General features: G+C 44.2%; 9 protein-coding genes and 1 non-coding gene across 22 annotated transcripts; 3 read left to right on the top strand and 7 right to left on the bottom strand.

Annotated features, from left to right (window-relative positions):
* Positions 1 to 1,197: 1,197 nt before the first annotated feature.
* Positions 1,198 to 2,077, bottom strand: isg15 (ISG15 ubiquitin like modifier). Its single transcript, XM_060065470.1, has one exon. It carries the CDS (start codon positions 2,001 to 2,003, stop codon positions 1,491 to 1,493), a length of 513 nt encoding a protein of 170 aa, XP_059921453.1. The 5' UTR covers positions 2,004 to 2,077; the 3' UTR covers positions 1,198 to 1,490.
* Positions 2,078 to 2,958: 881 nt separating this feature from the next.
* Positions 2,959 to 4,887, bottom strand: gatc (glutamyl-tRNA amidotransferase subunit C). Of its 2 annotated transcripts, none has more exons than XM_060065469.1 (5): positions 4,574 to 4,887; positions 4,454 to 4,504; positions 4,263 to 4,363; positions 3,391 to 3,494; positions 2,959 to 3,234 (listed from the first exon to the last, which is right to left on the bottom strand). In XM_060065469.1, exons 1-5 carry the CDS (start codon positions 4,769 to 4,771, stop codon positions 3,173 to 3,175), a joined length of 516 nt encoding a protein of 171 aa, XP_059921452.1. In that variant the 5' UTR covers positions 4,772 to 4,887; the 3' UTR covers positions 2,959 to 3,172. The 2 variants fall into 2 exon arrangements, with proteins under 2 accessions (XP_059921452.1, XP_059921451.1); XM_060065468.1 differs by having other exon boundaries at positions 4,194 to 4,363; positions 4,574 to 4,883.
* A 65-nt stretch (positions 4,888 to 4,952) lies between these two features.
* trnak-uuu (transfer RNA lysine (anticodon UUU)) lies at positions 4,953 to 5,025 on the top strand. The gene has a single exon. It is a non-coding gene; the product is annotated as a tRNA-Lys (tRNA).
* A 1,414-nt stretch (positions 5,026 to 6,439) lies between these two features.
* sgsm1a (small G protein signaling modulator 1a) lies at positions 6,440 to 44,992 on the bottom strand. Of its 4 annotated transcripts, none has more exons than XM_060065464.1 (25): positions 44,874 to 44,991; positions 44,733 to 44,776; positions 36,522 to 36,597; positions 30,978 to 31,140; positions 30,137 to 30,289; positions 29,974 to 30,041; positions 29,305 to 29,450; positions 26,636 to 26,773; positions 25,859 to 25,983; positions 24,698 to 24,765; positions 22,570 to 22,733; positions 21,646 to 21,781; positions 20,201 to 20,330; positions 18,893 to 18,957; positions 16,893 to 17,038; positions 15,332 to 15,460; positions 14,800 to 14,979; positions 13,417 to 13,488; positions 11,872 to 12,765; positions 11,244 to 11,368; positions 11,012 to 11,094; positions 10,775 to 10,884; positions 10,552 to 10,648; positions 9,870 to 10,037; positions 6,440 to 9,335 (listed from the first exon to the last, which is right to left on the bottom strand). In XM_060065464.1, exons 1-25 carry the CDS (start codon positions 44,890 to 44,892, stop codon positions 9,247 to 9,249), a joined length of 3,588 nt encoding a protein of 1,195 aa, XP_059921447.1. In that variant the 5' UTR covers positions 44,893 to 44,991; the 3' UTR covers positions 6,440 to 9,246. The 4 variants fall into 4 exon arrangements, with proteins under 4 accessions (XP_059921447.1, XP_059921448.1, XP_059921450.1 ...); XM_060065465.1 differs by having other exon boundaries at positions 11,244 to 11,365; XM_060065467.1 differs by lacking the exon at positions 11,872 to 12,765.
* Positions 44,993 to 51,659: 6,667 nt separating this feature from the next.
* On the top strand, positions 51,660 to 64,829 carry slc6a4b (solute carrier family 6 member 4b). The gene is made up of 13 exons (XM_060065462.1): positions 51,660 to 51,978; positions 52,609 to 52,743; positions 53,115 to 53,334; positions 53,888 to 54,026; positions 54,360 to 54,494; positions 56,031 to 56,134; positions 56,436 to 56,563; positions 57,758 to 57,870; positions 58,724 to 58,855; positions 59,359 to 59,458; positions 59,677 to 59,777; positions 61,055 to 61,222; positions 62,258 to 64,829. The coding sequence occupies exons 1-13, from the start codon at positions 51,768 to 51,770 to the stop codon at positions 62,336 to 62,338; spliced, it is 1,767 nt and encodes a 588-aa protein (XP_059921445.1). The 5' UTR covers positions 51,660 to 51,767; the 3' UTR covers positions 62,339 to 64,829.
* Positions 64,830 to 67,775: 2,946 nt separating this feature from the next.
* ankrd13a (ankyrin repeat domain 13A) lies at positions 67,776 to 77,243 on the bottom strand. Its single transcript, XM_060065461.1, has 15 exons — positions 76,553 to 77,243; positions 76,131 to 76,266; positions 75,673 to 75,797; positions 75,513 to 75,558; positions 74,986 to 75,129; positions 74,576 to 74,765; positions 73,188 to 73,254; positions 72,998 to 73,079; positions 72,846 to 72,907; positions 72,629 to 72,759; positions 71,652 to 71,809; positions 70,701 to 70,832; positions 70,195 to 70,355; positions 69,758 to 69,822; positions 67,776 to 69,581 (listed from the first exon to the last, which is right to left on the bottom strand). The coding sequence occupies exons 1-15, from the start codon at positions 76,652 to 76,654 to the stop codon at positions 69,389 to 69,391; spliced, it is 1,794 nt and encodes a 597-aa protein (XP_059921444.1). The 5' UTR covers positions 76,655 to 77,243; the 3' UTR covers positions 67,776 to 69,388.
* Positions 77,244 to 77,706: 463 nt separating this feature from the next.
* git2a (G protein-coupled receptor kinase interacting ArfGAP 2a) lies at positions 77,707 to 98,865 on the top strand. 9 transcript variants are annotated; one of them, XM_060065453.1, is made up of 21 exons: positions 77,707 to 78,143; positions 80,836 to 80,969; positions 81,384 to 81,496; positions 81,615 to 81,720; positions 81,848 to 81,934; positions 82,293 to 82,423; positions 83,021 to 83,115; positions 83,808 to 83,853; positions 84,791 to 84,839; positions 84,938 to 85,010; positions 85,747 to 85,844; positions 86,001 to 86,112; positions 86,437 to 86,576; positions 86,978 to 87,127; positions 89,181 to 89,456; positions 92,183 to 92,266; positions 95,534 to 95,616; positions 96,178 to 96,375; positions 96,559 to 96,696; positions 97,235 to 97,298; positions 97,568 to 98,865. In XM_060065453.1, the coding sequence occupies exons 1-21, from the start codon at positions 78,092 to 78,094 to the stop codon at positions 97,787 to 97,789; spliced, it is 2,451 nt and encodes an 816-aa protein (XP_059921436.1). In that variant the 5' UTR covers positions 77,707 to 78,091; the 3' UTR covers positions 97,790 to 98,865. The 9 variants fall into 9 exon arrangements, with proteins under 9 accessions (XP_059921436.1, XP_059921437.1, XP_059921435.1 ...); XM_060065454.1 differs by having other exon boundaries at positions 77,708 to 78,143; positions 84,788 to 84,839; positions 97,571 to 98,865; XM_060065452.1 differs by having other exon boundaries at positions 77,708 to 78,143; positions 84,788 to 84,839.
* tchp (trichoplein, keratin filament binding) lies at positions 97,862 to 105,984 on the bottom strand. The gene is made up of 13 exons (XM_060065463.1): positions 105,832 to 105,984; positions 105,442 to 105,647; positions 104,881 to 105,091; positions 104,303 to 104,359; positions 104,151 to 104,219; positions 103,857 to 104,030; positions 102,735 to 102,847; positions 102,550 to 102,616; positions 102,134 to 102,306; positions 99,956 to 100,037; positions 99,623 to 99,808; positions 99,186 to 99,329; positions 97,862 to 99,018 (listed from the first exon to the last, which is right to left on the bottom strand). Exons 2-13 carry the CDS (start codon positions 105,630 to 105,632, stop codon positions 98,986 to 98,988), a joined length of 1,500 nt encoding a protein of 499 aa, XP_059921446.1. The 5' UTR covers positions 105,633 to 105,647; positions 105,832 to 105,984; the 3' UTR covers positions 97,862 to 98,985.
* A 4,337-nt stretch (positions 105,985 to 110,321) lies between these two features.
* Positions 110,322 to 127,660, bottom strand: LOC132467882 (endoplasmic reticulum aminopeptidase 1-like). The gene is made up of 19 exons (XM_060065451.1): positions 127,404 to 127,660; positions 125,525 to 126,047; positions 124,697 to 124,835; positions 124,323 to 124,457; positions 123,829 to 123,949; positions 122,737 to 122,888; positions 121,366 to 121,479; positions 120,383 to 120,514; positions 118,210 to 118,341; positions 117,432 to 117,515; positions 116,872 to 117,029; positions 116,487 to 116,566; positions 115,280 to 115,463; positions 114,716 to 114,872; positions 113,151 to 113,335; positions 112,010 to 112,171; positions 111,660 to 111,800; positions 110,852 to 110,933; positions 110,322 to 110,688 (listed from the first exon to the last, which is right to left on the bottom strand). Exons 2-19 carry the CDS (start codon positions 126,013 to 126,015, stop codon positions 110,503 to 110,505), a joined length of 2,835 nt encoding a protein of 944 aa, XP_059921434.1. The 5' UTR covers positions 126,016 to 126,047; positions 127,404 to 127,660; the 3' UTR covers positions 110,322 to 110,502.
* A 2,606-nt stretch (positions 127,661 to 130,266) lies between these two features.
* On the bottom strand, positions 130,267 to 132,187 carry LOC132468269 (endoplasmic reticulum aminopeptidase 1-like). The gene is made up of 4 exons (XM_060065997.1): positions 132,084 to 132,187; positions 131,433 to 131,594; positions 131,105 to 131,245; positions 130,267 to 130,355 (listed from the first exon to the last, which is right to left on the bottom strand). The coding sequence occupies exons 1-4, from the start codon at positions 132,176 to 132,178 to the stop codon at positions 130,298 to 130,300; spliced, it is 456 nt and encodes a 151-aa protein (XP_059921980.1). The 5' UTR covers positions 132,179 to 132,187; the 3' UTR covers positions 130,267 to 130,297.
* Between the last annotated feature and the right edge of the window lie 9,552 nt (positions 132,188 to 141,739).

Genomic DNA, 141,739 nt, shown 5'->3' with positions numbered 1-141,739 from the left:
TGTGATTAACTTAAAGGGCTGTTTTTTTCTCCTGTATGCCCATATAGGTCGCTGTAGAATAAATAAGTTGGCCTACATCTCGAAAATACCCCAATATTGCCTCGTTATCAAGTCATTGTCCCGCTGTTAAACTATTTTAGGTTTATGTTTTTGTTTATGAATAAGTTTCGTTTAATTTAGTCATAAAATAGACGGGTGCACCATCGAATTATTCATCCTATAAAGGTGCGGCACATTGACACGCATTAATCGCCTCTGGGCACTTGAACTGGTGCTGTGTTCATTGATTGCAATCGCCACTAGGGGAGGATACAGAACATGAGCTCATTGGTAGCTCTAGCTTGTCTTTCTATGAGTAGTATGTTCCTGCAATACTGGAGGCTGCAGTTCCAGTTCTGTGACCCTATAGTGCGATGGCTGATACATGAACTGCATTTCCAAAAAAAAGAAAAAAAATCAAGGAAAATTAAAAAGCCACAACACAAATGCAAATGCAGCAACACAAGGTCAAAAGCCACAACCAACAAATTATTTAACCATCTCTAACTTATACCTAAACATTAAATATTTCTAACCTGATACCCAAACTAAACACCTACCTAAACGTAACCACCTATAACCTAATACCTAAACTTAACCATGTCTAACCCGAGACCTAAACTAAACCATCTCTAACCTAATACCTCAACTTAACCATTTCTTACCTAGTAAACGTAACTATCTCTAACCGTATACTGGTATAAGAGATGAATAAGTAAAGGTATTAGGCTAGAAATGGTTAGTTTAGGTCTAACCATCCTTAACCTTATGCCTAAACTAGCCATTTCAAACCTAACATTCAAACTTAACCATCTCTAACCAAATATGTAAACGTAACCATCTTACCAATACAATTACTTATTAATCATTGTCGACCTTCACCTGAGCGTAATTTGCAAAAGGTGTCTTAAAGTCATTAAAGTAAAAATAAAAAAAAGGGTCCATCTAATGCATGTAGAAGTGTGTTCCTGATTTGAAAGATTTCCCTCACTCTTTTGTTCTGAGTGATCGTTTTGTGGAGGACGTCCAAGTCTTGTCAAATGTTAGGCCTACAGCTAACCAAACAACTACAAAGTAAATTGAGATTACTCAGGTCACAAGAATGAATCGTACAGAAAATGAATGTGGTTTTAAAAACAACACACAATTTAAACCCAATATTTATGATTGAATTTATTATTACATGAGTTCAGATATTCAATTGACAGTGGAATCATTAAAGTGGCATAAACAGTGACAGATACAACTATAGCATAATGGTCTAGCTAAAACTCAGCAGATATTTTTTTTATACAAATATGGTGAACTTCAGGCAGTTAAGTGCATTTAATGTAACTGTCTGGGTGAACATGTATGCATTCTGAGGGTAAATAATCTCAACAAAGAATAAGGGATTCAGCAATCACATTCGTGCAAATCATCACTCTTTTTGAGTCCTCTCCTCTCGAGTCCTAGCCGCCTCTCAGCCGTCCGTTAAGGTAGATGGTGCTGCCCTCTTTCACATTATAGGACTCCAGTGTACGACTTCCGTCGTCCATCTGCTTGGATTCATGCATCAGCCTTTGTTGGTCCTCGGCCACCTTCTCCCTCTGTTTCACCTTGAGCTTGAAGCCCGCCACCGTCTCCCCAGCTCGGACGGTGTAGGCGTGAGTCTGGCCGTTCACCGTTGTCAGGAACACTTGGATATTAGCGGGCTCCTTGGCCAGCACGAAGATATTGGCACCGGGTGACACACCATAGGCACTCAGAGATGACATGGTATCGTCGAGAATTATTTTCTCCCCGTTGTTGTCGTAGAAAAGCTTCTGACTCTCCGGAGAGAGTCGAGACCTTTGAGAGAGGAGGTCTTTCAGCGAGCCCACGGTGGTCCCTGGAGCCACGGTAAGAGGGTGAGACTCCCCGTTAAGAAGAGTGATTGTGATGTCCATGACCAACTGCTGCTGGGGAGAAGTAAATAAAAGCATGTTAGAGTCATTTTCAAGTTGGCAGCCCTGCTAATCATATTTAATACACTAAAATAGCATAGCCTACATTTGAACTTACCTCGGGTTAAAGTCTTTGAAGAGCAGTATGATGAATGTGTACGACTCGGTGAGAAACTTGTTTCCTCCACATCAGCTGTTGCTGTGGGTTTATAAAGCCTCCATGGTTTCGTTTTCCGACTTTGATCACCTGACGATCCGTTTCGTTTCACCGACAGTCGAGTCATAGACAGAAACCGATTGCTTCGTATTGATAGGCGTCCGAGGATTCAGGATCACAAGTTCCAAGTACCCAGAGGCGATTCCTACGTTATAAATAGATAAGATATAATTTATAACGTGATGCGTGTCCGCGTGAGGCACGTTTATGGGATGAATCATTCTATGGTAGCCTACACCCAATATGACTAAATTAAACTTAATTTATGCATAGTCAAAAACAGAAACCGAAAATTGTCTAACAACATGAAAAGGAAGTTGATAATGAGGTAATATTGGGGTACTTTCTAGATCCTACTTATTTAGTCTACTGCGACCGATAGGCAGACAGGTGGACAACAAAAAGGAAATATATAAGTTAATAACATAAACGTCTACTAAAATAATTGTGTTCATTCACAAAAACATATAGTAAGAATCCCAAGAAAAAGGACAGAGTAACTTTCCTTCAGCTACACATGTAATTACTCTAATGAGTGAATTTGTTACAGGACATAGAGGTTAAACATCCGAAAACCTGCACTTTGCAGTTGATGGAATTAACTGCTGTTAATACCACCTCTGGTGGAAAAAATATAAATTTATTTGCCGATATTCTAAACAATATTGAATGTTGTTCTATATTCAACCCGTACCTGCTTTGATATCCAAATGTCCCTTTTTATCTTAGTTCTCATTGCCATCTGTTGGCTATGCAAGGAATTACAAATGACAACCATTCTTCTGAAAAAGCAGTGGATTGATGTTTTTAATAGAAATAAATGCTGTCTTCAGAGCTAACAGGTGGGGATTGTATAATGGTGTGTGGCCAGAGTCTAACTGATGAACATTTATTAAATTGTCTGTGTAAACCATTCCATTGTCTAATGTATTACAATGTTATACACATACAAAGACCAGATATACATATATGAATAACATGTTCAGCTGAATCAAAACTCAGAGTGTTTCAACATGGACGCTCTCTCCTCCCGCCTTGGAAGTGGAATGTTTCCTGTGGACAAAAACAACAAAAAGCTTAGAAAAAAAGCAATTTCTGATAACAAAGGAAACTCCCAAAGGCCTCATCGGTTGCTATGCAAGATAAAAGGAAATATTGTGTCTTGTGCTGGACTAAATGTCGATTGGAAGTGGACGTTTTTTTCCCTACCCGGAGGTGCAACAAAGTACTCCTCCACTGTGGTGTTTGAAAGTGGAAGCAGCTTCTCTGCACAGTCCCCTTCAGTGACTGTATCGCCTCTCAGGAAGAGCTGCCTGAGAATCACATCAGGTTCAAAGTGAAGGAGAGGAAACACATTCACCTCTGTCAGCCTTTTCAGACACATACGAATTTGTGGATACTCTTCGGTATTCCTTAGGTATTTAATGTGTATATGAATACATGTATTTATTTAGCAGATGCTGGTACTCAAGGTGACTTGAGTACCAGCAATCTCTTGAGACCTGAATAGACCAAAGTCTCCATTGGAGCAGGCAGTGCAACACATTGCCAAACTGCTCTTAATTGAAGTCATCAGATCTGCATGCTCATAAGGGAAAACATCCAGAAACCCATTCAGTTAAAAGGCTGTAGGGTACCCTACAGCTCTACAGATCTTTTCAGCCAAACGTTTAAGTCACTTTGAGCACCAGCATCTGCTAAATAAATACAAGCTCAGGAGGTAGAGCGGGTTGGCTGGTAAGGTTACCAGCGTGTCGAGGTTGCCCTGAGCAAAGAACCTCACCCTAATTGCTCCTGACGAGCTGGCTGTCGCCCTGAAGGGGTTGACACCTCCGTCGATGTTTGAATATGTGAATGAATATTGGTAAGTCGCTTTGGATAAAAGCATCAGCAAAATTCCCTGAATGTAAATGTAATCATTCAATAATGACTGCTTAAATCATATTGGCTAATGCATGTGCTGTGCCATGGACCGGTTATTATTGTATTCCTAGCAGAATAGTCCATTATACCCGTGTTCCAGGACTGAATCCATGGGCTCTACTCCAGTTGTATCCACCATATTAAGATGATCCGCAAACCGTATGGCTCTCTCCAGGCAGACCAGACCCTCTTTGGTGCGGAAGTCAACCAGGGCTAGTCTCTCCAGTTTGTCCACCAAGTCAGACGAGACTTGTGGCAACTTGAAACAAATAACGTATGTTTTAGATTTATTTTCAATTTTATGTCAAGTATGGTGGTGTATACAAGATCATGACAGTTAGTTGGTTACCGATGGGATCCGGTCTTCTCCCAGGGGTTCCCACGTTGGGACCTTTGGTACCTAAATCAGGGACAACGTTAGATGGTGATACACCGGGCATTAAACATTGAACTCCAGCAACTGGATTACCTTTGAGTTGTGTTTATTAGAACTGTACAACCGTGTGACCGTTACTGGTCGACTCGGTGTGTTTCTTGTTTTCCTCAAGGTCTTCACGTTTGTTGACAACATATTGTCGGTTCTGGAAGCATAATAATAACGGCATAATAAGGGCAGTATTATGTTCAACTGCACTCTGCGTCCATATATTTGATGAATCCCAAGCATATTCAGTAAAACTGTCTGACTTATGGTTGATAATGTAGCTCAACGTTGAGTAACCTACATTTATAGCAACAAATGCTATTAGCTAACGCTGAAAACAACGTAGCGACACGTAGAGTGGAGGTGGAGCCTATTCAATTCACCAATAGTTTATTATTTAACAGCATACTGGACTACTTTGAGCGCCCGGATAGCTCAGTCGGTAGAGCATCAGACTTTTAATCTGAGGGTCCAGGGTTCAAGTCCCTGTTCGGGCGGACTTTTTTTTTTCTCCGACAATTATAGACCTATGATATTCCGTTTATAGCGTGAAATCATGTATTAAGTAGGCTAGATGAGGCTTATGATAGGAGCAAAACCTTATAAAATAAATATCCATTTGTTCCATTTCCCGTTGTCTGTTAAACATATTTCAAGGCAAGTGATTGTCGGTTTGAATTTCTAAAAAAAGGAGTCATATTAAGTAGGCCTACTCTTGTTTGTATTGAAATAACAAACTTTATTTCAAATTGTCTTATTTTGAGAAAAGTCAACCATTCGGGCCTCAGCAAGATTTGCGTATCAGCCTTGATCCGTTGAGTCTTTTAAACAATATCCACCCGAACATGGACTTGAACCTAAGATTTATAGACTGATGCTCTACCGACTTAATTCTATGGGGGTCTCATATCACTTTGTTGAGCATTACTTATGAAAAAGGGATGCTTGTAGGTTATCAGACTCCATGCTTCTCAATATAGAGCAACCTTTCGACGTAGCTCAGCTCAGGAGGTAGAGCAGATGTCTTGTAGCCGATAGGTTGCTAGTTCGATCCCTAGCTGAATGCTGATGAGTCCTTGAGCAAGACACTAAACCCTAACTGCACCTGACGAGCTGGCTGTCACCTTGCCTGAATGACTGTCGTCGCTGTGTCATTGTGTGTATTAACCAATGTAAGTCGCTTGCTAAGAGCCCTAATTGTAATTGTAAAATAACAATTCAACAATATTATCCCTCCTTATTGAAACATAAAGGCCAATCAAAACGGGTTGTTAGAAGATTAGCATTTTTTGATGAAGACGGTTGTGTAGGATGAAGCTGGAGATCCGTGAGCCAGAGAGCTGTACAGAAAGTCCCTCAGAGATGGTGAGGAGCAACATTGTGAAAGGACAAAGATCTTCTAACCCCACAAAAGCACTTATTCATGAACCATTTATTGTAATCCACCAGGGAAAGGTACATTTGTACTTTAAAAGATTTTCTTCCGTGAATTAATATCAGCACGTAGAGCTGGTTGAATTATGAAGGCATGAAGGAACTAAGAGATTGTTGGAAACGCAAGTTATAGGCTGTAACTAGTTGGGTAGGGTTTTGTGTGTGTGTCCCTGCATGTGAGACCAAATTCCCCCCCAGAATATGGAAGCTGGCGCTGACCCTGCAAAAACAAAAGCCTTCTCTTTTGTTTTCAGATCATTGACATTTTGCCTTTTAAAACAGCAGACTCTTTGATTAATAGCTTATTATACATAGGCCTACCCTTAGCTGTAAAGGCAGCATGGAAAAACAATACAACAGACATCGCAATTAATCTTCATTGCACGTGAGCATTATTCCTTTCTATTAGAATATTCCTAAAATACATATGCCTAAGTGATTGTGGAAGGAACTCTCTTAAAAAAAAGACCAGAATCATTTTATAAAAACATATACCATTTAATATGCCATTTTAAATATAATTTGTTTTACCACAAACATTCAGAACTAAACACCAGCAAGGTTATAGTTTTACAAACAAAAGCAGCAGTTGAATGAATAAATAAACATGTTAGCAAATCATTTCATTTTACAAAAGAAATGCCTTTTTGGAAGGAACCACCGATATTAAACGCAATTAATCTCATCACATTCATGAAAACAACACTTGACACAATAAACGACTTGTGGCTAGACTATAAATATTCCTCAACGTTACATCAGCCGTTAAAGAGTGGAAAGCACGTCTACATTTCATTTAAAAAAGCTACTTCAGTGGGAAGGCACTCGCCCTTAACCATAGCAGCATCCCATCTTCTGTCTTTTTGTTTAAGGTTTCTGTTCTTAGCTTTAAAAACAAGTTTGGCCTATGTGTAATGTGCAGAGGAAACCACCTGCCAATCAACCGTGGTCAACGTGTACACATTACATTTTTGCAAATAGTTCTCTTCATGGTTCTCTGATATTTCACATGTTTCTTTTGTAATATCTGTGATAAGAAAAATAGTGTCATCATAAGTTATCTGAGACAACATGATTTCAGTCCTTCTCATCTAGTTCCCACATTTACTGTGTATGCCGATAACAATAATAATAATCACACAATTATAATAATATAATATAATAATAATAACTATATAAATGAATGAAATGCAGTGTTTCCTTTACGATGTTTCCAGCAGCAGTGCTCTGGTTTCTGTAGTTGCACTACGTCGTGTGGTCGGGCCCACAGAGCTTTATGGATCCCCGATGGAGCCAGTAGTGCTGGGCTGCATTCCAACAGCCACCATCTCATGTGTTTTGCTCAAAATGTAACCTACTAGGAAAGCATGCAAGTGCACCATGCGCACAACCACATTCTTTTGGCATTATATAATCAAATACAGTTTTAAGTTAGCAACTTGTAGCCATCCCTCCTTCTGGGTTTCATAATACTGTTGCTTCTGTTTTATACAATCTTATATGGAGGCTACTTATTATTAAAACCTACTTTTAGTCTATGTCCATTCCTACGATAATTCCACCATTAGTGTCATCATGCATTTTTTCTTCTTCTAGCTCCTAGAATACTATTTTGCCATCAGTATTTTCCACCAATGCCAATAATGAGGATGTAACGATTGAGCAGGGTGCAGTTGGGGGCACCCATGATATTAAATAAAGCAAATTGCATTTGGGGCTCCCAACATAATTTCTAATAAAAACAAATGCAGGGTTGACTGCTGTGTTGCTAGTAGTCCAGCCGCTGTGCTGGGCCACTGCTGGATGCATGTAGGGAAACACTGAATTAAAGTCACAAAGGATGCCAGCAGCACTACAATAGAAACGTCATAAAATGATTGCCCTGATGTTGAATAAAAATGACAAAATAATAGAGCTGTCAAAATGTCCTCCTAATAGCTCTGTACAGAGATGACTAATTCACTTTGATATCAATGTAGTTATCTATGGGTCATAACTTTAGTTCCTGTCATCCTCATAACCTAATTTTCTATTCTTTTTTTTGGGTGGGGGGGGGGGGTTACAATCCAATTCACACACAACATACACAGACATATTATTGGTGATAGGCAAGAGTGGGGGCACAATGAGAACACAGAGTATCAGTAGTTACTGTATGTTAATACAACCTTACCATGTCACTCTTTCAACATTGCTAGCATTATAACCAGAAGTCACGACTGCAGTGGAAAAGGTACAAACTGCAGCTTTAAATAGGACGCACAGGATCTCTCTGCACTGGATCATAACCACAGGAATGGGGTTATTTTAACTATGTCTGTATTTAAGATGAAATGGGTTCTGAAATATAGAAATTATGTGGTCATTGAAACAGTGTCTGCAGGTCTCACCTATAATTAGGATAATCTGGTGATTTAGTAAAACTTCTTCTTCAGTACCTTATATTAAAATAGTTCTCAATACATATTTGAATCATGTACAGTTTTCTTCATTAATAAAGACATTAGTTGACAAGTATCCATTTGGTTCAAAAATGTGCAACCAAAACTCTAATTATTTAAAAGAAAAAATATAATTTACTAAGGTAAACATCGACACTCAACAGACAACATTTTTCAGACAAAAGATATTTGGATCTAGAATTAGCGACAGAAGAATTACACCTTTATACACCAGCTGACATCACATACAGGAGAAACCTGACTGTATACTGTGTGTGTTTCTGTATGTGTATATGTGTGTTTATTTGTGTGTATGTATGTATGTATGTATGTGTGTGTGTGTGTGTGTGTGTGTGTGTTTGGGTGGTTGGGTCTGTGTGTGTGTGTTGGTGGGTGTGTGTGCGTTCTTGCATGTGTGTGCTTGTGTGGCATCTCATTAAAGTTGCAATAAGTAACATTTAAACTAGCTTCAAATTTCAAATTACCTTGTCAATGCTGATCAATAGTGATTTCGATAATGTAGTAGATATAGCTGGCCAAACCCGTACCTCTGTCTTTGTTTACTATAACATGTTTTCTTGTAAACAACGGGGCGTGTCTAATCTGATTATCGAATCTCCCAAAGCCCCCCCCCCACCCCCGGCCAGCCGAGCAACGCTGGGGCGCATCAGACAGTTGCAGAGCCAGTTAACGAAAGCGTGAACCGAAAACTGTTATGGAGTTTGTTTTTATTCTGAAAGACTCCTGCCTACTTACTGGGAAGAGCTCAATCTTACACATTGCGACTTTAAATTGCTCTGTTGCTGCAAAAGCTAATACGTAACATCAAGGAGGAAAGGAGTTTCACTTGTTTTCAATGAGCATCTGAACCTTACACACGAGCTCTCGGGCCAGGGGCAGGACCTGCTTGATGTTGTGGTGCTCGGCCATTTCTGGAAACAAACAAAACAAGTGACTTGCTGTAAATGTATAAAGACATAAACAAACAAACAGCTAAACAAAAATTCAACAACACTCACAGATTATCTAGAGATTTGCATTGAACAATGCTAATATCTGTTTCCTGCAAAGTTATAGAACTTCGGAAATAGTATAGCAGTGTAAATAATAGTAAAAAAGTATGAAGCTCCTTTATTTTTCTTCCAGCTAGGCTAGACTCTAACAGCACAAGATGGCTGCATCCAAACGCACTGACTTGACGTTGTGGTAGTTTACATGGTGCATATAAGCCCTTTATATTACTGTACAGCGCAAGCAAATATTATGCTGTAATTCACTTCCTCCTGTATCGTATAAATCGTATAAAAAATAAATATCCATGTTTCCATTTGTGCTTGTGTCAACTGGGCAAGAACCCGAGCACGGTTTGGATACTGCATACCATGCTATTGAGACCGAAAGGATACACATACATTTAGTGCCCTGAAATAACAGTGGAGCTGAGGTTTGCAGCCCGGGGAACATACCATTGAAGAACTTGATGATGTCGGTGAAGTCCATGTTGTTCTCCAGAATGATGTCCCGGTAGATCTCCACAAGCGCCAGGGCGATGAACAGGACGAAGTGACCCGAGGACGCGTACTTGGCCACCCAGATGGTCTCCCACACGGAAAACACATCGTCGTACACCAGCTCTGCAGGGACAAAGCATCAAGAGAACCCCAGTCATCTCCCGCCGTCTGCTGTGTGAACCCCTCCCAGAAGATAGGATGCACAACAATCTTATTGTTACGATTTGTGACTCGTGTGAATATGTACTCGGTTCATAATTTCAAGATGCCTTTTTTGTTTTCATTGCATTAGATTCTGTAGACTCCTGGCGTATCTTCATTCATCTCATTTTACAATGCCGAGGTTGGCTAGTGGTTGTGGACAATGCTGCTATTAATCCAGACATGCATGGTTTCACCAATGTGTTCGCTACTTATTCGGCCAAATACAGCTTTTGATACTTTATACTTCAGTTAGCGCACGGAAGACACTTTAGCTCCACAAGATTATATGAATTTATAAGATGCTCCTGAGGGAGCTGTGAAACCGTGGAGAGTGAGATTTTAATCAAAATCGGTGCCCGGTCCTTGGAGAACGGCCATGGCTGTCTCTCAGTCTGGCATCAGGTCTACGGCGGGAGGAAACCTATCTGCCGACCTCTCTTGAAGTCCAGCAGGAACCAGCGGTAGCAGAAGTAGAAGTGGGTGTAGTCCCCGTTCTGGTGCATCAGCTCAAAGAGCTCAGAGTCCAGGATCTGGGAGGTACAGAGAGATAAAAGGCAGTGTGGTGAGTGTCACCCACATACAGGCGACCACGACAGAGAGACGGCCCTGAGAGCACAAGAACCAGGACACCAGGTGTGGGGAACAGCGCTCTTCACCTGGATGAGGGAACGCATGTTGGCGAAATGTGTGTCCATCGCGCCTCCGTGTGGGAAGTTGTGATTCATCCTCTTCATGAGCTGGGTGAAGCAGCTGAAGGCCATGGCCTCTGGCGGGCCGTAACAGCACAGGGTGGGTGGAGAAGAGACAGCCTCAGGTATTGTGTCAATGCAAACGGTCGTCTGACAAGCCAGGTGTAAACACATGGTGGCACTGTAATGAAACTGTTGACTCACCGTCGTCCAGGATGACCAGGAGAGGAGCCAGCAGGTCACACATGCCCTGCACGTAGCCCACCTCCAGGTGGCGCCAGATATAACTGACAACAGGCACATTTAAGTTATTCCTCTATGCATTTGATAATGGATGGTTTGTTAGTAAAAAAAAAAACATTTAAAGGTTTCAATTGTTATGTAACTGCGAAACGTTGGGCAAAGCAATGCGGAAACCATTTGTATTTGTTTATACCTGCACATGATGTTGCGCAGCTTGTCCAGGTTGGCGGGGCTGAAGTAAATGTAGTTGCGGTCGCAGCGCTGCACGTCCTTGTCGATGCGGTGCAGGTTCAGTGTGTACAGGTCCAGGAGCTCCTGCTGCAACACGGGTCAACACAGGGCCGGTCACTACACAGCTCACATCTAATCCAAGGGGCCTCCTGCCACCACACGGCTGCCATCCACCCACCATCAGCTCAGGGAAGTCCTGCTGCTGGAGTTCAGGCCTTGAACTACACTGTTAAATATAATCGGTTTGTTTCAATTCATATTTGATCAAATGGGGTAAACGCACAGAAGGGTCTGAACTATAGACGGTGATGTTTTAAAGGTCCCATATTTTACCACCAGGTGTGGGTATGATTAGCCGTTACAAGGCGTTTTGAAAATCTGCCTCTTCTGACATCACAAGTGGGCGTGTCCACCTAGAACTGTGACGGATAGATGAGCAACGTTTGCTACAGTGCACTGGGTAGGCTGGTAGACTGACCATCTAGCACACATCTAGGAGGACGGGTCCACTTGGGATGTCGGAAGAGGCAGATTTTCAAAACGGCTCGTAGCGTCTTGAAGGACAGGGCGTAAAAAAGGTGCACACGTACGGAGTAGGCGGGCTTGGACTCGACCGGGGAGGACACTTCATCCTCGGCCCCCTTGGGCTCGGCAGGGGGGTCGCAGGGGGGGTAGAGGCTCTCCATCTGGGGCTCTTCAGACAGGGTGGACCGGGCTCCCTCTGGCCCGGCCTCCCCCCGCAGCTCCCCTGAGGAGGACCAGCCCTCACACCGGCCCTTCCCGTCCCACGGCCCCGTGGACACGCTGCCTTTGGGGATGTCCTCCATCTCGATGGCCGACGGGGACTCGGACTCCGAGTCGCTGGGAGCCCGGGGCCCCCGGGCGGGGCGGTAGGCCTCCGCTGGGCGCGGCCCGGTCAGGAGGAGGCTCTTGAGTGCAGCAGGGATCTCCGCCTCCTCCGTCTCGCCCCCTGCGACGACCCCGTCTCCCTCGGTGGACACCAGCTCTCGCGGTGCCCAGCTGGCCTTTGCCTCTTTGGATTTGAACTCCCGCGTCTGTTCTGGCCCGGCGCCTTCTTCTCCTTCTGCGTTCCCGTCGGTGTCCCCCTGAGGCACTTGGGTGGCCGCGGCCTCGGACTGGGCGGCGTCCTTTGGCGGCGTGGGCTCTTGGTCCTCCCCCTCCACTGTGTCCGTGTGTCTGTCTGGAGCCTGCTCGGCCCCGGCCGCCCCCGGCTGCTCCCCTTCCCCTTCCGCCCGGGCCCGGGGCCCCTGGTCGGGCGCGCAGGCGCTGTCCTCGGCGCTGAAGGAGACGTCCGACAGGCCCGAGGTGACGGAGAAGTTGCGGGAGGACGGGTGCCCGGAGTCGGGGGAGCTGACCCCGTTCTGGAGCACCCCGTTGGGGACCCGGGGGGCCTGCTTGGCCCCGGGGCCCTTGGTCTCCGCCTCGGCCTCGATCTGGTCCACCTCTTCCACCGACTCAAAGACCTGCAAGAACAAGTCAGAGGGGAGCGGGCTGCTGCAGGGGGGGCGGCGGGGGGCCGTGGGCCCCCCGCCGCCCCCCCCTGCGCTGGCTCCACACACCTCGAGAAGACGCTGCACAGCGCACGGCATGTTAAAGGTGACATCTTATACCACCAGGTAACAAGTAGGCGTGTCCACCTAGATGTATGACGGACAGATGAGCAACGTTTGCCACAGTCCACTGGGTAGGCTGGTAGACTGATCATTGTAGACTGATCATTGTAGACTGATCATTTTTGTGTGCCGATTTCCAAAACGGCTTGTAACGTCTAATCTCACTCACACCTGGTGGTATAATATGTCACCTTTAAGCTGAATCATGCAATAGGCAAACCATGGAAATGAATGCACAAAGAAAATCCTAAAACAATTTCCTGTATATATCAGATTTTGTACTCCTGTTAAAATCTAATTCCAAACAGTTACAACTCGGCAAGAAGCGCTGTAGAGCATCAAAGGCATTTCCTGCTATGGGCGCTAGAATCTTGTGTGTCCATGTGCAATCGTTGCGAGGTGCATACCGCAATTACAACCTTATCCTGATCCTGCAGCCTATACTACGACATGACAAACAGCATGGAGGTATATCACACATCATCTCACAGGGTGTAATACCTGGGTGCTGCTGCTGGAGTCACTCTGCAGACGGGCCAGACTCTGCTGGTCAGAGCTGCAGCTCTGGGAAGACTGGAGGAGAGGCGGAATCACAATGACTTCATTACTCTGATTGGACCTCATTGGAACACTTCTTGTGCTGCATGCAGACTGCGCCAGACACAGACACTCAGTAATAAAAAGTAGGGTGAAACCCTGAGCTCTCATTTCCCCTCTGTCTAGCAATGTTCATGACGGCCTTATAATGAATCACATTAATCCACATGGTGTAATTGTCATGGTTTTTCAGGGTAAATCTTGACTCAATCACCAAATGAGATTGATAGGATTGGTTGATAGGAAGGATAAAGGATGAAACGTGTGAAGTGCTTAATCCACCGAAGAAACGCACTATACGAGGAACAATGGACTGGTGAGCATGGACGCATTACGTACTGTTCAACCTAGCCAGACGATGATTCAGAGTGTTGAAATAATAATTGCAGAGTTGATTCTAGTGTCCTCCTCACCATCCACTCGCTGTCTTATTGAGAACTAGTTTGGTTTTTGGAATCGATTGCTTCTCGATTCCAAAACGCTCTGAACAGTCACTCTAAGAGAATCCCTGCTTGATACGCGGCTCACACACCGCTGGGACACTGGGATTGCTCGCATAAAAAGGACATATTCTGCTGGTGACTTATATTGTTGTCTTTTACCTTCCTGTATCAATCTTCTATTTTCAAAGCGCGGTGTGTGTCCCCATATCCTTACCCACATGTCTATAAACAATCAAACATTGTCACCTGAATTTCCCCATCAAAGTAGCAAGATCAGCCACATGGCCTAATCAATCTCAGCCTGCATTGTGATTGGACAGAACGCCAAGGAGACACAATAAGTGGTCTAGGTAGGCAGGTAGGATGTTTCAGATACAATTGCCCAGACACCCCCCTTGCTTTGTATTGGTTGACAACCTGTGATGTACGAGCAAAGAACGTGACTTGGCACCACCTCGATAACGGTCAAGACCCCTCACGTGTGTGTGTGTGTGTGTGTGTGTGTGTGTGTGTGTGTGTGTGTGTGTGTGTGTGTGTGTGTGTGTGTGTGTGTGTGTGTGTGTGTGTGTGTGTGTGTGTGTGTGTGTAAACTGTGGTGGCTTGTTGTCAACATCACCACAGTTCCCTGATGTGTGTTTGTGTGCGTGTGCATGTGTGTGTGTGCATGTGTGTGTGTCGGGGTACTTTGGTGGTGTTGACGGTTGTCAACACCATCAAACGGTTGTCAACACCACCACATTTCCCTGATGTGTGTGTTTGCGTGCGTGCGTGCGTGCGTGCGTGCGTGCGTGCGTGCGTGCGTGCGTGCATGCGTGCGTGCGTGCGTGCGGCCCCTGTTCCACACCTCGTTGCTGAGGGTGGAGTCGCGGTGCACAAGCGGCTGGCTGGAGCTGTCCACGCTGGCCCCGGAGCACTTGGCGATGGCGGCCGCGTGCTGCTCCTTCTCCCGCTCGCGCACGATGGCCTCGCAGCCCAGCCACTCGCCCATGGTCCGCTGGTAGCCCGCCTTCACCTGGTCGTCCACCTGGCCGCGCCGCAGAGAACATGTCCGTTAGGACGCAGCAGAGCGGGTCCACATGGGTTGTTGGTGTGTGTCTTGTTACTAGAAAGCTGCGGCCAAACCTAATAACCCCGCCCCATACAAAGTTTCCTTCCTCTCTGCTCCCTCCCTCCCTCCCTGTGTTTCTTCCGCCATTGGCAACGGTTGCATTCACGTGCCTGTTGTGGACCTAAACAATCAGTGAAGAGATGCCCTGATGAGGCAGGAAAGCGGCGTAAAACGGAACTAGTATCAAACAGATGCAAGCGCGCCGTCACAACAGATCTGCTCTGGGCATTTCACTCACTCGCTCAAAGGTCAAAGGTCAAACACAAACCTCCTTCCTTTCAGGTTCGGACATTGAAAACTGGTAGTGACCCAGGAGGAAAGGCCACACCTCCTTCCTCAGCGACGGCTCCACACCCCCAAAGTAGACCAATCGGAGCAGCTCCTTCTCCTCATAGGCCTGTGGACGGCACACATGTTTTTAAGGTTCAAACAGGACTAGGCATGTTACGGTACATTTAGCAGCTACTGAAAGACTAGAAAATGTTTGGGTTTTGCCAATGCTAATGCTTCAATGAACTTAGAACCCATTAAATCATGCCATATTCTGAACACTTACAAAAACATTTCTGGGTAGAAAAAGGCAAAGAGACCTTATGCCCTGCCTGGTATCAAGACAGTTGCAAAGTGGACCTCCTGGCTCTCTAGGGATGCGGCCTACACCTGATTGTCTCAATCTTGGTCCACTGCCTAGTGAGGAACACTGAAACCGTCTTTCATTAGTCTGTAAGAACACACACACACTCAGACACCCATGTGCATGGCGGAGGTTTGGTACTGGGTTAGGGCTACCAATTGATTTAACGATAATCACTAATGGATGTTCTACGACTACTCTCAAGCCCTGACTAACAAAAAAAATCTACTGGTTAAGTGATTCATTATATTTAATAGCGGGAGCTTTGTATTGATCTTCTGCATCTGTGTCACACTTCATAATTTGCCAACAAGTTCTTCGTATTAGAGCCTTTTAAAAACCTATGGTGTTTGCATGTGCCTTGCACCTGAAATATAAAAAATAATTGTACCGTTAATATGAGATGAAATGTGGTAATAAATAGTGCTAATGTGGCGCTGATTTTGTAATTAAAGGCTTGTGTTTACCAGGCACACTCATCGGATTTGCAGTAGCCAACACTTAGAGGAGAGGACTCCACGATTGACAGAGGATTAGTCACGCCTCGCGCATACTGTTGCGTGTGACTAATAATGAGGCCATGATTAGCAGACGATGAATATGGATGAGAGTCAGAGGTGCAAGAAACGCAAGAGAGGAAGGGATGGAGAGAGAAGGGGGAGAGAAAGAGGGAGGGAGAGGACGTGGATGTTTACGGTTGCGTGTGGGTGCGTATGTCTGAGCATGTGTGTGTACAAGCATGTGTATTTGTATGAGTATGTGTATTTGTATGTGTGTGTGTGTCTGTGTATGTCTGAGCATGTGTGTGGATGCGTGCGTCTCTGAGTATGTCAGAGCATGTGCATGTGTGCATTTGTGTATGTGTGTTTGTATGTTTGTTTGAGTGTACGTGTTTGTGTGTGCATGTGTGGGTGTGTATGTGTATGTTTATGACTGTGTGTGTGTGTGTGTGTGTGAGTATGACTGTGTATGAGTGTTTATGTCTGCGCGTATATGTGTGTGTATGATGGTATGTTTGACCACATGTATGAGTATGTGTATGACTGTGTGTGCGACTGTGTGTGTGTGTGTGTGTGTATGACTGTGTGACTGTGTGTGTATATGACAGTGTGTGTGTGTGTTTTCAGTTGGTGTGAGAGGGGGGTAGGTACTGGAGGCTCAGAGGCGGAGCGGTCCCGGGCGGTGCCAGACTCACGGTGCGGTCCTGCAGGAAGAGGCGCCACACGCGGGGGGTCAGGCCGGCGTTGGCGTCGGCGGGCGCGTCGGGCTCCACGATGGCGGGGTTCACCAGCGCCGAGAGGTGTGTCCTCACCGTGGACAGGTGGCGGCAGTACGCCAGCCCTGCACGCCACGCGCCCATCACAGTAGCAAAGCTTTATTAGCACTTTGCATTCACGACCGATCAAGCATTTGGGGTCACCCATACACTTTCATGCTTTCGATTTAAAGTCACACTTTTATTCAACAGTTTTCAGCTGTGCTTACATAATTGCATAAGGGTTTTCCAATCATCAATTAGCCTTATAACACGATTGGCTAAACAATGTACCATCAGATCACAGGAGTGACGGTTGCTGGAAATGGGCCTCTGTACACCTATGTAGATATTCCATAACATTTACCACATTAACAATGTCTAAACTGTATTTCTGATTCATTTAATGTTATTGTCCTTGAAAAGAACATTGCTTTTCTTTGAACAATAAGGACATTTCTAAGTGACCCCAAACTTTGGAACGGTAGTGTAAGTACTTATGCATTAAATAAAAGTGCTTTCAACACATACTGTTAACCGGCAGACTAATAAAACATGATGTGAGCAAGGCATTAAAAACTATGAGCAATGTTAATTTGAAAGGTATAGGCTGAAAGCTTATCAGGTGTTTTGGTTAATTTCCCCTCTGGGGAATAGTTCTTAGATGTCAAACTGAGCCCCATCTGACTAAATGTATTTCTTTCTGCGTGATTCGCCCTGGCTGACATTATCCACGTTGTTAATTATTCTGAGTTGACCAATGCTGTAGGAGTCTGCTTGCCAGGATTAGGCTAAAAAGGTCAACGTTTATCCATGGATCTTTAATCAGGCCTATTAAGCTTTTGTTCAAAGTGTCAGAAAAAGAATGATCGGGCAGGACTTTTCCAGTAAATAAAACCTCTTGATTATTATTTTTTTAAAGGTTAAAGGTTCTAATCCAAGAGAGCGGGGTGAAGACCAAAAAGCCTCTGGCGCAACTGGATAGATCGACAACGAATCAGAGCAACGGATTGGCGACACACGACCTGCAGCCATTTAGATTGTTCATTGAAATGCCTGAACGGCGCTCCCATAGTGCGCAACTCTGCGCAGGCATCGTATCAAACTCGCCACGTATCAGATAAACGCTTGTGATGTGAGTGGCCAAACCCGGGGCGTGGGGTGGGGGCCACACGCATATGTCAGAGCAGATCAAAGCATGAGCTGGCAGCTTCGTCTGGTTCCCAGGCTCACCGAGCTGCGCATCTAAAGGGACGGTGGGCAGATCATGGTGGATCATGCTCATGTTTTTTTGCCTCTATTCAGACTTTCTGGGGAGGAAGTAGCAACAATCATCCAGAAAAACCCTGGGTTATAGTATCAGTACCCCCTTCACATCTCTGTCCCCGGGACATGTCTCTGAGGGCTGGGTAAGGACGACACCCCTTCACATCCCCCGGGACATGTCCGTGATGGGCTGGGTAAAGATGATACCCCTTCACATCCCTGTACCCGGGACAGGACCCTGATTGGCTGTGTAAAGATGATACCCCTTCACATCCTGAAGATTTTCTGGCAGCGAGTAAAATGTCCGTTACTGGCTCAGAAAGACTATCCCACTGCTGGCCTCTTCGTCAGTATTGTGAAACACCTGCATCTTCTACAACAGATGATCTATTCCATATGACCATAATCCTGAGTCCAGATGAAAAAAGTTAGTTTAATTAAGCATTTAAGGGAGATTCTTCATAATTATTGTATCTGCGTGTCCCATGAGTGATTAAAATTATGCAAATTTTCCTTCCTCAATTTACTGATCATCCAATGACCTCATGTACGTTCCTTTGGTTATTTGATATCTTATTAGCTTTTTGCTGACTTTGTGTATAACGTGATACATTTTAAAATAAAGCAGAAGAAAAAAGAGCTGTTACGCTTGAAGGAACCAGAAGCAGACTCACAGCCGTAAAACGCCCGGGAAATGATCTGGTTCTTCATGTTGTCACACAGCAGCTTGAGAGGGGCCCTGAGGGACCATAACAACAGACATAAAACCGCTGTTTACTACCAATCCATACAATCCATGTACAAACTCACCCTTACCCAAGGATACACCATTACACAATACATCCTTACCTGAACATACAACATACAATAACCTCTATTTTTACCGTAAAACAAACATACAATGGCTCTCTCTTCAACCTACATTAATGCAACCCACACACAATAACACCAATTAAAAAAACAAAACACATTCAATGACGTGCAATACCGCTCATTTCCAAATACACACAGAGAATAAATCCCCTAGTCTCTAACATACGACTCACCAATGATTGAATGCTGTTTTTAATAGCATTGTTATTTTTCTATAGTGTAACATTGGCAAACAGCAGGCGTACACTCTGCAGTCTGTATGATGAATAGCGTGCATACTGCACACTACGACACAACCTGAATATACTGCTCTGTTACCTAATTGATATTTAATTTGTCCTATTATTTGACTAATATGAATCATATGACTATGATAAGGCCCAGGATTTGGTCTTCATCATCTCCATACATCCATCACCCGACACCACGCTGTTCATTGACCAGCAGCACGGGACAATGGTTGTAGGACAGACGTAGACCCCGCTACCTCTGAAGGTGGTGCACGACACAGTCATTCTAGATTGACTGTCAATCTCGATTAAATGCGTCATGCACCACCCCCTTCAATCCAGATTGACTCGCCTTCTTGACTAGAGAGAATCTTAAGCGCCAGCGCTGTCTAGTCATGTTCTTAACGTCTACGCAAGCGGTCGTCAACCAATACAAAGGCAGCACAGCATACGAAACATCCTCATACTGTGCCTACATTTTGCGCTAACTCTATGACTCTAATACTTTGCAATTCTACATGATCAAACGCGGCGTTATCCAAAGCAATCAAAACCGGTGCACCTCTGCCAGCCCGTCTCCGCCGACTCCCCGACACGACGCCCACCCTTGATGTGGGGGTAACTCAGAACCAGTATGTGGGTCACATGGCAAGCGGGAGTTCTCTCAACTGCCACCGTGCAGGCGGAGGTGCACTGTGCGCTCGCTGTGCCTTTTAATGTCAGGCTGTTCTCTAGCCGTCCTGGATTCTGAAAGGGTTGTTGATTGGGCCTGTCGCCGTGGTGTCAACAGGGCCAGAGCCGGAGTACACGTGCAGGCGCTGGAGGTGAGGGATGAATGAATGATACATATAGAGATAGATATTTATCTAAAATATATACCGCTCGTGGTTGCAGCCGTCGGGCGGGGCCCCCTCCGACAGACTCCGGGGGGAGCAGGACGAGCAGGAAGACTTCCTCAGGGTGGGCTGCCACAGCGGAGCACCCTGCTCCATCAGGTCTGGGGGGTTCACTGTGACACACATACACACACACACACACACACACACACACACACACGTACACACGTACACGCGTGCAAACACATACACATGTAAACACACATACACATGTGCACACACATACACAAGTGCACACACATACACACACATAAACACACATACACACGTATACACACACACACACACACACACGCACACACGTACACACGTACACACGTGTGCACACATACACGCGTGCAAACACATACACATGTAAACACACATACACATGTGCACACACATACACAAGTGCACACACATACACACACATAAACACACATACACACGTATACACACAAACACACAAATACACATGAACACACACGTACACATACATACACATGTACACACACACAAGTAAACGCACACATACACACACACACACACCCACGCACACACATTCTCATTAATGTCCCTCAAATGACTATTAGGCTTTTCAATTAGCGGTTCAACTGCAATCTCAAGAAAGATTCCCCAAGCCCCTCAGTGTTCCATCATTGCTTTGGAAAACCAATTTAAACTCAATTAGGATCTGATGGTGGCGTTTAAGAGAAGTATAGCACGAGCTGGCAATGGATTTCACATTAGCAAACAAGTGGGCATGCCGGAATGGATTGGGATTCACTTTTGGAAAATCATCTAATTTAACATAGACAACAACAGGTACATGTGAGAGCATTTTGCTGCTACGCCTGTCATTGAGCTGTCCCCAACCATGCGCAAAACTGATGATTGGATTGTAATTCAGTAATATTGAGTGGGTTTGGGTGCACGTGCGTGTGTGTGTGTGTGCGTGTGTGCGTGCGTGCGTGCGTGCGTGCGTGCGTGTGTGTGCGTGTGCGTGCGTGCGTGCGTGCGTGTGTGTGCGTGTGCGTGTGTGTGTGTGTGTGTGTGCGTGCGTGCGTGCGTGCGTGCGTGCGTGTGCGGGGATGGGGGTTAGTCTTTGATCACATAAATAAAGCTCCCCAGAGGCGCAGAGCACAGCTGCCAGAACCAAAGCACGCTGACACAAGCTGACAGGCGGACGGACAGAGCCACGCTTTAACCACATTACAGCCATCTCCTCGGGGCGGGTCCTTCACACGGCCCCAGTACAGCCGGGGCCACAGAGGCCCTTCTCCTCAGTCGGAACGGCAAGGAGGACGACAGAGCGGAGGGGGAGGGGGGCCACAGCCACTGGAACAAACACGTTGTGGTGCGTGTTACCCTGGGGAGCAGGCCGCCGCCACGGGCCACTGGGGTGCATGCTGCCATGGCAACCAGGGTTGGATTTAAAGGATGCCTCACCAAACTCTGATTGGCTGTTGGGAAACAGGATGCGGAAGACGTAGTCTGTGGCCTCGTCCTCCTCCTTGTCGGACACCGACTCTGATGATCCCGATACGGGAGCGACCCGGTTCCGGAGCTTAGGAAACACCTTCCCCTGGGGGACGAGGAACAGGGATGACGTACCCTTCTGTGCCTACCATCCTAGGTGACAGTTTGGGATATTTATAACATGCAGGCACGGCTGGATTATATGCCCATGTTGAGTAGTTTTCCTAGCTCTCAACAATTCTAACTTCTTCCCAGATCTCATAATATATGATATAATATATAATCTGATACATAGATATATCCACCATCTCTCAGCTATCAGAATCAGAATTAGAAACCCAAGCCATTAGTTCTTAAGATAGTAAGCTAGTTCTCCAAGGTACATAATAAAATCCTTCATGTAATAATGAGTTATAACAGTCTAGTCTGCTTGGCTAGTGTTAGCTCGTAGCGGGAGCCAGTAGCTGTGTGGGTTGTGTCTGCGATTGTGCTTTCCCTCCGGATACTGAATCCTTGTTCCAGGCTGACAGACACGCCTCCATGCACACCAGACACACTTGTTGCTGAGCCAGAACGCCAACACGAGAGAACTTACTCCTCTGCGTCTCACCAGCCATACACTGTGATCGTATCATCCCATTTGGATTGTTGTTTTTAATCAAACAATGAATCTCAAGGGCATCATTGTTACGCCTTTTTACGAACGAATATGGCATGGATATAGCTCTTCCCCAGCCAGTGCAGCACCTTAGAGACACCTCAGTGTCTCTAAGGTCGCCAGGAGCAGCTCATGGGCACTGAGGCAGTTTTGCCGGGAGGTCGCACCAGCAGCGACCTCGACGGCCCCCCATTCATGAGCAGAGAGTGGTTTCCCAGCTCCCATTGTGCGCTGACCTTTCCCCTCTGGGACCAGAGAGGGGGGTCCAGCTGGCCGTGGGGCAGCAGGCCGGTCTCCAGGCAGGAGAGGAACTGCAGCAGGTGGCCTCCTTTAGGGAAGCGCAGCGGGGGTCTCTGGATGCCGTCCTGGCTCACAAGCACCACCGTGCCCCCACTGTCCACTAGAGGAAGAGAGAACAACACCACAGACATGTATTGCTTTTAGGGAGCAAAGTCGCCTGACCTCGCAAGACGCCGCAAGTTGGTCGTAGCGCTGAGCGGGAATTTAACTTTCACCAAATCGTTTTGAAAGTACGGCCAACATATCATCATCATCAACAAAAAAGCAGTTTGTTATTCTTTTAGAGAAAATATACCGTCTAGTTCGTCTGATACTGTCACGATGGCGGATCAAGACACCGTTCCGCATTAGTGTATTAGCTTATTCCGAAAATGTTCCTTAGGCTTTTGAATGCCATGGTAGCGATTGGAGGTGTAACGATTATTAACGGTTTGGGTCAGACCTTGATTTCTGAGCCCAGTTTCGGGGCATATCTCGTCATACCTCGAGGGGTTGAATCACGGCACCTTTTTGATACTTTCCTAGTACCACAAAGGTACTAGGAAAGGGTTTACCCTAACCCTAACCCTAACCCTAACCCAAAATAGTACAAAATAATAATGGGTGCACAATAAAAAATTGGTATCAATCCTTCAAACAGTATGTGTTATAATGACTGATATGAAACGTGTCACACACCGTAGCGTTTTAATATAAGTGTCTGAGAAGCTTAACCCCAACTCTGACTCAGACATCAAAGTAATTTGCTGCTCACACGGAGCTTCACCATCGTCCCTCCGTAGCGTTGCACCATAAGTGTCCTGGGAGCCTGACCCTCCCTCCGTAGCGTTGCACTATAGGTGTCCTGGGAGCCTGACCCTCCCTCCGTAGCGTTGCACCATAAGTGTCCTGGGAGCCTGACCCTCCCTCCGTAGCGTTGCACTATAGGTGTCCTGGGAGCCTGACCCTCCCTCCGTAGCGTTACACTATAGGTGTCCTGGGAGCCTGACCCTCCCTCCGTAGCGTTGCACTATAGGTGTCCTGGGAGCCTGACCCTCCCTCCGTAGCGTTACACTATAGGTGTCCTGGGAGCCTGACCCTCCTTCCGTAGCGTTACACTATAGGTGTCCTGGGAGCCTGACCCTCCCTCCGTAGCGTTACACTATAGGTGTCCTGGGAGCCTGACCCTCCCTCCGTAGCGTTACAATATAGGTGTCCAGGGAGCCTGACCCCCCCCCCTCGGACGGGAACATCAAACTCAACGGCGGCTCAGAATGAGCTCCACCCATCTGCACATCCATGCACACCGTGGCGTTACACTATAGCTGTTTGAGGAGCTCAACCATCTCTCGGATGCCATGGTCCGAGAGAGGAGTAGGAGAGTATACCAACAGGTAATTGTACGTCACGGGAATAATGCCATATTGCAATGGAAAAAATCGGTATGTTTCCTTTTGTTCATCTAAAGCTGTGTTTCCTATTTATTGCATCGTCTAACCACCCTACCTTCCTCAGGTTCATCTAAATGGTGAGCTTCGTGCTTGGGTCAGTCACCTAACCATTGCAGACGGGTCGTCTAATTATTAACCTTTGTGCTTGGGTTAAACCGGTCATAAGGGAGAGGGCATCGCCTTACGCATTCTTCTGCTTGATGAGAACACATGCAACTCTGTGTCTGGGGTTGACATTACCGGATTTGATTATTGACATCAGCAATGTGGGGAGGATGTGAAACTGTTTAAATAGCTCTGTCTAACTGTATTCTGGACTCACTCTGCTAGAGAGGAGTCTAATGTATGCATGCATTAAAAAAGGTTAATTGTCTACAACTATTGTGTATTTTTTGCATTTAAAATCTCTTCTGTCCTAGACACAATATCTCTAGAGAAATTGCAACGACAATATGCATTCAGAGCAGAGTGGAACGTTTGGTGGGAGACCGGCGAAAAATAGCATTTTCACGTCCGGACAGAACTGCGACTGGGGCCCGCGGCCGTGTGCATGGTGGATTTGCTCTCGGTTTCAGAACCGTCACACTCTTAAAAGCAAAGTACCGATGCTGTTAATCAAAGGCAGCAGACCCACCCTGTTGATGGCAGTGCAGGTAGACAATCTCCTGCAGCAGAATGGTCATAGCGTAGTCCCAGTACACACTGAAACACACACACAACACCAGGTGAGACTCTCTGCTGTCACCGCTACTAATGAATGTGGGTGCAGGAAGAGCACAAGTAAAACCCAATCAGAAAAGTGCATTCCTTAAAATAGAGAGATGATGTGCTGGAGAAAGCAGCGCTAGACACAAAAACAAAACCAAAGAGAATATTTTGATAATTGGAGGCACTTGACGCCATCTCAGTCAATAAGCCATCTGGTGACTAGGCAGCGGAGAACCGGCCCCATCAACAGCCTCTTTGACTCCTGGATGAAAGGTTGTTGAGTCACACAGACATATTGCATTATTCAGTAATAGTCCACTGTTATACAAGCAGCAAGGAACATCAATTGGACGCCGTGCCTTCATTCCATTTTTGCCGAATCATTTGAATTCCAGCCTCATCGTTCTAAATGCGACATTTATATGGATTTATTCAGATTTATGCATAAGCATCCCAGTCTGGTCTTTCTAAATACATATATATATATACAGTATATATGTATGCATATGAACCTGAGTTTAATCAGGATTCGGAAAGTCCCTGTTATTGAAAACCCCAGTCTTGCATGCATTCACTGTTTGTTTGCAATCCCTCACAAATAATTTTAGAGTGGCAATTCAGGGTAGGGAATGAAATCATGGTAGACCCCAAAGAAATGGATTAAAGGAAGATATTTCTCAATTTCTAGCCTTGAAATTGCCGAAAGAAGCTTCAGGTGCATTTTTCCTGAAGCACGTTTATCCTATTAAAGCAGTTTTTACTGAAATCACATCTTCACATTAGAGCTCACATATCCATATAGTATTAAACATACGATACATATAGTATAAAATATACACATATACAAAATGTAGTTGGCTACACACGTAACAAAATGCAACACAATTGGTTGACAACACCAGTCAGACAACACCAGTCAGACAACCGTTTTCTAAGAGGATGACAAGGCATGATAGCCTGAAACGGTCACACAACGCAAACCAATGCACCCTCTGTCTTCATTGCTTTTCTGTTGTCGTTGTTACATGACAGTTATGACCCTGTTTGGTAGTCATAGGTACGGGCTGTGTATGGATCATCATCTTACCTGTGCTCATAGTCCAGGTCTCCCACAGATCCGTTCATTAGCTGGTTGGGCGTCCACTTCAAGGTCATGACCTCGGCGGTCTGGTGTAGAGAGAGGTACCCTGGAACGGCCTCCATGTCGTCTCTCTGAAACCATGATGGACACGTTGGCTTGGCTTAGAAATCAAACAAAGAACTAATAATGGATGCTTTCACCCTTTTACATAGACCCAGATCAAAGTTGAATAAAACGTGTACATTAATTTGCTTTTCATCCTTTAGTGTTTGATTAACGGCTTGCTTCTGTTTGTTTTGTCTCTTTATGGTTGCATTCAAAACTTTTCTCCAGAACCGTAGATTCTTATTTCACGAAATGGTTTCAGATCAAAACATGACAATGTCCATGTTATTATCCACATGTACAGTAGATATTGCAGCCCTAGAGCATCACTACTTACTGCCTTTCCACATTTTGGGAAACACTGCTAAGCCCCTCCGATGCGACCAATATTTAGAGACTGAAATGCACACAAAGTCCAAGTGGGGCTTAGTGGAGGTATCCGCTCAGGTAGAGCGGGTGGACTTGTAACCGGAAGTTTTCTAGTGTCGAGGTGTCCCTGAGCAAGACACCTCACGCTGGCTGCTCTTGACGAGCTGGCTGTCACCTTCCGCGGTGCAGTGTCAGTCCGATGTGTGAATGTCTGAATGAATGTTCTTAAGTCGCCTTGGATAAAAGCGTTTGCTAAAAGTAGACGTCAATGACTAGTGAAATGCGTGGTTGTGATGCGTGCGGCGGTACCGGCTGGACCAGGACGTTGTTCTTCCCAAACAGCAGGATGGCTCTGTTGTTCTGGTGCAGGGACTCAACGTAGTCGCGGGCGGACGGCGAGGGGGAGGGCCGCTCGTCCACGCTGCTGCTGGAGTGCCTCTTCTGGAACTAGCAGGGGGGGAGCAGACCGTGTTATTATATACTCTATGCACGTAAAGAAAGTGGGATCGGGATCTGGCCTGTATGCTATATGAATGAAAGTAGGTGTGGGAAAACGCAGAGACCAACAGCTGTCTAAACTCATATCACAGAAAGCCCCCCCGCAATGGGGAGCTTAGAGGGTCGTGAGGAGCGCTTTCAACTGTTAAATGAGGAGGATTACTCAATCTCTGCTGGTTGTGCAACCTCCCCTGTGCACACATCTCCTTGTTTGAGAGGGCTCCCGATGTGCACATTCCCCACTTTGACAAACCTCTCCTATTGGACGTTCAACAGGGTTCAGGGCTCATTCGGCTAGAGAAGAGGCTCCATGGATTCATACATTAAATAATCCTGTATTCTACATGACATTTCCTGATCTCTTTTCTTGGCAGAGTCTAAAGGTGCTTGCAGACCGCCGCGCGGCAACCGCCCTTATAACCACCTCACTCCCGGAGGGTTCAGCGCGGCGGTGTGAAGGGCCAGGCGTTTTCACAAGCGGCTGCTGCTGCCGCCGCCGGGTGGCTACCGCCAAAAGTTTCAACAGGGGGAAAGCTGAGCGGTGGGGTCAAATCTGTGCGCGTTCACGTGGGCGGCAACCGTTTCCCGGTCAACAGCTGCTTTTGTGACCGCCTCCCCTCTGCCGCCCCTTCCCTCATTGAAATGAATGGAGGCGGCGAGTTGCCGTGCGGCGGTGTGAAACCGGCTTAAGTGTCGTACTTTCCATGACACAAGGAGCAGCAACAGAATCATTATCCATGCAGTTATTATCCTAGCAGTCATCATCCTGATTGCCATTACCATAGCTGATATTTCCCTAGCACTTTTTAGCCTAGCTGTTATCCCAACAGTAATTATCGTACTAATCATTATCATCCTAGTGATCATTGTCCTAGCAGTCATTATCCTAACAGTCACTATCCTAGCAATCATCATCCTAACAGTCACTATCCTAGCAATCATCATCCTAACAGTCACTATCCTAGCAGTCATTATTCTAGCAGTCATTATCCCAACAGTCATCATCCTAACAGTCACTATCCTAGCAGTCATTATTCTAGCAGTCATTATCCCAACAGTCATTAGCCTAACAGTCATTATCCTAGCAGTCATTATCCTAGCAGTCATTAGCCTAACAGTCATTATCGTAGCAGTAATTATCCTAGCAGACATTCTCCTAGCAGTCATTAGCCTAACACTAATTATCCTAGAAGAGATTATCCTAGCAATCATTAGCCTCACAGTCATTGTTCTAGGAGCAGGAACATAGTTATTATCCTGCCATTAATTTCTCTATGAGCAGCAACACATTCATTATCCTAGCGATCATTATCATAGCAGTCATTATCCGAAGAGCGACAACACATCATGATCGTAGCAGTCACAGTTATTATCCTAGCAGTCATAATCCTAATCATTATCATTCTAGGAGCAGCTTTACAGTTATTATCTTATCAGTCATTATCCTAAGAGCAGCAACACAGTCATTAGTCCAGCGGTCATTTCTCTAGGAGCAGCAACACATCAATATCCTAGCAGTCACAATCCTTATCCTATCAGTCATTATCCTAGTCATTATCAGTCTAGTAGCAGCAACAAAGTTATGCTGCTTTACGTTCATTACATGACAAATACAGAAACAAACATGAAGAGTGTGAAACATTTTTTACATATCGAACAGCCCTACTCCTAGCTATTACCATCCTAGAGGAAGCAACATTTTAATTAGAGGCTTATATATAGACTCTTACAAAATACCATAATGTTATTACATTATATTTAATATAAATATAAACAGCAACGGTATTTTTTTAACGTCACTCTGATTGCAAGTGTCTTCTTTAGAGGAATTAAAACGATCCAGTTAAAGGATGCCATGGGCTGAGCGGTTTACTCCGCTGAGTGCTGCCTCTCAAATGGTTTAACATTAGACATACATTCCACTCATTCAGTGTAATTGAAAAGTGTACTGAGGCGGCGCCTACACCATTCCTCACGACAGCCCCGTTATAAAATGCCATTAGGCAGATAAATGTACCATACTCACACACATACACTCATCCACACTCCTCTCTCCTATCCATCAAAGACCCACACTGCTGTTCCTCATCGGGGTGGATGAAGGAGGGGTTCATAATGAAGCAGTATTCAGGTCCTCCCTAAAAGCAACCGTCTACACAGCATTGAGAGTGGGGCTTCTGAAGCAACAGGGATATCCCCACCGACACACTCATGCTTGACCCAACTTGATCTGGCTTTTTCAGTCGTTGGCCCCAAACTGTGGAACAAATCCCTCCTAAAACTAATTTATATTCCCTTGCATTTAACTCTATCAGTTTTATTATTGACTAGTGTGTCCTTTTTTTAGGACACACATCATTTAATTGTACAGCCCTTTGGTCAACTGTTTTAAAGGGCTCTAAAATAAACTTAAACTTGAAATAAACAATTCTAGCGATCCCAATAAGAGGCTGTGATGTGGTGAGCGTAGGGGCACTCACACACAGAGCGGGCCTCTTGCTGGGGGAGTCCTGTCGGCAGTGGCCTCCGTGGATGCGGTGTCTCTGCACCAGCTCGTCTGCTGACGGGTCCGTCCAGAAGTGGTCGGCCGTCTTCATCTTGGTGTACTCCAGTGCGCACGGCCCCACTGACACAGCACAGACGGAGGCAGTCAGTACAGGGGCTCACCCGGTGGTGTGGCCGGGGCAGACACACCGAGGCAGGCAGGGCTCGGACTGAGCAGTCAGAGTATAAGGACGTGACTTATCTTTGGATCAACAATAACAATGGCAATTTCAAAAAGGTCCTTACTGGTCCCATATTGTACCACTTGGTGTGAGTACATTAGCCATTACAAGCCGTAATTGCAAGCCTGTGTTTTAGTGACATCACAAGTGGGCGTGTCCACCAAGATGTATTGCGGATAGATGAGCAACGTTTGCTGCAGTGCACTGGGTAGACTGGTAGACTGATCTATCCAGCACACAACTAGGTTGACGTGCCCACTTTTGATGTCACTAAAACACAAGAAAAGGGCAGATTATTCAAATGTCTTGTAAATTAATGGCTAATCACTTTCACACCTGGGGGTAAGATATGGGACCTTTATAACGTCTACCATCAAACCCATGTTTTATGTTTTATGAGTGTAATTTTGCGCAAATAATTACCCAGCAGAGAAGCGAGGATGGGCCCATCCACTGGGTCCATGAGAACAGCCTCTTTCTCGTAGAATTTACTGGAACAAACCGGAGAAATATGTCATCACCGCAGCAGTGCACATCACTGCTCTCCTGCGTCTTCCTCCTCCCTGCCAGGGTGTCTCCATCTTACCTACTGTTCTCCACAAGGTAGACCACGATCTTGTCCAGAACCTTCTCAAACAGGGCGGTGCGGATCCACAGGTTTTTGGAGGAGTGGGGGGTCAGGCTGGGCAGCCGGGTCAACCGCCTCAAGCCGTCCTGGCTCTGCAGGCTCTGGGTTCTCCTGAGGAAGGAGTGAGGATGGGGACAGAGGACATTGAGACAGTGTCTATATCGGGCCAACTGAAGACCTTGCTGCTTTTTTTTCTTGCTTTTTTTTGCAGAATAAAATGAAACGTAAAACTTTGTATCTGAAAATGTCCTTTATATACATGTACATATACATTTGAAGATATTTTGTTATATAAACCCTCAAACCATGTACCTGACTCACAGCGGTGCTTTATAACACAAAATAAACAATGAAGACAGGGCTGTTTACATTAAACGCTCCAGAGATAAGGTTATGTGCTGAATAACAAGATTTATTTCCGGCCTCTTTGGCCGTGGCTAAACAAGGGACCTTTTACAGTGTGGCTGTGGTCGTGCTTCTCAGCGACGCACGGTGCATGAGTGTGCGTGGACGCAGGTAATTTGAAACCACCTTTCAGGTGAGGGCGAGGGAAGGGGAACACCCGCTTTGATTTGAGGAGCAGCTAGTGGGCCTTTGAAAGGAGCTTTGATCTGCTAGCAGTGATGCCGTTGAACGAGTTGGTATGTGAGTGTGGGGACATGCTCACTCTCTCACTCACTATCTCACTCTCTATCTCACGCTCTCTCTCTCTCTCTCTCTCTCTCTCGCGCTCTCGCTCTCTCTCTCTCTCTCTCTCTCTCGCTCTCTCTCTCGTTCTCTCTCTCTCGCTCTCTCTCACTTGGTCTCCACGAGCTGCTCCAGCTCCTGGGTCTTCCTGCAGAGGTCGTGGGCAGGGGCGAAGCTCTTGCCCACCTTGGTGAAGAGCGCAGCCACCTTGTTGCTGCGCAGGAAGCCAGCCGCGCGTCGCTTCAGCCCGTGCAGGACGCACGCCTCCACCGCCGCTGGGGACACCCGGGCGCAGAGAGACACACGTCAGTGCTAGTCATGAGGATGATTGGAATCGTTTAACAGCGAGAGAATTGGCTCCGCAGACAGGAGGGAACGCCAACGCAACAGAGGAGAAACTTTCAGAACAAAAACAACTACTAAATATCAACTCAAGTGGTCTCTAAGAATTCAGAATGTATGGAAATATGGATTATGGAAACGATATAGACGATCAGCAGTTTCTCACAATGTACACAATAATGTCATAATGTACACAAGCCAAATCAACTGAATAAGGTATTCCCTTTAGCATAACAATCTTTCTCTTAGCATAATTTATTAAATTAGCTGTATTACTTACACCATATAAGCAAGGCAGATGTGTGTGTGTGGGTTTGTGTACACACAAACACACACACACAAACGCACACACACTGTGTACACAAACACCTCCTGTACTTTATAGAAAAAGCTGACATCCATCTTGTATCTAAAGCGTACGTGGCAGTGCCTTGAGTCGTGTTGACATTTGAATTCTCTCTCAGTGCTAATCCTGTGGCTTCGTTCACATGGGGGTAGGGGGAGGCCGGGGTTGCCATGGAAACCCCTGTTGATGGAACACTCAAGCCCAGGGCGAGGGGAAGAGGAAGGAGGGGCAGTAATTCAGCATCATCAACATCTCTCTATCTCTCTCTCTCTCTCTACCTTCCCACTCTCTCAAAAACAAAGCTATGCATCTATATTCGTTTCTATCTTTGTCTCTCTCTCGCTTTCTCTCTCATAATCCCAAATAGCAGACAATCTCCATCCTCCAGGTCCTCTAGTGCCTCTAGTGTCTCTCTGTGTGTCTCTCTCTCTCTCTTTATAATTCTCCTGTTGCTCTCAGGTCACTGAGCTATTGACCCTCTCGACTTATCTACAGACACGCGTCCTTCAATCAGCATTCAGGCTCAACATCCATGGACTACACTATTCGCTTAGAAACTGTAGTACCGCACTGTTCCCCCTCCTCTCCGTCATTCCTTCCTGCAGGCTGGTCCCTTATCTCACATGGCACTCTGCTGTGTTTTGGCTTTGCCATAAATGAACTAGCAGCTAAATGTCACAACAAAGGGCACAATAAGAGACCACCCCCTGGATCTCCTCTATGTAGGTATTGACTACACCGGCTGAGAGGGAAACGGAGAGTTCATTTGATGGACACTGTGAAAATCATTTAGAAATACTGCCAAGTCAGTGCAGTATCGGTGACACACTCCAGGCAGAAACCAAACTCCTCAGTCATAGTTTGTCATGTCAAGTTGAGTTGATCTTACGCGTGAAACACATTCAGAACGTGCCGTTGGCAATAGTGATGTGCAATAACAATAAAATAATACCATGAATCAGGCCTTTTGAGTCTTAATGAACACACTGACAGCCGAAATAAAGGTATTTGTATAAAAATGTATTAGGAAGTTGGTAGCTCACAAGTCTTTGTCGTCTGAGAAAGGGTTTAGTCAGCCTGTCTTGAATGTAAAACATGGGAACCTCTGAGGAAAATGTGCCCCCTGTCAAAATCATAAGACCCTTAAATATAGCCTAGCTTCACTCAACACCTCTAAATCCTTCACAAAACGAATTATGAATATTTGATTAAAATACATCTTTCCATCCTTGTAATATCCCCCACATGACGGACATAATGGCCAGCTGTTAGAGCAGGGGCACCAGAGAGACCTCCATGAGCCTCAACATGTCCTGGACTTGGTGTGTGGACCCTAACTACTCTGCAGTTCGCTCCTTGACCCAAGCAATCGGCTACCCACTCCAATCCTCCACAGAGTGCCCTAATAACATGCATGGACAGACCAGGAAGGGAGCCCGGCGAAGCAACAAGAGCCAATCAACCTGGGGAGCTTAAGCTCGCTCCAACCCCCAGAGAGACTGGGGGGGAGGAGGGTCTTTCTGTACGGCTGTACTTTGCTCTGTGGTTGAAATGATTCAAGAAACAAACAGAACTGGCCTTCATCACAGAGGTCTAACTGTAGGGGGCGGAAACAGATGTAGCTCGTTAAGCTAACGATGGAGGCATGCTTGGTACTAATTAACGTCATGAGCTACACCTGTGTTGTCCCCTGCTAGTACACCGTGATTGCAAATACAATACAATAAAACATTACTTATGGTTATTGTCAAACTGGGATCTCAGATGTCTTCTAAGTATTGTTTTTAATTACAATATGATGAGTGGGAGACACACAGGGAAGTGAAGGAATACGAAATGCCGTGGTTCCACACTTCAACCCTTTAGCACCTGTCGCATCCCGTCCCATTCGCTGCCTTAAAGGTGACATATTATACCACCAGGTGTGAGTTTGATTAGCCGTTACAAGCCGTTTTTAAAAACTGCCTCTGACATCACAAGTTGGTGTGTCCAACTAGATGTGTGCTGGATAGATCAGTCTACCAGCCTACCCAGTCCCAGTGGACTGTAACAAACATTGCTCCTCTTATGCTGCTATCCATTTGGATTTACGAAGTGGTAAAGTCGCAAATCTCCCAGCTTTCTTGCGGCATTTCACTGAGGCACGCCCCCTTTTGGTCGTAGTATCTCGTCGCTTTCAAAGTAAAGCAGAGCTGTACAACTCGCAAAGAAGATGGCTGCGCCCATAGTTAATGGGGGATGAGATGTATTTTCTTTCTATTTGTACCACGTTGGTGGTTTTAATGTCGTTTTTAAAACCTCTTACACACTTGATTTCATTGCTGCTTTAATCCGGTCACCAATATATGCATTGCACGGTCTTGCTTTGCGTGCAATTCAATGTAAAGTTTTGTTTTGAAGCTGGTTTGCTAAAGAGGCTATGTTGCTAATGATGACTAGCCTGCTACTACTCCCCCTCGTGGCTCGACAGAAACACAAATGGCAAACTGGAAGGCTGGAGCAAGCGAAATACGTTACATTCTTGCTGAAGCTGGTCGTTCGTACCAGCGTACCATCCAAATGGATAGCAGCATAACCGTCATACATCTAGGTGGACACGCCCATTTGTTGTCTTGGTATAATATGTCACCTATTAGTGCACAACATACCGTCGCCACGGCGCTTCACATGACACGCGTCAAGTGCCACCCCTAGCACCAATAGGCGAGAAAGCGCTATTTCAGGGGTGGCGACGCTGTGCAATAGGACAACGCCGTGAAGGGCCGTGGGGCGCCACGGGGGCGCCGCGTCAAGCGCTGGTGTGCGCCTAGCCAGTTGTACATATAAAATAACAGGGGCGGCTGTTTTGACGCACGCCGTTCGCGGGTGTTGTATTTTGGGCTTAAGCTGGAGGTGAGAAGAGGGTGTTAAACATTGTGAGGAAGGAGAGGGGTCGGCCCCAAAGCACTCAGGGTTCGACTATGACTCAACTCAGAAAGGACTCGTTGTACTGCTGAAACAGGCTCTGTGCTCCCGGCTCCCTGACTGCTGCTACTACAAGTAGCACTTTCTCAGCAGCACTGACACGCATCGCAGCTCCCCAGCAGTGAGTGCTGAGCATCACGCGTCTGCTGTTTCTCCGCCTGCAGACAGTCAGCAGAGCCTAAGGGAATAGGCCTTCACACCCGCACGTTGTGCTGCCATTATTTGTAGGAATCATGGTTAGATATATTATCTGGAAAAAGATACGGTGGCCTGTGATCACTGAGACATGATGTGTAAACTATAATGTAGAAATGATTACTTTGAGCACTCTATTGCTCTTTGGAGTATAAAAGTTCATATTCCTCACACAGCCACCATTAGCACCAGCTGTCTAGATAATAGCTTGGAGTGAGTATGAATATGTTTTACTGCAACACAGGGATATCTTGGTACTAGCAGGCAGTTGGTTTTTTAATCTTTTTTAACATTTTTTTAAACCAGCAGAAAAAATAGTTTTATTATCCAGGCATTGCACAGTGCTCAATGTAGAGGTTTATTTCCAGTATTATTCATACATGACTAGTATACCTTATTTGATTTGTTTGTGCCCTTCAAACACTAATGTTACTAATCATTTTATCTAGAACCAAGAGATTTATCACTGAAGCTTCATCCAGATATTAAAGTGTTTTCTAACATTAATTCCAGATAATTCTTATGACGTTTTATTATTTTATATTGTACAATTCTCCCTCTGCGCGTGGAACATAGCTTTACCTTTCTTGGAGAGATGGAAGTCCTCCTTTTTAATAATGTATAAGAAAATAGTATTTCAAAATATATCATTAACAAAAAAAAGAAAAAATCCACAGAATATAAGTTGGACATCAAAGAACATTTTGAGGGTCGCTCAAGGGACAAGAACTCACAGGAGGCATTAAAATGCTTATGAGAGACCTTGTGTATATTATTACTCATAGCTCAGAGAGGAGTTTACACACACACACACACACACACACACACACACACACACACACACACACACACACACACACACACACACACACACACACACACACACACACACACACACACACACACACACACACAAACACACACAAACACACACACACACACACACACACACACACAAACAAACCTGACGGGGGCTTGTGGCTCAGAGAGGAGCACGCACACACGCACCTAACAGGGCTCCTGTGCTGTGCATGGCGATGCTGGCAGTCCGACTTTTTACACACAAGCCTTCTGTGTTCCAATTTGATCCATGCAGAGAAAACATTTGTTCCAAGAGCCCCCTTCGCGCACAAATGTGATTATTGTGCGGCTATAAAAACAGTTAGACAAGGATTATGTGCCCACCCATATAAGCTGTTATTAGCCATTCGAGGGAGTATGCAGAACGCTATTATTGCCGCCAAAATATCCCATTCCTTCATTCTAGTGGGTTCAAAGAATGGGATTGTTGTCATTCCATTTAGAATGATCATAAATAATGAAGCCATCATGTAGCCTCTGACACTGCATTGCCACATTTCTTTGGTCCCTCCCACATTTCTTCCACCCACGCGAGTCGAACGTTTGCACGTGCACACCTACACACACACACACACACACACACACACACACACACACACACACACACACACACACACACACACACACACACACACACACACACACACACACACACACACACATAAACACTCCCTCCCACACACAAATACACACACACACACACACACAATGCATTAACTTCTTAATGTTCCATTGCATGGAAAGACCTTTTTTCATCACCATCCACTGTTTCTACTAAGGCACAATAAAAAATCTTTTTCTTGCAGTTTTCTTCCAGTTATGAGGACATAGATCATAAAACATGGGCAGCAGGTGAAATGAGCCGTAGTGCCAGGTTCATCTCCAGGGACAATATTTCACTTTGAGTACAATCAAGCAAAAATAAGTGCTTTCATGATAGCGACTTACCACAGAACGAAACAATATGACTGCTGTCTTCATGGACAAACTTTCGCGTGACAGCCTCCTCCATAATCTGCTTCACCTGTAGACAAGGGACATTCAGCATGACTCAGCCCACAATGTACCACCATTTGCATCCATTTGCCTGGATATTGGCCATTCATGGGTCAGTTGTGTGGCTTCAGTACTTATCTTTTAGAGTATGTGCTTTTATTTTGTCAAACCAAATAAACTTCTATCCAAATTGAACAATGTTGATGAGCGTGTGCACAGTGCTGATGTACGCGTGCTCGTGCTGATGTGAAGAGAGGTTTTGGTGTGATAACAGATTTCGGTAGGGCGCTGGTGCATTTAGACAGAAATGGTCTCATACAATGGTCTTACAATATAACAGAGCTAGACAGCATGAAAGCGCCCCTTGTGGGCCAACCAATCTTTTGGGCACTATTGCTGAATAAATATATGCAGTTTTCAGTCTGCTATTTGTAGCCGTGCCATCGTCTGGGCTTCGTAACACTGTTGTGTCTGTTCTGCGCAATCAAAAAAGACTCTAAAGCCATTCATGTGCTAAGGCCACCTATATCATCATGAGGTTTTTCTTCTTCTTGCAGAACACGATTTTGCCACAATATTTCTCAAATGACAATAATGACAATGCAACAATTGAGGGGAGTGCAGTAGGAGGTACCGGCACCCAAATCCTAAAACGTATATATATATATATATATATATATACAGTACATATATATATATATATACGTTTTAGGATTTGGGTGCCGGTCATTTGAGGGTTGGGGTAGCTAGCTGGTGCTTGTATTCCGGCGGCAGTGCCAAGATTGAATACATGGAGGGGACACGTGATCCAATATCCCCTAGCTATTGCAGTGCTCAATGATAAGTCATTAACATTATAAAGCAAACGTTGGGAACATTGGATATTTTTTGCTTGTGACTTTATACTACTAAACAATTAACCGATTAAACGAAAGTCAATCGACGGGGATGAATCAGATGATGGTTAGTTGCAAACAAATGAATATCTTAATTACATGGACAGAAAGGGAATACCAGTAGGGAACAGGGTCGGTGTTAAGTAGGGCACAGAAACCGTCTGAGACTTTAGTCGTGAGTAAGAAGCGAGTGTGAGGTAAGATGAGTCATCAGCTCTCAACCTGGAGATCTCCACTGGGAGATAGGAGTCAGGCACAGGCTAGAGGAGAAGGGGGGTGGCAAGGAACTCAGGGAGTGTGTGGGAGGTTCGAGGTGAGAGAATTGGTGGAGAGGGGGTTTGAGGCTTCCATCTTCAGAGATCAGCTCTCTCTCTCTCTCTCTCTCTCTCTCTCTCTCTCTCTCTCTCTCTCTCTCTCTTTCGCTCTCTCTCTCCTCTCAGAGGGAGCAATTGATTGGGTTTCATGACGAGATTGTAACATCAAAGTAAAAGAAAAAAGGAACATAGAAAAAAACAAGAGCGACATCATCAGAGCTGTGGAAGGGTTGGAGAAGGAAAGGATTGTTAGAAGTACTTGGCTTCAGCAACAGGGAGTACCTCTATTATTTTTCTTCTCCTGGTTATGGCCAAGCAAGAGGATCAATACTAGTGCGGCTATGGATACATCTATGCCTGTGTGTTTGTGTGTGTGTTTGTGTTAGTGTCCATGTGTGTTTGTGCGAGGACGTGTCCTTGGGTGTGAATCAGAGTGTACGTGTTCATGTGTGTATGCAAGTGTGTGTGTGTGTGTGTGTGTGTGTGTGTGTGTGTGTGTCTGTGTGTGTGTGTGTGTGTGTGTGTGTGTGTGTGTGTGTGTGTGTGTGTGTGTGTGTGTGTGTGTGTGTGTGTGTGTGTGTGTGTGTGTGTGTGAGCGTTAGCTACTCTGCGATCTACATTGTGAACATCCACCTCCGGACACAAGCACACAGATAACTGTAATTTCCTGCTGTAATGAGTCTGTCCACAGCGGAGATATTACTCTTCTGTGAGAGGTTTTCGGGTCGCCTGAATACACCAATACACAGAAAATACACATATGATGTACTCTCTATCTCTGTATAGAAAGATCCCCTTAAAGCAGGGGTCAGGACCCTAGGATGCTCTTGCAGTGATGGAATATGGCTAACTAACAAGGCTGAAAATAGATTGGATTACCAACATTAAATAAAATTGTACACAAAATACTGGAACTAATGTCTTTCGTGGATACATTATAAATAAAATGGATTATTATTATTATTATACAAAGCTACATTTAATATTGGAGAAAGTCCTATATTGGGGTAATTAAGATACAATTTAACAGCATCTAATCATCATGATATCGTACTCTACATTTCGACTTACGAATGAAATGCCAGAAAAGTGAAAAGGAAAAAGCATAATTATTTCGAGCATAAATGTTTGTGTCAATTTGAAATGCATGAACACCTTCCTCAAAAGGTGTAATGATAATCCTGTAAACTGTTGTTCGGCTCTTCCAAGAACAATTGAGAGAAATTAATTTTTCCATTGTTTTTTGCAAACTGAAAATATTCCCTACTCCGTCCCTAAAGTCTCAAAGGAATATGTGATTCTTAATGCGTTTCCTGTCCACTAATCTCCTCATTATTTAGTGGCACACGCACCAAACAAATCACTCGGCGAGAGGAACACATGGATGCACCCGCGGTTATTGCGCTGTTCTCATTTTCCCTGTCAAAGTGGATTCACTGAAACAATCTCTCCAGGCAAATGTGTTTATTTGTTATTTAAATGGACCAGACCCCTGCGGTGCCTGAGTCATGTTCACGTCTGGCCGTACTCCCTCTCACGGGGGGGAGGAGTGCTGCTTTCTTCTCTCTCCATGAACAAGCTGCCCTGTGCTTCCCCTGGAGATAAAGGATCACTCCTGGCTTTGACTTTATCCAGCGCCACAGTGCTCAAGAGTCAACAGCGTGAAAAGTGTAGGCCACTGTGCTTGGCTGAATAATAATAATACTTATGACACAATACTTACAATACTTAAGTACACAAACACACACTTCAATATAAATTGCACTCCGAGAAGGATGGACGGAGTAAAGGTCCACACACGCACGCACAAATACACACATTTATTTTCAGTGAAATAGCGTGTGTATTCATCTGAAAAGGTTGGAGATGAAACCACTGAGCTCTGACTGAGTTACCAATGATGACTCACTATGTCTGCTTGTCCTATCAGCTCGGTAGGTGATGAGCGCTTTACTCTGAGCGGTTACGGACGGCACGACGTGTGTGAGAGAGGTAGAGCAGCGGCCTGTCAGATGCTTCATCAACACAATGGACACAATGGCAGGCCAATTTCCTGCTGCTCATCAGCACACTCATAAAGGGAAGCTACGCACACACACACACACACACACACACACAAACATACACACAAACAAGCACACACACACGCATATGCACACACTAATAGACACTTTTAGAATCACCAAACGCATACTCCACACCCGAGAAACGCACGCCCTAAACAAACACACACGCACACACACTGACACACTCACACAAATTCATGCATGCACACATGTATGCATTGCACACACTTATATTAACACCGCTGATAGATTCACCAAACACACATATTCCACACCCCTGAGACACGCATGCTCCTAGATGAACACTCACACAAACACACAGATCTGCATCCACAGAACCAGCGGCTCCACATGGAGCGATGCAGAGCTGAGAGACACTGATACAGCCACGGAGGAGGCACCTGTGCTGCTGTGCTGCTGTGTTTCCCCCAGCAGTCTATACTAAAGATCCAGTAAATCAACATACAAGTTAAGTCTCATCACCAACCCAGGTTTCCATAGCGACTGCACAGGGGTCACATGTTTGTATCTCTTCCACGTAAGAAGGTGCGTCAACGACATTCATTCATCACCAGAATATAACCAGAGGACTTGTTTACACAATGATAACAGCTAGGTAGCAGAAAGCCAAGGTACAAGGAAACGTAGCATTATACTGAAGATACGGATAACCACGACCCTTATATACACACATGGTAGAGGTGTAGCTATAAAATACACTATCTGTGTGAGACTGTTTAGATGGGTATAATCCAATTCAGAGAGACAGATGTAGGTTTAGATATCGAAAGATACAATAGACATAGGTGGATAACTGTATCCACATACAAAGTTTGTGTTGGTAGGTAGGTAGTACATAGATATACTTCATATATATATATAATAGATAATGTATATGGTGAAGTTAATCAGTACAGATGGCGTTCATCTCTCTGGCAAGGTGCTGAAAGGATTCTATAGAGCAGCTGTTCTCTTCACAGTGACAACACAGCAAAGCATTTCTGTCCTGAGCTCCACCTAAACCCTGCCTGTCGACGAAGGGGCTGATAGAAGATCTTCTTAATGTTCCATATTCCAATTAGAGAGGATGACAGAAGGAGAGTGAGACCAAGAGAGGGAGTGGTGGAGATAGGAAGAGAGAGACAGACAGACAGGGACAGAGAGTGAAAGAGACAGTGAAAGAGTAAGAAAGAGAAGGAGAGACAAAGAGAGAGAGAGAGAGAGAGAGAGAGAGAGAGAGAGAGAGAGAGAGAGAGAGAGAGAGAGAGAGAGAGAGAGAGAGAGAGAGAGAGAGAGAGAGAGAGAGAGAGAGAGAGAGAGAGAGACAACAGACAGACAGAAAGAGAGGGAGAGACAGTGAGCGGGAATGAGACAGAAGGAGAGAGGATGAGAGACAAACAGAGAGACAAACAGACAGACAGAGAGGGAGAGACAGACAGAGGGTGAGAGACGCAAATACAAACACACACACACACACACACACACACACACACACACACACACACACACACACACACACACACACACACACACACAGTGGTACAGAGAGATATAAAGAGAAACGCATACAGACAGAGTCCTGAGAGATTCTGATATCATTCATCAACCCATATGGCTGCCAAATTAATCATCTTCTCAGCTGATAAATGCGAGAGGAGCACAGGGGGCTCGATATGACATTATAAAATATCACAATATTATTATCCAGATAATCATTGGGAATTTTACATAATATCGATAAATATCACAGTATGCTAATGAACTCAAAATACCTGACTCTAATTTAGGGTCATTATACTTAGTATATGGAAATGTAAAGTATGGCATAATCCCAGCATCAGTTATACTTATCTTTCAAGAGCATCCGGCTCAGAATGGTGAAACTGGAGCTGCGTCCAACAGTCATAAAAACATATTAGTTAAAACTCTCTCCAAGGCTCAATTCACATCAAGAAGATGAATGAACTGATAAAGATTTCAGAAACACTAATCACAGTAAATCAAAAAAGAGTGAATAAGCCATTTATCATCTAGCAGCCAAGCTAGAACCAAGCTAGCACCAAAATAGCAAAAAGCTAATACTAAGCTAGCACCCAGATAGATCACGCTAACACTAATCTAACACCAAGATATTGGGGCCATGGACACAGCACCACAACAAGCAGTGCTAGCCCCAAGCTAGTAGGAACATGGACTCAACACCAACAACAAGCTACTGGAAACATGGACACGACACCACATCTAGCAGCGCTAGCACCAGTGTAGTTGGACCATGAACAGAGCAGCACAACTAGAATCAAGCTAATAAGAAACGACACTTCAGGAAAGACCCCCTGACACAGAGGTGTATCAACGTGGACTTCATCCATAGAAGATTGACGATGGAGTCCCCTGGCTGGGACCTGAGATACATGAACACCTCAAGATGTATTACACACCAACAAACTGCTCACTGCACCACTGCATCGGTGGCTGCACAACGTGGTGTAATACTAAACATGACACGGTTCCATCTAGAGAGGAGGACTCTGTGACAGGCTCAATCGATATCTCTGATCAACAACAATAACAACAACAACAACAACAACAACAACTGGTTCAGTTCACTGTTTTAGTTCAGTGAAGGTACTCCATATTAAAATACCTGCCTTTCTCATCCACATAAGAACCAACTCACAAATGAAAATAAACAAAGACTGCAGAAGAAACGTGAATATCTGCCTTGTCTGTATGCTGAACTGGTAACCGTGGTGATCAGTGAGCCTGGCCTAATGTCTAGCTAGCGACCACTCTCTGAGCTCTGCCTGTTTGTTTCTCTTTGAGTAAACACAGGTGTGTGTATGTGTGTCTGAGTGACTGTATGTATATGGAATGAGAAGCATGGGTCAAATTCGCCAGTAAAGAAAGTGAACCAACCATATATAAACCCAGGTTGGTAAAGCGAGAGAGAGAGAGAGAGAGAGAGAGAGAGAGAGAGAGAGAGAGAGAGAGAGAGAGAGAGAGAGAGAGAGAGAGAGAGAGAGAGAGAGAGAGAGAGAGAGAGAGAGACAGAGAGACAGAGAGAGACAGAGACAGAGACAGAGACAGAGACAGAGAGACAGAGATAGAGTGGCCAGACAGATAGAGAGAGAGGGTGAGAGAGAAAGAGGGAGAGATACACAGACAGACAGAGGGAGAGGTAGAGACAGAGAGTGTGAGAGAGGAAGAGACAGGGAGAAAAACACACTCAGCTTCACGAAGCAAGGGTGCAGAAATACTATATTTTTCGAAAGCCTTATCTGTGTGTGCCTTGGAGGCCTTTTATTCTGAGGATAATGGACTTCTCTGCCTTAGTTGTGGTATTATTTTCTGGCATTGAGAGGGACACAGCCAGCTGGTAAAAAAGCTGTGGGCTAAACAACGCCATGTGGAGCAAAGCACACAAAATAACGAGGAACTAAAACAATTATGAAATATTCTATTTACCCAAGAAAGATTAATTATTAATTTCAACAAAGAAAATGTCTGTGAACATTATGACCAACCAAATGATATATAGCACAATGACATAAACATTGAAATTCTTACTTTTTAAATTACAACTTTTTTTGTATGGAACCTGTTTATTGAGAGGCCTATTAGTCCATTTATCTGGATAAACCCTGATATCCAGGTATGCTCTGGCCTCTACGCGCATCAAGACCCTTTCGTACAAAACGGGTCTTCAGTTGAAGAGCTATTACACTGTTATACAAATGGACAAAACGACCGCAGAATACAAGATGGGTTTGTGCTCGGAAGGCTGGGTACATTTCAGCCTGGGCCTTAGCAACGCCGTTTTAATCACGGTGTCTGGTCGAGACCGATAAGACAGCAGCAGGCAGTGACAATCTGGGTTGATCTGCAGTCACTGACAGAATAATCCAGATGTGATTGTTAAACTTGTCTGTGCGATGACAACTACACAATATCTCTTAGCATGGAGAACCCTTTAGGATACAGCGAATGGCAGCCCGGTCTGAAGGGGCAGTTGGCCCTCCGTGTTGATACATTTTCAAGCAAGAAGATTCCGTTTTTTATGAGGAACAAATAGGATTATGATAGGAATCTGCTGGTATAATCCTGGACAGATCGATGTGAGCTTGTATCACATAGATCTACATGACATTTATTGAGATAAACGTGTTGAATGTGTTGATGTGTCATGTCATCTTTTTGATGGTTTTCAAACGCTTTTCAACACATGATGGACAACAAAGTTGTCATGTATTGTATTACATTGTCTTTAATTAAACGAAATCTACCTAGCTAAGACGGACCCATTGTAAGAATAACACAATCCCTACTCAACAGATATTAAACATAAAGCGATGGTCCCAGCGTCGTGGAGCCTTGTTCAAAGACAACACACCTAAAAAAGTAGGCAATTTTTTTCGGAAGAACCAAATTGTTGTAGCAATTCTAATGTAAAAAAAAAAAAAAAAAGTACAGCTATTAAACACAACACGGCAGGACTTGAGGGATTTGTGTCAAACATCGACCACGCCGTCAGTTTGTTCTTCCAGCAGATGTGTATTCTTCCCAGTGTCAGGTGGACGGGGCTGTGGTCCACATTGCATTAGTTTAGCCTGCACGAAAAATCACCCAACTACAACACACTCGGAATATATTGAGTAGTGTGTCTAATATAAGGGTCGTAGTTTAAAATAATTAAATCTTTAAAAGCAGTGGATAAGGTAGGCTATATCAACTTATGGTAATGAGCACGTGAACAGCCTACTAGGGGAACTGGGAATGCCGCCGTATAGAAGCGTTGACATGCACTGGGAACTCTGGAAATGGGTGCGGGTGTCCGTGGCACAGGTTTGATTTTCCAAGTCACTAATTTTGTAAGATGAAAACACCCACCTCCTTCTTGACGGTGCGCACCAGTCTCTGACGTGTTTCGCATTCTACAATATAACAGAGAAACGTGACACGGGCAACCTGTTAACAACATATTTTAAAAGTGTAATAGGTGTCTGGTGTGTATTTTGTGCTTTCCCTCACCTGCCATCGCTGTTACCATGGAGTCTACTTTCACCAGAAGGTCCAACTGGTCGCATCTGCTGCTGGCTCGTGGAACGCCACAAGGTGCATCAGCGATCCCCCCTTTAAGACACGCCCCTTAAAGCGACAGTTCTCTACACACGCCCCAAAAAGAACGATTACTTCTACACACGCCCCTTAAAGCGACAGTACTCCTACACACGCCCCCTAAAATAACGGCGTTACGTCTCTTGGACAAAAAATCTGAAACTCAAAACGCTTTCTTCCTAACGGACAATAATAATGGAGCAAATACAACTAAATTTCAGCATTCACTGAATAATAAAAAAAACAACTGTATATTTATGAGTGAACACAAGCAATTTGTTGATATAGTCTTCCGTCTATAATTCAATGAGTGCTTTCATCTCCTGATTGCACCACATCTGACCTTGACTCATTTTAATCTTTAAGAGTTCACGTTTCGCCTACCTTGCAGAATGTATTTATTATGCCAGTTTAATGCAAGTGTACATTCAATCTACAATGCATTGCTTTTTGGCTTGTTTAAAATAGTTGGTTCGGATCACGTTCACACCTGAAGCGAACCGAACCAAAGTTCACCTAAACTGACGAGAGCCCTCATTTTCAAGCGGACCAGAGCTCTTTGGTTTGCAAAACACAGCGTGTGAATGAGCGTTGAGGCCACCCTGAACAAAACTCTACTATTGGCGGAAACGCTGCAGGGTATTAATAAATGAATTGAACAGCTTAGGTTCGAAAGCACCTTTAGAGAAACAGCGAAAGGACACAGAGACCAAGAGGGTAAACTGATGACAAGGTGTGTGGGTGAATTTGTGGAGCTCCATCTGGGCAGCGGTTGAGGTTGATGGCTGAGACTTATATAATGCTGCTGTGTGTGGCACATTTTATACAAAACATCAATACAACTCGAAACAATATGTAAGATTAAACCCCCCAAAATCAGCGATGTAGGGTGACGTCACTTCTGTTTGTATTTGAAGCAGGGGCTGTTTCCCAAAGTGAAGGCTGCAGCCTTGCTAGGATGCGTCCTTGCTAGTCGCGTCCTATGGAGATGAGACTAGAGTGCTAGCTCGAGTGCTTCCTAGCGTTTGTAACGTCGGACTTTGGGAACGACTTGGTAGTGTGGAAGCGCTTCCGCTTCCGCTTTTTAATACTGCGTGTCCGCTTGTAAATACATGTGCGCTTATGAATAAAACATGGCAGCAATCAAGCTGATCGATATTTATTTGACTTTTGTCTGTTATGAATGCGGTCATGTCTCCTTCGCATGGAGCCTCTTTGGGGAAGTCACAAAAGCTTTGTTGTGGTTGATCGAATTGTCTTTATTAAAAGGAAAATCCATTCAATTTTTATAAAACTAAGTGAAATTGTCTGAGAACTTAATTCATGCATCACATTTACAGTACGGTTGATTACTATTATGCAGGGGGAAAAAGACAAAGAAAGAGATGATAAACGTGTATTTATTTGGATATATTATTTAACTGATCTGATTCATTCATTCATATATGCCTACAATCTACCAGTGCTTTGAACACATACGTATATCATATAAAATACAATTATATACGTTCATTAAAAAATACAAACATTGCAAATGATCGGTTGTGCATTAATTTTACAACATTGGATAGTGGCACTATCCCTTCCACCGGTAAACAAATGTTTGTGCGCCAGGCGCACAAAAGCCTCCGTTTGCTGGGCTGACCCTAAGAAAAACGATTCAACACAACCATAAATAGGTATACATAAATAATGTAATCTTGTGAGCGAGTAAATTGACATTGGTGACAGTGGTGTTTAACACCAGCTACGTCCATGCAAAATATAGCAACGTATCATTAAGTTGCAAAAACGTTTGAAAAGTGGCACAGGTCTTTAGGCTTGATTATTTGCATTAACATGATGAATCTATAAAAAGCAATACGGCACAAAATATTTCTGAAAACTAATATAACTTCACTTCGTTTGAACGTGTACTGCTCTGCCATTTTCAAGAACCCGCCCAGTGAACGCAGAGGATTGTGGGTAGTTTTGGCTCGTCTAGGATGCAGCGATGCATCCTTGAAAAATCTCGGAATTCTCAAAAACAAAGGACGCAAAAATGGCGCGGCTTTCGAGTGTCCTCAACATTGGAACAGTGCTTGTCGGCGTTCTATGACGTAGCGTCCTTAAAAGGGCGGCCGTTGAGCATGCTTCCTTGACATTGGGAAACAAAGGTCTCAAACAAACAGAGCCAGCTCGCCCCTCCCTTTCCGTGTTTCGTGCATTCAGTGCAAACTATAATGGATGCACCGCAAAACCCAACAACACCCACCCCTTGTCGGTGATTGGTTGGAATACTTTTTATTTTGGTTTTGAGTGGTTGGTAGTACCATGTTTTTGTGTACGATCTCGGAGCATGGGCTGCCTACAGAGACAGGTTTTTTTGTTGGCCTGCTTATGGGGTGGAAAGCTAGCGGATTGTGAGGAAAGATCAGATGAATGTGATCATTTATGTTTCGGCCTAGAATCGCTGAGACAACCTTTAAGTAGGTCAACAAATCAAATAACAGCGTTCCATCCACTCCAACTGACCACGGCAACTGTGTGACACTAACTAGCGTAGCATGACTGTCTGGGTGTCGTGAGTGAGTTGGGTTTTGGGATTGTCACTTGTATGATAATTGTTAACAAAGAGAGATGTAGGGACTGGCCAGAATTTTATTTGTAAAAAAAATGTAAATCACTGTTGATCAGCACTGACCGTAGTTATGCATTGGCAGGTCATTTTAAGCTACAAGCTAGTTATAATGTTACACATTGCTACCTTAACCTTCAAGTTAAAGATGCTGAAGATGCAATAAACAACATCACTCATTATAGTGCCCATACTCAACATGTACTATGCTTAAAAAATGATCCAACAAATTTTCTATGGGTTGTAACTCTCATTCTCATGCATGTATTGTATCTCATAGTTCTCAAATCCAATCTGAACCAGGTGGTCCACTTATACTTTTAAGTAACAGTACATTTCTGCTCCCTTTCTTCCTACATTTCTCCACCAATGAGAGAAGATGAGATTGCAGAATACCTGATCAGAAATGAGCCGGGGCAGTCTAAATTGGTGCGAAGGCAGCTCAGTAAACCCAAAATAGATCAAACAATCTTACAGAGGATTTCACTCAAAAGCAGACGGACGGCACTCAATTTATCTTTCCAACATATTCCAATTGAAAATACATATGTTGGGTTACTACCAGATAAGAATATTTGGTATTGTTATTTCACCAATTTGATATTTAAGCATAGATGCTCTATTTAAGCTATATGTCAACAGAAACCAAACACTTTATCTCTCCCCATAACCTTTTGTGCCATCTTGTGGTCGAAAAGGACAACTATTGAAATATATATTACCTTTAAGCCTCACATGTAGGCCTGTACTTGAAAATTAACATGTCCTTAAATATGTGTTATGTATTATCTACGGGTTTTAACATCTGAAAAGACTCAGTATTATTGTAGGCCCATAAAAACGTTTCATTACTTTACGTGCTCAAACCAAAGAAAGACCTTATTATAATGTCCAGAAGGGGGAGCCAGTGTCAAACCAACCGACCTAGGAGCGCACCTCCACGCCTTGTAGAAAGGAAACAATCTCAAAACATCATACAGCAGCAGGCGCATACAATCTAACACATCCATGGTGCATTGTTGCCTATCTGGGCATATGGATAAGGCTGCCGGTTATCTTAACAATAACAATGACTATAATGATAGAAAAGTATAATCAAATAACGTTTTATGTAGTTTTATGGTTTAAGAATTTGCTACATGATAACTAGGTCAACTTGCATGAAAACAGAAAGTAGATATCTAAGGTGATGTTGGAGCGTATGTGGTATAATGTGAGTGGGTTTGTGAGTGTGTGTATTTGTGTTTGTGGATGTGCCCGCCCGCGCGCAAGTGTGTGTGTGTGTGTGTGTGTGTGTGTGTGTGTGTGTGGATGTGTGTGTGTGTGTGGACTTCGGGCACCAGAGTTCTGCTTGAAGCACAAACCTGTCAGGTAAATAAGCTAGTGAAAGGATGGACCGGTAACAAAGACTGACATGAGTGGAAAAGGATGAGGAGCAGCAGGAGACCCAAGCCCCTTGATGTCAAATAACATAATTTATTTCCCCTTTATTCCTAATTTCTATTCAGGTTAAAAATTGTATTTGACTTACTCTGTTATTGACCTGAACATGATCATGAAAACTTAATTCAGTTTCTAGTTTTAATATAAGCTAGGCCTACTAACTCAATGAATTATATTATGTAATTAGTCTTGACTCCTGCTCTATGAATGTATTGTGTGCCCAGGACCTCAAGTGTTCAATATCTAAATATCACAAACTGTCAAAACGGAGATAATATGTATATCACAACTCAGTTATATCAAGCATGGCTAGTTTGTATTTAGACCATGGTCCCCTGCTGTGTACTTTGAGGTACTTCTGTACTAATAGCTAACTCTACAGGTTAGGTAACCCTAACAGTTTGTTACTTGATCTTCTTGAATCTTCTTGATCTGTAAAATGTGATTTTGTCCGGGTAGGCTTGTATTACACAGGTGCAGGAGATATACGAAGGGCACCTCGTTATGCATATTGATTTTTACTAATGTGCTTTTGATCCTGGGATTCCCCCCTGTCGTGACTCAGTCAATGATGAGATGATGTAATGGGACTTCAAATGCCAGGACTTCGGCCTCAGTGGCCATTTTTTGAGCTTCTCACAACCTTTTTTCTGAGGGAGAAACCTCCGAAGCGATGTGCCGACCTATGTACTCAGTCCAGCAGGAGACAGGTCTGTTGGCTGGATGGCTCTGAAAGGAGGCGATACTGGGACATCATCAGGTGTCTTCCAGCCCAGAGAAACCAGTGCAGGCAGGGACGTTTACTAAGGATAAGTATAACCTTACCTGAGACTCAACTCCTCACCTCCCACTGTACATGAATTGTCCATGAAGAAATATGATAAGCCTCAGCCTATACCTACCTCTACCCTGAGCCCTAGCACCTAGTCCCAAGGCATTAATAAAATGCTGAAATAAATAATCCTTATTATAGCAATGCAGGAAAGATCCCCTCACTCAAAAGTTATCCCTCCTCAGCCCACCCAAAAAAAAGTCGAAAAAGACCCACAAAGCTCAATCCCAACCAAAACCTGATGGCCAAATAATCAACCAAATAAATATTGCTGCTGTCATATCCATATCTAGTGTGTGTGAGGGGGTTTGTCTCCTCAATGCGGGGCTCCAGCGGTCTGCTCGCCCGCTATGCACAGCTCCATGTGTGATTGGAGTCGACATGTCTCTAAATGGCTACAAGGGCATGTTGGAACATGTGCTGTCATTCTGATGTTCATCTGCCCATGTTTGGCGATGCAGATTGACAGGAGTGTATGCTAACGCCAACATGGCATACTAAAGGATGGGTTGTTATGGTTTGGGCCCTCAGGGGGCCCCCGGTCCCTGGCTCTGGTACCTTTGGTTTCCCACCAACGGCTGATTGGTTAGCCTTGAAGAAGGAATCTCAACTCTGGAAAGAATTGTAATAACCATTAAGAAAACCCTTCTCTATAAACACACGTATGCCAAGGCTGAGGATGTTAGCTCAAATGAGAACGGCCTAGTTGTTTATGAAGCATCAGCATACAGATGTGTTGCTCTCTTGAATAAATAATACAAAAGTAACAGTGAAGCCAGTTAAAGCTGATACTGTGGAAAGGCCAGTGACTTAGGATGCATTATGGCTTTAAGAAGCCACAACTGTATGATGCTGGCTGCTGGATGCCCCAAGTCCCATCATTTTTGTCAAATCCATTTTCTCAGCTAACCTCATTTCATTTCAATCTCCCACATGTTGGACGGTGTGATTTATCCTCCCCTTCCAGTTGTTCTTTTATAGCAGCCCAGTGTCCCAAAAGCGATGGATTTGATTACAAAGCAATTTAATTTGGTTATCCTAACGAGTGCCATTTTTTTAACCCAACTACATTAACATGACATCAGGAAGTCAAGACGTCTCAGGATCTCATGTTGCCAGCATTTAGGCTCAACATGAGATCCTGACTGGTTTATCAGACCCTTAACCCCAACTAGGGATAGTCCCACTTTGACAATGAAAACGATAACGAATCGTGTAGGGAGCTATTGAACAATACACAATGCAACGCGTTTAAAATTTTTTTAAATAAAGGGTATTCCTGATTGTCTTTGTTTTTTGCTGACATACTCTCAACGATTTGAACAACACTTCAAGAGTTAGATAACTATGGTTGGTCCAGTGGCCATATTCTGCTATGACACCATACAATTGAGGGCTTTGAGGCTTTCGTTAAAATGTTGATGAAAGTATTGTGTCAAAAAAAGCTTTGGTTGATGGACGCAGCATTTGGATTCTGCTCTGACCATGGGGAAGGACCCTCTCATCGTAAATCCTGTATCAGATAGACCAATGGCTGAGGTTAGGACATAAGTGGCAATCAACAGTCTGACTGAAAGATGAGGAGAATTATTTCAAAAAGTAGGTCTATATGTAGAGCCATAATGGAATTTATATTGTCCCAGGGCAAAACGCATTTGATTTGGACAACTGCCACCTAAAGGCTTTTTGAACCCGAGTGAATAATGCGTCCTGCCGCAACGTGATCCTTCCAGGGTGAAACGCCTTAATAGTGTTCCTCTCAGCTTCAAGGTAACTGAAGTGGTCGTAGCATCCATACCTCTCTCTCCAGCTCCTCCCACTCCGAGCGCTCACCGGTTTACAAACAATCTCTTTCCCTTTGAAGCCGGCAGTATTTCTAACTTCACACAGACACTGGTTCACAGTGCGCCCAACCATGCCCGGACAGGAATCAACGGCGGCGGCCCACGGGTCACCCAAACTCGGGTACACCAACACCAACTCCGCTCCGGTGCCGGTCATGACCCAGACGGACTCTCGAGACAAATGGAGCAAAAAGATGGATTTTCTCTTATCTGTCATTGGCTTCGCTGTGGACCTGGGGAACGTCTGGAGATTTCCATACATTTGTTATCAAAATGGGGGCGGTAAGATATTCAACAGATGCCCAACAGACGTTCAGTTGACCTTTGTAAAAGTTTCGTGACAATTTGTAAGTGTAGGCAGGCCTATTTGATTTGAAAGAGTTGATTTGATTCGTAGGGCTATCGAGGCCGAGACCGATATGATTGGCCTATAGGCCTATCCAATTTATTTATTACCTTAGATTAAGCAATTTAAATATTTTATTAAAACCTACAGATGTATTGCTATAGAAATGCGCACTGAGCCTTCCTTGTACGGCTGGAGCGCACTAAAACGTTCATAAAAAACAAAAAACTGTTATTACAATAAATATGCTACAAATTAAAAGTGTAGCCTATCAATCAAGTGAATCAATCATTCTGCAGGATGTAGAATGTAGAACAAGAAAACAAACATTTTGAATATGAAAAGTATAAAAAGGCTTACCGTGTCTGTCTTAGCCCATGTGAAAATGAAACGACGTAAATAAACAGATGACGGAATAAAAGTTGGCCAGATTTTGTTAAATTGCAGAGACACTTGTAGGTCTACATGGAGCTATACATTCTACTTATCGAAATAATTGCAGTCGGATCCAATGGATGCATAATAAATGTAATCATGTTGAGGTGCAGCGTCTCTCCCTTCTACAGGTGCTTTTCTTATTCCGTACATCCTAATGGCAATCTTCGGGGGCGTCCCGCTCTTTTACATGGAGCTCGCGCTAGGACAGTTCCACAGAACTGGCGCCATATCCATATGGAAACACATCTGTCCAATTTTTAAAGGTAAGGGCTTGCATCGATGTCTCTTTATGTCATTTTGAATTTCAAAAATCTTAGAAAAAAAGGGTTAGAAATTTGAGTTTTGAATCATGTAATCTTTTAGGCCTATAGCCTACATTCTAACTTCAAATTTCATAATTTGCTATAATAATATATAGGCCTCTAGCATAAAAAAAGTATTATAAATATAAATTTAATGTTTAATGTAAAGTCTAAATTGCTAATGAGAGTGTTGATCATATTTATTGGGGGAAACAACCCCCGCCAAAAATGCGAACCGATGTATAGCCTATATTATGCTAGGCCTACGTGAAATAAAGAAAAGAGAAGCACTAGCAACCCTTGACGACCGAATGAAACGTGTCTCATGTCAGGTATCGGCTACTCCATCTGCATCATTGCGTTGTACGTGTCCTTCTACTACAACACCATCATCGCCTGGGCACTCTTCTACTTCTACTCCTCCTTCTCCACCACCCTGCCCTGGACCAACTGCGACAACGCCTGGAACACCCCCGACTGCACCAACTACTTTGGCCGAGACAACGTCACATGGACCAACTCCTCCAAATCCCCCGCAGAGGAGTTTTACACGTAAGTGGATGTGTGTGTGTGTGTGTGTGTGTGTGTGTGTGTGTGTGTGTGTGTGTGTGTGTGTGTGTGTGTGTGTGTGTGTGTGTGTGTGTGTGTGTGTGTGTGTGTGTGTGTGTGTGTGTGTGTGTGTGTGTGTGTGTACAGATTTCACTGACCAGAAAATGATGTTGCAACCCCTTATGATTCTGATTGTTTTAATGCATGATTGATGACGCCAAATCAACGATCTGTAATGTGATCAGGAAAAAAGCTTCACCATAGCCCAATTCATTCACAGATGATGAGTTAATTGTCAGTATGAAGTTTCGTTGGTCCTTGGATGGATTTATTGAGGGAAAGACTTCAACCTCATGATTAGGTTGCTTTGACGACCAATGAGGTGCGTTAGACCCCGATTCAGCAGTTGTGCGTGACAGTACGTGACAGTGTTGTATCTTCAATCGTAGACCTGCTGGCTAAGCCCCCTGCAGAGCTGCAAAGAAAACGCCTCAATAGGGGTTTGGTTCTTCTGGGTGGTTAGCGGTCTGCTAACGTGTCTGGTTTCCCCTGACAGGAGGAACGTTCTAGAGATCCACCGGGCCGACGGACTGCGTGACGTGGGCGGTGTTCGCTGGCAGCTCATGCTCTGTCTCTTCCTCATCTTCACTATTGTGTACTTCAGCCTCTGGAAGGGCGTGAAAACGTCGGGGAAGGTCAGGCACTTGTTGATTAGCCCTAACCCAAACACTAACTGTTTGTGTTAATACTATATTAAGAATTATGATATATTATCATATACGTCTCAAGTGTTGGGTTGGGAACCCTCACCAGGGGTCGACGGCTGTGAGGGGGTTGTTCAACTGGGTTAGACACCCTGTGTGGTTCTACCGGAAGCCCCCTGGGGAGTAAGCTGCTGGACACCAGCTCGATGAATTCAAAGGACATCTCGGACACATAGGCTTCAATATGAGAGCCCTCGCTCCTCCTGACCCTCCAACAATCTTCCATGTCTCCCTCTTCACCGCTCACCCTTCCTGTGTCCCCAGGTGGTGTGGGTGACGGCCACGCTGCCCTACGTGGTGCTTCTGATCCTGCTGGTCCGGGGGGCCACGCTGCCGGGGGCCTGGAGGGGCGTGGTGTTTTACCTGAAGCCCCAGTGGAGCAAGCTGCTGGAGACCAGCGTGAGTCCCCCCCCCACCACCGCCCACTGTGTGGGCAGCTGCTTCCGGCTGACACAAAGACCAATACAGCGGGGTTAGGCGATTGTTGGCGACCCAGCAATTTACTGGCTATGAATGTAATCCAGGGAGGATAAAAGGGGTGCGCACGTTATTTGTTTTTGTCATTTATCAGACGGTTCGCAGTGCTCTGGAGATTCCCTGAGGCATGTTGACGTGCAGTACTTTATACGCACAATAAGAAACTACGTGAAGAAAGAAGAAACCGATGCAGAGATTTGGTGAGAGGTATTATCCGATCGTTTCGGAGCCAAACCGGAGTTTGAATCGCTGTGTTTTTGGGCCACATGACAGCAGAACCATTAAGGCAGTTTAACATTTTGGTGCCCTGTATTAATCATTAGTTTCATTCGATGCTTAGACTTGAAACCATCAAAGTGCACATCACCATAGGTCCCCGCTGCAAGTGTGAACCCGAGCGAGGAGGAGCAGGGAGAGCGGTGCTCACAGAGAGGTGTTTCCAGCCCTGCGGTGTTGTCCAGCGCTCTGGACTCAGGGAATATGGATGAGATCAGACGAGATGAGATGCATAAATAAGCCACAGAAAAGGATAATAAGATGCATAATTACTTTAGATTTTTTTTCTCCACTAACAAAGGCCCCCCCCCACCCCACCCCCATCAGCACGTATCCACTGGTCTCTCCTCCTCCCCTCTTTAGATCTGTGTACAGCTGGCTCCCCGCTCCGGCCCTGTGTTCTCTGTTCTAGGGCGCCTCAGCTCCACATATATGCTATATTTTCAAATGCAATACCGTGTTTGGAGGAGTTGGAAAATATAAATATATTTATAGTATTATAATTTGTATTATGTAGTATTAATTGTTATTGATAAGCAATACAATATTCTACATATGTAGTACAAACTATGTAACGCTCAAATAATTGTAGAAATCAGCTTATTTCTAGGCAGTTTGCATAGACTGCGTTGTGTATTTTCGTCTTGGTAGCAATTCTTGAAGGGGAAATCAAGGCAGCTTGACAGGTTGGATCAGAGGATCGAATAGATGGTTTATTACAAGATGTCATACAGCAAGGTACAAACACAGGTGGAATAGTCTATAGTGTAGGTGGGTGAGGAGCAGTCTCCAGACGTGCTCCTTGGCTGTCCATCCATCTTCTCACCGAACCAACGGTTTAGGGCGAGTATTATACTAAAGAGAGCCTAAATCACACAAGAACAGAATGCAGTGTCTCCTTCGATGAGATGGCTGGAGACTGTTAATTTGTGTAACCGAAATATATCGGCAACAGCATCATAAAATGTCTATCTAAATGTTTACTGTATTTTTGCATCTCTTCTATCTTCAGTGTTATTCTATCGAAGTAAATTATATCTCATATTCTGCACTTTGAAACAAATGTGTTATATTGCATTCTGCTGTTAAAGTCTCTGTGTTTTGTGTATGTGGGTAAGGTGTGTGATAACGTGTGTTGTGTGCATGTGACTACGGGGTAGTAACATTTGTGTGTGTGTGTAGGTGTGGGTCGATGCTGCAGCTCAGATATTCTTCTCCCTGGGTCCGGGGTTCGGAGTGCTCCTGGCCCTCTCCAGCTACAACCCTTTCACCAACAACTGCTATCGGTAAGGCTTCTGCTAACTTACATTTAGTAATATTGACAAGTTATCATGTATATTTTTGAGTAATCTGCGTTGTCAAAGTTGTAGACATTAGCAGCAATCAGCAAGGAGTCCTAATCGTAATCGATACAGGTGTAGCCCGTCTAGTGAATGGTTGCTATGTAGGTATGCCTCCTTGGCTACCGCTGTGTTCACCACCACTATTACACCTTTTAGTAATAGTGTCTCTCAACATGCTGTTGCGCATTGACTGGATGTTGACACCACTGGTATGTTCATAATGACCGTTTGCTGCCTGCCCCAGTGACGCCATAGTAACCAGCCTGGTGAACTGCCTGACCAGCCTGGTGTCAGGCTTTGTCATATTCACGGTGTTGGGCCACATGGCTGAGATGAGGAACATGGAGGTGGCGGATGTGGCCAGGGACAAGGGTGAGCAGAAAGCACTCAATACAAGCCTCAACCCATATCACAATGGTGAAACCAGCAAGTCCCAACCATGGGGGGGGGGGGGGGGGGGCTCATAGGGATTGGACATTGTTTTCATAACGAAAAGCTTTTTTTGTCCATAATCAAGCAGACCATATGTAGCATGCAAACTATGCATATGGTCTGTCAAATTATGGACAAATAACGTTATTAAAAAAATATGTATCTGTATCTGTTATCCATCTGTATTTTCTCGGATAAATTCCACATTGCTGTATGTGGATATGGCACCTCGTTAACGGCTTCTACCCACCAGGGGACCACCCTCCCAATACGGAGTCTGCCATATGGTCAAAAAACAAAACAAAAACAAAAAAGTTATGTATCTGTATTTTCTCGGACAAAGTTCCACATTGCTGTGTGCGTATGGTACCTCACTAAAGGCTTCTTCCCACCAGGGGACCACTCTCCCGATACGGAGTCTGCCGACCCAGGGGGAGGATGGGGAGAGGGGGGGTCATGGCTGGAGTCGGCGCTGATTGCCGTGTAGTGTGGGGGGGGGGCTCAAGACACGTATTTTTGCTGAACCTCGTGGAGTCAGGAGGGCAAAGACTTTGATACGATGGGGTCCGACTCACGTAGGATGGGGAACTGAAATGGTTGATTAACGTAGCAACCTCCCAGGAAAGGAACAAAAGGGTCCGTTCTTCCTAACGAATGATGCAGATGTTTAGGTTAAAATGTTGCCAATCAGTCAAATTTTTTTTTTTTTCTTCCTTGTAATTTGAAATGGCTTAAACTGCTGCTTAATTAATTACCAGGGCAACAAGTCCTTTTGTCTAATCTGAAAACCGCAGGCTGGAGACGGTGCTTTAAACATTCGTTTCAGTATAAATTACAGTGCTGTTCATTACAGAGGTGCCGATGAATCGAGCAAGCAAATAACGTTGCAGACCTTGTTTCCGTCTACGTGTTCCCGTGAGATATGGCGAGTTTTCATAATCAGACAGTGAAGTCATCATTTATGTACCCTCCAAATGTTCCCATCCGCCTAGGGTGGATATATATATATATATAATATGAACGAGTCAACTAATCTATCAAATCAAATCATAGTCCCACGTTCCACCAGAGATGGCGCTGTCCCTGCTGTGTAAATTCCTCTTCACCAACAGCAGCTTTTCCACCCCTGCTCAGGCCCCAGTCTACTGTTCATCACCTACCCAGAGGCCATCGCCAATATGAGGGGCTCCACCTTTTTCGCCATCATCTTTTTTGTGATGATGATCACTTTAGGCCTCGACAGCACGGTAGGAATAACGAATCTAAAGGCACTTGACTTAATGTCTAATCGTTAAGAACAGAGTCTCTTCCCATTATTTACAGTAGTAAACCATTCTGTTGTTGCTTTGTTGATATTATTGATCAGTTGATATTAGTTGGTGTGTTACAGTCGCAATGTGTAACATTTCAAGTAGCCCCTAAATAACCTGGAAATATCCACTGTCAATGCTGACTGATCATTAATGTTATCAATTAATAACATCCTTTAACTGATATTTTAACAAAATGAAAAGGCTTTCCAGCCCGTATCTCTTTCTTTGTTCACGAATTTGTTTAAGAATGGTAATATCGACACTCCCAAAACCCCGCCCACTCGCACCACCCAGCCAGTTGAGCGACAGTGGTCCTCGTCACTCAGGTGTACGTGCCAGGGAGAGTGGACTCAGTGGTTGGGGCCCAATCTTACTCACTGTGTCTCTGATGTTGTTGGATGTTATTCAGATGGTTTTAAGAGCCATGTCAATTCAATTCTCTTTATTGTAATTAGGGCTGCAAAATTCCAGCTGAAGAGAGCAACATTTTTGAAAATAAACCACCCAAATAAAGTCCCTTCACTCTCTACTAATTTCTTCACTGTCCCTCCGCCATTGTTGTATTTGAATGTGTTCTGATTTGTCAGAAATGAGCCGGGGCCAGTCAAAATGGAGATTGGCGAACAGAGGGAGATATTCTCACAGTATCCTCAATTCATAGCTTTTAAATCTTACCTTTTTAAATCGCAACTAGTCACTACTACTATTTAGGTCAGTTCAGGCAATATTCTGTATTTGTAGAATCTAGTCATGATTGTGTGGTGTTTTGTTGTTTCTTTGGTTTCAGTTTGGCGGGCTGGAAGCCATCATCACAGCTGTTCTGGACGAATACCCCGACACGTTCGCTCACCGACGGGAACTCTTCGTTCTGTTACTAGTCATTGTATGCTTTCTGGGCTCGCTAAGCACACTCACACATGTAAGGGAGCTTGTTTTCTGATAGCTTGCGTTAAAATCGTAACAATTAACAGTGACTTTTATGCAAGAGTGTTCTTCTGCTTGTGTTGCATGATGCTAATATTTCGCTCTGAATCACTGGACGGATTGGAATGGGTCTGCTTGATATATAAAGTGCACTATTTAGGCCCTATATAGTTCACTACTTGGGACTCCTTTATAACCAAAATGTACTGTTAAAGAATGGTACAACTGCATGTCATTTCTGAACTTTATCCCATCATGCAAAGCGGTTTTCATTAACATCGGAATCATCCAACAGAGATGGTCGAATGCACACTGGTTCTTTATGCAAATTAACTGTTCCTGTGTGACTTCTCAAACGTGTAGGCGTGTTTATACAAGTCACCTTGATGGAATTACTTTCTTCTTCCCTAAATAGTGCACTATATAGTGTTGGCTTTATAGGGGTAAGGGAATGAGGGAACAAGTGACCCATTGGAACATGGTTTCTGTGTGTTGAAGGGTGGAGCCTACGTGGTGAAGCTCCTGGAGGAATTCGGAGTGGGCTCCTCAATCATTGCTGTTGGCTTCCTGGAAGCCATTGCTGTCTCCTGGTTCTACGGTAGGATAGAAATGATCTCATAACTGCTGTATTCCATATTTCAAATAAATGTATCTTCATATTAAGCGCTATATAAATTTCATTTCTTATTATTATTATTATAATGAAGAAGAAGAAATCACTCATTGAGAACAACATAGTAAAGTAAGTACTCCAACAATTAGATAGTTGCAAATGTTTTATTTTATTTTATTTGATCCATTTTTTAACTCTTTCAGGTATCAACCGCTTCAGCAACGACATCAAGTCCATGTTGGGCAGTGCTCCTGGAATGTTCTGGAAGGTGTGCTGGGTGGTCATCAGTCCAGCCTTTCTTGCGGTAAGAACACAGGAACAAGATCCACTGAACCTAGCGATGGATCCACATTGGCATAGCATAAGTGAGCTCTTGCTATGCAACGGTAACGCCTTTAGAGGGGCAGCCTAGCACTCAAGGTGTTTTCTTTGTGTTATTATTATGCATTCATTTATTTTTAGAGGCAGAATTTTTACAAACATTTCAAGTCGTTAAGTGTAATGTGTGTGTTACAAGGTTCATGCTACACGCCACCTAGATGGCAGGGTGGTGATATTGAAAGCCGGTTTAAGAGTTTGAAGTTAACGTTACATGAAGCAGGTGATCCATGATTTCATGTAGGAGATGTGGTGTGTGTGTGTGTGATTACTGGTTTAACCTGTGCACACTGTTTACTCAATGTGAAAACCTCACCCAGACCCAGACTGCAATCTCAGGCCAGGTGAGGCTGCTTAAACCAGCCATTAACCACGCACACCCAACGCCAAACTGAGGCTTGGAAAAATCCCCAGCCGAAGCCCACTCCCCCCTGTTGCAGGGCTGTCTGGGCGGGAGGGTAGAAGCGTTACACCGCGTTCACATTATACATGTCCGTCGACGGATTACGGAGGCCTGTCTGACGTATGGGTAACGCAATCTGATTGGCCGACGGATCCGTCGCTGCCTGAAAAATTGAAAATGTCTCAACCTTTTGACGCAGGCAACGGAGCCGATAGAACGGATTGACCCACAATGCTTTTCGAGAGCGCCCCATGCAAAGTCATTGAGATCCATTGACGGACGCGCGCAGTGTGAACGTGGTGTTGCAATTGGGCTGTGGTGGTAGCTTCTCAGAGGGCGATGGTAGCTTCTGTCCTCCGCTGAGCTCCACTGTGCTGTTGGGGATAGGGGTGGTGCTGGGTGTTACCCATTGTGTCCTCAGACAGTCCTTCTGTGTCCCATCCTGGTCTGGAGTGTCAGTGGCCCCACTTTAGGCGCCAATGCAACAATGATCATGCTACGAGCCACCTCGGTGGCTTTTACTGGGCTCCTCCAGACTCAGGAAAAAGGCTGGTGATATTGAAAGCCGCTTTATTGTAGAGTTTAAAAACAACATGACATGAAGCAGGTGATCCATTCTGTAGGAGATCTCCTTCCTTGATTGTGTGTGGTGATGGCTGGTTTAGGCAGCCTCACTTGGCCCAAGTCAGACTGATTGGACTCTGTGTGTCGCTGGATGAGGCTCCACGGTTGTGCACTGAGTAATCAATGTGCTCTGTCTCTGTCTCTGTCTCTGTCTCTGTCTCTGTCTCTGTCTATAGTATATAATAGTGAGCTCCCTGGTAAGGCCCCAACCACTTACTCTGTTTGAGTACAAGTACCCAGACTGGAGCATCATGGTGGGCTACATGGTGGGGCTCTCCTCCTTCATGTGGATTCCCATCTACATGGTCTACAAGCTGGTGTGGACCCCCGGCTCACTCAAACAGGTGTGTAGGTCCATGCTCAACTAGCTAAGGCAACAAACATGAAAACCCCACTATAGAACCCTGGTTGAAGTTGGCGAATCAACAATGATTTGCAATCAATAGACTTCATCCGACAACAGCCAACAACCAACTACCGGGCAGGCATACTGGCTCGAGGTTGGTGATGGCCGAGGCGGTGTGCAAGAACCTTTCGAAACTAGAAGATAACACACTCTATTTTTCCCAGGCGGGAAATAATGTGACAGCAGAAAGTACAGGACAGTAGTACAATAAAAGACTTATCAGGTCTACAGAAAAACAGTAGTTGTAGAGGAGTAGTAATGTAAAGAGTTCAATGGAGGTTAAATTCTTAGGTAGGTTTTCTGCAAGGAGAAACTGTCCTAGTTGCCCTTAAGCAAGACACCCACTAATTGTGTGTTAGTGTGTGGGGGAGAGTGGGTTAATGTGACTGGCAGTAATTGTAAAGCGCTTTGAGTGTTCACCGTGAGGAAGGCACATTAATATTACCGTCCATTTAGCAACGGTTCAACACAGCAAACACCAACACTCCTGTAATCATCACATTTTGCTCGTTCTGAGTCACGTGCTGCATAGCCATTGAAAAGTATGGTCTGCTGTCCAAAAATACTCCCTGAGCAACATGTGGAACCAGGCTGGCAGGATCAAAAGCACACTTTAAGTTAAGCCCAATCCTTCCAGCGAGAAACCCAGCCCCCCCCCAGTTTGAGGACCTCCAGTTGGTCTTTTGGGGCGTAGATTCAGGCTCCCAAACTCTAATAGGTCTTTTAACAGATTTGAGGCGCATGGCTGATTTAAGGAAAATAAAATGGTTTCTCGTTTGACCAAGTGGAAAATGACTTTATTTCCCAATATGTCTGAGCATCCCTTTAATAACACATTTATGCTTTCTTTCCCCTAAGCCCCCACTGTATGTTTTTTATGGTCTTCTTGTTTGAAAGGTTTATTGTCTGTAATGTGTTCATTGTTGGCTTTGTTGTCTTTACTATCCATACTATATGCTTTTCTAATCCACAGCGCCTTGCAGTATGTCTGAGACCAGAGAGAACACTCGCTGAAATCAACAGAGATGCCCTCAACATGGCAAACATACCGTAGTCAGAGAACATGGCCCTTTTTTGTCTTTTTCAACTCAACACAGCCTCGGACATGTGTATTATTTAGCTGAACACCCATCAAAAGTCCCAATCCTTAATTGTATTTTGGTCTACAGAGACACTCAGGATGTATGCAATGCTCGACTTGTCTACATTCTTGTCTACAGCTGGCGGTTGCTTGTAAATAGTGGTTTGTAATGTTGATTGATGCAGTGACACCGTTTAGCAGGTAGCTGTATCCAAACCGTTTAGCAGGTAGCTGTATCCAAACCGTTTAGCAGGTAGCTGTATCCAAACCGTTTAGCAGGTAGCTGTATCCAAACCGTTTAGCAGGTAGCTGTATCCAAACCGTTTAGCAGGTAGCTGTATCCAAACCGTTTAGCAGGTTGCTGTATCCAAACAGTTTAGCAGGCAGCTGTATCCATAGCTCTAGCAGATAGCTGTATCCATAGCTCTAGCAGATAGCTTTTTCAATACCATTTAGCATGTAGCTGTATCCATAGCTCTAGCAGGTAGCTGCATCCATAGCTCTAGAAGATAGCTTTATCCATACTGTTTAGCATGTAGCTGTATCCATAGCTCTAGCAGGTAGCTGTATCCATACCGTATAGCAGGCAGCTGTTTCAATACCATATAGCAGGTAGCTGTATCCATACTGTATAGCAGGTAGCTGTTTCCATACTGTTTGGCTGTATCTATAGCTCTAGCAGGTAGCTGTATCCATAGATCTACTATGTAGCTGTATCCATAGCTCTAGCAGGTAGCTATATCTATACCGCTTAGCAGGTAGCTGTGGATGTTCTGAAGCCCCTTCATTATCAGGATCCAGCTATGCAGTGTTCATAGAGCCGACTATTAATAGGAAGTGTTTGGCTCAGAAAGTTATGGGGTTTTAATTGCATGGGGACTGCATCCTGAAGAGGTTACACCTGAGCTAAAAAAGTATAATCCTACTGCATTATGCTGTTGTGCGTTGACTGTGCTATGTAGAACCCAAACAATGAATAAGTCGGTCTGATTGGTCAGATCTGAATGCATACTCTGTACAGCGACAGTTAGTTCATTCTATTGATTTAGGAAAAACTACAACAAACATAGATATTCATATAAGTCAGTTCCTTTCCTGTTCAACAAGTAAAGAATTGAAACAACTTGGGGAGGGACGAGACCTCATGACATCTCTATACTGATGGTGGGGTTTGTGTTTTGCATGTTGGTTTGTGTGTCTTAAATGTGTCACTAATCTGTCACTAATATTTTGTCAATATAGTAATCACAAGTTTCCCTTCTGGTCAGCTGTTCAATTAAAACAGCATTTTGTTTTGGTGCCAAGACAAACTGGTGTTTCCTGTGCGCCATACACTATAGATTTGTTTGTGACTGAAGGGTTTTGCAGATATGGCTTAAGTAGAAACTGTATGACAGATTTATATTAAATACTCAATGATAACTCTTTAAATGTATGTAGGTTAACACACTCTGGATTCAAAATACAGTATTATTTTCCCGCCAAATGTTTGTAATGAAGTAAGCAGCCGTGTTCAGACAGAGAACGTCAGTTAAAATGTTAAAGTATCCCCACCGTGGAGGCCGATGCTCCAAGTGAACAGGGTCTCTCCACTGTAAGAACACTGGTTACAGTAGTAACCCGTTCTGCAGCTCCATGCCCGTTACAAAGCCCTAGAGCTGCAGTTCCATCCGCACCTCCAACCACTTTGAAACAGATGACAGATCTTTGTCTGACACCTCCAGCTAACTTATATTGCCTTCTCTGCCTTAAATCTGTTATTTGTACATACGATGTAAATGTTGTATTGATATTGTGCCTCTCCAAAGAAAAAATATTTTATCTAAATATTCTGATCTAAGAAAAGACTGTTCAAACTTGTTTGTAGATAAATGTTAAATTCAATATTGTAAAACATGTGTTTAGGTGCGGGAGTTGGACAATAACATTCTTCCTGTTTGGCGATCTTATTTATTGTGTAATGAATATAAAACATATGAAATGGGTGTTTGTGTGTGTGTGTGTGTGTGTGTGTGTGTGTGTGTGCGCGCTCCATTCTGAATTAAATCTCATTAACATGCAAGCTTAAAACATCACATGAATACGTTTAAGTCAAAAGCCACACACAAAAAAAATGATAATTGACAGTGTACAGCTAATGTTGTCTGATCTTGTTGACTTTACTTAAAGGTATTTTTAAGGTTTAGCTAAAACTGAGGCACAAACAATGGCATAACAGTCTTTTGCACCATCATGCGATGACAGGGGATGTATCGAATACGTGTTTTCATCTCCTGTCGTGTTAGGCTTGTGTCGTTGGAAGCTTGATGTTTTCACCTCAATGGGCTATTTTAATTAACAGGCTGATTTGCAAGACCCAGAATTCATCTCCATAAAGGCAGAGAGAACGGCTTTCACCTTCAAATGCTTTTAATAAAATGTTTTATTAAACAGGTTGCCCTCCTCTTTGTGTTACACACACACACACCACACACACACACACACACACACACACACACACACACACACACACACTAATGTTGTAACCGTTTGGCCTGCAGTTATTCACACAGGTTTAGTTGGAAGGTCCTCTTAACGATGTAGAATATCAATAAGAACACACTAGTTAGAACACACTAGAGTCTAGCTCGTTCTCCTGGTTGAGGATAGCCCTGATCAAAGGCCCACATGACACACATGTTACAGCTGAGGTGTTTTCAAACACACACAGATGCTATGATTTGTATTCTCTCACACAACAGCTATGATGCGAGGAAATTATCAGCTGCATAGATATGTTGGGATTTCATTTGATAGGACAAAATAGAAATGTTATGATTCAAAGCCTTCTGTACGTTTTTTTTGTTTAGAAAACTGCAAATATATTCTACAATATGATATTAATAATAATCATCATCATAATTGATATATTATACATATAAAAAAATGTACATACATTTTCTCTCCTAATCTGTAATATTTAAAACATAAAAATAACTTGAAAGTAGAATTGAATTGAGACCTTCATAGTATATAACTATGAATTCATGCCACAATAACCAATTTCAACTTCAGAACAACGACAAAAGAAGAGAGGAATTGTTCCAAGCTTTTCCAACCATTCCGTCACACTAACAGGTGTTTCTAATGGTATGCATTTGACAGAATCTGAACCTTATCTATCCAAAAGATAAAGGCCAAATACATCAGTCACACAGAGCAATGGAGTAAAGAGATAACCCCAAGGACATTGACCTTTATATCTATGCTTAAGTGCTCTTTGACATTTCTGCATATGGGAATATGCTATGGAGAGCCATATAGCTTTTCTAATAAAGCAACAAACACACGCACACACTATGCTATGCATTTGGCACATTATGCTAAAAATCCACATCTGATGCTTTCCACTAGTTGGAGCCTGCATGACAAACTGCGCTCCATCCCAGCACCAACCCATATAGAATATATTAGCAGTCTAAATGGTACCCTGACGGCTCTAGGACCCAGAGGAGACCACGGAAGCCATGCGCGTCCAGTTCTTTCTGTATCGTTTCGCCTCTTGCCTCCTCTACCATGATGCAGCATCTCGGCCGACTGGCTTTAATGTCGTGCTTCTGTGTGCTGATAAGCGGACAACTTGATGACTCCAAATTTAGCGAAAGACCGTATGACGTTCTCCAAAATCAAAATCTGGGTAAGGTTGAAAATGTGTGAGTCTACCAAGCGTAATAAGCCCTTTCATCCTAACGTTGGGTGTTCTGAGGGCCACTGAGGGCCACGTAGGCTCATATTGACCTTTGGTGGACTCAACAGACGTTTTCCTAACATGACAATTACGCCTCTACTTCATTTGTTGTCCCTTCTTTCGCGTTGTGTTTGTCACTGTGTTGCAGTTATCCTGGGGAGTGTATTCGGGATCCTGCTGGTCATTATGGTAACAATGGCTGTCTGTGTTTACAAGCCCTTACCTCGCCGGTGAGCAGCGCGCGCCTCTCCCTACAGCCGCACGAGCCCAGAGCGCCTCTACCTACAGTCGCACGACCCCAGCGCCTGGTGCGCCTCTACCTACAGGCGCACGAGCAGAGCGCCTCTACCTACAGGCGCACGAGCACAGAGCACCTCCACCTACAGGCGCACGAGCCCAGAGAACCTTTACCTACTACAGGCGCACGAGCACAGAGGGCCTCTGCCTACAGCCGCACGAGTCCAGAGAACCTCTACCTACAGGCGCACGAGCCCAGAGCGCCTCTACCTACAGGTGTACGAGCATAGAGCGCCTGTACGAGCCCAGAGATCCTCTACCCACAGGCGCACGAGCCCAGAGTGCCTCCGCATACAGGCACGAGCCAATAGCCTGGCAAGCTTTTCAATCTTTACATCCATTACACCAATTCTCATGTTCACCTGATCTAAGACACTATAAAGTATATTATTCCTAATAAACCGTTTGTGAAAGAAATTTGTTTGTAAAGCTGGTTGTTGACTTGTTGCCTTTCATCCATATCATTTCTTTATTTAACAGCATGTGAAAACCACCCGTTTACTTTTTAAATGGAATCTACAGTGAATTCAGTTACATCTCTAATGAGAAGTAGGGTTGTGTATGCTGTCAATACTGGAGATTAAAGTAAAGCCTTTGGCTGGAAGTCAAGCACCATAGCCAGAACTCTTTTGTGCATCAACTCAAACAATTTGAAACCAAAACTTTTACAGTGGTTAGCTGTTCATCAACTTTTAGTTGCAGGCCTAATATTTCGTGATATTATCTAAATTTGTTTGTTTGATTGGTTGGTTCCATTCAGTAAGCTTTATTTAAGCCAGCATAGATGGTTTTCATCTGGTTTACATGAAAATAAATACAAAATAATGGATTATTAGCAAGTACCTATATCTCAATTAGAAGGTTTACACATTAAGTCTGAAATAACGTGGTGCAACAACCAATCCAACACCTTGAATCAAAACAAAAGATCCCTTAAGAGACGGAAATATTTAATGTTGAGACAAACCTGAATGGGTGCGCAATTGGGGATTTCGGAAGAATTTCTTATAAAAGAAACTAGGCGATTCTATTCTAAATGTAGTTTTGTAAAATAGATCGACAAAGCCCGGTCCATCTTTCTATTTTGAATTGAGTTACATGAAACAGGTCGTATTCTAATTACATTTGATGCATACTTAGCCAAAATATGATCTCATTTAAATGCCTGGGAAGTTCCTATATTTAGTCGCAAAGATTAAATCCGTTCCCTGCAGATGGATGTTCATGTGAATGTTATTTTGAGTTTGTTTGAACACCACAGAAGATGTTCAGTCCAGTCCACAGGCATTAAATTTGTACGATCTTATAATGTCAAATATATTTGATGTAATCTTTTTTTGTCAAGTAAATAACCTATAGGCGAATAGACATGAATCCACGTGTGAATAAAGTGCTTTCATTTAATAAAAATAACAATAAAACAGGACAATGAATTTTTTTAAACGTAAAAAAAACTGAAAAAGAAAAAGTTGCAGCAGTTACTTTGAGCATTAAAAAAAACCCACCAAATTAGACACGTTTGGCAAAAATAGTTATTCGGGTGAACTTTTTACACACCGCCTTCCCCAAAGACAAACACAATGCGTACTCTTGTAGAGTCCTTTGTTAAGTGGTTAACGTTTCCAGCATCACTCGGTTAACCGCTAGGGTCGTGTTAACTTTCTGACACATGGCTACCGGGGAGTCATCTTGTAACACTACGGTAGTTTGAAAAAAGTTTTAATTTCAGTGGCCTTGAGAACACAACTGTCAGTGCCACATCCCTCAACTTTATTAGTGGCACCATTATCGGTAGACTAGTTAAAGGTCATGTAGTCTATTAAGCTGCTCATTGAATTTAGCCTAACCAGAGCAAAGACTTATTCGTTTCCATCTCCTATTGTCAAGACCTTAAGCCAGTGGTTCCCAACCTTGGGGTCGCGAACCAACTTTGGTCCCCTGATATGCATATGGTGTAGCAGGAGATTTATGCATAAGCTAAAGATTTTTGATGATTTTCTTTTTTTCCACAGACCCCTGCATATATGAACGCACTAATGATTCGTAGCCATGAGGAAACAACTACAGTACACTGTGTGTACTGTGTAATAGAGCGATGTGATGCATTAACATCGCAGTAACCAATTGATGTGGAGGCTGATACACAAAAGCTAAGGTTTGGGTTGCAAACATTTTCAGAGCTGGAAATGACACGGCCACGAAAAGGTGGGGAACCACTGCTTAAACCAATTAGAAGGGGGGGAATGAAAAGACAGGCAGCCTCTCTCCTACTACAATACCAATATTCAACAATTACCCCCGCTGCTAACCTCAGTCAGAGTGTACAGGGTTATGGCCATGCAACATGCTGTCCCCAATCCCAAAAGCTCCTAATGATCATTCATCAGTATAGCCCCTGCTCTGAAGAAACCCCCAAACACACAGAACCACATCCCAACTGTGACCCGTGCTGCGTCTGCACCCCCCCCCCATTCCCTTTACCAGGTACCAAACGGACGTGGATGTTGGGAGAATGAAACCCTGAGATAACCAGGACTTGGTAACACCTTGGCCTTTGTGCAACTGATGGTGTATGGATACATTCACCCCTGGATGGTAAACCCTTCATATTAAGACCTGGCTGTGACCCAAGACTCGGCCAACGACGAGTTTGCTTCATGAAGCAAAACAAATAAAAACCCATATAAAATCATCTCATAGGGCTACCCGAATCACGCCTGTGTCTAAGGAAGTATCTATCAGATGGAAGATATAAATATATATATATAAAGGAGCGTGTTCTTACCAAAAATAGCTCTCGGAGATATGGGGGGGGGAGGGGGGGTTGTCGCTGCCTGTGCATTAAGCACCTGTTTGGTTTAAAACAGAGAATTTAGTTTGCATAGATGATCTTAGTAGCGGCTTGGGAAGCTATAGGCTGAGGTGTGGCGGTTTCTTGCTCCGGAAAGTATCATGGTTATGGCGGGGAAGAGAGGGTGGGCGGGCATTCGAGTTAGGATTCACTTCTCGATGAGCGACAGCTCCAGTGTCCTATGCAGCTCCTCCTCCTCCTGCTTCTTCCTGGTCTCCTCCTCCTCCAGGGCCCTGGCAGACAGCTCCATGGCCAGCCGCAGCTCCGCCTCGGGGCTGGAGCCCGAGCTGGCCGGGCTGGACGTGTCCCCGTAGTCCGTCAGCGCCCCCTCTGGGAGACTCCTGGAACAGCAAGGGTCGGAAGGAACGGTTGAACACGATGCATTCAGTGTATGCAAGATTAAGAAGACATGCAAAAATGCAAAAAAACGAATTGATGCATGTAACAAATTTGCGATTGTGAACACTGATGTCGATGAGAATGTAGCCCAACTCCCGGTGCCGCCCGCTGGTCATACCTGTCACTTTGGCTGCTGAGCATGGTGTCAGCGGAGTCTCCATTAGAATCATCCCAGGCCACATCCTGTACAGTCAGAAAGACCACAGCCACAGCAGCACTTAAACGTTTGAAGCCTCACTCAATACACATATGGGCTATACACCAGCCTTTACAGCTGTAGAGAAACAAGTCCAACTGTCTGATCATTCATTCACTCACCATTCATCCAATGCGGATTATAATACGATTTTTTCACCAGTCATCCACTTTTAAACTCATCATTCATCCACTGGTCACCCTTCACTGCTGTTCACCATTCATCCACTGGTCACCCTTCACTGCTGTTCACCATTCATCCACTGGTCACCCTTCACTGCTGTTCACCATTCATCCACTGGTCACCCTTCACTGCTGTTCACCATTCATCCACTGGTCACCCTTCACACTCGTTCCTACCTGGCCAGGCGTCCCTCTGGTCTCCAGGAGGCTCTGGTGGATGGCGTACTGGAGGAGCGCCTCGTCCTGGTTGGACGCGGGGGTGTGGCGGCTGCCTCCGCGGTGCCGGTAGTGGCCAGGCACCTCGAACACGGACGGGCACACCTGGAAGAGGGGCGGGGCTAGCGGAGAGGTGAGTGACGTTAGTATGACCACTTCACTTTACTCTGCCGCCCTTATCGTGTATAGACATACGTTCCAGTTCATTTTTTTAATTGATATTTTTAATATTCCTGTCCTGTACATTTCCCCCTTTAAGAAAACGTAACACTTTTATCAGAGTCCTGAGATGTTCCATTATTAAAAAAAAAAAAAAAAAAAAAAAGGTTCAAAGATATGAAATTAAACGTAACATATTTTCAACCTTGTTAATCCAGCTCCCTCACCAATAACTTGCATTCAAATCATAAAACGTCTGCAGTACCCTCAGCCATCCAGCAGTAGTGTGGAGCCAGCAGCAGTCCTACCTGCAGCCCCCTCGCCCTCGGAGGAGGGCGTGGGCGAGACGACGTCGGGAGTGCTCACTTGCTCCTCTGTGCCACACTTGTTGACGCTGCCAAAGGTAATCCTGGCGTTCAGCACGTGGAACAGGGGAATCTCTGAGGGGCAGAAGAAAAACAACAGACAACGGTGAAGGCGTTTGCAGGCAATCGCAAATCGTGTAAGGATTTTTGTACCTTGTTCCTCTACATCCTTTTTTTAAGTATTAATATCTGCCATGTTTTATACATGTTAAATCCCAATTAAAATGAGCTTGGACAAATCAAAATAATCGGCCAAAATAATCGGCGTCTGTCATGGCACTTGATACAATTAGCGTAATATATTTAGCCGTGCGCTAACAAGACGCTTTTCACTAACACTCAAGTTAAGACACAAGTTAAGACAGGCAAATATAACCATAGGTTATATTTACCATATGTTATATATATATATCATATATACGCATATTTCTATCTGTTGTGATTATACTCCGTGATTCTCGGGGGATATGCTTTTCCCAGAGTTAAAATAGAAGGAAGAAAAAGCCTTTAACCAACTAGTATTAGCAGTGCCGACTAGCAAGTGCAATAGTGTTGCAACCTGTGCACATCACACCAGTGTGTTTCTTCTGAAAACCTTGCGGTTGCTGATAGCACTTGAGGCTGCCATCTGCTGTTCAGGTTTAAAAAGCTATGCAAGTTTGCGCTAATAAAGCGCAAGTCAAGTATCAAGGTTGTCCCCCTTATCTCCTTGAGTCCCGCGACCCTCATCAGAATAAAGATAATACTACCACATATAGAGAGGATCAATAGAAAACCTTGATAGCAACATGACAGTGTGCATGCAGAGGCTTAAATCCCAGCTTTGGAACATGCATCACACCAGAACCCTCCCCCTCCCCACTTCTCCAACACCACGACTTATCCTGCAAATACCTATCTTCACAGGAAAGCCCGGGGGGAAGTTGAGGGTGACGAAGTCCCGCAGGCGGGCAAAGTGGGAGCTGGTGCGCGCCATCAGGTCTATGATCGGGGTCACCTGCTCCACCAGGGAGAGTGGGTGCTCCTCGCTCATCCACAAGGTGCCCTTGAACCTGCAGAAGGGCGACATGGCGAGACGCATAGCTCTGTGAGTGTCACTCATAGGAAGGACGTGTGATGGCTAGGATAGGAGAACCATGGAAAGGAAGGAGGTCAACAACGACTATGGTTTATAAAGACACTGTGAAGGGTAAGGTGATTCAGACAGGGGAATGCACAAACAAACAGGATAATACAAGGCAACAAATTATAAAGTGTAAGGTATACAAACAAAGAACGATAAAGATTAAGCCAATAGCCTGCAATTACACCAGGTAGGCAAACACAATGCGTGCTAGATACCTAGGCTTCCTATCATCTTTATACAGAGGAATATTCCTTATTAGAGTTTAGTTTGGGAAATGATTGCATGAAAGACACAGCCTCAAGTGAACATTTCCCGTCTAGGATTAATAAAGTAGACGTCATCGTATCGTCCATTATGTAAATACATACAAGCTGTGAAGTTAAAGGTCACATTCATAAAACTACACAGTTTGCCATTTAAAAAAGGAGAGTGGTGCACATGGGAACATGGGGGGGTTATCCGCCTGAAGAAGTAGCCGATCAGTTTATCAACTGTGCTTACTACATAAATTGGACGGTTCTAGTACACTAGAATTACCACGCATCTAGGATGCCTCATAACAATTGAGACATAGCCAATAGAAAGAGTAGGCTAGTACTAGGTCAGCTAACACAGAAGAGTAAGCCAATACAAGCAAAGTCAAGCAAAAATAATGATAGGTATACATCATATAAAGGGCAGTTAATATGAGAAACCAATATCAAAAACAGCCAGAAGAACACAAGAACATGTCATGTTTGCTCACTTCTGTGTCCGGATGCTCAGCTCAATAGGCCGGCCGATGTCTCGGTCTTCCAGGTCAAAGTCTGGATCAAAGTATTCCTCTGGAGTAATAGCGGTAGGGTTGGTGGCCGTGGCATACTCCAGAGTCAGATCCTGCAGGGTCAGAGAGCCCAGACCAGTTCACATCAGCGGTGAACCCTATGTGCAGTGAAGGTCAGAAGGTGCTTGGTCTAGCTTACCCCCTGGGCACTAATGTGCTGCTCCACCGTCCCGAGGAGTGACTCCAGCACGTTCCTCTCACCTAGTAGGGAAGAACCGATTCATGTTCCGCCTGGTCTGACAAAAATTACAAAAAAATGTAATTTTTGTATCAAAACAGGGCGGCACTCACTTTTTATCCTGGTCTTCTCCTCGTCGGTGAGGTGTTCTGTGCGCGTGCGGATGATCACATTCACGTTGTTGACACTGAAAACCTACCAACACAGCAGGCTGGTGGGTCATGCCAGCCGACCTACCAAAACCGGTTGCAAGCAATAATATTGACAGATTGTGAATAATGTGAAGATCTGCCGTATACCAACCTTTGATTCAAATCCGTTGACCATTTCCGTTTTGTCAGTTCTCCATCCCCAAATCCCAGCCTTATTTCTGTTAGAAAATACCAGAATGAACGAGCGTGAATGAATGCAATTGTTGGTACAATGACACAAGAACAATTCCACATATTCCACCATTGGAGGCAATGGCTAAGTGCAATCGCTGGACATGTGCTAGCCTTAGAGTATTTAATTACCATTGCTTCAGTCTTTATTGGATTTTTTTTATAAAAAGCCCCTTAAAACACAACAGTATTTGTGTAAAATACGATGCTTAATTTTTGAAGGAAAAAAGTCCATTCATAATGCTTATCTTTTACTGCCTGGAACTTAGCAGGCGGAGACTACTGCTGTAAAATCACATTTTTAAAATCAACTAATTGTTCATTTCTAAAATGGTTTCATTGGTAAAACAAATAATGCAAAATAACAAAACAACAATATCTAGATCCACTCATCAGTCTGAGTTCAAATTAGTTATGGCAGAGATTCAATGCAGCCCAAACCTTTGAGAGTAGGCCTATATACAATTATCACAAAGCAAATAGGTTGTTTGAACATTAAAGTTTTGAATACATTTGATGGCAGGACTAGTTCTATTTACCCGGTGCTACATCAAACAGACGCCATTGTGTGGGACGGATCGACATAAAAAGATAACATTGCTACCTGTTCTATTCATGTTTCCGAAATAACCAAGACGTTATTGCTGATAGGTAGAGCTTTTGGTGCCTTTTGGACTATGAAATAGATGCTAAATATGTACATTATTAAAATCCTTCTTCATTTACGGCCCTATGACCGGAGGGTTAAAGGCTTGTGTATCCACACAATGGACAGCAGCTGTGAAAGTGCTACCATAATATTCAAATAGTGTTTGAATATCCAACTACAAATCTAACGAATGGTAATTCATCCAACAAAGACAACATTTTATAGATATCGATTATTTTTTTCATTAGAAAAATTATTAAACAAAGCATTCAAATGTTGCATTTAGATTTGAAAACCTACCTAACAATCAAATCTCTAAATATTCTTGCTCAGCCTTAATATTTTTCTGAGTCTGCCCGATCTACGCCAACACAACTGCACTATATTTTCACAGGCCCGATACAGTTCTAAGGGCTAGATGCTAGCCCTGGAACTTGTCGAATTGAATAAACTCGACCAAGGGGATGAGAGATTATAACTAGAGCGTTCGTACTAACTAACCGTTCCCATTTATAACTCACTGTAGTAGTTGCAGTAAAAGCAAGCAAGCTAATAATATAAAAGCTGGATGATAAGACCCATAATGTATAACACTATAATAATACTGGAGGAGAGACTAGGTGTTACTTTTTGTTTAAACAGGGCAAAAGGAAAAATACCTTTCGAAGGCGATGTCCTTGGTATCCAAGTAGGTGTTCACGATAGACGTGGTCAGACGCTTGGCCACCTCCTGTTGGGCAGGCTGCATGGAATCCAGCGTGACCTCCTCTATCTCCTGGGAGATGTTGAAGCGCTCCGTGTCCACCACTTCATCGTCGTGATTCACCTCCATCAATTCTGCACATGCATCTGCAACACAGGGAGATGGAGACAGAAAAGGAAGATAAAGATGACGAAGAAATCAGACCGCATCAAAGTATAACGGATGACACAGAAAGACATTGAAAATCATAAGTAAGCTAATTAATCGTATCTTATGGTGAAAGTAGGTTGGTTTGGACGGGGGGGGGGGGGGTCGGGGGGAGAGAATTGTAAGGAAATGAGGCCAGACACACAGACGTGCGCGTACCCTCTCCTCTGAATATGTAGCTGCGACGCCCTCTGATCCAGGTCATGTTCTCGAAGCCCAAGAGGGTGGCGTCCACCCGCAGGCTGGCCCCGCTCTTCCAGATGCGACACACGTCACTCGGACAGACTCGTGACACCAGCGGGACTGTGCAACGAATCACACAGAGGCGTTAGAAATTGGGAGAGCAAGGTCCTTCAGCTAAATTCATTTACAAATGTATCGGAACAAGAGATAACGCCTTGGAATGGGTCATCTAGCTTTCCAGGGAATAGTTACTCATCACAAAAAAAGGAAAAAAGACAGACATAAAAACCGAAGTCATACAAGCATTATGAACAAGCTATAGTAGTGTTCCCATCTCCCCGCTAGTTTCAACTAAAGCTTGTTCTGGAGGCTTTAAACCCCCAGGGACCCCAGCTGAGGACTTTGTCGTCTTTTATAGGGAAACCCTAATGGCCACCAGATATTCCGATAACTGGAATATCCACCAAGCCTACCATGGAGATGAGAGGGAAAAAAGAGCTTACTCCAACTGGTGAACTCCCACTTCATTTCCATATAGAAATCAGGCGACTGTGGAACAAAAACAGGAATATGCAATGATTGCTTTTTCTTAGTGACCAGATAAATGACAGGGAGAGGTAGTATACTTGGGGTTAGCATTAGGGACGGGGTTAAAAGCCTGACCTCTCTGATCTTGGCCAGCAGCTCGGGCACCCCTCCCAGGGCAGTGGAGGCCTTGAGGTAGTCTCTACGCTGGAGGACCAATTGAACCATCTCTGGGTCGCCCGTGCTGACTGCCTCCTGTAGGGCTGTAGACACCCAACACATCATAAGATCAATCAGGAGGAGAGGATTTAGCTCAGATCTTGTGAGAAATAAAAGTAAAATGTGTTTGTGATCACGGCAGTTAGTAAGTTAGGTCTAGACTATAGAATGATCTAGTTCTGCATCTACTTTTCGATCAACTACATGGTGGTGATAACGTGCCATTTTCTGATATAATTGCAATGAACACTGACATGTCAATAAATGAGTAAACCCAAGAACAATTCTGCGAGCTCATGTTTTATTCGCTCTGGCAGACACAACACGCCTTTTCGAATAGGTCTGACATTTTCTCAGGCCGACGAAACCCAGCATACCTGTCCAATTATTAGCATTCTCTTTGGTCACTTGAGCACCGTGGCGGAGGAGGACCCGCACGGACTCCAGGTGACCGAGGGACACGGCGAGGTGAAGCGGCGTCCGGCCCCGCGGATCCACAGTCTCCACGTCATTCTGAAAAAATGACAAGCACATCACAACATGACGACTGTTTGCCTCACGGAAAATGTAGTGTACCTAATATGCCCGAATTTGCGACGACAGATACGTGAACGCCCTTTATGCCCTGAACATATGCCAAGTCTCGGCTGCCTCCAATGCGGAGCGCCCGCAGTGATGGATGGCCTATGTTAGTTTGACGGCTGTAGGGGAACAAAGTAGCTAATTTTTGGTTTAATGAGATACGTCGTTTCAATAAATAGACTATGACTATGTTCAATACAAATAGATAGTGACAAACCTGTGCTAAATCTCTCTCCAAACTCCTGTAGTCGTTCTCCCAGACCGAAGAATGCAAGGGGAACTTCTCCCTTATCTCTTCGCTAACGTTAGCGGCTGTCATCCTCCTCCTTTATGCGTCTGAGAGTACGAGCCGGCTCACAGCCAGGTCCATCTGAGAGACTGCCTCACACTGGGCTTATTCTCAAAAATAAAACTCAAAGGAAGGCTGGGTGGTCCACAACATTGACATCGACGTATGCTAACCGGTTCGGTGACCAACTTTACTCCAGGGCTTCCTCTAAATAAAACTTTTGAACAAGGAAGTGTCAAGACTGGTTTATTACAGTAGGGGGGGTTTTAATTATACGCGAGGAGAACTGTCAGTTAATCAAAACACCTTTTCATGGCTACTTATCAGTTTACTATTTTTAAAAGATGAGGCAATAAAAAAGGGGAATTCAATATCTTGTTATACATTTTAACTACATTTTATGAATACTATTCTTTCCATGTAGGGCAGCGAATAGTAAGGTCCAAAAGTAGAACCAACCATTCAGCAACAAACGGGGGTGCACCATCCGAGCACTTAACTTTTGTCCTGATAACATCGGATATAAACCAACCATATCAATATATAAATTTAATACAGACAACAAACGAATGATATATGAGCCCTTTGAGGATGTCATACAACAACGATGTGATAAATTAAAATGTATATGATGTGTCCATACACAACGTCACATAACGTGGTACATTCCACTTTGCAAGCAGCAAATATCGCAGCAATAATATTTCCTGTACTACGTTTCAGTTGTACGTTTCACGCATTCTCTGCGACGTAGATCCACACGGAAGAAGTCTCGATCATATAACGGGACGACATACATTAAATATGCAGTATATATACTGGCTAGTGGCTAGTCCAGAGGAGTGGTTGACCAACCGTATTTTGGTAAAACAACCCAATAACCCAAACAATTCACAATTGGATTCTGTTTTTCGGTCTGATGCACACAGAGCGACTGATCCATCACGAATGTACAAAATAAAACACCACATCGTTAGAATAATCGGAGCCATTATAAAAACATAACGTCAGCTATAACCGTCCCAAGCGCTCGATCCGACGAGCTACCCCCAGCACGGCTGCGTGGAGCGGGCTTATGACACAAGTCACAGCTGCTGCCAGCCTGGTAGTAGTAGCCAATGCTATGTCTCCGCGGTGCGGTGGTGCCGCAACGAGCCTAGGAAACTAACTACCATGAGAAGGTTGACCCTTGCGGCTAAATTAGCCAATTTGGCGCTTGCACAATAGAGACGTGTGAACCGCGATACCGCCGACCATCACTGTATAGACGGAAACCTGAGCGGTTGAATACAAGGTTATCATCAGCTTGAGAAGTAGGTCGTTCACAGACAGCACGCAATTAGCTAACGGCGGCTAACGCGGAAGGTATCCCTCTTCTTCACAAGGATATCAATGACTAGCGAGGCAGACGGAGCGACCCACTCCTTACATTGATCACAAAGCCGTCGTCCTGAGCGCAGCACCACCATGTCCAAACGAGTCCGCAATACGGACGTCTGTGCTGATTGCAGTTCTCCAGGTAAGCGTCTGCTACAACTTCATCCACCCTCACGGGCATTGATTTTAGGCTTGAACCTAACATGTAATTTGGCCTTGGCTAATTAATCAGTTGTTCGTTATCTGGTATATAACCATATCACATATCAACAGCAGACAGCACAGCTCAGTTGGTTTGGGTTTTTCTAGTTCATCTCTATTGGTTTAAATTTGAATATTCAATGAAAAGGCACGTTAGTTTTGTTGTAACTTTGCAAATGTCTGTCTGGGATATATGAGGAGATTTTTTACACTTTTGCTTTAGTTCTAGTGAGTATGCATCTCGCCTGGTTATTTATCTGGTTGGTTTGACAGGACAGAAGTAGGTCTCGTTGAAGGGGCCTGCTGAGTGTGCCCCTGAATGGGATGCCCGCCTGTGGATTCTAGTCTGACAGCCCGGACGTTCTAGTGGTCATTGTTCTTATCACTCAGTAGGTATTCACGATGTGCTCATATTGGATATGGCTTGTACAAGCAGAGACATTTGTCAAATGTTTGCATAATGATGTCAGTGTACGTTCATACATTTAGAGGAACCTTTTCAACAATCGATTTCGCCCAACCAACAAGTGTTTTGTTGGAAATACATTGCACATTGTTAAAAATAATAATAATTAAGGACAGATTTTTTAAATATATAGATGGCACAAAATGGTGTAGTATTTTTAGTCATATTTCGTGGCTTCCATTGCCAAACGGGGAGGGAGTAGGAATGATGAGACCAGCATTACTACATTTGCTTGTGGAGACTTGGCTGCTAGTACTGAGTGACACTGATTGTTCATTCACGGCTGTAGGCCTGTGTATCTCTTCATGGAGGCAGTGTAGTGTACAAAGTACAAAGGGACACAATGAGTTCATTCACATATGCATCTTCTTCGTTGTTGACGGTTTGTTCGAGGTAAAGTTGTTGCATTGCTCTGGATGAATTGGGTCAAGTCGTGGCTTTTTATGCAAGAGGTGACGTGATGTTTTTCAACAAGCACCGGAAAACACAACAGGATGCTGTGTGAATTTGCTGAATCCTTTGAATGCATGCGGCGCCACTTCTTGTCTGTTAAGGCAATCTCATTTCATGCCTAATCTTTCTAGGCTAAGGTGAACATTTCAATGGCCATACACCAATGGCTTATGTAACTTCAATAACAATTGTGTTATTGGATGACAGCTTTACCAGTGGTTGTCCAGTCTTCTTCCAATAACAAGGCTGCAATATGCATGATGGTATCATAGTATCCCCTAGCTCTGTTTTGTCTAGATGCTAACCCCCCCCCAAGTTTGCTCTGTTTCTAAACCATCCGGCCCCAAGCCTCACCAGTTGTGGGGTTGGGTGTGAATATATTTAGAGATACAAGACGTGATATTAATACAGAAGCCTTTCTGGGGGACCGGGGGGAGGGGGATAGGCACACAGCCAGCTTGCGGTGGACTTCCCAGTGGACTGCCAAGAGGAGCCACTAGTAGACTTTCCTGCACCTGGCGCTACGTAGCATCTGACCGGCGGCATGCGCAGCTGTGTGGAGTTGGGCCACACCTCCGCTGTCTCCAAGAACTTCACAGGGTCTCGGGGTCATGGATTGTCTCGTGTCTATCTCTGGCATTTTACTTCCAGGCCGCCAACAAACCAAGTCTTGGGTGTGGGATTTAATGGCGGCACATTATCCCCATTAAAACCCAGTATTTTGATATGGATTCCAGCTGACATTTGGCATTTAGCTAATAGCTAGTGCAGATTTAGTGTCAGGGACACCACACGGTCTGGATTTTTACGCTGAGCTTCTAGTCAGCACTCACTTTCTGTATTTTGAAAGAGGAAGCTCTTACTTTTTGGGTTACAGGGAGGCGGGTCATTTTTTTACGCCTTCTGAAACCACCATGCAGCCTATGAGATATTTCTTCACTTCTCCTTTACACTTTGCTTCCCCGGCCTACTGGTGCAGTTCGCCGATCAGATGCAAATCTCGTGTGCTTGTGTGTGCGTGTGTGTGTGTGTATGTACATGTGTGTGACAGTGAACCACAGATGATGTCTGTGGTAAGACATTTAGTCGATAGGGACCTGTCACTGCTGTTTCCCATAATGAAAACAAGATGCAGCTAGTTTAGGTGAATTAATGCAGCTTAGAGCATGTGAGTCATATTGACACCTAATTATATAAAGTCAAGTGTGTCAAGTTATCTCCACACTGACAGCAGCCTGGGGAATGTCAAACATTATTATATATGCTCAATAGCTATTGGTTTCAAAAGGTATTTCCAATATTTAATGTTACATTTGTTTATTCACAAAAATTCTTTGCTGTGCTTAGATAAATTATAAAATGTTGTTGGATACACTGCCCTGCCTATTTATTATTACTGGAGAATAGTGTGTATTTAGACGAGAGAAGGTCAAGGAAAGAAGTAGATGGGGTATCATTAAGTTCAACATTTGGCCGGTGTTCATTATGGTAACTTTGATCAAATGCTGTTAATAAATATTTGATGATTTTATGGTGCAGTATAATATATTGTGCATATTGGTGCTGTCCTGACACTATTTTTCATTGCTTGTTTACAACAATGGTGCATCACTGGCCCCAGTGATGCAATGATGTGTGACAGAGGTTAAACTCAGGTTTTGAGACCTCTGGACTGCCCACCTGTACTCATCAGCAGTGTTGTTCTCTATTGTAGACCCCCGCTGGGCATCGGTCAACAGGGGAGTGTTGATTTGTGACGAGTGCTGTAGCGTCCACCGGAGTCTGGGGAGACACAGCTCCCAGGTCCGACACCTGACACACACACCCTGGCCCCCCAATCAGCTGCAGGTAAGACACACCCGGCGGAGTGCACACAAACGTGCAAACACAAATACACACACAGTTAGCTATACATGCATCCTGGCCCCCTAACAGCTAACACGCACACACTGGCCCCCCTAACAGCTTCAGGTAAGGAACACGCACACACACACACACGCACACGCACACGCACACACTCCCTGGCCTCCCAATCAGCTCCAGGACAAATTGGCCCCTGAATCAGCTCAGAGACTCGAGTTGATCTACGAGCTAACGCCCCAACACAGGCATGTTGTATTTGAATAAACAGTTGTCCGGTGTGAGGTCTGTTCATCCGATCTAAAAGCAGTAGCAGGAAGGGGCCTCTTGCCTCTCACACTACACTGTGTGCATATAGCCACGCGTTGCTTATTTTGACTGTGGGCTCATATTTGTGGACAGATGGTCCAGACGCTGTACAGCAATGGGGCCAACTCGATATGGGAACACTCGCTGCTGGACCCCGCGTCTGTGCTGAGCGGCAGGCGCAAGGCGGGGCCTCAGGACCGACTGCAGTGAGTCCCGTGCAGCGTCACATACACGCCGACGTCACGGCCCGGGACCTGCTCTCATTCACCCTCTGATCCTTTGTTTGTTTGTTTGTTTTTTTGTCGTGATTTTATGTGTGGAAAGTCCAAACAAAACAGAGTTCATCAAGGCCAAGTATCAAATGCTGGCGTTTGTGCATCGCATGCCCTGCAGAGACGATGACAGCTTCACCGCCAAGGACTTAAGCAAGGTTAGGGGAGAACATATAATGTGTGTGTGTGTTTACACTTGAGATTGTGTGCGTACACGTGAGTTTGCGTGTGCCTTTTAAAGAGTGAGTCGGTTTACTGGGTTCATTCCGAGCTCCTCTCCTCCAGCAACTCCACTCCAGCGTGCGCACGGGGAACCTGGAGACCTGCCTCCGACTGCTGTCTTTGGGGGCGCAGGCCAACTTCTTCCACCCAGTGAGTCCCGCTTCACACAGCCCTCCACAGAAATATCGATGTACACAATTCATGCCACTAGCAGTCGCCAGAAGAAGTTCTCCTGGTTGATGCAAACAAAATATAATTTTGTTTGCAAATAACAAAATTATTTATTATTGTACGTCGGATGATGTTGACGATGCGGGTACATGATGCGACCACTACTCCATTCTACAACAAAAGCTAACCCTAATGCAGTACAAAAACAACTTCACGTTTTGTAAAGGTGTGAGACCACAGCGCAGTTCCTCGTCTGTATGTGGAGTTGTGTGTCTCTGTCTGGACGTCTGCTGAGCCCTGAGCTGTGATGCGTTTGCACTGCCTGTCTGTGCTCCAGGAGAAGGGCAACACGCCTCTGCATGTGGCCGCCAAGGCGGGCCAGGTCTCCCAGGCGGAGCTGCTGACGGTGTACGGAGCCGACCCCGGGGCCCCAGACACAACCGGCAAAACCCCCGTGGACTACGCCAGGTCTGCAGCCAACGTTTGATACCACACTCCATATGCTTGAATCTTATTTTTTGGGCGGTTTAATGAAAGTCCAGCTCAATGTTCCCAAAGACCCCGTCTGGGGCTGATATGTCCCGTCTTATCTTGTCTTTTTTTCTGCCAAACCTGCAAAGGATAGCTAACCTCACCCAGAAAATGATGAGTTGTTTTTTATTTTTTTATGTTTCACGTGATGCAATTTCCTGTGTGGGCTGAACATTTGATCAGCCCTTTATCAGATGTGGCTGTAGCAGCACCACCGCTGTTCAATTAGCCCAGCACCACAATTTCAGCAGACGGCAAAAATAAATGTTAATCTTACATATTTTTGGTTTTATATGTTCTTACACTCTTACTGTAAACAAAACAAATTTGGGCTTTTTCATAACAGCGTGACCATTTTATTTTGAAAGTAAAACATGTTAATGCTTGTGAATTCATCATCGTGTGTCCAGAAGTGGACCTTGCTGGTTAGCATTTGCTTCCGAACTAAGAGGGCCGCACTCGGGGACCAAGGCCACTGGGATGAGGTATCGCTGTTCTCCCGCTGAACTGCGGAGCGTGTGGATGTTTTTTCAGGGAGGCGGGCCACCAGGAGCTGTCTGAACGGCTGGTGGAGATCCAGTACGAGCTGACGGACCGCCTGGCCTTCTACCTGTGTGGACGGAGACCAGGTGAGCCAGGACTACGCTGTTCAAACATGACAACGCTCGGCCAAACATTATGAATGCATTCCGGACCCACCAATGAATGAATTGGAATTCTCTGTCAATATGAAAAAAGAAAGTCCCTTATGAGTACTAGATTCAAATGACACCTTTTGATTCATAACTGGTGGTAAAGACAGGCATATCGCTGCTCTCTACATTACATGCTCTCCCACTTTAAAGGCAGGTTGCCCCCAGGAAAAGCACTACTACTTCCGCCCAGGAGATCATTTGTTTCTTGAAAAAGTAAAGTGTTAGAAAAAAACATACCCTTTAGGTTTCATAGGAGTGTGGCGTTGTCAGAGCCCACGTCACATGGGTGCCCATAGCAAACTACCACTCTGGAGAGGCGTTTCACAGAAGTGGCCTACTTCTTGTATTTAGGTTTGGTCAACAACACTTCTTAAAACCGAAAAAGAAAGTTTGTCAACTTAAAAAATGTTATTTTGGAGATTACCTACCCTTTAAAGATTCTTGTACACCATTAAATCCATGTGCATGGCAGACAAGTGACTATAACCAATAACTCACTACCTCAATGGAAGACATCAGAAGACCTTAACGGCTAGAGCCACTATTTACTCTCCCTCTGTCTGTGACAGGAGGAGGGGCTTCTGTCTGTGAAGGTATACAAGTCGTGTGTTTTGTTTGTTTTTCAGATCATAAAACTGGGCAGCACTTCATAGTTCCACAGATGGCTGACAGGTAAGGTTTAAAGCTCCACTAATTAACCTTTCACTGCGCTTTTTAGATTTTGTTTAAAGTAATGCACATTACTGAATGTATATGAATGAAGGCTAGCCAGCCACTCGATTTACTAAGGGATTCATGCTCTCCCTTCAATCTGGTCTGCCGACCAGTGACGATAGTTTTATTAGTAATCACAACAAATGGTTTTGATTTGTCATTGTTTGTTTCAACAATTCTGACCAGAGTGTCGAGGTAGTCTCTCTGTAACATGATCTCTTGTGATCTCATTTGTTTTAATCAAACTCCTGCATGCATATATTACATATCCATTCAACAAGGCTAAAAAAAACAAAGATTTACTTTTCGTAATGAATTCCTAACCCTAAACATAACCCTAACATCCCATCTATCTTGACCCTGAAATAGATGGCATGTAATGATGTAATCCCAGGGTGTACCTCGGAATGTATAAAAAATTATAATCTGAAGGCTGTTTTGAATCTTTAGATGAGAAGTGGAGCACTGTGCAGTTGTTTATGCTAACTGCCATTGGTTTGCTTGCTCACAGTATGTTTAAGAAGAGGCAGCTAATCAAGACATTTATATTCTAATCAGCCCTCAAAATTAGCACCATCAATTGGCTGGCAGATTTGCTTCAACCAACAGCCACCAAAATAATGTTAATCTATTGAGATTGCTGACCCCATTTCAAAATTCACTGGTCATTATTCCGATGGAGAACATGTTGCACCCTGTCTTATTGTAGACTAGTTGTTGTTAGAAATGTGTCTGCAATTTTCACCTTAATTCCCTATCCTGTGTTCGATATTTTTTGTATTGCTCTCTTGATGAATAGAAACATGTAAGTATGAATTGAAAACACTTTAATTACATTGGGCTTACCTTCCACTTGCATTATGCTTAAGATAATGTTTTCTCCTTTCTGTAGCAGTTTAGATTTATCAGAGCTGGCGAAAGCAGCCAAAAGAAAACTGCAGTCTGTACGTATCATTCTACCATCTGTACGGCAAAATGTATATATCTATGATATCATGTACATTTCAAAGTCCTCACCTGAATAGATTTCTTTTTCATCCAGCTGAGCAATCATTTATTTGAGGAGTTGGCCATGGATGTTTACGATGAAGTGGATCGAAGAGAGACCGACGCAGGTAAATTATTATTGTTGTGACCTTATTAACTCATTATTGTGTTATTAACTCAATATTGTGTTTTCATGTCAGGCATGTTTTAAATGCTTAAAGGCACCCAGTGCAACTTTCGAGGCTTAAAAATAAACATTCAATTTCTAGTATTTTTTACACGTAGTAAGTTTCAATAACTCCATACCATTACATACCGACATTTAAGCAGCAAAGATGAGACGTCGTTGTGTGGTGAGAACTGATACAAAATCGATAACAACAACAATGCCGCCATTTTCTTTATTTTTTGTAACCTACAATAAATAAAGCAGGCTTCCAGTCAATGGAAAAATGGCTTCTCCCCACCGGCGATTGTTGTTGTTTACGATTTTCTATCAGTTCTCACCACACAACGACGTCTCATCTTTGCTCCTTGAATGTCGATATGTAATGGTATGGAGTTATTGAAACTTACTACGTGTAAAAAAGACTAGAAATTGAATGTTTATTTTTCATTGAATGTTTACATAAAGTTGCACTGGTGGGTGCCTTTAAATCATACTGGGGGGGAGGGACAGCGCCATCTCTGGTGAAAGTGGAATAATTCCATTTGAGTTCATGCGCTAATGAGAGTGTGAGGCTGTGTCTTTGCAGGTACCCCTTAATGTACTCCGCTACTTGACCGCTAAAGGTCATTTCAAAGAGCAGCTAATGGGGTATTGACCGGGGCCTGACTGCTGTGCACTCTTCCTCCTGTCTGCAGTGTGGTTGGCCACGCAGAACCACAGCACTCTGGTGACCGAGACCACCGTGGTGCCCTTCCTTCCAGTAAACCCTGAGTACTCCTCCACCCGCAACCAGGCAAGCCGGGCCGCCGCCACCACGCCGCCCTCACACACACGCACGTGCGCCTCGCCATGGGGTTGTTATGTCATCATCCCGGTATCCGGGTCTCTCGGATGGGTGGGTGGACGGTGTTGGGGCGTGGAGCTGATGTCCTGTGTTCTCTTCTCGCAGGGACGCCAGAAGCTGGCCAGGTTCAACGCTCACGAGTTTGCAACGCTGGTCATCGACATCCTCAGCGACGCCAAGCGCAGGCAGCAGGGGATCGCCGTCGTCAGTCCGAAGGGTGAGTAGGGGGAGGGGCCTCGCCACAGCCTGCTGCCAGGGTCGAAGGCCAACGGTATGGGAGGCAAAGCAGGTTGAGTTGGAACCGGAAGGTGAGCAGTCATCTTGCTCGGGGACACTCCTCCTTGCTGAGTGTCGAGGTGTCTCTGAGCAATTCAATGAACTCAATTTTTTTTGTTTTGTCACCCTGAAATTATCAATATTGAGGAAGCAAACAATCCCAATATTTATATAAAAAATAAAATAAAATAAAAATCATCCATACAGATTCACACACACACGCACATACACACACACACACGCTGACGGTCTGTTTGCTGTGCAGGCAGCGTGGAGCTGCTGATGCGGGGCATGAGGATGGGGTCCAGCAGTGAGGGTCCGGACGCCGACCAGCCCGACTACGACAGCGTGGCGTCCGACGAGGACACGGACGCGGAGCACTCGGCCAAGGATGACCGCACCAAGGTAGCCCGCTAGCCCCCCAAGCTAGCTCCCCCGCTCACCTAATAACATAGCATGTGGTATGACCATGAATCACATCAATAACACTGCTTAGTTTAATCCCACTATCGCGAAGATAATTCATTGAACTTATATAGACACCGTGTGTGTGTGTGTGTGTGTGTGTGTGTGTCATCCACTACTAGGGCGAGGGCCGTGGAGTCTTTTGAGACTAGAACTGTGGTAAAGAACAACATGAATGAACGGGAATCATTGTCTTCTGAAACTGTACAGATGAACGTTTGTATGAAAGTGCTCAAATTGAGATACTCTGTACAGTCCAAGAGAGTCCAACTCCACCGTCGTATTGTTGAACATCCATGTTGAAAGTGTCTTTCTTAAAGAGATTAACCCCTGTGCAACAGAGCCTGGACTCTGACCTCTCCGACGGACCAATCAGCATGCAGGAGTTCCAGGAAGTGAAGAACGCGCTGTGTCTCTCCGAGGCCAAGATCCAGCAGCTGATGAGAGTCAACACAAACTTGAGCGATGAGCTGAGGCTCATGCAGAAAAAGGTACCATCTGAACTGCACCAGTAACCGCCGGCATTCCACCAGTAACCGTCGGCATCCACCAGTAACACCACTAACACTGGACGAGGGGAGTGCCTCGACCACTGGTTCTGAGCGAGCGATCGGTCGGACGGAGGGTGAGGCCACGACACTCGGCAGAGTTCCGTTTCCTCTTCCAGTGTGAGGATGGAAGGGCCCTTACCCCCCCCCCCCCCTCCTTGTTTCGGCCTGCATGTCCCACTCCAAAGAAATCATACCAAATAACCTGAGTTTAGTGTAAAGAGGCTTGCTCTTGTGTTACTAACATGCATGTTATAATGATCAAGTGCTAAGAAGTGATCTACAAACATGCTTGCTCGCGAAATTGTGTGTAGGAAACGTAACACAAATTGTTGTTGTTGTGTTGTGTTGAATTTGTATTAATTTGTACTCCCCGAGTCTTGCTTGACTTGATTTATCTTGTTACGACATACGATGTGGTCAGAGTGTTTTTGAGCTGTTGTTGGCAGAATGATTGTGCACAATGTGCTCTGTGTTTGTATACATTGATCTGCTCTGGCTGCAACATAGTTTTATAGAAGAGTTTGTTATGTACCTTATACTTTTTGCGCTGGATATATAAATATATATATTTATCGTTTTGATAGAGATTCTGTGTAACTATGTGTACCCTTTAATTTGCTAAAGTGTAATTGCTTATTATAGGTGGGAAAAATGTGTTTCAAGCCACCCTATTTAAATGTAGGCGGCTGAAGGCTTCTTTTTTTCTTTTATTGCATTTGTATTATTTCCACTCTTCAAACAACATTGTTGTTTTCATGGTTTCGGTGTAATGTGCAGTTTCATTTTGTTTTTTTCACATCTGTGATCTCTGTGTTGGTACAAGCCTCAATGTAGTGGACCTAGATAATGTGACATGGCTGTTGGTCCTACCCGATAACCTAAGACAAGTCATACCTTGAGACGCAACTGTTAGCCAGCAGTGTCTTGATTTCATAATCAAACGAGAAAAGGAAACTCCAATGACCCTTGTAGTATAAATGTGTTGAGGAAGCCATTTGAAAACATGGAATGGGTGACCTTAGTCCTTGCTATGCTGTTAAACGAAGGACTTGGATTAACTTAACCATTTAACTTTAGAGCCAGATTTGCGGATTGACCACAGAAACAGAACAGCCATGGCTTCATGGCCATGCGTGTATTTAATATATATTTATTTATATATATATATTAGAATAACATTCTAAATCCCATAGATGTGATTGGTAAGGAGCATCAGGAATTCACCAATGGAATCCAATAGACATTACTATTTTCTGGTGCGGCCTACAACTCTAGCTACGGCTTGCATGCGCTACAACCTATACGACTATACCCCTGCCTTGGCCTCTGAAACTGAGTTTGTGTTATTTCTGGACTCAGACTCAAGTTTAACTGATTCTAATCCAAAAGTCATATTCGCTCAGACTACTGAAATGTAAAATATAATGTCCATCTGCTTTATCTGCAAAGCAGATGAAAGTACTAATTTGGAGAAAATTTGAATTATGTGTTTATCCGTTTCTAATAGCTACTGGGAACATTCCTAGTAATAACACAAACTTCTAGTTTCTCACCTGACATTCTCCAGTGTGTGATGGCAACGTTAACTTTTGCTCCACCCAACTGCTAACCTTGGGGCTATTCCACATTATAAACAAACACTTGGGGCCAAACCTCAAGGGCTCCACCAATCACAGGCTATTCCAATCGCTGTTTATGATTGACTCAAGAATTATTCGTTATTGCTGGTGTTGATGAACAGATGGTGGTGTCCCGGAGGTTATGGTTCCAGCTTTTGGTTTATTTTGAATATGCCGTTAGCCGTCACCGGTCAACCCTTTAGCTTAAACATCTCCTGCAAAGAATCATGGAAGATCCCTCAATCACAAAGTATTACCGACCTGGTGAACGTTTTTCACTTGGTTGCCCTCGACCGCTCCGAGCTCGCTTTGCTTTCCTGTGCTCCTCTTCTCAACGGCTTGCCTCCCCCTCCTCCCCCCCCGTCTCTTTTCAGCTGCAATCTCTGCAAAGCGAGAACTCTTCCCTGAGGCGGCAGGGCCCGGCCAGTATCTATCAGGCCCCTGCCGACCAGCCCGAGCCCTCCTACTCGGGCCCCTCCTCAGGCCCCAAGCGCCGGCAGTCGGCCCGGGTCAGCAGCAGCAGCAGCCTCAGCAGCAGCAGGCCTATGTCTATGTACGAGACCGGCTCGGCCCTAAAACCCCACCTCTCCAAGGGGGAGTGTCCCTACCCAGAGGAGCCTCACCCCTCCCTGACTCCCTTCCCTCCTCATGTAAGTAAGACCCCCCCCCCCCCACGCCTGCCTCCTTCTCCCACATCCCCTCACCATCTACTAACGCCATCATCCCCTCCTCACCTCCTATTGCAGTGCAACTATACGGTTGTGTCTGGTGGTTACTCTCATGCCAGTTAAAAAAATACTTAAAAAGGGTTAAAGAGGATCTCTGATCCAGCAGTTTTAGTATGTCATAGAATAACTTCTGGGGGTGACGGCACAGGAAATCCAAAAAACGGCAAGGGGAGGAGTTTAGTCTTGTTTCCAGTTTTGTTCCTGAGAGTGGATCAAGCTTTCTGAAAGATTTTATACAGTAGCCAGTCTTCATGGTGTTGATTTGAGACCTTTCTCAACACTTTTTCCAATAACATTGGTGTATGGACAGAGCGTTTGAGGGTGTCTTCCCATGATTGGGTACCGTTTCCTTGTGCCAGCTGAGTTTGTGTTTGCTGTCAGCCGATGAAGCTCTTGCAGATCGCTGACTCCAGCAATTTGATTGGTCGATTCAAATATGTAGCGAAAGAAAGAGATTTTTGAGATTTAAGTTTCCTGAGATTTAAGCTTGTCTGCTATCAGACTTCACCACAGTAATCTAAAGTAAGATTTGTGTAACTATGGTTAAACAATCATAACACTATGGTGTAAAGATGGTTAATTGATTGTACTATGTTGGAGCGGGATACATTTTGGTACAGATGTTGTGGTTATGGTCTAGGTAAGGATCTTGGGGACAGCAATGCATCATGGGAATTAGCACCAGACTGGACTGTATAGTTGACCTCTCCATTCACAAGCTGGGTCTTCCTGTTTTCTTCTCAGCCTCTCTCGTCTAGCTCTCTGGGTTTGCCTTGGCCCGGGGGCCTAGTCAAACCCGGGCACTCCAAACCTCCTTTTAGGACATATTTGAAGGGACCCTACACCCATTATTCATGCACAAAAAAAGGAAACAATGAAAAAGACGTCTGCATACCACTATATATTATTGTTATGATACTATTACTTTAAGTAAAAATCTCTAGATTTTCAAGTAAATAAATGTGTGTTAAGTCACATTGGCGTAACGCGGTAGGACAATTGTGGCCGAGCCTTCGGAGCCCTGATGAAAGCCCTGGGGGACATTCTCTAGAAGAATCTCAGGCAGATCAAGGTGAGTGACACGTTCTCCCATCACCCACTTTGCCGCCGGAATTGGAAGTCAGAGCTAACGCAACAGACTTGCTCTTCAACCGTCGGGTCTCTGCTAGCACTGCCAGTAAACCAACTGACTGAAAAACGGTTTGGATCTCTTATAAAGACTTGTTTAAATCAAACTCAGTTAAGTCACTATCATCGAATGAGGTTACACAATTGTGATTGGGTGATGTTAGCAACTTGGTGCTGATGGTGACATTCTTGCAATACACTCAACTCTCCAGCAGGGCCCAGGTAGTTGTGCGTTTTCCAACCCCTAGCAGTGTTGGTCACCAGAGAGGGCTTGGCGGAGCTACAGCAGCAGACTCTCTGCAACTCACTTTGTGTTTTTCGCGGTGTACAGTTTTGGTAGGTGCCACCAAAGGAAGCAAAACAGATCTTCGAGATTGGCACTTTAAAGGCATAAAGATAATTTGAAAGTGCTGGAGAGTGTCATATAAAACAGTTACCAATCCCCCTTCTCTAGTTGAACATTTCTCGTTTAGGACCAACATGTGCTCTGCGTCAAACATGTGTTTACCTGCTAGTCTGTGGGTCACAACGTGATCCACCCGCACACACTGGTGCGTGGTTCAACAATGAATCACTATTTAAGTGCTGTCCTTTTTTTTGGTCAAGATCATTTCATCCCATTATTATCTTTCTTTTTAGCCATTTATTTTATACAAGTACAATTTCGTATGTATATATTTTACGGCTATGTCATTTTTATTTTGTGAAGAAATATACAGGCACGATGGACGTAAATTGCTCATGATTTTTTTTGTTCTTTATTTTAACCTTTAACCTGATGTTTGGTTTAATTGTATCGTACATAATTCAACCATAGCAGTAAGGGTGGTCAAATTTGGTTCCTACCACATTATGGTTACCAGAGGTTCAATCAGTCCCATGGAAACAAAGCCACACATTAACCTTCCATCGTCTCTAGTGTGTGCCACATCCAGAGAGCCGCTCTGCAATACTCCCTTCTTACATCTCATAGTTTATATAGTTTGTGTCGCAATAATCACCTGCATTTATGGGAGAGCAGACGTGGCTCGTAGGCTCTGCTCCTCACCAACAGCATCAGACCCAGGGAACACACTGAACCAATCTCAAACAGGATTTGCAATAACTCCAGTCGTAAGCAACAACAGATAGCCTCTCTGGACTGGACCCATGGTGCTGTTTGCCTATGTTCTACTGTTTATACCTCATTCTCACGCATGTACCCATACCATATCCTTTTGTGATAGACCGCTCTCTAAGCATTTATTCAAGCAAAATGTATGTTTTCAGGTATTCTGTCAAAAACGTACGTCAAAGCATCAAACCAAGCATCCTAAAAAACTATTGGGAGCAGAGGGATACAGATTATGTTCAAGTAACCTGCATGTTAATAAAAGTTTTTAGTATCAACCACTATGCCACAAACATGTTCATTCATTTTTCAACAATAACCAATGGAAGCTTCTCATTGTTCCTTTTTGTCTTTTGTCACGATTGATCCGTTTGATTTGAAATCCGGAATCCCCTTTGTTTACACGCAGAGGGGCGCTTTTGTGACCTCCTCTTCATCCCTCCCCTCATTTCCATCCACCTTGTCTTGGTCTAAGGACGAAGGAGTTCCACAGGTTAAGTAGCTCCTCACTTGGCCAGCGCATCGCTGAAGGCCCTCATAACGCTGATCTGCAGGCCCTTTTAACAGACTTGCAGGCCCTCCTAACATAGAGCTGCAGGCCCTCCTAACATAGAGCTGCAGGCCCTCCTAACATAGAGCTGCAGGCCCTCCTAACATAGAGCTGCAGGCCCTCCTAACATAGAGCTGCAGGAACTCCTAACATAGAGCTGCAGGCCCTCCTAACATAGAGCTGCAGGCCCTCCTAACATAGAGCTGCAGGCCCTCCTAACATAGAGCTGTAGGACCTCCTAACATAGAGCTGCAGGCCCTCCTAACATAGAGCTGTAGGACCTACTAACATAGAGCTGCTGGCCCTCTTAACAGACTTGCAGGCCCTCCAGACATAGAGCTGCAGGCCCTCCTAACGTAATGATGCAGTCACTCTTAACATTGAGCTGCAGGCCCTCCTAACATATTGATGCAGGCCCTCCTAACATTGCGCTGCAGGCCCTCCTAACATTGAGCTGCAGGCCCTCCTAACATAGAGCTGCAGGCCCTCCTAACGTAGAGCTGCAGGCCCTCAGGTATTGATGCAGGCACTCCTAGGATAGGGATGCAGGCCCTCCTAACATAGAGTTGCAGGCTCTCCTAGCATAGAGCTGCAGGTCCTCCTAACAGAACTGCAGGACCTCCTAACAGAGCTGCAGGCCCTTCCTAATACAGAGCTGTAGGCCCTCCTAAAATATTGATGCAGGCACTCCTAACGTAGAGCGGCAGGCCTTCCTAACAGATCTGCAGGCCCTCTGAAGATAGAGCTGCAGGACCTCCTGACGTAGAGCTGCCATCCCTCCTTATATCGAGCAGTTCACCATTCTAACATTTTGCTTCAGGCCCTCCTAATGTAGAGCTGCGGGCCATCCTAACATAGATCTGTAGGCCCTTCTCATTCAGAGCTTTGTGGTATTCACGTCTATGCAAATTCTGTATTATTTTCATCATATATTAAGTTAATTGGTAATTCGCATCACTACGACAGCATCGAATGGTTTTGTCAGTGCAGTGACAGTGGATTCTGATTGTTTATATCGCCATGCTCTGCTCCTTCAGCCCACTGCAACCCCGCCTCCTCTCCCTCACTCCCTAACTATGTGTCTTGTGGTGTGAGGCTGTGCAGTATTGCATCTTGCTGTGATTACGAGGTCTAGGAATATGTGAGAGATGCTCAGCCTTGTCTGGACAGGGTAAGTTAACAGTGTGGTGCTCTGTTGGTACATGCTGCTTGCCCTGCTGTTGGGACTCTCATCCCACCCTTTGGTGAGATGCTTGTCTCAGTCTGAACATGTTCCGGGCTCCAGCACAACCCTCCCCCACTAGACAACGCAGGTAGTTTGGCAAAGACCTGGGTCCACATTTTTTATGCCTGAATTACAAACGATACTATCTGGAGCTCAAAAAAATAAAAAAGACTATAGAAAAGGTGATATATGTAGACTGTAGTAGATGGTTTATTCATCTGAAAATAATTCATTAATTTGTGGATTTTTACAATAATTCCATGCAATTCTTCACCTAACCTTTCTAATAGTCAATGATGCTTTGTAATTGTTAGTTTTTTTTTCGCTTTCTGGCTGCATTCCTGGCTGATGAGGATTCTTGCTCTGCAGTGCTTTGGCTTTTATGTGAAATTACATTGATCATGCATGCATTACATTGAATGGTTTCCTACTGCTGGACAATGTAATGCTTGCAGACAGTGTTGATAACTAGACCCAGTGATGTTGTGACCCGTCCAGACCTAGGGATGTTCTGACCCGCCCAGACCTAGTGATGTTCTGACCTAATGATGTTCTGACCTAGTGATGTTCTGAGCCGCCCAGACCTAGTGATGATGTTGTGACCCGTCCAGTCCTAGTGATTTTTTACCCATCCAGACCTAGTGATGTTTAAAGGGACATATCATGAAAACAACACTTTTCCTGGGTTTTGGGGTGTTATTTCAGGTCTCTGGTGCTCCCACACGCATACAAACTTTGAAAAAGGTCTGTGCATGATTTTTTGAGTGAGATATCCACTCTCAGAAATGCATATCGCACTCAAAAAATTGAGAGACCAGAAACAACACCCCACAACCCAGGAAAAGTGTTGTTTTCATAATATGTCCCTTTAAACATCACTAGGTCTGGAGGGGTCAGAACATCACTAGGTCTGGATGGGTCACAACATTGCTAGGTCTGGATGGGTAAAAAATCACTAGGCGGCAGTCCTGCAGCTCCGGCGGGTGTACTCCGGGAGCTGAACTGCCGCCGTAGCTGGCAGTTCCGGCGCGGGGAGCTCGGCGGCAGTCCGGCAGCTCAGCTCCCGGAGTACAATCCCTTTCTCCTCCATGTCGCGGTTCATGGACTTCAGAGAGTCAAGGCCAAAGTTCCTTCCCCCAATTCTTCTCAACCATTGCCGAGATATCAGTCTTTACTTATTGTGGAAGTACCAGAGACGTCAGACGCAGTCTTTATGATTCATAATATCATCCGAGGCGCACGTAGCTTTTGGCCGTGATATTATATATAATATTATTATTATATTATATTATATTGATATAGAGCTCCAGGAGTCCGCAAACGGCAACAATCCCTTCTCCTCCATGCTGTGGTTCAGTCTGACAGCTCATTGGTCAATGGGCAGCAGCTCATTTGCATCAAAGCTACAGACACCAGATCAGTGCATTCTGAAAGGACTGAAACAGAGGGGAATAGCGCTTGGCGAGATTTTTTTTCCTAAAAGCTATTTCCAGCAAACAGCTTCAAAAACATGTTTTCTGGAACTCTAATACAATGTTTACTTGTTGGGAGAACATCATAATATGTCTCCTTTAACCCGTCCAGACCTAGTGATGTTCTGACCTAGTGATGTTGTGACCCGTCCAGACGTAGTGATTTTTTTACCGGTCCAGACCTAGTGATGTTCTGACCCCTCCAGACCTAGTGATGTTCAACCCGTCCAGACCAACTGATGTTTAACCCGTCCAGACCTAGTGATGTTCTGACCCCTCCAGACCTAGTGATGTTCAACCCGTCCAGACCAAGTGATGTTTAACCCGTCCAGACCTAGTGATGTTCAACCCGTCCAGACCAAGTGATGTTTAACCCGTCCAGACCTAGTGATGTTCTGACCTAGTGATGTTGTGACCCGTCCAGACCTAGTGATGTTCTGACTCCTCCAGACCTAGTGATGTTTAACCAGTCCAGACCTAGTGATGTTCTGACCGTCCCCTGCTGGTGTCTAGGCCTCCAAGATGGAGAAGCTGGGCAGTATGCCAGACGGTGACTATGACAACGCTTTCAACGGCTCCGACGTGGACGAATCAGGGTAAAGCTTTGACCCAAATGCAAACCTTCTCAATCCTGTGTATTTGTATAAACTGAACGTAATGATGGAATCCTCCAGCACGTCCCCGTCTACACTCTTCTTCTGAACTCCTTTTTCTTCTACTTTTATAGTGGCTTTTATTTATCGTTTTCCAAACAAATTGCAGGGCATTGGGAAAGTTGGTAGTTCCCAGAATACCGTGCTCCCCTCTTCCCCTCAATTATATAGAACGTTTCTTCACTCAATAAAAAATATTAAAACACTATCTTGCTAGAACTAACAGACCTTTATTTACCAAGAGCAATATCTGGACTGTACTGAGTTTTGAAGTCTCATTGTAAATAAGTTTAAATCAAAAACATTCCCAAGTAGTCCCAGAGTAGAGCGGTGCGATGTTATCTCTGATCCCTCCCCCGCCGCTAGTCCTCCAGGGTTTAACCCCCGAAACAGGGCTGCGGGACACAGTCCGGTACGCAACGCACCCAAATCCCCCCCCCCCCCCCCCCCCCGGGCGCTGTGAGCGTCACTGAGTTCTGCTCCCTCCTGTTCTCCCCGGCGCAGCAGTCTGAGCCGGAGGGGGCGTCTGAGGAGCGGGGGGCGCCCGGGGGAGGCCTCCTCCATCCCGGAGCTGGACACGCCCCCGGAGCCCGAGCCGGACCTGGGTCTGCCCAGCACCGAGGACGTCATCCGCAAGACCGAGCAGATCACCAAGAACATCCAGGAGCTGCTGAGGGCCGCGCAGGACAACAAGCACCACAGGTCAGCACACAGGCACACGCACACGCCTCACCTTCATCCTGCTCCCCTATGGCTATTGGTTTTGCTGTTTTTACTTTCACCACCACCTCTTCCTCCCACCCACCATGATGCCCTTTGGTTTGTGTTGCGGTCCTTCATGGTTGTCCTTGTACCCGGGTGTTGTGTTGTATGTGGTGAGAGCAGACCGTCTGAGCGCGAAGGCGCGCGCCGCCTGAGGCACAGCCTGGGCTGCTTCAGCACCCTGGTGCCCTGGGCCGACAAGGCCCCGCCCTCCCTGCAGCAGCAGCCAATCAGCCTGCGCTCCCCCGACCCCGCCTCCTGGTACTCTGGCCTCTGTCCCTGCCTCCCAGGCACAGTTTCTCCTCTCTCTCCGAACCGACCACACACTTCCTGTCTCACACTCCTCCTCTCCCTCTCTTCCGATGAATGACAGGCTGGACGTGTTCTCTTCTGCGGGGGGTTGCTGCATGTTCCCTTGGATCCCATGTGTGTCTGTGTGTGTGCGTGCATGCGTGTGCTTGCGTTCGTTTGTGTGTGTGTGCGTGCTTGTGCTCGTGGTGAAGCATCCCGTTCCATACTGGTTTTAACATTTCATTTTTCGTTTAACGTTTACAATTGCAAATTTCACACGCTTGGGTTCATCTGCAGAGATTGCCGAAGAGTCCACTACGGATATCGTTCGGCAGCCCGTAATTCATTTGACTGTGTGTTCAGTAGCTCTGTTGAGCTGGAGCTCAGCCAGTGCGCATGGAGTGTTATAAAGGGTAGAAGGGTTTGGTCCGTTTTATTGCCCAATTAACAAGATAACTCTGTATGAGCATCAAGAAGGTTTTAATTGATGCCCCTCTTCTCTCCCCAGCTTCGTGCCCTGCTCAGAAAGGATACATGTGGCTGTGACAGAGATGGCCGCCCTTTTCTCCAAGGTAAGCTGTGTCTGACACGCAGGCATCAAGAATGAACAGATTATTATTACTTCAGTGGCATAAACAAAATGGGAGGAAAATTTAAGATGGCCACTGCCCGAGGGAAATCTATAAAGAGAAAAGCCTGGGTAATAAGCTGATGATATCATTGTTATCAGAGTCATCAAACAGTATTGTATGCACAATAATATGCTTCATTTAAGCCATTTAGAAAGCCTTTAGTAGCCCCTCAAGCCTCCTGTTTGACCCGGTCTCCCCCCTCCGCCCAGAAGCCCCGCTCGGAGATCGTGAGGGGCCCGCTGCGCCTGCTGACCTCCAGCGCCTGCCGTCTGCAGGGGGAGTGTCGCAAGGCGGGCCCCCCCGATGGCGGGGGCGGCCCCCCGGGGCAGGACATGCAGCTGGTCACGCAGCAGGTCATCCAGTGTGCGTACGACATCGCCAAGGCAGCCAAGCAGCTGGTCACCATCACCACCAAGGAGAACAACATCTAGGAGGCCGCCCTGCTCTGCCCTAGAGGCTGCCAACAGCATCTCCTTTTTTTAATGTATTTTTTTAAAAAGGGAAATATTTTCTTTTTGTACGGATTCATTTGGTTGGTATATGCATGTTCTGTTTTGTTTTGTTTACAATTGAAGATTATGAATCGACCATAGATTCACATTTAATGCCAAAATTGGAACAAGTCTGAATGTCGTTGATAAGCCAGAGGTCAACCACTTTGTTTCCATGTGAGGTGCTTTTAAGTTGCTCTCCTCAGGTGGTTAAAGCAACCTTCCTTTAGTTTGGGTAAAGGTGTTTGTTTACAGAAGCCTTCAAACTACGCTCAAGAAACCGTTACACAGGAATTTGAATGCACATTTTATACTTTTTTTTCCTATAATATTTAATCAATCCATAATGTACATACTCAGTTATACAGTATTCACATGGATTATGCCGGACAAAAATAACAAATACGTTTACCGGGAAGCCAAGGGAACCCATTGCGGTAACGCTCTTGGAAGTTGAGGGAGTTCCACAGTGAAAACGATCGCTCCCGATTCTGCCGTCAAGTGTTAGGAAGCTCTCTCCGGCCCCGAGGTAAGCGGAACCAACTGCCCTCCGCCCCAACAGTGTGTACAACTCACTCGGTGCAGCTATTTCCACGTGGTCATCGTATGTTTCAGTTGCTCATTAGTGCACATGACGGATGAAAGGAGCCATATTTTGTCGTTGGCCAGCGACTACAATGTTCCTTAGCTATTATGGGCTTTATAGTTTTTAACACTGCACTGTAATAATGTTGTGGTCTTGTGTGTTATAGCAGTGTTGGTTTTGCATCAACATATTTAGATCTTATTTAAGTGTGTCGTGCTCTGTTCTGTGGCTAACACATTTGTATTTAATGTGCAACTTTATGGGATATAAAATTAATTACTTGTATAACTGTGCAAAATGGGGGTTGTTTAAATTGTAAATGTGATGAAGAAAAGACCTTCTCTGTACTTTAGTCCAGAGATGTATTTAATGCAGCTAAAGTACGGCAGAGGAAAATATTTTCTAAATAAACTTAATTTATAATTGAAAACGGCTATTGGTTTTGTTTTAAAGGAAGTATGGTTGTCTGATTGCTGTGCTTGATTTCAAAACTAGAAGAGTGACCAGAAGTGGTTTTCTATCGTGCATGGACTTCAGTCTTGGCAATTCGTCATGTCCATGCAGATCGAGGTCTGCCGTGAATCTAGAGAAGAACAAAAATATAGTCAAGGGGAATCCAACTGAAGAATTAGCGCCATCTTGTGAAACACGTCAATGCAAGTTCCTGTTTCAGAATGGGTACACAGTGTATTGCTTGGTCGTTGGCCCATGTTAATGCATGGCATGTAAACATGGTTCTGTGACATGTACCTTCTCCTGGAAGCCCAGCCTGCTCAACCTTTCAGTCTCCCTTCTCAACTCGTCTTCCTGGACACGAAGAGCCTCCCGCTCCTCCTCTTCCTCCTCCCTTCTGCGCCGCTCCTCCTCCGTCTGGCATCGCCTTTGTTCCTCCACCTAACACACACACACACACACACACACACACACACACACACACACACACACACACACACACACACACACACACACACACACACACACACACACACACACACACACACACACACACACACACACACACACACACACACACGTTAACACTAACTTAAATTGAATGCCACAGCAGTAAGTACAGGACAGAAGATGTCGATACACATGATGTGTGTAGTACAAATGTACAAAAATGAGTGTCAACATGGTGTCCTCATAAAGCGTGTAACGGTTGGCATAGGTCTCTGGACACCCACCTGTGCGTCCAGCTCCTGCACGCGTGCGGTCCTGTGCTCCTCCTGGCGCTCCTTCTCCTGCCGTCGGGTCTCCCCCTCCGCCTCAAGCTCCTGCAGCAGCTCCTCCCTCTTGCGGAGAGACTCCTCCTGCTCCTCGCGGTTACCACGCATCTTGGCCTCGATCTGCTGCCGCCTCCCTTCCAGAACCTTCCACAGCCAATCAGGGATCAGAGACCGTTCAACAGGCCAGTCTACTGTCACATACCGGGATTGATTTTATAGGTGCAGACATACAAGATGCATAAAACTGTACAGGATGTTGCAAAGTAATATCCTGTACAGTTGTAGCTGTACCTCGCGCATGAGTCGCTCACGTGCTTTCCTCTCCTTCTCCCACTCGGCCTCACGTTTCTCCCAGACGCTCTGGGCCTCCTCTCTGCAAGAAGACGGACAGAGAGATCCGCTTTCAAACACAGGACTTTATGTTTAAAAACCTTAAGAGATTTTACAGGCTGGTGTTTCCCGGAGAAGGGGTCCACACATACGCAAAACCCATTCTGTAGCCATAATCGTAACTAACCTGTAGATGATCTAATACGAAGTGTAAAGTAATATGTAACTAACCTGTAGATAATCTAATACGAAGTGTAAAGTAATATGTAACTAACCTGTAGATAATCTAATACGAAGTGTAAAGTAATATGTAACTAACCTGTAGATGATCTAATACGAAGTGTAAAGTAATATGTAACTAACCTGTAGATAATCTAATACGAAGTGTAAAGTAATATGTAACTAACCTGTAGATCAGGGGTCAGTAATCTTTTCAACATGCAGTGCCAGTTTTACATTTTCTCGTTAATGAGTGTGCCTTAAGCAACAATATATAAAAAATTAAGATGAATTATGCGACACAGCGACCAAAAACATTTCCAGAAGACCTGGAATTGTATTATTTCCATATAGTCTACAATCATGCATCAACATTTTAAATGTTTTTTTGGTTGTTATATTTGCAACATTGGCTCACAGATTATAAGTACATATGTCCCATCTTAAAACACCATTTTCAGAAACTCATTCAAAAACATATTTGCACTGTGAGAAATGTAAAAAACGAGAATATATGAGAATGTTGGAACCATCCACATCAATATTTTTAAGACATGTACAGCTTTGCAAAACCATGTGAAGGCAATGCATACAGGCCACTTGCAACAATATTTTTAATATTTTCTTCTCTATAACTCACAACAAAGGTTTAAAAACTATTAATTGATCCCATTTCAGAACACTGCTTTCTGTAACTAATTTAAACATATTTGCACTGGGAGGAAATGCCCAAACAGATTAAGTGCAAAAAAAAATAGGTGGTAATGATTATACTGCTGCATTGTGCGGTGAAATTTTGTAATAATAATAATAGAAGAAAAAAAAAAAAAAAGATATATATTTTTTTAAGCGTGCCAATGATTATGCTACCCCGTGCCAGTGGTGGCACGCAGTCGCATGCCTCGGGTTGCCCAACCCGGCTGTAGATAATCGAATACGAACAGTAACATAATATGTATTTAACCTGTAGATTATGTAAATCTAACCTGTAAATAATGTAATCCTGACAGTAATATGTAACAAACCAGTAGATAATGTAATCCTAACAGTAATAGGTAATTGACCTTTAGATAATGTAATCCTGACAGTAATATGTAACTAACCTGTAGATAATGTAATCCTAACAGTAATAGGTAATTGACCTTTAGATAATGTAATCCTGACAGTAATATGTAACTAACCTGTAGATAATGTAATCCTAACAGTAATAGGTAATTGACCTTTAGATAATGTAATCCTGACAGTAATATGTAACAAACCAGTAGATAATGTAATCCTAACAGTAATAGGTAATTGACCTTTAGATAATGTAATCCTGACAGTAATATGTAACTAACCTGTAGATAATGTAATCCTAACAGTAATAGGTAATTGACCTTTAGATAATGTAATCCTGACAGTAATATGTAACAAACCAGTAGATAATGTAATCCTAACAGTAATTGGTAATTTACCTTTAGATAATGTAATCCTGACAGTAATATGTAACTAACCTGTAGATAATGTAATCCTAACAGTAATAGGTAATTGACCTTTAGATAATGTAATCCTGACAGTAATATGTAACTAACCTAGATAATGTAATCCTAACAGTAATAGGTAATTGACCTTTAGATAATGTAATCCTGACAGTAATATGTAACTAACCTGTAGATAATGTAATCCTAACAGTAATAGGTAATTGACCTTTAGATAATGTAATCCTGACAGTAATATGTAACAAACCAGTAGATAATGTAATCCTAACAGTAATTGGTAATTGACCTTTAGATAATGTAATCCTGACAGTAATATGTAACTAACCTGTAGATAATGTAATCCTAACAGTAATAGGTAATTGACCTTTAGATAATGTAATCCTGACAGTAATATGTAACCAACCTGTAGATAATGTAATCCATACAGTAATATGTAACTGACCTGTACAGGAGGGTGAACTGCGCCTCCCTCTCCCGCTCCAGCTGGAGCTGCTCCTCGATGACCCTCTTCATCCACACGGCGTCGGCCGCCGCTCGCTCCCGCCGCTCGCTCTGCAGCTTCCTGTCCTCCTGCTCCCCCTCCAGTAGCGCCGCCAGGATCCTGCGATCAGCCTCCTACACACACACACACACACACACACACACACACACACACACACACACACACACACACACACACACACACACACACACACACACACACACACACACACACACACACACACACACCTTAGGAGTTCAACAAATGAACTTTTGGTATGATGCCACGGTGTGAATCACAGTCATATTAAATTAAGCTAAATTCATGGATGAACCATAGCCTCCATTGATGTGCCCTTTATGACAGTATGAACTCACCAGCTCCTCCTGTACCTGCTGGGCTCTCCTCTTCAGCTGGGCTCGGTATTGGCGGACCAGAAAACGTCTGAAGGAAATGTGAAGATGTGATGCAAAAAAAGCCTTCCACGGACACTCAGACGGTGAACCACTACTGACCCACTACATAGCCAACATAAAGGTTGGAATCATCCGTCTGTCCTCACCCCATCTCTGATTTCTTCCTCTTCTCTTCTGCTCTCGTCCTGTCCTCCTCCAGTCTCTCCAGCGCCCCCTGCTGTGCCAGCAGAGCGTCCTGTTCCTTCTGCAGCCGACTGGCCTGGAACACACAGCACATTCAATCTATATAAACACACCTGTAATATAACAACTCTGCCCCACACATGCTATACAAACAAACCTGTAGTAGAAAAACTCTACACGACACAATCTATATAAACACACCTGTAGGATCAATAGGTCGATTAGTGAAGCTCCAACTTGACGTTCCGTTTTCCCCTCGACGCATACCTCATCCAAAATCCACAAAAATAATCCACCGGACCACGACGGGAAGTTTTAAAGGTTTATTTGTCAAACGCAAAATACAAAAATCCTTTTCCACAAGATGAGGTTATGTTTAGTGGTGAGACATAGAGAGAGAGCGAGAGAGGTCAAAAAACTGTGGCTCCACGCTTGTTATCCTGACTGTCTGTCACAGGTAGTGAACACAATTAAGTTCCTTTCACACTTCAATATAAAGTAACTAAATGTGCGCATACACCCAAAATATTGCAAGTGAATTTCAAAATAAAACTCTATATATCAAAATTAATACAATTGACTTTATATATTATATTATTATATTATTTCACTTATGAAAAACCAAACATCATCATAAAATATGAACTTAAAAATCAAATAGGCATTTAGGCTCCTACAACACCTGTAGTATAACAACTCTACACCACACATTCTCTATATAAACAAACCTGTAGTATAACAAATCTGCACGACACATTCACTTTAAATAAACACCTCTAATATAACAACTCTAAACGCATGGACCATTAACTTTATATATACACCTCCTATATAACAACTCTAAACGCATGGACCATTAACTTTATATATACACCTCCTATATAAAAACTCTAAACACATGGACCATTAACTTTATATATACACCTCCTATATAACAACTCTAAACACATGGACCATTAACTTTATATATACACCTCCTATATAACAACTCTAAACACATGGAATGTTAACTTGACATAAACACCTCCTATAAAGTGAATGTAGAGATCCTGCGTGTGTGTGTGTGCATGTGTGTGCGTGCGTACCTCGGCCTCACGGAGCTTCAGCTCCTCCATCTGTTGACGGAGCTCTGCTGCCCTGGTGTGCTCCTCCTCTCTTCTCCTCTGCTCCTCCTGCTGGGTCCTCTCCAGAGCTAGGCGCCGGCTCTCCTCAAACTGGTTCTCGTAGCGCCTCTTTTCCTCCTTCTCTTCCTGCTCGCGCTGAAGGGAAGGACGGGAGAGAGAGAGAGGGAATGGTATTGGTTAATTGAGGCAACATTACGTACAACTGCAACAAACCTGCTAAAACATCATTGACTTTCGGATAGTTGAAATACAAACCTCTTTTTTCGCACACAGCTGCTCCTGCCAGCGGCTGACGACATGGTCTTTATGGAGCTCAGATTCCACCTGTGGACAGATTGTCAACACCTCCTCACCAGGACTTTTGTGTTGGAGTTGCGACATTAATATACAGATTAATGTCATCGTACCTTTCTCAGCTCTGGATTGTTCTTCCTCCACGTTTCCTTCAGAAGCTCCTGGGCAAGCTAGTGGGGCAATATTCACAGGAAAAATGATCAAACTTATGCCATACTTTTCCTACATATCCATCCAACACTTAAGTATGAATACTCATTATGAGAACCATCATTTCAATTATAATCATAAATAGTAACTTATCAGTAACACACAACATCAAAACTTACTTACACAGGTTCTATGTGCTTAACTGAAAAGCAATACAATGCATTTCTGAAGTATATCATTTAAAATGCCCAGATGTAGGATCGGTCTTTAACTGGGTTTGATGAGATTGATATGCAACACAATGGATCAATAATAAAGTTTCTTGTTTTAATTTACATCCTGGGGTTGATTGCAACCATTAAAACCACCTAACATGCACAGCTTGATCAGATACTTCGTTTTCTCAAAGACAAAGATTTAGAACGTTTAGATCTCTCCTTTGATTTAATTATCGCCTGGCCTGCAAGGTCCGGTACTGGCTTAAGCACAGCCACGGGCTGACCAGCGCCCTGCCGATTGAGATCACGTTGGAATGCGCTACCTTCCTCCTCCTGTCCTCCCTGGCCGAGCGGAGCGCATCGGTCTTCTGCACCAGCTGAGCAAGCAGGGACCTCCGGTCGGGCTGCAGCCCCCGCAGCTCCTCCTCCAGGCACGTGCGCTCCTCCTCCAGCATGACCGCTAGACACCCGCGGCGCTCCTCCAGGCGTAGCCGGCGCGCCTCCTTCTCCCGCTCTCCGTGGTACGCAGACATGCTTAGGGGTTTAGGGCGAGAGTATTGAATTCAATTTGTATGTCCATGTTTTCAATTCAATTTATTGTTGTGTTTAGTGAAGGCTATGTAGCTATGTATAAATATAGGGAATAGTTGCACAATGTGCATCAGGATGCAAAAATACGTCCTATGACCATTAATAAGAGAAGGCATGCCTTGTTTACAGCCATTTAAAATGGGTCGTAGGGTAACGTTAGTAGTTATGTCAGGGTCGTCCAGAAATCCTAGCTACGCCCCTGTATTGACGCATGGATATCAGTATTGCCTGACCACCATGTGGATTATACAGCTGTTTGTTTGTGCAGCCCATGCTGGAGTTGTGTGTGTTACCTCTGTTGGTAGGACTGGCGGGAGCTCCAGGCTGCCTGTTTGCGGCCGTGGACGTTCTGTTCCTTGAAGTACTGAGAGTGCAGCTCCCACTGTTGGCGCAAACGGGCCTCCTGTTCCCGCTGCCGAGCCATCTGTCTCTCCAGCACACGGGCACGGCTGGGTGCGTGTGCACACAAGGTTGGTAGAGCCATTTGGCCCTGATTATACTGGGGGGGGCATAACGGAGCTCAGTATTTTCCGATTCGTTCCCTCCACTCAAAATAATAAACATCGGATGGATAATACATGCCGCAGTTATTAAAAAGACCAAAATAGTTAGTGGTAACATATGAGACCAATAAAACAACGTGGGCTATACAATCTTAAAATCAGAGAAATTGATTTTCTTACCCTTCTAAAGTAAGATCTTGATGAGGCAGAAGTTAGACACAAAAGGGCGCATTATCTACAACGATAATAGACAACCGCCTTTCTTCCTGTGTTTCATAGTAACCACATCACTTCCTAGTTACACTTACGCTACGGGGCGCAGTGAGGATCAAAACATCCACTATACATTTTCTGCATACATTTTGGATATTTATGTTTCTAAATGGCCCTGAGCAGCAGTTATGGAAGCAGATTTTTGGAAGTAAATCACTGCCATAATGTTTTGATTTGCAAAGGTATTTTATTTTGTATATCGATATGTAAACACAGTTACAACTTTAGTATAGATACAAACATTCAAGTTGCATATTTTTGAGACACGATATTCATTACTCATATTCAAGTGGTCAATTACACACCAGAAATATCAAGCCATAGATATTCACGCTGAAGTGCAAATGCGCGTTCACTCACCTGGTAATAACGAGACGGCTCGCCAGTGATGACGCTCACGCTTACGCGGGTTCCCGACAGCGGCCATTCATGTGCACTTGGGAAACAGCCGGTTAGGAATCTAAAAGTTCGTCCCAGCAGGTTTTTTTTTATCCAATAAAACCCAGTCAGAACTAAACAGAACTTAGTAGGATCAGTTTCAAGTTTGCAGGCCTTTATTTCCTTGATGCCTATCACTATCCTTTTCCTTTTATCTATGAGAAGCACACAGTATTGCCACTGTATGGAAGCAAACACTTGCCCTTATCTAGAGTTGGTTTACCAGTACACAACAATTAAAACTGAGCAAAGTCATGCCAACAGACGTTACAACGTCAATCAAAAGTAAAGTATGTGATATGATGGTTGATTCTTTTATATTGAGTAAAACGTTCATGTTCCACCATGTTCAACCGCGTCACTAGTAAACCATACATCACCAACTGGGCAACTCTGTTATCAAAATTTGGCCCGAGTTGCCGAAAGGAAGTAGAATCATAAAAGCGTCATGAGGTGTCGTTCACGCAAACTTTCCTACATCGCGAAAATGTTTTCCCCATAATTTCAAGCGATATGAATGCACCATTAGTATAAGAAAATTTGTGATGGCCTTGCTGCGGCAAACTTTCTCACTAAACGGACTTCCTAGTTCATACACCTGTTTCCTTCATATATATATATATATATATATATATATATATATATATATATATATATATATACATGAATTGTATGTTTAATGAATAAATATTATATGTATTATTTGCATATATTTTTACAAACACACACACACACAAACACTTTCCAAAATAAAAGCGCTCCATGAGGACAAAGATAGACTATCTGTCTATGTAACATGAAATAGATATTTTCTTCATATCAAAACGTCAGGTCAATATCAGCTTTAACTGTTGATTTGTCTGCGGTTTACAAAAAGGTTTCATTTTGGTTAGCTGCTAAATGTGTAGGCTGATTGTGCAGGATACACTTATATTACATATAAATAATGTTCTAGAAGTAGAATGGACTCTACATTATCCTTATCTAAAATTATTTTCTAAGGTTGGCCCCCAATGGTCATGAGATAATTTTCCTATGCCAAATGTTTGTGGCCTATGCTTCAATTATTTAATAATCACATTAAGATGGTGACCAAACAGTAGGCTCAGGGTATTTTACCCATTCTTTTTTTTAAATAAGTGGTGGGGACCATGTGTATTAAGTGGCACATCCAACACTGTAATACCGGTAACCGTGACAACATAATAGCCATAGTTAGGCCTGAAATCTGCTGTAGGTAAGAAATGAAAGCAGAAAAGATTAGGGAGAGCACTATTTTGAAATGAAACAACCACAAAACGCCCTTTACTGCCTCCCAACCTACATTTCTCCACCATTGAGAAGATAACATACTTGTGTATGTGATTGACAAGCAAGATGGATTCCCTGACCAGTCTAGGGAAGAGATCAGTGTAGGGTGGTATTATGGCATATAAGGACATTTAGAAATCACGAAGGAATGTTTTTCAATACCACAAAGGTATTGAAAAACAGACTTTCTATTAAACTTTTTTCCAAACATCTTTCAAGAGTACAAAAAGAAACTTCGAGACACAGATTTCTGCTGGACGATTTCATACATGCTACAAAAACATCCATCACCAGCAGCTCTGCAGCCCACCTGACTGATTATTTTCTGTGATTGGTTTTGAAAACCGTTATTATGTCTCAACAATTGTGTGTTGAGTCAAAACTAGAGAAACTACATTTATTTCTGCTTCAATAATAAACGTCACCTCATCCACGTTGACTGATATCATGAATTACCACCTGCCAGTTTGACACCGTGATGGAGGTACTGTAAATGACAGCTGGTCAGACAGACTGCAGGAAGTTAAAATTTGTCAAATTTGTCCAACCTTTACAAAAATAATCAAATATTCTACCTGAATAATTATGAGGGCCGGCCTAGTCACACCGTCCACTTCTGCAAGATAGTGAGGCCAAGTCTAATTGATTCATCGTACTACGCTAATTTTGTATAGCCTTTTGGCCCCTCAGTGCAATCCTCCATCTAAGAGTAATCCTGTCTGACCAACCAAACCCGAGTTTCCTTTCCATGCTCTTCAGCTGCTCCGTCAGGACTCGCCTCGACCCGTACTGGATTCCCACCATTCTCCCGCCCCCCGGATTCTCAATAAATTCCTCTGTACCTCAATCTGTCAGGCCTACCCTGTTTCGTGCTGTTGGGTCCACTACCTCCCCCCATGATTATAACAGGCCTATTTGCTGCCAGTGGTTTGACGGGTTGATTGGCGTTTACAGGTCGTTAGTAGTGTTTATTGTTGGTAGTGTTACTTGACTCACAGTTCAAAAGTTAAAATGAAGCAAAAGTTTCTTCTCAGCTTGTCATACTGGTTTTAACACAATCAGTGCGTTGACATGACACTCGAGAAAACCGAGTTATTGGATTAGTCAAACTATGATTGGATTTTTAAGATGCATGTATACACCTTAGTCTGACTGATTTTCTCACCGCCATGTATACTCTGACAATTGCAGTTGTCCAATTGAGGAGCATAGTCGAACTATGGCTGCAATTGGATGAGTGGCGCATGTAAGCGTACTGAATGTGTTTAGCAACCTTGTAGGTATACTACTGTTGATGTGGGGATAAAGCTCCTACACAACATTTTAATCATCTAAAGATAACATTAACGTTACTCCAAATCAGGCTAATCTACGTTTATTTTGGGTTCATACCGCTGTAGTAGGTGATATTAATTCAGCTGACTTGTGACATGCAAGTAAATATGTGTCGATTTTGATTGACTCACCAATTAAGAAACTACCACTCATCTGAGACAGACGGACAGGCGCTCCACAGCTGGGATGGGACGCCTGTAGTTGGTGTCCCCCTGAGAAACCCCTTCCCCGCTCCCAGCTAGCAGGTCATGAAACTGGACCCTTGTCAGCCACAAGGAGCGCTGGAGGTCATCCAGACGGCGCTCCTGGAGAAGATGGTGAACTTCACCGTTCTGTGTGCGCCTCCGCAGGAAGTTATGAACCCAGACATGTTCTCTGGGTTGTCTTCTCTGGTACTTCCATAACAAGCAAAGAGTCGCAGCAGTGGTTATCTCTATGGTTGGTAAGAGTCCACCTCGACTCTGCATAGCCACCCTCCCCCTTCTGGCCACCATTGTACATTGTATGGTATTGTGTTGTATTGTATTATAGTACCTAACTGTGTAGCAACTGCAGTAGCTGCTATCATTACTGTAACACAGGGAATTGGTTAGCCTAGCGATTGTTGTACTTGCACTTGGTTCTATGAACATCCCTACTGTACCGACAGCGATATATTGTTGCACTTCTTATGACAAATGTACTTATTGTAAGTCGCTTTGGATAAATGCCTTAAATGTAAATGTAGATTTTAAGAATGAAGTGGCAGAAATAAGCGTTGGCATTCATGAGGTAAGCCCCACCCCCTCTAGAAATGGGTGAATATTCGATGATTGTGTTGGTTTTTACTCAATCAAGTTAACTTTGTGATTTGCATGGTCAAGCTCAAGCGAGTTACAGGAGGCAAAAATCTGCTTCGCTTCTGGTGTGACAACGGCTGACGAGAATCAACCTAACAGGACAACCCTGTTTGAGTATCAGGTCCAGTTTCTTCGGACCTGATACTGAAGTACCAGCGGAAAGAGAGAGGGGTTATGACATGGTCACAATATGCACCATGTCTGGTAAAAGAACAAATATGATCATACCCATGTGGCCATTTAATTCAAATAGAAAAACGGAACAAACCAAACAAATTTGCAGGGAATAGAGTCAATAGGGCAATGACCACGAATATTTGTGAAACCAACTTTCTATATTTTTTCCTTTTACAAAAATTGAACAGAATAGAATAGAGTCAATAGGGCAGTGACCTCAAATAGATGTGAAACCAGATTTCTATTTATTTTCCATTTAAGAAAATAGAATAAAATAGAATTGAGTCAATAGGGCAATGACCTCAAAAAAATGTCTATTTACAAGAAAAAGGTGGAACTCAGACGGTCCCACGTGGTACACCTTCGTAAATGGTTCATTAAGCCGGACAACAAGTGTTGGATGTTTTGGGAAAGTCTATTTAGACAGTAGTCTTTACAGTGGGCAACCCACTTCCATTGCCAGTGTTAACGGGTGGACCTAAAGGTCCTCGTGTCGAGTATGTTGCGTGTTCCCTCTGCTCGTGTGTTTGTCCAGCCAGGCCTGCAGCAGGGGCAGGTGTTTGTCCACCCATCGGATATTCAACTCAATGGTCTCGTACGTCTGCTGAATGCACCTCAGCTCTGAGCCCATCTCCTTGGTCAGGGAGCCAAAGAACTCCTGAACCTGAAGAAATAAGTGTGAAGAAGGAAACAACAATTGCAGCGTGCAGATGAGTCCATGCTAATGATTTAAAAGGATTAACCTTGATAAATGTGAATTCTGACAAACATTGAAATCTTAGAATTGCTACTTAGAATTTGGTGCATGCGTCCGTGTGTGTTCTCACCTCTTTCAGCATGTGTGGGGTGGAGTACTGGTCCGTTACTCCAGTCACCATGCGGGCTATGGAGCTTGAGCCCTCCCCAAACCTTCACAGACAACACACACACACACACACACACACACACACACACACACACACACACACACACACACACACACACACACACACACACACACACACACACACACACACACACACACACACACACACACTTAAAATTAATTTCAAAAAATTAATTTCAAAAGCAAATGTATTAAGTAATTTACTGCAAGAATCACAGTATTAAAACCTTTTGAATATAATCACTCATCTGTAGATCAGTGATGGAAAGTGTTAATAACATAACATCAACTTCCTCTTTTAGAAGCTAGTTAACACTGATGGTGGCAGCAGGGTTATGAGTTAATATGATTATTATCTCATTAATATATAACTGTTTTCAACATTTTGATGTTTAAGAAGTCGTCAAAAATATGCCAGTGCATTGAACAGCCCGATGCTAAAAGCCAATGTTTTGTGCATCCAGCCAAATATAAGTATATTATACAGGTCAACTGTGTTGAAGGATTACCCATTGAGATGGACCGTCTTTCTGAGAGGTCTGAACTATGGGCCCTGCACTTTGAAAAAGCAACGATTTTCGGTATGTGAACTGATAATATCCACACAGAAAAACCCCAGTCAGATCCCAGTTGGGTTCGAACCCCGGTCATTATTGCAGAGATGTGATTTGTGCCAACCATTGAGCCACCATGCCAAGGTCAACCCTTTCTAACACATGGGAATGACATGAGACGAGAGGCAGACTGACTTCTTGATCAGGGCCGGCCAGTTTGCCCGGAGGAAGTCCCATGCTAGCTTGTAGCCATGGGGGTTCTTGCTAACAGCGATCACCACATGGGGAAGATCCTGGGTCTTCAGAACCTCCCCACGAAAGCTCTCCTCCAGCAGTCTGAGAGAGAGAGAGAGAGAGAGAGAGAGAGAGAGAGAGAGAGAGAGAGAGAGAGAGAGAGAGAGAGAGAGAGAGAGAGAGAGAGAGAGAGAAAACAAAAGCATGAGTGAGAGCTCAAAGAAATTGAAAGGCAATGGAAGGAAGAAGACAACTGAATTGCCCAGAACGGTGTTGTACTGCACATCCAACCGTCTATAACGCGGACCCACATGTGGAGTTTGTCCGTCAGGGGGCTGATGGAGAGCGCCGTCTTTATGCGGCTCTTGACTGACGTGTCCGGGGAACGGCCGTACATCTCATACAGGAAGTCCCACCCCTCTGGAGTGCGGGCTCCAATAGCAAACACGCAGAGGCTGATGTCACTGGGGAGACTGGAGAGGGATGAACATAGAAGACCTTGACATCCTGCAGGGACTAAGGTTGAGCAGAAGACAAACATTAACAAGACTGTTCATTCATTCCTGACCCTGCAGAGATTCAAAAACATAATTTTTTTAAATATTTAATCATAAGATACAATAATATGCAGCTATTATTAGCAATATAATAGTTGCAACGGTGTGTCCATTTTCACACGGGTGGATGTTCTGCTGAGAACTCCCACGGTACCACAGAGTTTCCCTTAGAGGGCGCCAACTGCTGTTTAACCTAGAAGGGCACTCACATTCGGGTTGAGCAGGCTACAAAAGTATGTGGCTGTGGCAGTCTGTGTGGATGAGGTGGTTGCTCTAAGCAGCCTCACCTGGCCCGAGTCAGACTGATTGGACTCTGGGGCTGGGTGAGTCTACTCTGCACTGTTGCTCAGTGTGCACAGGTTCAACTATCCATCCATGTCCAATGCTACACGTGACGCCACCTAGGGGACCTGACTGGGCTCCTCCAGACAAAGGACGCAGGGTGGTGATATTTAAAGCCATTTTACGGAAGGAGTTTTTATATAATGGCCTAATGCGCCATGTTGCCATGTTGAGTGTGTGTGGTGATGCCTGGTTTAACCTGTGCACACTGATGACTCAATGTGAAACAGGTGTGCAACAGACTCGGCCAGGTGCGGCGGCTTAAACCATCATCCACACACAATACACATTCAGGAAGGTCTGAAAGAAAACGACAGCCCAAGCCTAGAAGAGGTGCCATGATGGGTCAGAAAGAGTCTGGAGTGGTCTTAAATCAAAATGTTCTCATACAGTGGCAGGTGCAAAGTTGATCAGAACAGACATTCTCACAAACTCATTTCCCTCACTAATAAGTAACGGGTGGACCTTTCTTACAGATTACCCTCCAGATATCTCTTACATCGGGACCAAAGAGAGGGGTTCAGGGTTGGAGACCAGGTAAAGGGAGACTGACCTCATGTTGCCGTCCAGGGCCTTCCAGCTGTGGAAGAGCCTACTGGCCTTTTCCACGCAGGGCGCATGGTTGCGCACGCAGGCGAACAGCAGCAGGTAGCTCCTCAGCACCCTCTCAGAGACCGACCCGGAGTCGCTCCACGTCTGCTGGTCGATGAGGGTCTGTAACAGCTCCACGATGTAGCCCTGAGAGGAACGCATTTCACCCACTTTAACTGAAGCCATTGTTAGAAGCACACACGCAAAACGTGTTTTGCTCACGCATAACGATTCACACGCACACAAAACGTGTTTTACTCACGCACAATGATTCACACACACGCTCAGTGTGGTTTGCAAAAACATCATTCACAAACTAATGCATTTTGCTTCAGAAACAAATACAGTATGTTTTACACAAAGTACAAAAAAAAATCCTTCAAGTACACAAAACAATTCTACAAGTACGGAACACGAAAGCTGCGCGTGGATCGGAATGCATTTGCGCACGGATCGGAATGCATTTGCGCACGGATCAGCAAGGCGGAAAATTAGTGCTAAAAGTCACGTGACAAATGTCCTGTGATTCACACCACACAACAGCAGGTGGCGCTGTTGAGTCAGTTTAAGGCCGCCAGGACGATCTTTTTTTCTCCCCAAAATCTTTATTTGATGCCGGTCAACCGTGTGTGGATTCTATGGAAAGCCAAGAAAGCCACTAACTGGCCCTAGAATGGCGCGGTAAAAGTGCTAAACCGCACGGAAACCATACGGAATCCGTGCGGTTTGGCAGGAACAACGCCACCTGTTGTTATGTAGTGTGAACCACAGGACATTTGTTTGTCACGTGACTTTTGGCACTAATTTTCCGCCTTGCTGATCCGTGCTCAAATGCATTCCGATCCGTGCGCAAATGCATTCCGATCCACGCGCAGCTTTCGTGTTCCGTACTTGTAGAATTGTTTTGTTTACTTGAAGGATTTTTTTTTGTACTTTGTGTAAAACATACTGTATATGTTTCTGAAGCAAAATGCATTAGTTTCTGAATGATGTTTTGTATTTGCAAACCACACTGAGCGTGTGTGTGAATCATTGTGCGTGAGTAAAACACGTTTTGTGTGCGTGTGAATCGTTATGCGTGAGCAAAACACGTTTTGCGTGTGTGCGGGATTTTGGCATGATTCTAACTCCATACTATTGCGCAAGCACACAGGCGCGTAGCAAGCATGCCTGCAAGCTTGCGCAATAGCATACTGCCTGAGAAGGCAGTATCGCATATAAATCTGGACCTGGGAAAAGTAACGTTGCGCCGAATTGAAGAAGGAACTACGTTTCGTTACCATATTTTCAGGAGTTGCGCGTAACTTTACTTTTTACATGAAAAAGTATCTACGTTACTGTATTAAGGTGTTACTTACTACCGGTCACACCGGTCTCCGGGTAACGTCAAAATCCATACTGTAGCGCAAATTCACACCAGTGTACTTTCTATACCGTTTATACAGTACCCCCCTACAGCAAACAATACGAATAGGAACTTTTGGGGGACATGTGTGGGGGCTTATACGCGGTTGGCGTCAGGCGAACCTTCATCTGGTTCTCCAGCGTCTTCATGTCCCTCTTCTCCATCAGCTTGTAGATGGGCACCAGCTCGCTGAGGCCCTGGGTGACCGCCAGGGTCTCCATCTCCCGGGACAGGTACAAGGACAGCTCCAGGGCCGTGTCCAGCGGCACCTTGCCGACACTGGGACACACACACACACGCACACATAGGATGGTAACATCACCTTTAACCAACTTTGCCTCACAGAGAGGCATCTCATTTGCGAGAGGGACCACATAGCAATTATTATAGCAGATAATCTATTAATAAATAATAATCTGTTGCCATCCCAGTTTGGCTTAGTTTAGGATCTAGAGCAGGTTGTCTTGTAACCGGAATGATGCTAGTTTGACCACCGGCCCCTCCTATCTGAGGGTCGAGGTGTCCCCAAGCAAGAGACCTAACGAGATGTCTGTGGCCTTGTGTGGATGACACCACCGTCAGTGAGTAAACGTGTGTGAATGAACCTTTGTACATTTATTTGGATTAAAGCGTCTGCTAAATGCCCTAAATGGAAGTGTAAATGCGATTAAAAGGGGAGCCCTGACCTGACCAGCTGGAAGACATTGTTGATGAGGCTGGCGCGGTCGCTGCTGCTCAGGGCCGTGTGGTTGGTCTGCAGCAGGCGGGTCAGGCCGCTCCAGCCCTGCCCCTGGTAGTGCACCATGTAGTAGCCGCTCATGTCCACGTTGAACTTGACCCAGTCCACCTCCTCCTCCAGGTACAGGACGTCTGCAGGGACAGGTACACGTTGGACCCACTCAGACATGAAACCATTGGGTCAGCGTGACTGAAGCCATTGTTGGGCCCATGTACCAGTGGTTCTCGGTCAGTGGTCCCTTATCGGGTCCTGATCCATTGGCCATTTTGATTTGAAATGTAGCCAATAAATAATAATAATAATTCTGTTTTTTGACCTCTTTTTACTGTATACTTTTATTGTATCTAATTAAATGCGCATAATGAAAAACTGGGTGTCATGAACCCAATATTAGTGGCCCAAATCAAGTAAGTTTGAATCTGGGAAACATAGTCACCCCTAAAAGCATAGGTCTGAATAAATGTATTTCACAGCCTAAAGTCACAGTTTGTGTTTACTAAACATAATGCACACCCCGACATCCATATCACCTTATATGGATCAGAGATCAGTTAACCTTATTAGTTTTCTTCGTTGTGGTGGTTAAATGTGTTTCTAAGATAACAATAATTCATTAATTTGATAAATTAAGTTGAGTACTTAAAGGCACCCAGTGCAACTTTATGTAAACATTCAATGAAAAATAAACATTCAATTTCTAGTCTTTTTTACACGTAGTAAGTTTCAATAACTCCATACCATTACATATCGACATTCAAGGAGCAAAGATGAGACGTCGTTGTGTGGTGAGAACTGATAGAAAATCGTAAACAACAACAATCGCCGGTGGGGAGAAGCCATTTTTCCATTGACTGGAAGCCTGCTTTATTTATTGTAGGTTACAAAAAATAAAGAAAATGGCGGCATTGTTGTTGTTATCGATTTTCTATCAGTTCTCACCACACAACGACGTCTCATCTTTGCTGCTTGAATGTCGGTATGTAATGGTATGGAGTTATTGAAACTTACTACGTGTAAAAAAGACTAGAAATTGAATGTTTATTTTTAAGCCTCGAAAGTTGCACTGGGTGCCTTTAAACTCTGTATCAGACTCGGTTTGGTGGCTAAATATGAAATGGGTTGGGCATTGACCTCAAAAGTTACAGGGTTCTCACCAGTTTTGTTCTCCAGCAGAAAGCGTTGAATGGTGTTTGAGTGGCTGGTTTTGTAGGTCAACGGGATCTTCCACAGGAACCTATCGACGCACAGTATTAATGCTGATGAGGACATTGGTGACCCTGACAGTAAGAATCATCTCTTTTAACACACCATGAAGTAAAGGTAGGAGAATACACATAACAATGTCCTCAATTAGCCAAATATCTAATTAGATTAGAATCATTTTCATCGATTGATCGATGTTGGACCCCTACTCATTAATTACACCTTTGTTGACTGGAAAAACCGGAGGATCGTCTCTCTGAACAACCTGCACGTTTTTATTGGACATAATGGCCCTGCCCGAACAGGGGTTCTCTGGGTAAGCTCTGTAGTCTTTACCCGTCGCTGAGGGCGGGACCGTCCTTCTTGAGGTAGCGTTCCTGATGGAGCCTGACCTCGCGACCTTTCACCTCCACCGTGACCAATGGGAAGCCCTCCTGCAGCGTCCAGGTGTCCATGATGGTGCCCACATCCAGCTCGTCGTCTGTGTACCATTTCTACACAAACACGTACACACACATACACAACCACAATCATTACAATTCTATAGTAAAATCCCATGTTTCTTTTTTTTATTATATTCTAAAATATTTTATATTCAAGAAGTCACACAATGCAAAGCCTGCCGGAAATTTGTTGTACAAGGGAAAGTTCTGTAACATTTTGCCACCGTCCCTGTCAGTACTCAAACACAGGGTCATTCCACGATATTCAAAATCCCGGCCAATCAAATTCCTGCTGTTTATAGCATCAAAGCAGACAAACGAGAAAACAGGAAGTGCCGTAGATCTTGAGGCGTATTCAGCAGAGGATCATGGGTATTCCCAGCATGGGGGGGCATGCGCTCTACTTCCCTGGCTGCTAAAGTTGTCAGAGAATTGAGGTACGTCGGTACTTACAAAGCCCTCGGGTCGCAGCTTCCCCTCGGAGCAGAAGGCCTTCTGCTGGACTCCGCCCACCTCAAACTGGTCGGACTTACACACCTGTTCGGGGTGGACACAACTCCTTGACTCGCATGTAACCACACTAGGACACCTTGTTTTAGCAACCATTGACCTCTACTTCCAGAAATCCTGTTGCCTTACAATTAGGGTTGTCAGTTAAACGCATTATTAACGGCGTTAACGCAAACCAATTTTAACGGCGTTCATTTTTGTTATCGCGCGATTAACGCAAATTCATATTTACATTTTTTTTCAAAGCAAAGAAGCAGTAGCCTGACTGCTATGTTCAAGGCAGTATGTTTGTGTGTTCATCGTTTAATTGCACTATAGGCTTTTTTTTCGTATCTTCCTGCTTTGATCAGTATATGCCAATGCCAATTGCCAACAAGGCAAGCCGATGCACTCATGTTGATAAGAGCATTAAAATGAGAACAATTAATGGGCCAAAGAAATCAAGGGATATTTAGCATAGAAAAAAGATTTGCGATTAATCGCGATTAATCGTGAGTTAGCTATGACATTAATGTGATTAATCGCGATTAAATATTTTAATCGCTTGACAGCCCTACTTACAATGTAAAACAAAGAAAGCCTCACAGAATTCTCATTTGATTGATCATCATAAAAAAAAGAAGTATAAACTGTAGTTCGATCATGATATTTGTTTGAGAGTACGAACAGAGGACAAAATAATAATTGGAAGCACATGAGGACGGTGGGGACGCCTACTCACGTTGGAGAGGCTCTGCCAGAGGTGGCTGTTGACGGTGTTCTGGTAGCTGTAGCGACGGAGGTAGCGGATGATGCCCTCATTGAAGGCCTCTGGGGTCAGGAAGTCCCTCAGCATGTTCAGGATGCAGGCCCCCTGCGTTCACACACACAGACACATCATGAACACACACACACAGACACACCATGAACACACACTAGGGATCAACCGATATATCGGTCGGCCGATATTATCGGCCGATATTCGCGGTTTTTACGTGTATCGGTATCGGCCGATACGCGGCTGATTTTCGCAGATTATTATTATTATTTTTTTTTTTTACTTGTTCTACCTCACCTGTTTTTAATATTTGTTAAATATTGTTCATCTACTTGTTCTTACTTGTTCTACTTCACCTGTTTTTACTATTTGTTAAATATTGTTTTTTATATTGAAGTTCAATAAATGTTCCTTAAAAAAAAAAAATAAATAAATAAAAAATCGGCTCAAGAAAATCGGTATCGGCGTATCGGCGTATCGGCTAAGGCTGAGGAAAAAATATCGGTATCGTATCGGCCCTAAAAAAATCGGTATCGGTCGATCCCTAACACACACACACACACAGACACACCATGAACACACACACACACAGACACCATGAACACACACACACGGACACATCATGAACACACACACACAGACACATCATGAACACACAAACACGGACACCATGAACACACACACACAGACACATCATGAACACACACACACGGACACATCATGAACACACACACACAAACACGGACACCATGAACACACACACACAGACACATCATGAACACACACACACGGACACCATGAACACACACACACAGACACATCATGAACACACACACACGGACACCATGAACACACACACACGGACACCATGAACACACACACACGGACACATCATGAACACACACACACAGACACATCATGAACACACACACACGGACACATCATGAACACACACACACAGACACATCATGAACACACAAACACGGACACATCATGAACACACACACACAGACACCATGAACACACACACACGGACACATCATGAACACACACACACGGACACCATGAACACACACACACGGACACATCATGAACACACGCACGGACACCTCATGAACACACACACACAGACACATCATCAACACACACACACGGACACCATGAACACACACACACAGACACATCATGAACACACACACACAGACACATCATCAACACACACACACGGACACCATGAACACACACACACAGACACCATGAACACACACACACGGACACATCATGAACACACGCACGGACACCTCATGAACACACACACACGGACACATCATGAACACACAAACACGGACACATCATGAACACACAAACACGGACACATCATGAACACACAAACACGGACACATCATGAACACACACACACAGACACATCATGAACACACCCACACAGACACATAATGGACAGACATACACAGACCTCCCGTTCCGGTGTCGTAATTAGAAAATGTGATCCCTTAATTCTATATTCCGATATTCTGGTGTCTCACCTTCCTAGTCCTAATCTGGGGAGACGGGTAACCAAATGGGAGAACATTCTGTTGTTTGTTCTGAAATGTTGTACATTCTGTTGTTCTGTAAATGTGGTACATTCTGTTGTACGTTGTTTTATAAATGTTGTACATTCTGTTGTATGTTTTTATATGAATGTTGTACATTGTGGTGTATGGTCTGTTATATTAATGTTTTACATTGCGTTATATATTCCGCTATATAAATGTGGTACATTCTGTTGTATTTTGTGTTTTATAAATGTGGTACATTCTGTTGTATGTTGTGCTTTATAAATGTGGTACATTCTGTTGTGTGTTGTGCTTTATGAATGTGGTACATTCTGTTGTATGTTGTGCTTTATAAATGTGGTACATTCTGTTGTATGTTGTGTTTTATAAATGTGGTTCATTCTGTTGTATGTTGTGCTTTATAAATGTGGTACATTCTGTTGTATGTTGTGCTTTATAAATGTGGTTCATTCTGTTGTATGTTGTTAATTCCCCCCATGCTGTGCCGCCCTCTCGGCCTGGTCGCCCTTGAGACGCCTTCAATGTGTTCCACCGGGATAAGGGTTAAAAAAGGACGGCACCTTGCTGTACGAGACGTCATCAAACATCTCCCGGATCTGGGAGGGGGTTTCCACCGGGGTGGAGACGGGATGGGAGGAGGTGAGAGAGTCGACCTCCATGGCATTGAAGCATTTGTCCAGAAAGAAGTCATCCTATGGGAGGAGGGACAAGTCAATGAAGAGGTCAGAAAGGTGTAGGGTTAGGGAAGTGAAATTAGTTTCCCGCCTGATGACAGTAGCTGCGTTTCCATCTAAAAGGTGATGCGAATCTTTAGAAAGTTCGCAAAAAAGTAATTGGAATTTGGTGCGTTTCCATCAAGTGGTTGGAGCGGAATAGGGTGATGACGTTACACGTTGATGTCGGCAGGGTTGCTATGGCCGGTCGTTATGCGGAAATCGGAAAGATTGTCAGTCCTGTGTGTTAAAAGTTCGCTACGTCACAGCTGTTTCGAAAAGTGTGTTTCCATCTCCCATTTTTCGCATTTCTCAAAACCACCTTAAGCGAGCGGATAAACCTTTTTGCGAATTAGAGGATTTTTATGCAAATGTTGGTGTTTCCATCACCGTTTACTGATTCGATACTTCAAAGTTCGCATAAAATCAGGGGGATGGAAATGCACCTAGTGTGGCAGGTTTATAGAAGGTTGGAAAATAATTTAGTTTTCAAGCCATGCTTTTAGGGGATTTACATTGAGGGGATTTTGCTGACACTTTTATCCAAAGCGACTTACAACCAATCATTCACACATTGACGGCGGATTCAACCATGCAGGGCGACAGCCAGCTCGACAGGAGTAGTCAGGGTGAGGTTCCATGCTCAGAGACACCTCGATACTCAACTAGGAGGAGTCGGGGATCGAACTAGCAACCTTCCGGTTACCAGTAAACTTGCTCTACCTCCTGAGCTACTGCCAACAAGTACCAGGTGAAGAGAAGGAGCCAAGTGTAGAGAAGGTGCCAGGTGTGTAGAAGGGTTGAGTACCACACGCCTCCGGAGCTCTCACCACTTGAAGCTCGGGGTAGGTGATGTCCACCGAGACAAACTCCATGAACTTGGCGAAGCCCTCGTTGAGCCACAGATCGTTCCACCACTCCATGGTGACCAGGTTCCCAAACCACTAGACAACAACAGGAAACCCAGTTAGCCATCTCACCCCTGGATATGCCAAACTCATTTTGATCTTCTTTAAGAGAGATAATGTTACTTTGCACAGATGAAAAGAACTACAAGCAATTAGCCACTATGTCTATAATCCATGTAGTAGTGGGATGTATTGTATTTGCTATGATTCTAATCAAATTAAAACACATTTGGTTTTCCCTTTACTAAATATTTGCAGTATTTATAATAATAAAATATAATTAATTGGTAAATTCAATTTGAGAGATTCCCTAGGTTGATCCAAGTCATTGATATACTATTTTGAATCGAGACATTTAATAACTTCAATACTATTGGAAGAAAAGTAAAAACGAGAAGTGGAAAAGTTATACAGCAGAGCTTTAGAAATGTTAAGTTATTAATAGTAAAAGTAATAATATCAATAAAAAAGTAAAAAGTGAAGACATTCAGCTAAACCGTCTTTGTGACTGCTTTCCAACACGTGCAAAAGTACATTGGAAACCCTTGCTGGAGCCCATGCGCTTCTACCATTGTAGATGAGCATGTGGATCAATGGGTTTTAGATTGTAAAGACAATGCATTCTCCATCAAATCAAACCATGATTAGACTTAACTGATCTACTAGCCATCAGAAGTGGGAATTAATGTGTGTGTGTGTGTGTGTGTGTGTGTGTGTGTGTGTGTGTGTGTGTGTGTGTGTGTGTGTGTGTGTGTGTGTGTGTGTGTGTGTGTGTGTGTGTGTGTGTGAGAGCATGTGATGCAGCATGAAGCACCATCATGCCATGGCTCTTTGGTACATGAAACCAGAAGCTCTTGCTAATTAAAACAGCCACATCTCCTATACTAGCACACACGCACACACACACACACACACACACACACACACACACACACACACACACACACACACACACACACACACACACACACACACACACACACACACACACACACACACACACACACACACACAATACTGCTCTGTATACCTGAGCCAGGAATATATTCATCCTTTTAAAAAGGTGCTGCAAACTATTTCATGTAGACGCTCACTTAAAGACTACAGGGATCTTTGTTCATTGTTTTGACTCTGCAGCAAAGTACAGGAATCTCATGTCTAAACTCAACAAAGTGTAGCCTAGAGCTAGCATAAAATAACAAATCTTGCATATTTTACATTTAAAATAGTATTTTTTCATCTTTATCTTCATATCCCTAGCTAGTGAAATGCAAGATCCAGGTGAAAGGTTACCTGGTGGGCCAGCTCGTGAGCGATCACCATGGTGATACCCAGCTTGTCGGAGGCTGAGGACTTGGGTTGGAAGAGCAGGCCTGCCTCCCTGTAGGTGGTCAGACCCCAGTTCTCCATCGCCCCCGACTGGAAGTCTGGGATGGCCACCAGGTCTGCAGGGTTAACAACACAACATCTATTTGGATCGATTTGAGTACATTTGCATTTCCTCTACTCTGCTCTAGTCAATACCACTATGGTACTATGGTACAATACCGATGGCTTTAACTTGTTTGAAGAGGGGGAAAAAAAATAAAAAAATAAATGGGACTGATTATAGCACTCACTCAATACAATGAATATAATTATTCCCACTTAAAGTGATAATAGAAGGAGTCCCAACAAGGACTCAGCCATGCATGGCTGAGGAGTAGGTGGTGTCCGATGGATAGTTTCATTCACCACGATGCTTGATTCTTAAAGACATCTCAGGATTGTTGACCTTCAATTTTGGACTTTCTGAACATAGTGTGCAACGTTGTGAACTATTCTGTGTTCAGAGACACAAGGAGCCTCTAGATGGCGCTTTTACACAAGTCTCTCACAGAATGAACATTTTAAATTGCAGATGGAAGATTGTTTTTATTAGTGGCTTGTTTTCTGTTCCAAATATTTTGTGGGATAGAGTCAAGGGCTTCATAACATCTCACTTGAACTCATCTTATCTGAATACATGTAAAAAAAAAAAAAAAAGTTCTCCCTAAACGTACAGATCGTGAGACTAGGGGTGCAGAGGTGTACTCGAGTAATCATCGAGCAAATCCTAAAGCATTACAGAATTATTTGTATATTGTAGTTTTCCAACATGATCCTGAAATACATGATAGATTTCGTTCATATGTCAATCAGTAAAGTTTTAGAGCAGGATATATCTCTTAATAGTCCAAAGCTGTTATTTATATTACCAACCATATTATTATTGCTTTATTTCATACCCATATAAAGTTGTCGTTGCCCTTTTACCACAAGGTTCATATTTGTAGTTCTATGAATTTATTTATAATGATGGCAAAGGGTTGTACACCAATCATGATGAGGGACCGGACCACATACCCTGCTTCGGCAGCGGGTAGGGGATGTCAAAGAAGTCATCGTAGAAGTCCAGCAGCTTGACCGCAGTGTCCAATGCGAAGGAGGTCTGGTGAATCTTCTCTGGTGACGCGTAAACGGAAATCTGAGGGATGTCATATTTTCAAATGTTCACACACTCACACTCACGCTACAGACCTAGTGATGAAGAGGTTAAGGGTTATCAAGGTGTCCATTTAGCATCAGCAAACTGTGTTTCATCAAATTCATTGCAATCTCACGTAATTTCAGTGCATTAATGTCCTTTTTGTTTCAGTTAACACATCAATAAATAAAAGGGGAGGTATGACTAAATCACAAAAGACAAGACGCGTCAATGAAACATTCAACCACCCAATCAGATCGTCCATTGTATGACTCATTGGTTTGATAGCCAATGAGATGACTACTTGGTTAGAGAGTTAATTGTATGTCCATTTAAAGATTCCTCAGTTATCATGTAACCCCCTCCAGCTCACCTTGACCCCGTGTTGGGTGGTCTTGCTGACGGACAGGAAGTCGGACACGATGAAGGCGACCAGGTATGTGCTCATCCTCACACTGGTGTCAAAGTAGTCCTTCAGCAAGCCCCCGGCCAACTCTACTGTGTTTATCTTGGAGAGGAAGGGGAGCAGTGAGAGAAGTACAACCTGGAGGAGGAACGTCTCGAGTCGAACCACACAATCACCGCAACAACACGGTCCTCAAAGCGGTGTGATATGCTGCCATCATCACCACAAACGTCAGCTAACACCAGAGTAACACTTTCCCCAAGGTCCCACCGTGGCCACAGCAATAACATCACCACAGCAACCAGACAGTGGTCACAATAGCAGGTCTGACTCTCATGTACCTTGGGCATGTTGGATATGGCGATATGGCGTGGCTCCCGTACGATCTGAATGGTGAAGTTAGCTTTGAACGCCGGCTCGTCAAAGCATGGGAAGGCTGCCCGGGCGCTGGTGGCCTCGAACTGGGTGGAGGCCACGTACCTGGGGAACAGAGGTCAAGCTGTTAGTACTTCAGTTGTAATCGACATATTTGGTCAACATCACCGCGGAAGTGTTGTATATCCACAACCAACCTGGTCTCACAGGAATCCGTGAAATGACTACGGACGGAATAACTCGAAATCCGTGGCCACATCACGGAAACACGCCGATTTCCGTGATGTGGCCACGGAATTCGCTCCAATGCAAGTTAAGGACGCTGCTGTTCCGTGGCTCACACACGGATCCCCGTTTCAACGAGCGAGTCGACCACGGGGGCTTAACTCAAAACCCGGGGTGTTCTCACTGAAACACTTAAATTGTCCTTGTTGTGTCCACGGAAGTTGCTCCAATTCAAGTAAATGACAATGATATTCCGTGGCACACACACAGATTCCCGTTTCAATCTGTGTGTGTGCTCCCGTTTCAATCTGTGTGTGTGCCACATTTGACCACAGCGGGGGCTTAACTCAAAATCCGTGGTGGTCTGACGGAATCACTTCAATTTCCGTGATGTGGCCACGGAATTTGCTCCAATGCAAGTAAATGACACTGTTATTCCGTGGCTCACACACGGATATCGGCGTGTTTCCGTGATGTGGCCACGGATTTCGAGTGAAGCGTCCGACCGTAGTCATTTCACTGATTCCTTTGAGACCATGTTGCCACAACATAGACTGATAGTCACCTACCTGATCTCCCCACTGCTCGCACGGTAACTGCTCTTATAGAAGCCGTGATAGTTATCTGACAAGTTGGCGGAAAACTCCAGCAGAACGTCATACGTCCCGCCTTGGTAGAGGACCCGGTCGGAAAGAAGAGCTAACTGTTCAGAAGCAGGGTGCTCTAGTAAGCGCAGGGGGGTCGGAGGTCCCCCAGGCACCAGGAGCGTCACCTTGGAGATGAGCAGCTCACTGCTGTGAAGGACGATGGTCGTGGTGTTTTCTAGGACCTCCAGTTCGATGTGGACCACGCCGGTGAAGCGGAGTGTGTTCATGTCGGGGTGGACGGTGAGGTTGTAGTGAAGGGGAACCACTGTCTGGGGGAGCCTCATGCGTTCCCAGGGGAAGGCTTGGTCGGCCGGGGGAGGCGTCCCGGCAGCGTCGCTGCCCGGTAGCTGTGCCGCGAGGGAGGGAACGCTGGCCTCCAGCAGGAGGAGTACGAGGAGAGGAACAGCTAGCATGGTGGCGAAGGAACGTTGGGTTTACACCACTCCTACGGGTTACAGTAGGAAAAGGAGAACACTGTTTATTTTAGCAATCTGGGGTTGTGAGGTACGACAGCAGAATACACAAAGTTTGATCCTGCATTGAAAAAATAAACGGCCTAAGGGGATGGGTCCACTACGGGCCTTTCTCTGGCAAAAAAACACTGGGGTCAATTGCTGAAAAAAAACACAACGTTGTGCTTTTCTTACTGTTATGACAAGTGGTCACATTAGCTCCTTACCTCCTAGCTTAACATCGGAGCAAAAACATATTCATCACTTAATACCCAAGGGAATGTGCAACACCATGCAAGACTGAACACATGGATGTACTGGATGTTACATCCACCTTAAAACGGAAAGTAATAAAAATAAACACACATGCTATATATTCAGTTTAACATTATATTACATCCAGTGTTTAGAGACATATTTACATTTTAAGGCATTCAAAACAATTTAACAAAATAGCTGTTCAGGCTGAGGTATAGCTATGAGTAGGGCCGACGGACTGCGGGGGAAAGTGAGGCAGTCCTGGGGGGGACAGACTTTTTTTATTTATTTTTTTAAATATTTTATTTGAATTATCCACCAGCCCATAGTGTTAGGAGACGCACACGGCCACGTCTCTAACCCCCCCCCGTCCCCCCCGTCAACAATTCAGCGCAGGGGGCTGGTAGGGGGAATTCGGGGGGGGGGGGCATCAGTACCTCTTGTATAAAGGGCCCAGGATTTGGTGCAACGGCCCTGGCTATGAGAAGTAAACTCCGTATCAAACGGAAAAAAGTGAACAACAGAAGTGGTTTAAAGACCATCAAATACAATTAAGGCATTTAGCATACGCTTTTATCCAAAGCGACTTACAACGGTTAATACACACATTGACGCACCGACGGCAGAGCCAACCATGCAACCAGCTCGTCAAGAGCAGTTGGGGTTAAGTGACTTGCTATCTGTTACTAGACAACCGCTCTACCTCCTGAGGTAAGCCGACCCAAGAAAAGAGGCGTGTGTGGGTCATTGCGGACAGGGTCGTCGGGACGTCAACGCACAACCCCTATCTCGAACCCACCCCCTCGCCAGTGCCACGGGAGTGAATCATATTCGATTGATCCAATATTGGACTGATCCAATACGATGTTGGATCAGATCACTAGAAATAGTAGTTATGCTGAGAGGGAAACAGAACTGCCTCCCTAGTAGGAACCTCGTGCTTCCTACATTTCAAGAACATATCAAGAGCGCTTTTAGTCATTCCGAACTATGTTAGGCCTGTTTCGTTCAGGCTTTAGGGAATTGATAAAGAATATATAGTGTATAACTTGTAATTATTTTGCATTGATAATAACCAAATGTGGGTTTACCTGTCAGCGGCGGCTTCTCCCCCAAAGTGAAAGTGAAAACAAACGATTCATTGGAGGTGAACTGCATGCTGGGAGCGTCCCCAAAGGTAGACTAAAGTCGTTTCGTGAGACAGGTCCATCTCTGAATTTAAAGTTATTCAGTTTTTAACGGGTGTATACAGTCTATGTTATGAACTTGATTGACTTTATTCAAAGGTTGTATAGTTTTTGAGATGCTGCGCACAGTTGGAAGTGCATTGTCGGTGTCATAAACAAGACTTCCGTATTCTTCAAAATAAAAGCCTCAAAATGGTCAATACTAAATGTATCACATGAATATGTCTATCTCACTAACAATAACCGTAGTTATATTACTAAGTAAGAATTAGAAGAGATAAATACATTTTCTACAATAGTTTGTGTTCTTGGTTATTAAATTATTTTCTCCACCTGCCTGTCCCTCTCTCCTAATGCGTCTCAGACTGGTGGAGGAAGTGTGCTTGTCCCTGTCATGGACCTATTAAAGAAGGTCCCGGTCAGAACTTCTGAGTGTCTGAGTGTTGACTGACGACCAATCTATCTCATTGGTCCCAAATCAGTGCGGCAAGGCACACTGTTTTGCCTTGATGAAAGGTTGGGTGTATCATTATATTTGGTGGAATTCCATATATATTCTGGCAGTTATATATATGAGGAAATAATATATATGAATGCATTGGAAACAATATGATATAGAGCGGGATAAACTACAAGTGTGGTAGAGATGCACACAGTTTGATAGAGAAGAAGATGAACAGAGATGTCAGACACACATACACAAAAGCACACAAACACGCACACGCACGCAGGCACACACACACACACACACACACACACACACACACACACACACACACACACACACACACACACACACACACACACACACACACAAACACCTGGAACCCAGTAGGTTGGAGTGGTTACAATAAAATAACCACTGTTGCAGGTGCTCATCAAGCAATTAATTTACAATGGAAGTCAATGAGGAACAAACGTTGACTTCAATTGTTCCGTTTACACTTTAATTTTTTTGCTATTCAATTTGTCTAGGCCCATCAGAGGAAGTTGAGGGGACAGCGTTCCTGGAGAAGCAGCTTGAAGAATTTTTTGGGGCCCTGAAACGCAAGTTGCATGAGGATACAACCTTCACTGCTCCAGTGAAATCGTTTGTGGAACCATTTGGGAAGCGCCAAACTGACAGTGCTTTACAGTCAGCATTGTTTTACTTAGGGTAAAACAATTAAGTGCAATCTAGCGTTCGTGCAAGACCAAGGGGCTTCCATCAAACTAGTGCTACCATAGGTGTCCAACCGACAGCGGTGCCCGGAGAAAGGCAACTTTGGGTGGGAGGAGAACCCTTGGAGCTGGCAGTTCCCCAAAGAGCTCCAGAAAGGAGCATGTGTACTCCAGACAAGAAAGACCAAAGGGTGTACCACACAACCTGTCATACTGTGTCCAGGAGAACACTTCCTTGGGGAAAACCCACTGAGCGCCCCTCCCCACACAACTCGGCCCCTCCCCGAAGGGTGATTTTACAGTTGCTATTGTTATATATCCAGATGTTATTTTTACTAATTTCTCCAAGATGGATTTAAAAAAAACATGACATCTCAATTCGACATGACAAATTTCACAACACCAAATTTATTTTCCTTGGCACCATAATCATTTATACCTTATACCATTTCCACAAATAATCAGGTGTAGCCTCCTATTCAAGAAGGATACACTTATAGAGAAACAAAGGTATTCCACTTTTCTAAGAGTGAGAAACTAGGCTCTCATATTGTATGCGAAATCACTCAAGACTGTAATCAAAAGGGTAGCCTAATAGGCTAGTTATCAAAAAAAAAACAGCAAGGCCAACAAATGATTTGTTTGTAAATAATTCCGAGACAGACGGAGAGGCGCTACGCAGCTGGGATGGGACGCATGTAGTTGGTGTGCCCGTGAGAAATCCTGTCAACGCTCCCAGCTAGCAGGTCATGAAACTGGGCCTGAGTCAGCCTCAAGGAGCACTGGAAGTGGCTGTAATCCAGACGGGGCTCCTGGAGAACACGGTTAAGTTCACCGAGCTGTGTGCGCCTCCGAAGGATGTGATGAAGCCAGACATGTTCTCTGGGTTGGCTTCTCTGACATCTCTGGTACTTCCACAACAAGTAAAGAGTCGCAGTGGTGGTTATCTCTATGGTTAATGAGAATGAAGTGGTGGAAATAAAGGTTGGCGCTCAGGAGGTAAGCCCCGCCTCCTCTGGAGAAGGCAGAATATTCAAGGGTTGTGTCGGTTTTTACTCATCCGAGTTAACATTGCGGTTTGCATGGTCAAGCTACGGGAGGCAAAAGTTTGCTGACGAGATTCAACCTAACCAGACAACACTGTTTGAGTATCAGGTCCAGTAATTTACGTTTAAGCTCTTTTCCTCTTTTCTGACTTTATTCTCAGACTTCTGACTTCAATCTCAGAATTCTGACTTTAATCTCAGAATTCAGAGTTTAATATCAGAATTCTGACTTTAATATCAGAATTCTGACTTTAAACTATGAATTCTGACTTTATTCTCAGAATTCCATAGTTCTGACTTTAATCTCAGAATTCTAAAACTCAGAATTATGACTTTCTTCTCAGAATTCCATAGTTCTGACTTAAAAGTCAGAATTCCATAGTTCTGACTTTGAAGTCAGAATTCTAACTTTAACCTCAGAATTGTGAGTGCAATTGCAGTGTGCAGATGAGTCCATGCTAATGATTTAAAAGGATTAACCTTGATAAATATGAATTCTGACAAACAATGAAATCTTAGAATTGCTACTTAGAATTTGGTGCGTGCGTGTGTATGTTCTCACCTCTTTCAGCATGTGTGGGGTGGAGTAGGCTACTGGTCCGTTACTCCAGTCACCATGCGGGCTATGGAGCTTGAGCCCTCCCCAAACCTACACAGACAACACACACACACACACACACACACACACACACACACACACACACACACACACACACACACACACACACACACACACACACACACACACACACACACACACACACACACACACACACACACACACACACACACACACACACACACACAAAATTAATTTGCTTCAAAAGTAAATGTATTAAGTAATTTACTGCAAGAATCACAGTATTAAAACCTTTTGAATATAATCACTCATCTGTAGATCAGTGATGGAAAGTGTTAATAACATAACATGAACTTCCTCTTTTAGAAGCTAGTTAACACTGATGGTGGCAGCAGGGTTATGAGTTAATATGATTATTATCTCATTAATATATAACCGTTTTCAACATTTTGATGTTTAAGAAGTCGTCAAAAATATGCCAGTGCATTGAACAGCCCAATGCTGAAAGCCAATGTTTTGTGCATCCAGCCAAATATAAGTATATATTATTATACAGGTCAACTGTGTTGAAGGATTACCCATTGAGATGGACCGTCTTTCTGAGAGGTCTGAACTATGAGCCCTGCACTTTGAAAAAGCAACGATTTTCGGTATGTGAACTGATAATATCCACACAGAAAAACCCCAGTCATATCCCAGTTGGGTTCGAACCCCGGTCATTATTGCAGAGATGTGATTTGTGCCAACCATTGAGCCACCATGCCAAGGTCAACCCTTTCTAACACATGGGAATGACATGAGACGAGAGGCAGACTGACTTCTTGATCAGGGCCGGCCAGTTTGCCCGGAGGAAGTCCCATGCTAGCTTGTAGCCATGGGGGTTCTTGCTAACAGCGATCACCACATGGGGAAGATCCTGGGTCTTCAGAACCTCCCCACGAAAACTCTCCTCCAGCAGTCTGAGAGAGAGAGAGAGAGAGAGAGAGAGAGAGAGAGAGAGAGAGAGAGAGAGAGAGAGAGAGAGAGAGAAAACAAAAGCATGAGTGAGAGCTCAAAGAAATTGAAAGGCAATGGAAGGAAGAAGACAACTGAATTGCCCAGAACGGTGTTGTACTGCACATCCAACCGTCTATAACGCGGACCCACATGTGGAGTTTGTCCGTCAGGGGGCTGATGGAGAGCGCCGTCTTTATGCGGCTCTTGACTGACGTGTCCGGGGAACGGCCGTACATCTCATACAGGAAGTCCCACCCCTCTGGAGTGCGGGCTCCAATAGCAAACACGCAGAGGCTGATGTCACTGGGGAGACTGGAGAGGGATGAACATAGAAGACCTTGACATCCTGCAGGGACTAAGGTTGAGCAGAAGACAAACATTAACAAGACTGTTCATTCATTCCTGACCCTGCAGAGATTCAAAAACATCATTTTTTTAAATATTTAATCATAAGATACAATAATATGCAGCTATTATAAGCAATATAATAGTTGCAACCGTGTGTCCATTTTCACACGGGTGGATGTTTTGCTGAGAACTCCCACGGTACCACAGAGTTTCCCTTAGAGGGCGCCAACTGCTGTTTAACCTAGAAGGGCACTCACATTCGGGTTGAGCAGGCTACAAAAGTATGTGGCTGTGGCAGTCTGTGTGGATGAGGTGGTTGCTCTAAGCAGCCTCACCTGGCCCGAGTCAGACTGATTGGACTCTGGGGCTGGGTGAGTCTGCACTGTTGCTCAGTGTGCACAGGTTCAACTATCCATCCATGTCCAATGCTACACGCCACCTAGGGGACCTGACTGGGCTCCTCCAGACAAAGGACGCAGGGTGGTGATATTTAAAGCCATTTTACGGAAGAAGTTTGTATATAATGGCCTAATGCGCCATGTTGCCATGCAGGTGTGTGCGTGGTGATGCCTGGTTTAACCTGTGCACACTGATGACTGAATGTGAAACAGGTGTGCAACAGACGGCGGCTTAAACCATTGCGGCGGCTTAAACCATCATCCACACACAATACACATTCAGGAAGGTCTGAAAGAAAACGACAGCCCAAGCCTAGAAGAGGTGCCATGATGGGTCAGAAAGAGTCTGGGGCCGTATTCACAAAGGATTTTAGGGCTAAAAGTAGGTCCTAACTGGCGAATTTAGGAGTAACTCCTAAAAATAATGGGCGTGTCACTCTTAAATTTAGGACTCCTAACTTTTTTCACTAAGAGCAATTCACAAAGTATTTTAGGCCTAAAAGTAGCACCTAAGTCTAGGAGAGCTTAAAAGTCCTCAAGAGGACTCCTAACTCAGTAAGACCTATTCACAAAGAATCGTAAATGCCTGCGAGACGAAATGTTAGGGTATTAAACTTGTTGTGGAGTTAATCGCAATGCAATAACATCCCCGACTAACAGGAATAATCCGATTAGTCCCGAAATAAAATGTTTGGCCACACTACGTTATTTAGCAACAGGGGAAATGCAACTTTGCAATGCCGACGATTTAAAAATATCGCAACCATCAGTCAGCCGTGCCATAAACTTTCCTTTGGACATTCAACAATTACACAGGATCAAAGCCAACTTCATGGCAATTGCAGGTATGCCTGGTGTGGTTGGTGCTATTGACGGGACGCACATAAAAATAATTGCGCCATCAAAAGACGAGGACGTGTTCGTCAATAGGACGAAAGTGCATTCCATCAACACGCAGGTTGTTTTTGATGCAAATTTTAGCATAGCCTACTGGATGTTGTTGCAAAGTGGCCTGGATCTTCAGCTACCCATGATTCGCGCATTTTAATGGAGAGCGGTCTGAGGCAGCTTTTTGAGATGTACCAATTGGGTGTCACTTGCTGGGAGACAGTGACTATCCATGCAAGACGTGGCTCTAGACACCCTACCTCAATCCACAACCGGGAGCACAGTTAAAGTATAACATGTAAGTGATTACGCATATTACGCTTAGTCCTACGTGTAAAACACATCGTATTGGCTCTTTGACGCCTTTTATTTGTTGAATCCATATTTATTATTGTTTACTGATTTCTTCCATATATGCTAGAGCACACAACCATACACGAAATGTTGTGGAGAGAGGAATTGGGCATATGAAACGTCGGTTCATGTCCTCCACGGCGAAATAAGCACAGTCATTACTGTATGTGCCATTCTACACAACCTCTGCAAGCGGAGGAACATTCCACAGCCAGACGATGGTGATGATGATGATGATGATGATGGCGATCAACATGACAATGAATTTGGCCGTGTGGAACCGAGTGGACCGGCATTTAGGGATCACTTTGAAAACACATTTTAGGTAAACACCTTGGCACAAATCAGTCAACACTTGTGTAGTTCATAACATTTATTTTCTTTTAAATTGTACGTATTTTTATTGTTTGCTTTCTCTCTCTTGAACGTGCAGGCTACAACGTCATTATCGTGGTCTGCACAAAATTGTCATCATGCGTGTATTCTGCTAACTGCACTATAACTACTTAATAGGAATTCATTTCTAGCCTAGGCTATTTCCTTGTTTTTCGGTGATTCAGTGGGCTCGTCTGAACAACCAATCACCGAACTGACTGCTTCTAAACTCGTGCATGAGAATTGACGTAATCCATAGCAACGGCGCGTCACTCTTAGTTCACTCTTTGTGATTTATCCTTTGTAAGAGTAGGTCTCAGCGGCTTTGTGAATAACTTTTAAGAAAAAAGTCCTACGTAAAATGTTTTAGCGCGAGTTAGGAGCACTCCTAGCGGTAAGATAAAATGCTTTGTGAATACGGCCCCTGGGGCCGTATTCACAAAGGATTTTAGGGCTAAAAGTAGGTCCTAACTGGCGAATTTAGGAGTAACTCCTAAAAATAATGGGCGTGTCACTCTTAAATTTAGGACTCCTAACTTTTTTCACTAAGAGCAATTCACAAAGTATTTTAGGCCTAAAAGTAGCACCTAAGTCTAGGAGAGCTTAAAAGTCCTCAAGAGGACTCTTAACTCAGTAAGACCTATTCACAAAGAATCGTAAATGCCTGCGAGACGAAATGTTAGGGTATTAAACTTGTTGTGGAGTTAATCGCAATGCAATCACATCCCCGACTAACAGGAATAATCCGATTAGTCCCGAAATAAAATGTTTGGCCATACGTTATTTAGCAACAGGTGCAATGCAACTTTGCAATGCCGACGATTTAAAAATATCGCAACCATCAGTCAGCCGTGCCATAAACTTTCCTTTGGACATTCAACAATTACACAGGATCAAAGCCAATTGCAGGTATGCCCGGTGTGGTCGGTGCTATTGACGGGACGCACATAAAAATAATTGCGCCATCAAAAGACGAGGACGTGTTCGTCAATAGGAAGAAAGTGCATTCCATCAACACGCAGGTTGTTTTTGATGCAAATTTTAACATAGCCTGGATGTTGTTGCAAAGTGGCCTGGATCTTCAGCTACCCATGATTCGCGCATTTTAATGGAGAGCGGTCTGAGGCAGCTTTTTGAGATGTACCAGTTGGATGTCACTTGCTGGGAGACAGTGACTATCCATGCAAGACTAGACACCCTACCTCAATCCACAACCGGGAGCACAGTTAAAGTATAACATGTAAGTGATTACGCATATTACGCTTAGTCCTACGTGTAAAACACATCGTATTGGCTCTTTGACGCCTTTTATTTGTTGAATCCATATTTATTATTGTTTACTGATTTCTTCCATATATGCTAGAGCACACAAACATACACGAAATGTTGTGGAGAGAGGAATTGGGCAGATGAAACGTCGGTTCATGTCCTCCACGGCGAAATACGCCTCACCCCATTCTACACAACCTCTGCAAGCGGAGGAACATTCCACAGCCAGACGATGATGATGATGGCGATCAACATGACAATGAATTTGGCCGGCATTTAGGGATCACTTTGAAAACACATTTTAGGTAAACACCTTGGCACAAATCAGTCAACACTTGTGTAGTTCATAACATTTATTTTCTTTTAAATTTTACGTATTTTTATTGTTTGCTTTCTCTCTCTCTTGAACGTGCAGGCTACAACGTCATTATCGTGGTCTGCACAAAATTGTCATTGTTTTTTCTGCTAACTGCACTATAACTACTTAATAGGAATTCATTTCTAGCCTAGGCTATTTCCTTGTTTTTCGGTGATTCAGTGATTCAGCTTCTAAACTCGTGCATGAGAATTGACGTAATCCATAGCAACGGCGCGTCACTCTTAGTTCACTCTTTGTGATTTATCCTTAGTAAGAGTAGGTCTCAGCGGCTTTGTGAATAACTTTTAAGAAAAAACTCCTACGTAAAATGTTTTAGCGCGAGTTAGGAGCACTCCTAGCGGTAAGATAAAATGCTTTGTGAATACGGCCCCTGGTCTCCAACCCTGAACCCCTCTCTTTGGTCCCGATGTAAGAGCTATCTGGAGGGTAATCTGTAAGAAAGGTCCACCCGTTACTTATTAGTGAGGGAAATTAGTCTGAGAATGTCTGTTCTGATCAACATTGCACCTGCCACTGTATGAGAACATTTTGATTTAAGACCACTCCAGGGGCCGTATTCACAAAGCATTTTATCTTACCGCTAGGAGTGCTCCTAACTCGCGCTAAAACATTTTACGTAGGAGTTTTTTCTTAAAAGTCATTCACAAAGCCGCTGAGACCTACTCTTACTAAGGATAAATCACAAAGAGTGAACTAAGAGTGACGCGCCGTTGCTATGGATTACGTCAATTCTCGTGCACGAGTTTAGATTAAGCAGTCAGTTCGGTGATTGGTTGTTCAGACGAGCCCACTGAATCACCGAAAAACAAGGAAATAGACTAGGCTAGAAATTAATTCCTATTAAGTAGTTATAGTGCAGTTAGCAGAATACACGCATGATGACAATTTTGTGCAAACCACGATAATGACGTTGTAGCCTGCACGTTCAAGAGAGAGAGAAAGCAAACAATAAAAATACGTACAATTTAAAAGAAAATAAATGTTATGAACTACACAAGTGTTGACTGATTTGTGACAAGGTGTTTACCTAAAATGTGTTTTCAAAGTGATCCCTAAATGCCAGTCCACTCGGTTCCACACGGCCAAATTCATTGTCATGTTGATCGCAATCATCATCAACATCATCATCATCGTCTGGCTGTGGAATGTTCCTCCGCTTGCAGAGGTTGTGTAGAATGGCACATACAGTAATGACTGTGCTTGCCCTCTCTGGGGTGAAGCGTATTTCGCCGTGGAGGACATGAACCGACGTTTCATCTGCCGTGTGCTCTAGCATATATGGAAGAAATCAGTAAACAATAATAAATATGGATTCAACAAATAAAAGGCGTCAAAGAGACGATGTGTTTTACACGTAGGACTAAGCGTAATATGCGTAATCACTTACATGTTATACTTTAACTGTGCTCCCGGTTGTGGATTGAGGTGGGTGTCTAGAGCCACGTCTTGCATGGATAGTCACTGTCTCCCAGCAAGTGACACACAACTGGTACATCTCAAAAAGCTGCCTCAGACCGCTCTACATTAAAATGCGCGAATCATGGGTAGCTGAAGATCCAGGCCATTTTGCAACAACATCCAGTAGGCTATGTTAAAATTTGCATAAAAAACAACCTGCGTGTTGATGGAATGCACTTTCTTCCTATTGACGAACACGTCCTCGTCTTTTGATGGCGCAATAATTTTTATGTGCGTCCCGTCAAAAGCACCGACCACACCAGGCATACCTGCAATTGCCATGAAGTTGGCTTTGATCCTGTGTAATTGTTGAATGTCCAAAGGAAAGTTTATGGCACGGCTGACTGATGGTTGCGATATTTTTAAATCGTCGGCATTGCAAAGTTGCATTGCACCTGTTGCTAAATAACGTAGTATGGCCAAACATTTTATTTCGGGACTAATCGGATTATTCCTGTTAGTCGGGGATGTTATTGCATTGCGATTAACTCCACAACAAGTTTAATACCCTAACATTTCGTCTCGCAGGCATTTACGATTCTTTGTGAATAGGTCTTACTGAGTTGGAGTCCTCTTGAGGACTTTTAAGCTCTCCTAGACTTAGGTGCTACTTTTAGGCCTAAAATACTTTGTGAATTGCTCTTAGTGAAAAAAGTTAGGAGTCCTAAATTTAAGAGTGACACGCCCATTATTTTTAGGAGTTACTCCTAAATTCGCCAGTTAGGACCTACTTTTAGCCCTAAAATCCTTTGTGAATACGGCCCCTGTTCCGCAAACTAGGGCTGTACGGTATGGACTAAAATGTATAGGCCTATCACGGTATAATTTGAGGAATAGACGGTAACAGTTTTATATCAAGGTATGTTAATTGTATCTTCTTATTTCGATATCAATACTTCTGAACGGGTAAAATACTGGTTATGCAGCAAAACTGCATGAAAGAAAAATGCTTACTTCCATCTCTGAAGAACCCTAATGTTTAATATTATGGATTTCTTTCTCCACTTGCTCGCGGACCTAGCCGTATGGTTTTGGCATCTCAATTTGGCTGAAGTGTGTGCGGGCAGGTAACGCGTACCTGGGATCGAGTGTTTGGACCATCTCTTCAAAGCCCTTTCTATCAACATTGCGAAAGGGAACCATGTCCTTACACAGGTAAACAGTGACGGCGTTTGTTATCTCGTTCCACCGCTGGCTTTTTCGGTCGTAAGGACTGACTTTGGAAATTGCCTGAGGAAGTGATGTGGAAGAGATGCAGGGACAGCTTCACTCTACCAGTGTTCGTCTCATACGGTGTGGAATGAGAGCTCCTGAAGGGACTATTGCGCAAGCACACAGGCGCGTAGCAAGCATGCCTGCAAGCTTGCGCAATAGCGCATGAAGATTTTGTGTGACGGCTGGCTTAACCGCGGATGGACGAATGGCGGCTCACTTGACCGCAGTTTTAATATCAGTGATTTGGATCTGTTAGAAATGACATTGCATCTCTCGTTTTGGATAGGCTACCTGTTAAGTGTTATAGATGTTACCATCTACTCCAGGGGTGTCAAACTCATTTTAGCTCAGGGGCCACATGGAGGATAATCTATTCCCAAGTGGGCCGGACCGGTAATAATATGGCATAATTATGTAAAATTAAACATGCTGTGAGCACACCAAACACAGGTTTCCCATTTACTTCCGTGAATAAAAAGGACGATGACCATTTTTCTTGGAAAATTCTGCACTTTGTCCACTTTTCGTCTTTTTGACAGAGACATTTTGGGGCAATGAGAGTGCCAAAGCGCATAATGTTGAAAGTATAAGGCAGAACGACAAGGTAGCTCCGGGCTAGCTGCACTACCTGTTTATACTTGCTCCCTGCACAGCCCCGGTATAAAGTTTGCTTGCTTAACATAATTGCTATTGCGACTTCTAGTGGACACATTAAGAACAGCAGTTTCCTTCATTGAAAAATAGCAGATCATTTTACGTTACATTCCAAAGCGACTTCCAGTTACACACAATTGTCCAGTAGTTCAATGTACAACAAATTAATCAGTGACAGTCAATGCAATCCATGTAATGCTAGGAAGGATTTTTATAAAAAAAATAACTTTTTTTTTATTATTATTTTTTTTTACAATACTGTACTTCACAAAATCATCTCGCGGGCCGGATTGAACCCGTTCGCGGGCCTGATCCGGCCCGCGGGCCGTACGTTTGACACCCCTGATCTACTCACAATGATGGCATTCCATGCTTTCAACAAATCTCAGCTCCTAGTGGCCGGTTTGCGTTACCTTGGAAACCAATAACAAACCTCTATTATTATCCCCGGGAAAAGGGATTTCCTGGGATTCCCAGTGCGCTCCAAGAAAGGAAGTGCACCGCTACCTCCACCACTGTTATACTTTATAGCTGCACCACCTGTTTATATTCCATGCGTCACGGCGCGGCCTCCCGACCTTGTGCGACGCGTGATTGAGTGGCTGGCGGAACGCTTCCAGAATGTCTTCGGGTTCCAGAGCCAACAAGGCCAACCCCAGGAGTCGACCCAGCACCCTCTCCGTCCCGGCCGAGTCAGCAAGGGAGATGCAGGTTTGATTTCATAAACGTTTTCATGGAAGTGGGGATGAATTCTGATAGAGTGCTATTTTCCATGCTGCGATACTTTTGTTTGTTTTCTTTCGTTTCTGCCTTTTGAAGATGTTTATATTTAGTTGGGCCTAGGGGTCCATTGTTGGACGCAGGCCTACAGCATGTCTTGAGGCCGTCCTTTGACGCCACTTGATGCGAGGTAGGCCTACATGTTTGCAGATTTGAGGCCCTTTCTTTGACAAATCTGAAGCATGATCTTGGCATAGGGTTATTAACCAGACATTAATTCAAGGTATTCTACACGAGTAGTTTTATTGTCAAGGATTGATAGTGTAACACTGTAATGCAGCAATGTAGCTAATGTTGGAAAAAAGTCACGCAACTTAATTAATTCATATATATTTCAAGTCAACCTTTTGACGTCTGGCAATCATATAGCACTATGCAAAATTATTTCGATACGTACGAAACACCGAGGCTAATTATTAATGAATCAGTTTAGTTTTATCATGACTGAAAGGTGTAATGTTGAATTAAAGCAGCAGGTCTGAAGTGTTGCACTAATCGATCCACTAGGTGGCAGCAGAGTCGAAGTAATAGTTTAGTCCTTGAGAGGTTGGGCTCAATCACTCCGTCCGTCCATCCAATGCGTCTATCTGTCTAGCTGGCTGTCGGTCTGGGTCTGCGTCTGTGTCGTGTCTTTCCGTCCGTCCCTCATGAGCATACACACATGGCAGTTCGGCACAGAGAATCTAGTGACGTTTAGCTCCTGCTAGATCCGTTCGTCTCCAACTCTCTCTTGATAGATCGTCGGACAACAAGGAGTTCCTGACAGATGAAAAATAAACTCCCTATCGTCCGTGTAATGGAAGCAGGGAAACACCAGCAATCAAAGCCAAGTATTTATATAACCCATCATTGATCAAGATTAAGTATATGTTTGCCTTTCTTGAGGGACTCCTTTACATGGCAGAATATGAGGAATCGCATGGCATAAATCATGAAATTTAATAATTGAATGTAACCTTCCATATGTAGCATTGATGAGACAGATGTTCTTGTGAGGGGTCCGTCCCACCAGGCCGGGGGGAAGGGGTCCGGGGTCACCTGTTCTTGGATGTAGGCCTACTTCAATTAGTAAGGAGGCAGTCCTGACAGCTGTCTGGAGTGGTGTAGAGGAGTCTTTGAGAGGTGGGGGTCTCTTCACACTGGTGTATCCCGTTGTATCCCGTGTGTGTTTAGGTGTGTGTGTGTCTCTCTCTCTCTCTCTCTCTCTCTCTCTCTCTCTTCCCCCCCCCCCCCCTCCTCAGCCCTCCCCTGTCATCCATTATTAAGTGCAGCTCTCCTGTTTCGTGGGCTCCCACTAACAGACGGTTCGGAGTGGAGAAATAAGTCCAGGCACAGTGAAATATTGATGAACTGCTTTTAAATGCAAAAGGCTTTCCAATCATTTCCTCCACTGCCTCATCACAGCCCCATCTCTCTCTCTCTCTCGCGCGCTCCCGCTCTCTCGCCCCCTCGTTCTCGCTCTCGTACCCTCTATGTATTGCACATCTGTGGCTCTGATCATCTGCAACATGTCACTGTGAAGTCTGATGGAATACATTTTTAATTATCTGTGGGGTTAGGTCTGTGTGTGTGTTTGTGTGTGTATTTGTGTGTAGTGCCTGTAGCGTCGACCTTTGGGTCTATGTAACACGTGTGTGTGTGTGTGTGTGTGTGTGTGTGTGTGTGTGTGTGTGTGGGCGTGTATTTGTTTTTGTGTAGTGCCTGTAGTGTCGAAATTTGGGTCTTTGTAACACTTGTGAGTGTGTGTGTGTATATGTCTTCGTGTGTGTGTGTGTGTGTGTGTGTGCGTGTGTGTGTGTGTTTGTATCTATGTGTGTGTGTATCTAGCATCTTCATGAGATCTGCCGCTCCACGTTGACACTTGTTCTGATGACACTCTGCTCACACTCTGCTCACTCTCATGAGGCTTGTCGTTTGGTCACCATCAAACAGTCTCCATCGCCATTAACCTTATTATCCATTGATTTCCTAATGCAGGTGTCTCGTGATAATATTCCTTTTATGGGTCTGTGTAATAACTATATATCGCCTATTTGTTATCTGGCCCTGCCCCGCTGGTCAGTGAAGCAGACAATGCCCTCTCCACCCCCCCAAGACCATCGATCGAGTTCGCCCTGGAGTTTGGTGTGGATTGATGTCCCTCTTAAAATACCGCTTGGGGTGCACAACAGCTGCAGTCGCAATAAATGAAAAATAAATAAATCAATGATTGCGTACTCCTGCGTTCACATTCCACCGTGCATACTTCGGTTTTGTTATGTCTGTGTGAGGATGCATCATGTGACACCCAACCGCCACCCTTCACCCACCTGCACGTCCCCGTCCCCCCTCCCCGTCCC

Source organism: Gadus macrocephalus, chromosome 11, assembly GCF_031168955.1.
Source record: "Gadus macrocephalus chromosome 11, ASM3116895v1".
In the NCBI taxonomy this organism is placed as follows: Eukaryota; Metazoa; Chordata; class Actinopteri; order Gadiformes; family Gadidae; genus Gadus; species Gadus macrocephalus.
This window is presented reverse-complemented; position numbering and strand designations above follow the sequence as displayed.

What these genes read in the sequence shown, in the direction of transcription:
- gatc (XM_060065468.1), bottom strand. Translation starts at nt 4,771, where the DNA reads ATGCTTGGGATTCATCAAATATATGGACGCAGAGTGCAGTTGAACATA. An exon ending in GAGAAGACCGGATCCCATCG is followed by an intron (nt 4,364 to 4,453) that starts GTAACCAACTAA and finishes ATTTGTTTCAAG; the next exon opens with TTGCCACAAGTCTCGTCTGA. An exon ending in GATTCAGTCCTGGAACACGG is followed by an intron (nt 3,495 to 4,193) that starts GTATAATGGACT and finishes TGTGATTCTCAG; the next exon opens with GCAGCTCTTCCTGAGAGGCG.
- LOC132468269 (XM_060065997.1), bottom strand. Translation starts at nt 132,178, where the DNA reads ATGGCAACATGGCGCATTAGGCCATTATATACAAACTTCTTCCGTAAA. An exon ending in CCTTTGTCTGGAGGAGCCCA is followed by an intron (nt 131,595 to 132,083) that starts GTCAGGTCCCCT and finishes ATCCCTCTCCAG; the next exon opens with TCTCCCCAGTGACATCAGCC. An exon ending in CTGACGGACAAACTCCACAT is followed by an intron (nt 131,246 to 131,432) that starts GTGGGTCCGCGT and finishes TCTCTCTCTCAG; the next exon opens with ACTGCTGGAGGAGAGTTTTC.
- ankrd13a (XM_060065461.1), bottom strand. Translation starts at nt 76,654, where the DNA reads ATGACAGCCGCTAACGTTAGCGAAGAGATAAGGGAGAAGTTCCCCTTG. An exon ending in AAGGACATCGCCTTCGAAAG is followed by an intron (nt 73,255 to 74,575) that starts GTATTTTTCCTT and finishes ATTTTCTAACAG; the next exon opens with AAATAAGGCTGGGATTTGGG. An exon ending in CTGAGCATCCGGACACAGAA is followed by an intron (nt 71,810 to 72,628) that starts GTGAGCAAACAT and finishes GCCCTTCTGCAG; the next exon opens with GTTCAAGGGCACCTTGTGGA.
- isg15 (XM_060065470.1), bottom strand. Translation starts at nt 2,003, where the DNA reads ATGCTTTTATTTACTTCTCCCCAGCAGCAGTTGGTCATGGACATCACA.
- sgsm1a (XM_060065464.1), bottom strand. An exon ending in TCATATTGTTTCGTTCTGTG is followed by an intron (nt 31,141 to 36,521) that starts GTAAGTCGCTAT and finishes GGGTGTCCCCAG; the next exon opens with CGGCGGTGGAGGCGTGCGTC. An exon ending in CATCATCAAGTTCTTCAATG is followed by an intron (nt 9,336 to 9,869) that starts GTATGTTCCCCG and finishes GTTTGTTTCCAG; the next exon opens with AAATGGCCGAGCACCACAAC.
- LOC132467882 (XM_060065451.1), bottom strand. Translation starts at nt 126,015, where the DNA reads ATGCTAGCTGTTCCTCTCCTCGTACTCCTCCTGCTGGAGGCCAGCGTT. An exon ending in TGGCCGGCCCTGATCAAGAA is followed by an intron (nt 110,934 to 111,659) that starts GTCAGTCTGCCT and finishes TTGTCTGTGAAG; the next exon opens with GTTTGGGGAGGGCTCAAGCT. An exon ending in CCCCACACATGCTGAAAGAG is followed by an intron (nt 110,689 to 110,851) that starts GTGAGAACACAC and finishes TTATTTCTTCAG; the next exon opens with GTTCAGGAGTTCTTTGGCTC.
- tchp (XM_060065463.1), bottom strand. Translation starts at nt 105,632, where the DNA reads ATGGCTCTACCAACCTTGTGTGCACACGCACCCAGCCGTGCCCGTGTG. An exon ending in ACAATCCAGAGCTGAGAAAG is followed by an intron (nt 104,220 to 104,302) that starts GTACGATGACAT and finishes ATCTGTCCACAG; the next exon opens with GTGGAATCTGAGCTCCATAA. An exon ending in GTGAGCGACTCATGCGCGAG is followed by an intron (nt 99,809 to 99,955) that starts GTACAGCTACAA and finishes TGGCTGTGGAAG; the next exon opens with GTTCTGGAAGGGAGGCGGCA.
- slc6a4b (XM_060065462.1), top strand. Translation starts at nt 51,768, where the DNA reads ATGCCCGGACAGGAATCAACGGCGGCGGCCCACGGGTCACCCAAACTC. An exon ending in CTTTAGGCCTCGACAGCACG is followed by an intron (nt 57,871 to 58,723) that starts GTAGGAATAACG and finishes CTTTGGTTTCAG; the next exon opens with TTTGGCGGGCTGGAAGCCAT. An exon ending in TCAGTCCAGCCTTTCTTGCG is followed by an intron (nt 59,778 to 61,054) that starts GTAAGAACACAG and finishes CTCTGTCTATAG; the next exon opens with TATATAATAGTGAGCTCCCT.
- git2a (XM_060065452.1), top strand. Translation starts at nt 78,092, where the DNA reads ATGTCCAAACGAGTCCGCAATACGGACGTCTGTGCTGATTGCAGTTCT. An exon ending in TGCTGATTGCAGTTCTCCAG is followed by an intron (nt 78,144 to 80,835) that starts GTAAGCGTCTGC and finishes TCTCTATTGTAG; the next exon opens with ACCCCCGCTGGGCATCGGTC. An exon ending in GTTCCACAGATGGCTGACAG is followed by an intron (nt 83,854 to 84,787) that starts GTAAGGTTTAAA and finishes TCCTTTCTGTAG; the next exon opens with CAGTTTAGATTTATCAGAGC.